This window comes from Mastacembelus armatus, chromosome 12 (genome assembly GCF_900324485.2).
Source record: "Mastacembelus armatus chromosome 12, fMasArm1.2, whole genome shotgun sequence".
Lineage (NCBI taxonomy): Eukaryota > Metazoa > Chordata > Actinopteri > Synbranchiformes > Mastacembelidae > Mastacembelus > Mastacembelus armatus.
In genome coordinates, this window is record NC_046644.1 from 7,295,838 (window position 1) to 7,440,016 (window position 144,179).

Consider the following 144,179-nt stretch of genomic DNA (forward strand, 5'->3'; position numbering starts at 1 on the left):
GTGCAAGTGGTATACAGATACTGTGCTGCAGAAAAAAAAAAAAACTGTAATAAAAGACTACTCCATTTAAAGTAAGAAAATGCCTAGTTAAGAAGTTTACTGAAGTAAAAGGAATGGATAATTAGCTGTAAAAATACTTATGGATAAGAAAGTGGTCATTTAAGGGCAATAGCAGACTGTGTAACAGTTTTGTGTTTGGCCCAGGTGGTCCTAAGTTTGGCCATTTTACCTGTCTGAGAGTTTACGCACACTCACACTAGGCCTGTTTGTGCAAAATGTAATAAAGAATTAAAAACTGTATTTCACCCTGAAGCATCGAGTACACAGGTAACCTGCACCTTTGCAAATAAGGCATGTCATAAATGAATCTGGATTTTACTTTAGAAAACAGATCTCACAAAAATAATCTATTATTTTTATATTTAAAAACTATATACACAGTATATGGATATAAGACCATATATATTTAAACCTGAAAGAAGGGCCAGTGCAGCTCAGTACCCCTGTGCAGATGCAATGCACATTAAAAATTCAGCTGCCTATTTCTTCTTTAAATACACCCAAGCGTTAAAAGTCTGTGGGAGGCAGCTCTTAATTAAGTACCATTGCATTTCCAATACGGGTTAGTGCGGAATATTAAGCAGAATTCTTTTCATGAGTTCTGGTTCAGTCGTTTCTCCTAATCTGTTTACACAGGAACAGTGAATCGGTCCCTGGACACTTCCAGCAATCCTTCCTCCTGTATGAGCGACTCAAACGTTTGTGTTTCTGTAACTGCCTCACCCTCACACACATAGAGTAGCTTTGTGTCTGTATGTTACTTGTAAGGACCCTTCATTTGTTGTAACATTTGGTTATGTTGAAGCATCTCCTGCCTTCTCACCTGACCACAAAAAAGTCTAACTCTTAACTCTAAAAACAACCTCAAAGATCGCCCCAGAATGTCATCATGCCCCGAAAAAATCTCCTCTCCGGAGGTTTGACACAACTGTCCTCACTAAGATAGAAGAGCGCACAGACGCAAACACACTGCAGATACTGTTTCATATCCAGGAAAAGACAACTAATGTATTCCCTATGATCTACACATGCATATGTTGCAATCATGAATACTTCATACTGAATAGTGATAACGTTTCTTTTTTTTTTAACACGACGTTATCTTTCTCAGTACAACAACGAGGCCGTTATAATTAATCGGATCGTTTGTAATTATTCATTTCTTTTTTTTTTTTTTTAATTGTGCCACCGTAACGTTTTAACTCACGATGCACCGTTGGACAAGCGCCTGGGTCGCGGTCTCACCAGAAGAGGGCATTCCGATTCTGCCAGGCAAAGTTGCTCTGACATGCAGACGTGATTAACAACAGCCACATGCTGTATTTCAAACCGAGCAACAACAGGAACGAAGGGAACATTTGGACAAAACGGTGGATATTTGGATTTGTGACTATTCCGCGAGACGCGTCAGCGTTTGACAGAGACTTGTGGATAATCTACCGTCACTTTCCTCTGTGCGCCATGCGCCGATCAGACTGAGCATCCTGTAGAACTGAGTCGCCGGGGTTACTTGGGAGAGGAATCTAGGGCTGCTTGGCTCCTTTGGAAAATTACACCCTGTTTTTGCGTAATTCCAGCGCATTTGTGAAGTTTTGCGAGAGGAATTTCGCGGAATCTGTATTTGCGTTTGTAAGACTGAGATGAATTACTTGAATGTGGCTTTGTTGCTGTCTGCGCCTACTGCAGTACTCTTTTTAGCAGTAACTTGAAAAAAAAGAGAACGATTCTTCTGCTGCGAAGACATGGATAGGGAGTTCTGAAACCGGATTTTCTCCTTTAAATCTGGAGTTGGAAATAAATGACATTCACCTCGGTTACGTTGCACGGTTATAGATGCAGAAGTAAACCGGATAGCACATCCAGGTCCGGGAGAGTAAAGGGCAGGTGCGCTTTGGAGTCAGCGACTGCGCGGAGAGAAAGGGCTAGTGGATTAGGACGGTACCTGTCTGTGGAGAGCGCGTCATGCGGACTCGGATGTTTCGCACCAGAAGCCATTAAAACCTGTAGGCTGGAGCTGACAGATAAGCGGATATGGGTAAGTTCTTTTTATGTGACAATCTTTTTGATGGCGTGGGTTGTTGCAAAATGTACTCCAGTTATCTTCATTTCACGTAATACACCACAGAAAATTCCTGGACTCTTCCGAGCAAAATTTGGTCTGAATCAGATGTGTAGATGAAAATGATCGTCTTTTCAAACGCATTGCTGTAAAATCTAATGAGGGTTTTCGGTGTATTTTGTTTAAGTGGTTTGAGAAGCTTGAGGAATGTGCCTGAAACCTGTGCTGTAGTCTGTTAGTCGCAGAGCTGCAATGTATTTCTCCTCCATTTCCTGGCGGTATTATTAGACACTAAACATACTTATTTCATATTTTGACTCTAGACTTTGCGCTCTGATCCAGAAATCGCGAGCAAAGCAAATAAGCCTGTTTATCTAAGAGAGGACCATCCCTTTTTTTTCTTGAGTAGTTAGAGTGGCCGGATCAGTGACATGGATTGGAATACTAATCATGGTAAATGTTGGAAGCCAGTCAACTTTATAAAGCGCGGCCCTGCATAACCATTGATTATCCTTAATCTGTACGCACAATGCCTATTGTCCGGTTTCAGTCCAGTGCTAACGCCTCCTCAAAACTCTTGAGGGGTAGAAGGCAGCGGTCGTGCAGGTTTTGCTTAGCAGACTGTTTCTCATTTAATAAATTCTGCACCTGCTTTCAAGAGGAACTCTCCAATTTTGCATAGAACTGTGCGTCTATGTATCAGTGCTCTGCGTCTACGTAGGCTACGTATGTGTGTGTGTGTATTGTGAGTGCTCCTCTCCTCCAGTTACGAATGATCACATTTGATCACGTCCATGTGTTTTTCTCATCTTATTTTCAGTTCTCTATCATGAGACTTTATACCATTTGCCCCGTTTCCCTTACGCGTGCGCACAGTTACGCACTCATAACCCAACCCCCACCACCTTCTTGGCCTCTCTTTTACCCGGTCCCTCTCTTGATACGCAACTATTTGCCATTTTGTGTGAATTCTACCCCCAAAATAAAAGAAAATAACAAATCTATAATAACTTTTATGTTTCTCAGTGTCTGATAGTATTGTCCGTGGTAGCCTAATTTCCCCAGCCATTCCTAAGCAGTAAACAGATGGCCAAGTTCACTTGTGGTGCTGTGCCATTAATTGTAATGCCGCATGATATATCGACCCACAGTAGGTTACTGCAACACATCAATATAAGCTACAACAGCACACAAAAAACATACATTGCAGGCTGTAGGTGCTCAGACACAATGTATGTTTACTGCAAAGCAGCCATAGGCCTCTATGGTTAATCACAGCCAGTTTCTTAGAGATCTGCTCCAGGGATGTTTTAATGCATGAAAAATATTCTGCTTTGAAAAAATATGTTGTTTAACAGGTTTCCCAAAAAAAGTTCAGTGAACCTCTGAAAAGGGTCTGACAACACATGAAATCCAAAATGTATTGAATATTGAATGAATTATGTTAAAATGAACCCAGCACTGCTCCCCCTCAGGTAGGCAGGTGAAACCACTGTGTAACAGGATATGGTGGCAGGAGGGAATATAATTTAGTCTTATACTGTATGTTTGAGCCTTAAACTGTTGAGGAGTTGTCAGGTGTGGTCGATGTCTTAGCCTGGTCATCTTGTATAAAATTGGCTGTAAGGTTTTATAAAGTTTGTACTATTACGTGTTTTCATATTTTCATATTGTCGATATTAAGCAAAATGTGTAAATGTTTAACACTCTGTTAAAAAGTGCTATACTTTCTCAGTATCTGTTTATTCAGTTAATGTTAAGAGGTAACTGTTATCTGAGAATCCTGAGACTGGTTGTTAACAGTAGGCTAACTGTCCATTAGCACACTCAGTTAGGTCACTACCAGGTAGTCAAAGGTAAAACTGGAGCATTACCTGTCTCATATGAACTAATGTTAAAAGGTAAATAAATAAACAGTGGAAAGAAGCTCCAGGGTCCGGTTTATATTGTAAAACTGTGCACTCCGGCATATTTTGCTGTCAGCAGATAAAACTTTAGCTCCCATTCCTGGTGGCAGAAAAGTTAGTTGTGGCTGCTCTGAGACCAGAGGTTTCAGGCTTAGCACAGCACTCCTGAAATCTGCAGATATTTACAAAGGAGAGCCATGACTGGTTTTTCAGATTTGTGGGGTCATAATTTTGTTTGCCTGTGTGTGTTTGAACCTCAGATTTCTCAGAGAAGCAAACATACATCTGCCCCCTTCAGCAGAGGAACATGAAATCCCCTGCTTGCGATAAACTTAGCACCTGTACCAGTCGGTACACAGTGGAGGGGCAGATAATCTATTTATGCAGTAGTAAGAAAAATATTTTGTGGCGAGAGACCTTAACATTATCAAAGCATGTTGGGAAAAAAAAAAAACAAACTCTGCATGAGGTGATGATTGGAACTTACATGCAGCTGCACGTGTGTAAAAATACATTTGTGTCCAGGTGCACAAAGCAGAGCCCAAAATGGCAACTTTTGCCACGCATACAGCTTAGAACCTGCTGTTAGCAACGATTATATGATGATTGTATGGCACCATGGTCTCAGTTATCTACCAGTGTGGCTGACTGTGATGCTTTTCATTAACAGCATGCAGTACACTTATGTTTCATGGACCATATCATTAGAGATTTGCTTTTCAGAAGGACAACAATAGCAACAGTAAAAAGCCACCACTATTGATGCAGTTGCAGTGCTTAAATTTAGGCATCAAAATGACAAACACCTTGTCTGAATCTAAAACGTACAGGACCTGCTGGGACTACAGTACCTAACAGGAGGAGACCTAAAAGGTCAGGCAATAGCCCTTTGGAGGTCAAATCTAGATATTTGTAATTTACTTCTGCTTATTTGAAAATAAAAACATTAATCACTTGTGAAGCAGTTTGGATCCTGCATCCATTATCTACACTATGCCTTCTTATTGTGCTCAGGATTGCAGGTGCTGGATGCATTGAGCTACAAGCTAAGTAAACACTGAAAATGTGCACTGGCCGTAGTTCAATGTGACAAGTAAAAAGATTGATCACATGCAAAGCTTCAACAGAAAAAAAAAAAAATGTTATTGATGCCAGAGAGCAGTCTGCAATTTCCAAATTTTGGTTACACATTTATACTTGTATGGACTCTCACTGATATATATGCTCTGACTTAAAGACAATTCTAACCTTAACCATAAACCGGACAGCTCAACCAAAGCTGTTACATATAAAGTTATTTACATCAAACCTAAGTACTTCAAAGATTATTTTCATTATCTATATTTAACATAATAAACAAGAGGAGAGCTGTTTTTGTGTTGTGAGAGTTCATGTGCAGAGTTTGAGACTCCCAGAGACTTACTCCACATTGGTTATTCTCCATTACTCCACCTCCATGATACCAGTGCTGTCAGGAAAAAGACAAGACGCGAAAACGAAACAGTCAATATGATTATAGAGTGTGTGTTAGTGTGTGCACAGTATTCATGATCATATTCTTTGCAGAGCTTTTCTGTATTCTGCCTAATCAGTGATACAAATACAAGACAGGCACACCAGAACACAAGGTTTTCTGGTCACTGTTAAAATAAGTTTAACTTGGCAGGACTTGCTGTCATCTGAAAGATAATTGGGGACTAATAGGATGGCTTGAGCTGGTCTGGGGATGTCCTTCCCTATGTGTTAGGCTGCTGTCCAGCTTCTGCATGCAGTCAAGGCTGAGGCTGGTAAGAGTTTTGTCAATGACAAGCAGCAAATAGCAATGAGCCACTTGTGTGCACTCAAAGTGCACCAGTTAGCGAGTCCATTTGCCAAGTTATTAAGCTACATTTGGTTTTATTTTAGGTCAGCAGTAAAGTGCACTTACTCTCTCTATGTGTTAGGGTTGAGAGGCAGAAATAGCTATCTTCTCATGCTGAGGACAGCAGGGCTGTCTGCTACATAACTAAGCATTACATGCACGCCTTTAGACAAACTTTAGCTTCGACTCATTCTTCCATTTTAGCTTTAGACGTAGTAATGAAAAATGAGGTGCAACGATCTATATGTTATCGTAACAAATAATTGAAAAGAGCAAGAAAAATGTACAACCCGAAAAGCCGTACCTGAAAGCAAGAAACCACGGAAGAAAGACAGCTGGGGAGTGAAACTGGAAATCAACCCAGGAAGTGCAAGGGCAGAGATGATGGTTTTGACTACATGGACTTCAAGGACTTTTCAGTAGGATAGAGAACGCAACATGGCCATTGCTTATATAAGTATGTAACGTGCACATTGCTTTTTTATAGTAGATACCACGGATGAAGTAGAGGTACATTAGGTAGGAGGTAACAGAGGCCTGAGATCCATGAGCACTCATTAAACCACATACAGTGTCAGTAAGGGGAGAGAGGTGTCTTGTGAGGCTGGCTCACTCTGAAAGAGATGGTGGAGACATGTAATAAAGCAAGCCTATTATGCACATAAAAACTAAAAGCAACAGGGGTAGTTTCTACATGTTCGTGAGATGTGAGTCAAACATTTAATAACCCACACATCCAGTATAGTCTATTTTAAATGTACATGGGACATTACACTCTGGCATATGTACTGTGCGTTATGTGTATGGCATATTCTATATGAGCATTGTTCAGCTGTCTCTATGTGTTTTTTTTTTTTTTTTTTTTTTTTTGTGAGCCTAAGGTACAAGACTTTTTGGTTAAAAGTTATATTCAGAAATCCGAGAGAAAGAAATTGGCTGCACCCAGAAATACTCCATGTGATCAGTGATCACCATCTTTCTCTCTGAAATGCTTTTATGAAAGTATCACAATTGTGCTATCCAGGATGAAGAAACATGATTGATGTATCTGCTCATATAATCAATAGCAAGCGAAAATGATGTGTACAGTTCCATGCTTCCCTCCATCTGTAAGATTCCTGTGAAAACAAACAGTAAGTGTGTGCTTCTCTCCATCATGCTGTTAGACATACACACACACATACAATACCCATATGGGATCAGCAGATGCTTGGCAAGGAGTGAAATGGCTATGTTAGATAGCATATGTTCTATGATGCCTCTCAGGCACTCTATGGCAGGGAGTTATTTCTGACAAATCCTGCAAATATTACAAAAAAAACACCAGAAAATTGAAATCATGCTTATTGCTCCAAGTATCTACTAAAGTGTGCTGGTTCTGTGTTGTTTCAAGTTCATCATCAGCATAACACGTCTGCATAAACTAAAACGCATTCATATTAATGAAATTGGTGAAGATGGTGCCTGCCAACACAAGATATATTGTAAGTTAATTAAAGTATGGAGTACTTCTGCACTGACATGTTATCCTTGTATCAACGTGGTAGTAAAAAAAAACTCCATACCTGATGATATTCTTCTGGGAAACACACATAACTAGTGAATGCCCCCATACCACCTCCTCAAGGGAAAATCAATGTGTCTTAATGACAGATCATTAGTGGCTCTGTAAAGGGGAACGGTTTTAATGGAAACAACTCTGTCTCACCTCTGAACAAGGGATGATATTAGGAAGCTATTGGTGACTTTTATTCACTTTTAATATCGTACTTGAAACATAGCCTCTATCCCCCCAAAAAATCAAGAAATTTACATAATTCATCCAAGACTTAGAGATGTTATTGTTCTGTAGCAGAACGATTGCTGTAATTGCTGTAATAGGGTTTATAGTGACTTTTTTTTTTAACCTGCGAAAGCAGAAGCGATGATTCATGCTGAACATACACTGTTGTGGTTTGGTTAAACATGAACTGGCTGGTGTCTAAATTTGAAACGCCTCCCTGATTGTATACACAACCATCAGCTCTTGAATGTTAATTTGCTATGTACAGGCCAGCTTTCATGACTTATTTGCTATTGCTGTTGGCGTGTCTATGGATTACGGATGACTAAATACGAAAACAGATAAAGATATGATTGAGTAAATTGCAAGTTGCTTTGATTCAACATTGATTGTCAGTGTGTATTCACTGCCAACATTTGGCACAAATGACCTCAACCCAAAGACTGAAGACTATGTTGTTTGGGATAATGTGTCCACACAATGTAAACTTGGTTTTACATCTGCTTATAAAATGTTGTGTGATTTTACTACTTAAAGAGCAAATGCTTTGATCATTAGTTGATTAAAGTAAGAGATATTAATTCATTTTTAACAAAGCCTAGTTATGTATTACTTTAAATGTAATTGATAAAAACCTAGGAACAATTCTAAAATTGGAAAGCTGATGAAAGACACTCAGAGTAGAGGTGAGTGTGAAATAATTTCCCAAATAGCAGCAATTAGATCATGTTGAGCCACAAATCATGAGCTTAATTTTCAAGTCATCCAGCCATCCCTGTTGACTATCCACTACATATGTGATCATAAGACTTTTTGGAAATTAAGTAGCAGAATTAATGATAATGAAATATACTTTGCCTAAAATACATCACGTTCCTTTACATTTGTGAAGCACTTGTGAATATAAGTCTAGAACTCTTACAATAATAAGCAAAGCAAATACTTGACTACTGAAATAACAGGTGGCTCTGACATCTTTCTGAAATCTTTCTTTTCTTGACCTGATGTTATGTTGTTTTGCTGACTTTACTTTTAAAAGAATTTTTATGGTTTTTCCAAAAAGGTTAGAGTTAGGTTAGCAAAGGCCACAATATATATATATATACCTTTTGCCCCAGTGTAGTTACTTGATAATAAAAAGAAAACCATTAAAATGCAGTGCACATATTTGAGTCTTACCTCAGGAAACCTCTACTGAAGTTTAAGTAATGCTGCCAAGAATGTTGTGCCTTATCTTTTCTTGGGCAATAAGTCAGGTCTAAATGTGTATGAATATTTTATTGTAAAAAAGCGGGCTCATAAGTTGATGGTATGTATTTGACCGACAGGAAGAATAAGCCAATCATTAGAAAGCATGCATTTGTTTATGAAGGGAACAGTTTGTTATAAATTAGGGGATTTGGAGTTTGTAAACTCATGGGCTTAACATTTTCCTCCTTTCTCATTTTTATCTTCCACACCCTATAGGCTCTGCTCTGCGGCGTCGCTGGCTAGTGGTCCAACTCCTAATGCAGGTGTGGCTGGCAGCAAATCCATCTTTGAGTGAGCGCCCATGCCCCAAAAGCTGCCGTTGTGATGGAAAAATAGTCTATTGTGAATCAAGCGCCTTTCGCGATGTCCCCAAGAACCTCTCGGGAGGCTGTGAAGGCCTGTCCTTACGGTACAACAGCCTTGCAAGTCTTCGTGCAGGCCAGTTTGTAGGCCTCAACCACCTCATCTGGCTCTACCTGGACCACAATTACATTGCATCTGTGGATGGAATGGCTTTCCAGGGAGTGCGAAGGCTCAAAGAACTGATTCTGAGCTCCAACAAGATCACATCGCTTCACAATACCACATTCCACCCTGTACCTAATTTGCGTAATCTTGATCTCTCGTACAACAAACTCCAAGCCTTGCAGCCCGGTCAATTCCAGGGACTACGGAAGCTTCTCAGCCTGCACATACGCTCAAACTCTCTAAAAATCATCCCAGTCCGCCTGTTCCAGGATTGCAGAAACCTTGAATTTTTGGATCTGGGTTACAACCGTCTGCGCAGTATCACTCGGAATGCATTTTCAGGCCTGGTCAAGCTTACTGAGCTGCATCTGGAGCATAACCAGTTCTCAAAGATAAATTTCTCTCACTTTCCACGCCTCTACAATCTGCGGGCACTTTACTTGCAGTGGAATCGCATTCGCTCAATGAGCCAAGGCTTGACCTGGACATGGTCTTCAGTCCAGAAACTGGATTTGTCTGGAAATGATTTGATGGAAGTAGATCCTGTAGTTTACCAATGCCTACCCAACCTGCAGACACTCAACCTGGACTCCAACAAGCTGACCAATGTCTCCCAGGAAGTGGTTGATGCCTGGATCTCTTTGACTTCAATTAGCTTAGCTGGAAATGTTTGGGACTGTGGCCCTGCCATTTGTCCTCTGGTGGCCTGGCTGAGAAACTTCAGAGGGGCAAAGGAGACCACCATGATCTGTGCCTCCCCCAAGAAAGCCCAGGGTGAAAAAGTGATGGATGCTGTTGAAGCTTTTGGTGTTTGCCAGTCAAACCCAGTGACAGTGCTCACTGAGAGTCATCCTCCAACCCCATCCAGTGTGCCTGTGCAGACTGAGCATCGTCCAGCCATTCTGGCTTCCCCTACTGGTTCTGGAAAGAGAGGAGAGGGATCTGTTAGAGGCCCCACATCATCAGCTGGTACCCCACCTGTGGCACTTCCACCAGAACAAGACTTGGAGCCTGTTTCCTTCCATAAAATTGTTGCTGGAAGCGTTGCCCTTTTTCTGTCTGTTGCAATGATCCTGTTAGTAATCTACGTGTCTTGGAAGCGCTATCCTAGCAGCGTCAAGCAGCTGCAGGAGCATTCGGCAGCAGCCCGCAAACGCCGCAAGAAAGCTAGAGAGACGGAGCGCACCCTGAGCTCTCCACTACAGGAGTACTATGTGGACTACAAGCCCACCAATTCTGAGGCCATGGATGTGCTTGTGAATGGGACCGGACCATGCACCTATACCATCTCAGGCTCTCGAGAATGCGAGGTATGACCCACACCACCGCCACTCCTCCTAAACAAAACTCTGTCCACAGCGAAGCAACCAGAGGTAATTATTTACACTGCTTTGATAGATGATAAATCTGCCACTTGATTACTTAGCGTAGCACGGCAGGTTAGGTAAATATTGTGTATCCATGGATTATTATTGGACAAAAGCAGGGATAGTTTTTTGGGGTCCCTTTGTGTATAACAAGATTTCTCTTATTTTCAGATGGGTGTATATTTGGTTAACCTCTGCTGAGATGCAAATGTTTATTTTGCCACAGAATTGTACAGGCATACAGATAAATGAGACAGATTACATTCCTGTTCTGCATAATCTAGAGCTTAACATATACTGTTTGTGAAAAGACAGTTGTGCTTGTTTAGGTTCTTGTTTGATTTTTTTCTGCATTCATATTACAGGCTTTATGGTTTGCGTGTTTACCCTTCTGCTATTCAGTTTATGAGCAGTATTATGTGAGAATATCTGAATGGTGGAAATAATTGCTTCTGGACACTGCATGTGAATGCTAATAGATACTTAACAGAGATACCTCTGAGCTGATGATTTTAACACTTTGTTTGAAATAGCTATGACTCAAGATAGTTGTTTAAAAAATACTTAAAACTCATAGTCCCCCATCAGCTCTTCTTTTCTAATTTTCCTTCCTTCCTTTGCACATTGGCTTGTTGAAGTTTCTTACTTGTTTCCTTACTGGCTGAAATGATTAGTTGCACATAAGCTCAAATACTGGCCAACAACACTATAACTCACACTGGGATATAAAAAAAACATATACGTAGACAGAAAGAAGTCCCGAAAGGATTGGGCATCCTTTGAAATGTTTTGTACTCAGCCAAGTGAATTTCTTCAAAACAGTATTTACAGACTACACCAGTTGGGAATACCATTTTTCTCTTTTTGCTTTCAGTTCATATCCTTTTGTGTACCTGACGTACTGTACCATTCTTAAACCTTTTATTTTACTGCAGAGTTTCCTCACATTTTTCAAAATACATGAAAGCTAATCTTTGATGAATGTCTATACAAATATATATTTCTTTTCACAGATTAAACTGACTAATTTGGAACAGTGGGATGAGGATGAACAGGTAGCTTTCCATAGGAAACTGTAACCCTACAGGCATAAGACATATTTTGGTTAATCTCTCTATAATTTCCCATTACCAACCCAGTGTGGCTATATTTCCATTGCACAAATTTGTCGTAGATCCTCTTTGGAGGAATGACGATAAATGCAGAGGTGTAAACACTGAGGAGGAGGAGGAGGGCATGATCCTTCATGTTCTTTTTCATTTCTGTTACTGACCACCTGGCTTTCCTAGAGGCAGGTCACCTGGTAATATGAAATGCATGCTGTGTTTCAAATTTTTAGTAGCTATATTTCAGTATTTACACTACCAAATAACCTTGCATTTAAATGATGTGGTTTTCAAATTGACAATTGATTTTGCTGTATAGTTTCAACCAAACATGCCATGTTGTCCTCTGGCCAGTTTATAATCAAGCAATAACAATATTACCTCGTCCTATAATTTAAATGATTAGCTAGTTAATTTGCAGAGTACACAGCAAGAGACAGCTGCCCAAAAGAATTATATTAGTATGGAAATATTATAATTATAGTGGACTACCAGATTGGTTGGTAAAGTCTATGACTAGATTCATTTCATATATAAAGACAAGCTTTTTTATTAGTCAGTCTTTATTAGTTTAATAAACAGTGTATATATAGTAAACAAATTAATAGCTTTTATATATATAGACCAAAATTACAAAGTTGTCTCAGGAGACAATGAATTGACATTTTAAATAAGTACTATGAGTTATTACCGAATTAAGTCATCAGTAAAATATTATCAGGCAAACAATGGAAGACTTTTTCACTGAGGATCAGCAGGAATTAACAGCACTTGGGAGGAGGAGATACTGTCACATTAGGTGAAAAAAAAAAAACATTACATTACATCACACTATTTGGAATAAAATGACTTAATGTCATTCTCTGCACTCATTTTCAGGACTGATGGCCAGTGCCATTTGCATTGGAGTATTGTCAGACTAATATTGCATGGTCTAGGGAGCCCATATACAGTAGGTCATTATAAGTTAAGCTGTAATAGATCCTACTCCATCTTTACTTAAAGGACCACACACAATCCATCAGTGTAAGCCCAAAGCAACCCTGCTGTTTACCACTGAAATCATTGCATCTATCATGGGCTTTTTATCTTGACTTGATTGAACTTGCCAAATTAACTATGCTTTTATCTTGTGAGTCAAATAAATCAGGAATTAACCTGTACTAACAGACGAAAGGGCCATATTATCATTACACAACCAACTGAGTGTAACAACTTGTTATGTATGAATACATTGTTGATGAATAAAACCTGGGATAAAGCAATTAGATTTTGTAGGTTCATGTCAGTAGGTTCACCATTTCTGATGTCTGAGTGGATGTGGTGCAACTACCTTATATATAGATGATGTAAATCAGGCATAAGAGTGAAATGTGTTCTGCGACTATCGCTAAACATGAACATAGGTACTCAAGCCATCATTTATACAAAATAACTAAATGTGTTACCGCATAGGGTCTTTTACAGTTCGGTTCTACAGTGTTGTTAGTGTGGCTGAAGTTATTTGTCATCCAGTAAAAATTCGTATGCAGAGAAGACAAGGACACATATGAGAAGTACAATAGCAATATAGGCTCCTTGTATTCCTGTGTGCCTTGTGGTTAGTGCCCATTGGCTCACTTCATTTCTTTTTTTCTTTTTTTTTTATTTAAGTCTTACTCCATCCCTCCCTCCCTGGCTTTCTGCTAATTAACTCAGTACATCTGCAGGGGATTGTTACTGTCAACAGTATTCAATTTTGCCTTTAGGTTTTTTTTAGTAGAATTTGTAAAGCTATAGCCATATTATGAGATGTACTGAATGAAGACAATATGAAAGCATGGGTAAACATATGTAGGAAAAATAAGTGAGGCCAAGAAATCTGCTAACAGTCGTGTTACCGCTAGCTCCTTTTTATTTAAAATCCCTGTACTCTCCTCCATTTTGTTTCTTGAGATATCCTTGAAAATGCATTCCCTACAGCCTTATCTGTCCCTCTGTCTCATCTTAAAACATTGTACTGGAGAGACAGGAACTATCAGTCAGCAGTCCACAAAGTCCTGAGTTCATCTTAAAATGGGCTCCGATCTTGTTTCTACATTTTGTTGCTGTCACGTAGACATAAATCACTCTGCAGAACGCAGCAACACCTGCTGCACTCTCCCTACCTCACAGCCTCGGTGCCTCTCCTCAGGCTCGAGGCCTTAGCGGCTCACTCTGTTCATCTCTCCCGAGTGGGGAATTGCTTATTCCTCCTGTGTCACTCTGACTGTTTCTTTCATTTGGATTCCATGCCATCACTATAACTCATCCTGGACCTCTTCACATGATTGTCCTTTATCAGCCCTCAAGTCCACTTGACATGAACATGACGTTGGCAACCTTTTTAGTGAATTGCCTGAAGATGGTGCAGTTTTCATTTTCCGACATCCCTTCAGCATTCCCACAGAGAAGATTATTTCATCATTTTTTAGCTTCCTTTGATATTTGCCTTTATTCCTGATGTGGGCAGTGGACCTGACTCTGTGGCACTTATGGCCTCTGACACATTCATGTATCAGAACATAATTTTAAATTCCTTTTATGTCATTCCCCCCCCCTAACTCATCTTGAAACCTGGCTACACGTCATGGTAAGATTTGTGATTTCGTCCCCAGGCCCCCCCTTCTTTCCTGTCATCTCCTTTCACTTTTTACAGTTTCCATGTTTTTAGCAACCCTGTCATCATCTTTTGACCTCTTCCACTTCACATTCTGATCTCCTCATTTGTTGTATCCTGACCCTTGGCAGCCTGAAACCAAGTGAACCAAGCAGACATCACACCTTGTAGCTGACACAAAGTGATTCACATCTTCTTCTTTGATAAATATTTTGATAAGACACCAGGTAGCACTGCTGAAAATCTGTTACTATCTCATCTCATAGGTTATATCTATTATTCCTTATTGTTGTGGTTATTGCTGCTGACCTTTATCAAACTACAGTCACCTGCCTTGTATAATGCAACACTGCTTATGCCTGGAGTTTGAATGCATTGATGTTGTTCTTAATTTTAAGAAACCTGGACAATCATGTAATGCCTAAAATTAAACTATTATACTGAATATAATAGGCCTTTACACACCAGAGGCAAATTTCCTGAGCAATTATTTTGCATGTCAATAACATTTTTCGAACCAATAACTTGCCAGTAGAACATTTCACACCAACGGTAGAACGCATCGTTCCTGGTCTGTAAAGATCTTAAGTCTTACAGTGGAGTATATTGAGGTTACTGTCACTATAGTAACGGTCCCATTAGTACACAGACTAAATTACTCTTATTTCTACACCGGTCTGCTGGATTTAATAAAGTAAATCATCATTTCTTTGCATCTTTCTTTCTTTGCTTTTTCTCTTTGCAATGCTTGGTGACCTGTCGCATGGCATTTACTTAAATTCACTTTTAAAGGAGCTATCTGTTCCAGGTTATCACATGTAAGGATGTGATGCTTCTCTGCATTTTACATTAATGTAAATTGTACATTCTTTTCTTAGAAACTTAAGGTATTGCCTTAGACACTTTTTAAACATTTACTGTATAAATAATTAACCTGATTAATCCAATATCAAAATAATGGTGAGCTGCAGACTTAATTATCTGCATTGGATGTTTGACCTTGCTTCTTTTATTTATAATACTATCTATCTTGCCTACTTTACTCATCCTGATGACACTTTACTCTAGCTTTACTTCATGTCCTGGTACTTAGAAATTAACTCCTTGTGCATGAAAGTAGCGGGTGACTAAAACTACATATTTAACAGGAAGATTGTCCTCATGGTTTAAGAAAACTGCATTACATTTGTGGTAGAATTACGGCTAAGGTTTTCAACTTCACATGTTTTGTATAACCATATGACCAACCAACCTCCTCCTGAAGCCCTTTGCATCCGTATAATGTCACGTTATTTTTTTGTCTGTTCTACATTGTGAGTACAGGAAAGATATAACACATGTAATTTCAAGCAGTTGAATAAAGAAAGAGTTTTTTTTTTATTGTGACAGCCTCAAAATGGGGTATTATTATCTGAATGCATATCAGCTTGGGGAATTTACATTTACAGTGTAAAAGTCAATTTCAGAATTAAATATTGTTTTGTCCCTGAGCAATTGTGGCCTGTTTACGTCTGCAGTTCTGCAACTTTGCCATACAGTTATTGTTTGTGAAAGAGTTTTATTGGATTTGTTTTGTTACTTTATTACTGGCCTGGGTATTGAGATTTGATACTTTTGTGTCACTCAAGCCCACTGTATAAAACTTTAAGGAAGTATGCACATTTTGTGTGATTGTAAGATTAAAAGGCAAATATTACTTATTTATTTTGTGTTGTTGAATAGTAATAGCTAGTTCTCAAGGTATAAGACAGTTTTCCTCTATGCATGTCCCCTTCTCTACAGTCTAAGGTCATGGTGTCAGATTGATAATTGCTCAGGAAAAAAATCTACACAAATACTGGGAGGCCAGCCAAGGGCAAGTAAGCTATCTATAATTCAGTGGGGATGCCGAACTTCTCAATAGTAGTGTCTTTGCTTGACAACTAGCCATGTGGGAGACTTCAAACGTGCACTGCGCGTGAGAGAACATCTCTCTCATCTGCTAATCCTGTCTGTTTCACACTCTGGGTCCATGCCGCTGCTTTCTGCACCACCGTTTGATCCATGCCTAATGAGGGTGTTAGATCACCAATATAGCAATTACATTACCTGGAAAAAAGGCAAGACTCACTTCCTTTTCTCCCAGTTTTCACAATGCAACCCAAGTGCATCATTAACGCAAAGCCTCCTGATGCACTGCCTCGGTTATCTTTTCTTCTCTCTGGCGATATTCATCTTAAAATCATTTACAATTTGCATCGGATGTACTTGCTTTGTACCTCCTCGCTCTGAAACTATTATTATTTTCGCCCTACTGGTTTGTTAACTTTCAGAACCATTTTTCAAAGCTGAGCATCATTTGTTTAACAGAGGTCTCTTGTCTGTTTTACTTCTGTTCTTCTTCTTTGCTTCACTGCCTGCTGATACAAGTGCTGCTGCTCTCTGTAGCTTGTTCTATTCAGCCCCTTCCACTAACAGATGGATTGAAAAACTAGAATGACATATTGTAACTGCTTGTAACTGGACAAAGAAACAAAAACCCATTTTGTTTGGATTTAAGAAAAGAAGCCCAGGCTACTGATGCAGAACAAATGCTGAAAGGCTAATATGACATCAGAGTTGCAACTTGCTCGCCCAGAGTCATCAGTTCTCTGCTGTCTTTTTTGACACTGTATTTATTTACAATGGCAGCAATCGGAAATGTTCCCAAATTACTAAACTGGCATCTATCCTATTGCTACTTTAATTATGTATATAATATAAAACTCTTTGTCTTGGAGAGCAGTAATCAGACAGCAAAGGTCTTTGTTCTGTCAAATTCTGTTCTAATTTAGTCTTAAAACAAGTGAAACAGCCTGTCAGTGAGAGTTTTTTAGCCTTCTTCTATGCTCTTTTTTATAGTTGCTTGCTGTCTTATGTGTAATATTAAATGTGTTGTGTCATGTGGACTAAGAGAAAGGTTGGCAGACATTTGCATTGATGAAGCCCAGTGAAACAGTCATTTTTTCTTATTAACTATATGATCATTCTCCATAAGGTTGAACAGCCCACTATCACCTTGACCATTAGTCACAAAATTCAAGTCCTTGTAAATTAGTAAGTGCGAGGGAAGATGATGATGATGAGTCATTCATAGATCTGCAACTAAGTACACCACTAAGTACCTACAGCAGCACATCTGTTCAGGACGAAAGTGCTATAAAATGAAGTTTTTAATCACTTATTTTATCCTAGGAGCACTCAATGGTGAATGAAGTACTTCTGTTGAAGTTGTACAGACTTGTTCACTCTTACCAGAAAATGATGTGCTATTTAATGAATTGACATTGAGTCAAGTATAATTAGCCTGTCATCCTTGCATAAGCTCTTGTCAGATGAAACTATTTCAGCTTTCCAAAGTCAATTTTATATTTCTATTTAATAGGTTTCATGGGGCCTAGTGTCAAGAAACTTCCTTTGAATAAAAGACTTCTTCTTTCAAGGAACTAAACTCTCAATTCATTACTTCTAGGAGGACCTATCTGATTCTATAGCTTGTCCTAATTAACTAACTACTGTAATTAAGAGGAATACACTTTAAAAAGAGAGATGCCTTAGATGCCTTGTCTTTGCAGTTCTCTGTGGGTGGACAGAGAATTAAGAGTTAAAAAAAAAGCACAGATCGGGTTTTTTAAGACGATGCCTGTGGCTATTTGATCTAGTTTTTGATTCACGAAAGCACATGATCTGTCCACTGACATTTACTGTATGCCTCTAGTCATATTGATTTAATATCTATTAAGAAACTAGTGGGTATTTCACAAGTAAGAAGTAAATACTAATCTAATCATCCTGGGGCCATGTAGTGGTCTGGAACCCATAGCCTATGCTTCGTTGTACCTTTGGTACATGGTTTTACTTGACCACTTCTCCACACTGTGAGGGCATGAAGACACTGTGCTTGATTAACTGATCCTTAAATCTCCTTTTTTTCATTGACTTTAGTGTGACCATATACAGAAGGTCATGAACCTTTCATACTAGTTACTTTTTCAAAAAAAAAAAATATGTATCGACCATAGCAATAATAAAATGTAAAGCATCATTTGGCATCAAGGTTGCACTTTGCAGTCTGGTAGCGTTATATTTTACAAAACATGGTGATAGCATGTCTGTAGAATAATGATTTCTCATATATTATGTTAGTAAGGATGAGCTCAGTGGCTTAACTACAAATTAAGTCTTGTAGCTGATGAAGATGTCAATTTCTTGGGCAAGCTTTTAAAATAAACATCATTGTACTGAATGATTTAAATTTTCAATACATTATGTAATTGCATTACATCTAAACAAATTAGTCCTCCCCCACCTGAGCTGTGCTGAGGAGAGGCTTCTGGTTTTATTGGCCCTGACAATATTAAAGTGATCCTGTTCAACAGGTTCAACAGGGAGAAAAGATGGCACTCGATGGTTGAAGTGCAGTAAGACAGGTAGGCAAGTGAATCTGGCAGAGAGGCGCAATCAGTACGATGGAGTAGTCGACAGGCGGACAGGAGAAGCAGTTAGAAAGCCAGAGAAATCAGGCAGTCATCCAGGCTCGACAGCTAGATTGGCAGGCGTCCGTCCACAAAGACACACAAGCCTTTGTCCACAGACAGCTGTCCATTCTCTGATCGGTAGTGGCTCAAAGCTTTTTTGAAGTAAGATAATAAATCTAAGGCAAGGTCCAGCCGATTGGCATGTTTTCCTCAGTCACATCTCAACTGCTGTGCACCAAACATGGTTGGTGTGTGTGTATGTGTGTGTATCGGTTTTGATCGAAGTTGTTGGGTTAATAATGCAACCTGCATTGAAAAATTACTGCTGAAATGAAAACAAGAATAAAATTGCATTTACTGCTAGACTAACAGTTAGTCTGTATCAATAACAATGAAACTGCTTTGGCTGATATCCACTGCAGGGCCAAAATAAACACAATGTTCCTTTACAGTTACAAAGTGTGATGGTTGGTTTTCATTACTCAAAAGCCATGAATAACTAATTTGTACAAAGTTAGTTACTGCAGACAGCTGGATTGATTGTTTGTTTTTGTGTGTCAGCCCTGTATTTGACCAGTGACCTGTCCATGTTATACCGTGCCTCTCACCCACTGCTGGCTGGGACTGGGCATCTTAGAATCACCAATCAACCTGACATACATGTTTTTGGACTGGGAGGAAGAAAACCCAGAGTAAACCCACACAAGCACGGGGAGAACATGCAAACTCCACACAGAAAGGCCCCTGCTGGGTTTCAAACCACATTTCTAAGCCACCAAACCACATTTCTAAGCCACCATGCTGCTCCCCATGTTCATAACAATATTGAAAGTTACATTGGAAAAGTTTTGATTTATAAAAACAATCAAGTCAAAAACCTTTTTTAATCAATATATTTCTGCTACATGGTTCACATAGTGACAAATTGCAGTTACAGACTTCTTAGGGTTTGGACATTACTGTTGTGTTTTTTGCTTGTTGACCTTTAAGATCTGTGACAGTAACTTTTGGGTTAGATTTGTTTCATGTGTTTATTCCGATTTTGGAACAGTTTTCCCAGGCTTAAGAAATTTAAATTTACAAACTTGATTTAGCATATCTCAGTTTCAGATTCAATTCAAAGAAATCATATTTCATATAATGTAATTTAAATCAACGCACATGTTGCCCTACATGTAACATCAGTCCAAAAGGAATGATAACAGAGAAGCAAAAGCGCATCAGATGTCAAATTTCTGATGTTGCTGTGATGTGCTGCAAGTCTGTTATGTTGTATCTATAAAGAAATCACATGAAGGGCTATAGGTGAGTGAAATATATTGATGTTGAAAATCTAATGAAATTTCCAGAGCCTTTTAAGTTTGATCCTTGTGTAGGTATTGCATCCACTCATGCATGCATACAAAGTAACCTTCATCTCCCCAGCTAGGCTGTTCTCTGAGGTTAAATTCCATTGTGTCTCCTATTTCTTTTAAAGCCTTTTTCTCGGCTGTGTCAAGAACATTATTTTTAGGTAATCACCTGTCTCTGTCAACCTCCAGCAGCCCACTCTGTGGCCTCACTGCATCAGCCTGATGCAGGTTGTCTTCCACTGCAGGAAAATGTACACATCTCATGATTGATGACTTCTGTTCTCCCACAGCTTCAGTTTAGTGTTCCAACCTCAGATGTTCAAGCTGCATGAACATGATATAAACACAATAAGTCCTAACCTGGATCCACTTTTTCATGTACGGAGTCCCAACACAAACAGAACGACATCCCAGGACGTTTGTGAAACAAGAAAAAGTATTATTACTCTCATATGTGCTCAGGTAATAACTCTCCTGTGATGCAGCACACTGTATCTAACAAATGTAATATATTTGGAGGCCATCTTTCACAGTAAAATATAATGGTCTGTTTTATCGATTGGATTAGCAAGGTAATAAAAGCACTGTATTGACAAAACTGACAATGGTTATGTTGGGGATTGATTGTGACATGAAGCTAGTGAGGCTACTTACACACCAGGACCTCTCTCTGTATTCATCAGCTGTCTCTTGAAACGAGAAAAAGATCCCAGATAATAGTAATCATAAAGCAGCAAAATGAGGAATCCTGCAGCCTTGTGTTCGTTATAAATCATGACATATTTTACTTCATATATGTTAAAATCTGTAGACAAAATGATTTTATTTAAAATTTTATTTAAAAAATAAACTACTTGTAATGTTATAATTCTCTGTTGACTTTACTGACATAATTGCAAATTGTTGTCAAGCCTGATGGGGTGAGGACAAATGTAAAATGGAACTTTAAGCCCCAGTTGAGCCCCACATTCTATGCACTGCCTAGATTTACTGTTGCCTTTTAAAGAATAATTTTTCACTGTCTTTCAGCCTGTCCCTGTCTCAGTCAAACAAAGTCTGGCATGTGGTGTCAGGCTGCAGATTAGTACTGCCAGTTGGCTTGTTTACTCTATGAAGGATGACAGAGAGGGTCAAACCAGGCTTCTACCAGCTGGGGTTATAAACATTGTTAACAATTAGCCCAGGCTAAATGTCCACAGTGATATCATCCAACAATGCAGTAGTTAAATGTATATACACTGGGATAGGGCATCTGAGTTATAAAAGACATTTAAATGACTTCTATGTGTTAACACTCAAAAAACATTTGGTGTGTGAATTTCACATCAGATCATATATAACCGTTACAGTATATTTTGCACACATCCCTGAAACTAATTTACAATCTACTGGAATACTACTTGCCTTTGACTTACTGTGTGTCAGTTACTTTGTAGTACTTTGACGAACTTGAACTGACGCTGAGGACTAGACTCATTGTTGATGTTCAATTAAAAAAAAATACCCTGGGAAGTATTCACCACATGCATCTCCACCTGATATTATTTTAAATTAAATAGCTCTGGATTTTAGAGCATTGGATGGACATTTTGAGAATAATGAGAATATTAATAATAAGAATGAAATATAATGATTAGTTGCAGCCCTAATTGCACCAAGTTTCAGGTTTCCAGATTCAGTGTCTCTTTCATCCAGTGTAGATTCAAAAGGTGAAACAATCAAGAGACTGCCTTTTTCATCTGCATCGTGTCTGATATTTTATTCATTCATGTTACCTGATGTGCAGCCTTAGAGCTGTGATCTCCACCACAATTTTGCACCTGATTATAACCATTAACAAGCAGCCTGTCTGTGAATGGATGGGGTCACTACTCTCAGTATTAAAACATTCCCAAGAGAAGCAACCAAAGCGCGCGCACACACACACACACACACACACACACACACAGATATATATATGTTGCTTCTCTTTTAGATAGATAGAATAGACAGATAAAATTCCCTCCTCACCCCTCTACCAGAGGCCTGGGAGTTTGAGGGTTCTTCACAGTACCTTAGCTGTTCCTAGCACTGCGCTCTTCTGAACTGAGAGCTCTGATGTTCCTGGGATCTGTTGAAGCCACTCTCCCAGTTTGGGGGTCACAGACCATAGGGTGCTGACTACCACGGGGACCACTGTTGCCTTCACCTTCCACATTTTTTCTAGCTCTTCTTTCAGCCCTTGGTATTTCTCAAGCTTCTCAGGTTCCTTCTTTCTGATGTTGCTGTCACTTGGGATTGCTACATCTACCACTACGGCTTCCTTCTGTTGTTTGTCCACCACTACTATGGTTGTCGGTCTGTATCTGGAAGTCCCACATGATCTTAGCTCGGTCATTCTCCACCACCTTTGGAGGTGTGTCCCATTTTGACCTTGGGACCTCTAGCTCATACTTGGCACAGATGTTCCTGTACACTATGCCAGCCACTTGGTCATGGCGTTCCATGTATGTCCTGCCTGCTAGTATTTTACAACCTGCTGTTATGTGCTTATGTGGATTGGCTCAGGGGCATCTCAGGCAGGGTCCTGCCTGGTGTGGTAGACTGAACTCCTTCAGTTGTGACAGCCTTCCTCTCTTTGTTATCATCCAACCACACTGAGGACATTCTGATGTCATTGCTGTAGATCCTTATAGTGTGAATCAGTGAGTCAGTGTCTCACTTACTCCTGGCATACAGCTTGATGTCATCCATGTACAGGAGGTGGTTGATGGTTGGTATCCGTATCCACTATTAGTGATGACTTGGCTGTGGGTGTCCAGGCCTATGCCGAACAGCTGTGGGGACAGAGCATCTCCATGGTAGATGCTGCCCTTAATGGCGACTTGTGCAATGGGCTTGAGGTTGGCCACTAGGACTGTTTTCCACTGTCCCACTGAGTTCCTTATGAAGGTTCTTAGAGTCCTATTGATATTGTGGATCATGTTCATAGAGTCCTATTGATGTTGTGGATCATGTTCTTAGAGTCCTATTGATGTTGTATAGCTCCAGGCATTCCAGGATCCATGTGTGAGACACTGAGTCGTAGGCTTCCTTCCAGTCAATCCAGGCGGTGCACAGGTTGGTCTGTCTAGTCTTACATTCTCAAGGGACTGCTGTATCTACCAGTAGTTGATGTTTTGCTGCCCTGGTGTTCTTGTCCATTCATTTCTGGGCTCTGCTCATGTATTTAACCATGTGCTTACTCATCATAGCCCTAGCCCTATCACTAATAGTGCAGTTAGCTTCTTGTAGGTGTGGATAATGTCAGGCCCCAGTGCTGTCCAGTTCTTCATACTTGAGACCCTTTCTTGGATATCTGCTATTGTGATAGTTACAAGATCCTGTTGTTGTGGTCGGATTTTCCAGTATTGTTCAGTCTCCAATCTTGGTGGGTCTGCTTTAATGTTACTATCCTGCCACTGAGAGTACACTTTGGATGGTTTGGTGGAGAACACCCTGTTTATTCTCCTTGCTTCTATTTCTCTGGTGTACCTCTTCAGGCATATGGCCAGGGCTGTGAGTTGTTGCTTGGCAATCTCCAGGGCTTCAGGTATGGATAGCTTGTTCTACTTTTCACCCAACTCTTTCTTCATCCCACCTCTCTGTAGTTCTGATAGTTAGTTAACTTCTTTTTGTGTTGCCCTTATTTTCTCCTCCAACCTCCGCCTCCATGCAGCATACTGCTCATTAGTGGTGATGTTTATCTTGTGACCGAAGATCTCAAGGATCACTGTTGCTGTGGTGTATATCAGCCTGGTCTCAGTGATGGTCACAGTAGGGATTGTTCGTAATGCTGCATTCACATCTTCTAGTAGACTTTCAGAGGGTACTTCACTTAGTCTTGGTAACCAGCTGCAGAGGTTCCTGGTGTCCAGCTTATTCATGAACTTCAATCTCAGGTCGGTTGCTCTTGTGTTGAGCTCACAGGAGTTTGTTGTTATTGTGGCTTGGTACCCAATCTCATGATGACATTATTTCCCCCCTGACCTTGTGTCCTGGCTCCCTCTCGCCGTAGCATTTGTCTTGTATCTCTTCAATCTCTAGCCATTTGCGGATGTTGGAACATGAGGATGTTGGAACTGAGCTACTAGTTGTTTCACCACTAGTCTAGATGTTTCCATAGTTCCCACATCCTCTTCATATAACCCCTCTCCCTGGGGTTACTCATGTAGTAGCATTCCAATTCCAGTTCTCTATTCTCAGCCCTCGTAATAGTATATATATATATATATATATATGTGTGTGTGAGATATATATTCATGTTCATATTCATGGATATATCATATCACTCACACACACACATTAAAAAAAAAAAAAAAAAAAAAAATTCCCTTCTCACCCCTATGGGTGGTGTGTGTGTCTTCCTCAATCTCGGGTCCTCTACCAGAGGCCTGGGAGTTTGAGGGTTCTTCGCAGTATCTTAGCTGTTCCTAGCACTGCGCTCTTCTGGACTGGTCACAGCCCCGAGGGTGCCGATTACCACGGGGACCACTGTTGCCTTCACCTTCCACATCTTTTCTAGCTCTTCTTTAAGGCCTTGGTATTTCTCCAGCTTCTCATGTTCCTTCTTTCTGATGTTGCTGTCACTTGGGATCGCTACATCTACCACTACGGCTTTCTTCCGTTGTTTGTCCACCACTACTATGTCCAGTTTTTTTATTATTATATTATAGCTGTTATGTGCTGGATTGTCTCAGGGGCATCTTTGCACAGCCTGCACCTGGGGTCCTGCCTGGTGTGGTAGACCCCGGCCTCTATCGATCTTGTGCTCAGGGCCTGTTCTTGTGCCGCTACGATCAGTGCCTCTGTGCTGTCTTTCAGTCCAGCTTTTTCCAGCCACCGGTAGGACTTTTCGATATCAGCCACTTCTTGTATCTGTCGGTGGTACATGCCGTGCAGGGGTTTGTCCTGCCATGATGATTCTCGCTCTTCTTCCTCTGCATCGGGCTTCTGTTGCCTGAGATATTCACTGAGTATTCCATCGCTTGGGGCCATCTTCCTGATGTACTCATGGATCTTGGTCGTTTCATCTTGGATGGTGGCTCTGATGCTCACCAGTCCCCGGCCTCCTTCCTTCCTCTTAGCGTACAGTCTCAGGATGCTGGATTTGGGGTGAAGTCCTCCATGCATTGTGAAGAGCTTCCTTGTCTTGATATCAGTGGCTTCTATGTCCTCTTTTGGCCAGCTTATTATGCCAGCAGGGTATCTGATGACCGGCAGGGCGTAGGTGTTGATGGCTTGGACATTGTTCTTCCCATTTAGCTGACTTCTTAGGACTTGCCTTACTCTCTGTAGGTATTTGGCTGTGGCTGCTCTCCTTGCGGCTTCTTCTTGGTCCCCATTTGCCTGTGGGATTCCAAGGTACTTGTAGCTCCCCTCAACATCTGCTATGCTGACAACCTTCCCTCTCTTTGTTATCATTCGACCACACTTGTCCAGTCCGAATGACATTCCAATGTCGCTGCTGTATATCCTGGTGGTGTGGATCAGTGAGTCGATGTCTCGCTCAGTCCTGGCATACAGCTTGATGTCATCCATGTACAGGAGGTGGCTGATGGTTGCCCCATTTCGCAGTCGGTATCCGAAGCCAGTCTTAGCGATGATCTGGCTGAGGGGGTTCAGGCCTATGCAGAACAGCAGCGGGGACAGAGCATCTCCTTGGTAGATGCCGCACTTGATGGAGACTTGTGCTATTGGCTTGAGGTTGGCTACTAGGGTTGTTTTCCAAAGTCCCATGGAGTTCCTTATGAAGGTTTTTAGGGTCCTATTGATGTTGTACAGCTCCAGGCATTCCAGGATCCATGTGTGAGGCATTGAGTCGTAGGCTTTCTTGTAGTCAATCCAGGCGGTGCACAGGTTGGTCTGTCTGGTCCATCAGTCTCGAGCGACCGCTTTATCCACCAGTAGTTGGTGTTTTGCTCCCCTGGTGTCCTTACCCATTCCTTTCTGGGCCCCACTCATGTATTGGGCCATGTGCCTACTCATCTTAGCCGCTATGATGCCCGACAGGAGCTTCCATGTTGTGCAGAGGCAGGTTATCGGACGGTAGTTGGATGGGACTACTCCCTTTTGGGGGTCCTTCAGGATCAGGACTGCCCTGCCTTCAGTTAGCCAAACTCTGGGTGAGTCCCATCCATCAGCAGCTGGTTCATTTGAGCTGCCAGGCGCTCATGGAGGGCAGTTAGCTTCTTTAGCCAGTAGGTGTGGATCATGTCAGGCCCTGGTGCTGTCCAGTTCTTCATGTTGGAGACCCTTTCTCGGATATCTGCCGTTGCGATGGTTACTGGTTCCTGTTCAGGGAGGTTGCTGTGGTCTGCTCTCAGGTCAGCCAGCCACTGGGCATTGGTGTTATGTGATGCCTCTCTCTCCCATATGTTTTTCCAGTATTGTTCAGTCTCCAGCCTTGGTGGGTCTGCCCTCGTGTTACTGCCCTCCCACTGAGAGTACATCTTGGATGGTTCGGTGGAGAACATCCTGTTTATTCTCCGTGCTTCTATTTCTCTGGTGTACCTCTTCAGGCGTGTCACCAGGGCTGTGAGTCGTTGTTTGGCAGTCTCCAGGGCCTCAGGTATGGACAGCCTGCTGTATTTCTTACCCAACTTCATCCCCCTTCTCTGCAGTTCTGATAATTGGCTGACTTCTCTCCGTGTTGCCCTTATTTTTGCCTCTAACCTCCTTCTCCATGCAGGGCACTGCTCCTTGGTGGTGGAATGTATTTTGTGGCCAAGCATCTCAAGGATCACTGTTGCCGTGGTGTATATCAGCTTGTTGGTCTCGGTGATGGTCACAGTGGGGATTGTTCGTAATGCTGCATTCACATCTTCTAGTAGACTTTCAGAGAGTACTTCACTTAGTCTTGGTAACCGGCTGCGGAGGTTCCAGGTGTCCATCTTGCCTACGATCTTCACTCTCAGGTCAGCTGCTCTTGTGTTGAGCGTGTCGGGGCTTGTCATTGGGGCTTGATACCCAATCTCGGGTGGGGGTGGTGTTGTTTCCCCCCTGACCTGGCGTCCTGGCTCCCCCTTGCCGTAGCATTTGTGTTGTATTTCTTCAATCTCTAGTTGTGATAGCAGCTGCCGTTTGCGGATGTTGGAACACTGAGGTACTAGATGCTTTGGCCCTAGTGTGGATGGTGGGTTTCGGAGTTTCCATAGGTCCCACATCCTCTTCATATATATATATATATATATATATATATATATATGTTTTATTAACATTTGCCATATCTCTTTGAATCATTCCTCTAACTCCTCCTCTTCATCTAATGAACTGATCACTCAAGTGGCAAATGCATGTTTGATCTGACAATGCAGCTCCTCTCTTGTAACCAAGCCCTCACATGTCTACAGAAAAATTCAATTTTTTTTACCAACATGTTATTTACTCAGTATAGAACCATTAGTGAGGTAGCTGTATATTCCACCCACGATAATGAAATTCTGCATTCTCATATTTTTCTGCAGAGATGAACTGCTCTGAAATTAAACATTTAAGCAGCTTTTTTCCCCTCCACTCTTTTTAATCAAAGCAGGTGGATTTTCTTTGTCAATTTTCTCATAATAAGGGCCAGTGCAGGGTAGTAATCAACATCAGGCTAACCAGATCTGGGTTAACAAATTATGTTTTGGACCTCTGACCGCTGCAGCTGATGAAGGTAGAATAACCTGTACAGTACATGTGAGTGCCTGGGTAAGATTAAAGTGGTGGGTGGTTATCCATTCAACCATGAATTAAATTGTCTGCAAAAACAATACAAATACATAGAGATCAATGCAAGGAACCTTGGCAAACGCAGGAAAGGTAAAATAACACATACAAACAACCTGACATATCTCAAAATATCTCAGGAGCATTTTATGCTGTCACCTAAATTTAACAAGTCAGCTGTGCAGAAAGGTATGGTACAGAAAGGCCACAGAAAAGGAATGGAAAATTACAGGTTGAGCCAAAAGATAGGAGTAGACAAAAGGAGAGAGAGAATCAGGTAGGTGGTCTTGCAGTAATGTAGGATTTGAGGATGGGGAGAAATTGATAGTTGGAAGGGAGAGTGGGGAAAAGCACACACAGTCACTCTTTCAGCTTTCTCTGACCTGAGAGGCACAGTCTGTTTGATTTAGTGCCAATCAGAGTTTCTAATGTCTGTGCAGCACATCATAATTTATTAGGATTATCATAAACTTGTGCTGGGAGAAGAACCAGGGGCACTTGTGCGTACGTCTCAGAATGAATTACGTGCTGCAAGCTGCAGCGTCACTCAGGCTAGAACTGGCGACACCAGGTTTCTTCCACTTTGGTTTTCTCCAGCCTGTCCATGTGGCCTATCAGAGCAGGATCCACAATAAATATTCATCCAGCCAGAAAAGCTAAAGGCAGTTTTGAATTACTTACTGGATTGGATGGAGCATTGGTGTCATCAACAACATGGGTGGGAAGTTTTTAAGGAAGAATTAGCTTTGGACTTGAAAAAACCCAAATATTGAGGCAATTTATGTGTTATCTATCCAAAATATGTAAATATTATAATAAAAGAGAGGATAATAAATCAATAGAGAAATTCAGATATCTTAATGTACAGACCAGTTTGGAATTAGACCGTAATTTTATTTGTATGTCTTAATTTACACCTTTAAATGAATAGCATTATTACTTAGAAAGCAGATAATAATTAATTAATCTTTTTTTTTCAATTTGGAACCCATATCATGCTCAAATTAATTTCTGTGGGTCTAAGGAGCTAAGCTCCTTGCTCAATTTAAACACTGGGTAAAAGGGGCTCTTGTTACTGTCTTATCTGCTGAACCTTTTCACTCCATTTTGATCACACAGAAAAAGTAAAGAGCCATTGACAACGTTGCCTTGAATATGATGGTGAAGTTTTATTGTGTCTGCCCAAGACTAAGACCTCTTCACCTACCGTAGCCTCTTTCTCATGACAAACCACTGGTGAATTCATTAACTCAGGGCAATTAGTGAGACGAGAAACAAAGGTGATGATAAAACGTAAGAAGGATTTTTTCTTTTGTACTGCGTTAAGCTATGAAATAAATACCAAATAATTTGGAGTTTATCCCTGCACACGGCAAAAAACTGCAGATTTTTTTCCCTTGTAATTAACTGAAAAATAATCTCTTTCTGCTTGTTTGTAATCAAATATAAAGTGTTTGAATTCTTTTCCAAAGTCAAATTTAATTTTCTTTTATTTCTAGTGCAGTGATCTCCCTCAGTGTTATAAGATACACACATAGCCTAACTTCTTGAAAATCACTGAATTATTTAAATTATGGGGTTTATGTTAAAAACTGCAGTAGTACACTGTTTACAGGAATTACAAAATGGCATGAAAGGCAAATTTAGCAGTGTACTGTACAATCCGAGTACATACAGTAATTTTACAAAGTTCATGTCATGCAACTAGAAAATATTTCACCATTAATTAAATGTGGCTTACATGAAATTTCACTTAAGCACCCATGTAAAAAATGAATATATTGTTTCATACCTAAAATATACTTTTAGCATATCAACTGTGCTAAAGATCTTATAAGGTGTATTTGTGCTTGTGATGAAACATAGTAAAATTATATTTTTGGTAAGTCTCCAAAGTACAACATTAGTAAAAAAGTATGCACAAAAAAAGCATAGTCAAAGTAAATTTTAGCAAAGAATATTGAAATGGTACCATTACTTAATTAGTAATTTAGCATGTTTCTTAAAATTTCACTTTACTTTAAACATATTTATAAGTACATTTAGTTGTTTTCCAAAAGTATGTTAATGTTAGTTTTTTTTAGTTTAAATTGTGTAATTCTTTTCAAAATATAATAGTATGCCTACATTTAATTTTAGCTATGTTTCAGTATACTTATGTAAAGTACACAATATATGTGTTTCTGGGTATGCTAGCATATGACAGGTTTTCATTACTTCAAAATCCATAATTAATCTGCCTTGAAAATACCCATGTGAAGGAGAAATGTTAGTTTTATGTGACAAATTGGCAGACATGATAAAGAGTGGCAGTTTGAACCATCTTTCCCAAAACTGCACCACATGATATGACGTAGGCGGAAGGGGAAGTAGAACTTGGCTAATAGTGGTTATCGAGCGGTCACGTTTTACTATTAGTACTAGTAAGACTGTGTAGTTTTGAATGTAGCAAAACTACATGTAGGCTACTTTAGAAGTAACACAGTCGTGCCAGTTACTCTCCATTCCCCGAGTGAAATATATATATATATTTGTATATTTTCTAAAAGTATATTGAGTATAATTTTTAAAAGTTTCATGTCATTATTAAATGTTAAAATGAAACCACTTAAGTTGCACGTAGTACACTAAGCTGCACTATAAATCTGCTTTAGTACATTAAAAATATTTTTCACGTATTATTGGGTACTTTACAAGAAATTATGATCACTGGGCTTATTTTCAGATAAAATATCAAAAGACTTTTAAAAATATACTTTATGTACTTTATGTGTTGTATTTCACACATACTGAAAGTGAATTCAGAGATTATTTCAAGTACATTTACTTAGGCTCAAAGTGTATTAGTAATACACTGTAAGTTTAATGTCAATATATATACAAATATATATACATATATATAACAAGTATACATGAAATGTTTCAAGTATATTTTACCAGTAGTGTACTTTTTTGGTAAGCAAAAGTACCCAATAATACATGAAAATATGTTTTTAATGTACTAAAGCAGATTTATAGTGCGGCTATACTTCAGGTGTAGTAGAATTCTACATTTAAAAAGTATGGTCAATATACTTTTGGAAAATATACAAAAATATATATATATATTTTTCACTTGGGAAGCCAAGCACAATCTGTCCAAGGTGATGTCTGTACTTTTTAGGTGATTAATGTAATTTACTGAATTCAATGCATAACTTTAAACCCCATAATGGCCCACATTGTTAGTGAAAACACATTCCAATGAATGAGTAGAAAATCTGTGGAACAATAGAGGTGCTGGCTTTTGGGAGTTGGTCTGGGCCCTGCACTGGCATGTAGCTCAGTGGGAGTATGAGATGCAGGCAGACTGGAAGCCTAATTAATCCAGCCTTTCTTAATTAGTCTCTCTCCCGTCCATGGCACACTTGCCAATCTTCTAATGCTCCCTTTCTCCCCTCTGCTCTTCCTGTCTTACTCATATACTCTGACTTCTTTTCCACCATCCATATTTCTCCCTCTCTCTTCCTCACTTTCCCTCCTGCTTTGTCTGGTGTGCCATCTTTCCAGGCTTTACCGAATGGCGGCAATATGTTCTGAGGTGATAAACAAGCACAAGCTGCTGCAGAAGGGCAGCTTAGGAAAAGCTGTGGTTGCCTGTGCTGTTGCCTGTGTTGCCACTAGAGGACCAGACAAAAGCCCAGCTGTAGGCAGCAGAGATTGCCTGCACAACATTGTCTTTAGAAATACATGGTATGTCTTACAATGCAGGTGGTTGCTGTGGTGACTGAATGGCACAATGCCTCCAGTGTTGCACCTTCTGCCTGCTCATCACGACAGTAATCTGCAAAGGCTGGCACAGGAAATCACTGTATTCATCCGGTGGGATAACACGCCACTGCAGTAACTTAATGATGCTACGTCCAAACCACTCAATGTGTGTCCAGAATCATGAGACCATTATTCCACCAGTAGTCATGACAATTTAAAATGACTGCACTGTGAATACTGATCCAGCCTTACTGTTGACTTTCTCATGCACCATGCTGGCTTTATAATGAGCCACATGATTAACTCACCAGGGTTCGCTTGTCTATATGCTCCATTTCAAGTTTTTTTTTTTTTTTTTTCTTTAAGCAAAATTTATCCAATTTACTGAACTCAATGAACGCTAAGCTAATGTGCCTTAAACCATTTATTTGCAGTGGTATTTTAATTTTCCACATTATTAAAGCTGCAGTAATCAATAGGTTCTATATATGACTGTTAACATCAATGTTACAGCTCTGTGGGGCCTGTTTTTTATTATGGGTTTAATTCTACAAGAGTGTTACAACATTGTACACCACATGGAAACCAAACAGAGCTAAGAATACAGAAACATAACCTCTAGTTAATGTTGCTCTGTGTCTCCTAGATGTGTGCTTTGTCTTAATTAGTGACAAAATGTTAATAGTAAAATTTATTAATGAGCTTTATAGATGTTAGTAGGTTGATTTGGTTACCCTCAACAGAGCCAGGCTAGCTTTTCCCCACCTTAAGTCTTTCTGCTAAGCAAAGCTAATTGGCTGCTAGCAGCAGCTACAATTTTACTGTAGAGGCTTGAGAATGGTATCCATCTCTTCTAATTTCAGCAAGTAATTGACCTCATTTCCCAAATGTCAAACACTTCCTCTAAAACAGTGCACATTAAGACACTGCCCCTGGGTGAACACCTATCTAACAAAGCTTTTGTTGTACACATCATTGGAATAGATTATAAATAAAAGAAAAAGCTGAATTTCGAAATAAAGCTTATACGGCATATTACAAAATAGGTAATGAAGTAATGTTTGATGGAATTTAATAATGGGGGAACCGCAGTGTATTAGTGGTTAACACTAATGCCTCACAGCACGAAGGTTCCTGGTTTGAAACCCATCAGGGACCTTTCTGTGTGGAGTTTGCATGTTCTCCCTGTGCTTGTGTGGGTTTTCTCCAGGTACTCTGGTTTCCTCCCACAGTCCAAAAACATGTATGTCAGGTTGATTGGTGACTCTAAATTGCCCATAGGAGTGAGTGTGAGTGTGTGAGGTTGTATGTCTCTATGTGGCCCTGTGATGGACTGGGGACCTGTCCAGGGTGGACCCCTGCCTTTCACCCAAAGAGAGCTGGGATAGGCTCCAGCAGATCTCTGTGACCCTAAATAGCAATAAGCAGGTATAGATAATGGATGGATGAGCTTTAATAACCTAGTGCCCATGCATATAAAGAGCCAGTTCAACCCAGCCTTCAGCCCATCAGTTATGTAAAAAAACCTGATGAAAATATGATGGAATAGAAGGTGATAATTACAGAACTGCCTTACTGCCAGTGAACCATAATGTGATAAATATCTTAAGGGATAATTTTTCATCTTTTTCCTTTTTTGCCAGTAAAGATGGGCTATTTGTGTATCAAGGTCATCTTGCACCCTGCTGGATTTCCACAGAACACTTGCCAGTTTTTTTCCCCTCTTTCTCCATCTCTTTCATCATTGCCCTCTCGTTCTATTTTTTTTATTTTTCATTTCTGACCTTCTGACCTTATTTCCATGGGGGGGAGGAGTGGGGAGAACACAGTCAGAAATAGAGACCAGAAGAGGGTTGAGGTGAAGTTGTCTTTTACACTCCAAAAGCTAAAAATCCCTTTTCCTCCATGCTTCCCCTGTAATAATGCTGCAAATGTCAAACCTTAGTCGTGATTGCCTTCACCATATTAGATGAGCCTTGGTGGCATTTCACAGTGCACTTGGTTTCAGATGAGATAAAAATCCTCCAGGTTATTTCAGATGGCATGGTATTTCATTAGGTTTCAGGTACTTTGTGTATCTTATAGAATATCATACAGCTTGGCTCCAGAAGACCCGTGGATACAGTGATTCTTCTGAGAAAGGATGTGGATAAAACACAAGCCAGAGTTGTTAGCTTTCTGTGGTTTCTTTGTAACAGCTTGGTGAGTTTGTCTCTAACTCCTTACCCCTGCCTGTAATCCCAGGTTACTCCAGCGCTGTGTGGGTCTGAAATCTGAGAGCTTTCAAGGTTTTGCACTCTAACTGGCATATATAGTGACTCACCACTACACTGCAGTCTGCATACTTAACCATCACAGTCCCTAAGCACCAAGCATAAATCTGTTTACTCTGCTCCATTTTACTGTTTCTCTCTCCCACATTTCTTGTTTCTTTGAATCTTTGTGATTCACCAGCTTTGAATCTTCTCTTTGAGAATATCAGAATATTTTTTGGTGCAGGCAATTTTTTGGTCGTTCAGTGTGGCCCATTTCTTCAGTGTGGGTTTTTGGTTCTCTCCATCTTCATTTCTATAACTCCCTCTTTCTCAGGGCCTCCTCTGCATCATTTGCATGGCCTACTTTCAGTATAGTGTGTGGCTAATACCCACAAGTAGACAGTTGAGCTGTAAACACCTCCCTTGCATGACTGAAAGTGCTTTCCTTAATGATCTGATCAACTTAAGGTTTGATTTGTATAACGTAGGGCTGCAACAACTAATCAATAAAATCCACAAAAATCTAATACTAAAATAGTTGGAAAGAGTTAGGTCTAGTGATGTGCACATGGTGATACATCGAGCAGTTGCAGAAAATGGCAGAAGACTTTTGTTTTATGTGATGCCAATCCAAACTGACTCCAAGACACGTGCATGAGACCCATGTCAGCCTGTCGTTTTAACACACGCAGCACTCAGTGGGAGATTGTCCAAGTGAGACGTGTTCTCATGGGGGCAAAATCCATTTGATTTTAACGAGGGGCAGTGAGTGGCAAGTCTTTTGTTAGTGACAGGAAACACAGTGGACCTTTTACAAGGGAACTCCAAGGAAAAAGTCTGAGTAATGTCTGATCTTTGGACAATTGCATTCCTACATGCAGCTCACCACAATATTAACAAGGCATGTTGCTTCATTAGGGTTAATGTGCCACAAAACTTTGCTTTCAATGTGAAATTCTAGTAAACAAATGTTTTTGTTTTTTTTTTATAAGTTTTATGTGTAACAAACTCATTGTTTAGGGTTTATTGTCACAATAAAAATGTTGAAAACTAATTTCTTTATATTCTTTTACAAAAGTCCCATCCCATTGAGTGATTTATCAAAAACACAACTGAAATAAATCGATTATTAAAATAGTTGTTTGTTGCAGTCCTAGTGTAATGCCCAAGCAGTCACACTCTGCAGAGTCAAATGGATTCACTTCTTTTTATAAGTGGAGACACTTCACAGAATTATTATATCAACACTATAGCACTATAATATAATCTGCAGTCTATAATCACCATGCTCCTGACTCTAGTAGCTTGTGCTACTAATCTCAGTGCTTCACCTCTACACCTCAAAAATACATTGTCTTGCATGAATTTGTCTGACTTACTCTATTGGGGAATAATGAAAATCTACCTGTTATCAGGTTGAGCTAGTGAGTGAACCATGTACAAATGACTGACACATTATAAGATTTTTCTAAATACTCCACAGAGAGAGAGTGAAAAAAGCTTTAAGGCATCTGCTGCTAATTAAGCTTATTGATCCTATGGTTTTTCAGCAGAGCAGAGGACAGGGGAGCACATAATATTCTGAATTTGCTCATGTTCCTGAATGGCTCAGAACAGTCACTAACATAAAGTGTGGTGCTATTTATTTATTTTTTTTTTTTTACGAAGTTAGAATTCCTCAAAACATATTCAAAATATTTGGGTGTGAGATGATAGATCTGCTGATTTTTATTTTGGCTGATCAGAGTACTATTCTTTATATGATTGCAAAACCACTCTTTAAAATGTTCTCTACAGAATAGATCTATATGGAAGTGTCAAATGCATTTGCACTTCACAGCAAATTATCAGCGGCATTCACACATTTGCATGCGTTTCGTCTGTATTTTGGGGGGAAAGATCCCAGAAAGCTAATCTCCCGCTGCATTTGCAAGGCTTTCTGGGACACCAGAACCCCAGGAGGAAGCTGCATGTGCACTATAAACAACTTCCCGGAGTTTGTGTTGAGGTTTCTTTGAAAGAACAGGAGAGACATGGAGGCTTGTCTCCCTAAGATGGGAGCAGCAAATAAAAGATAGGAAATGGATGAGATAGAGAGTAGAGAGCAGGGTTCATATATAATGGGTGACTGGTAGAGAATGAGAATTGGCTGTTTTTCATTTCACCTGTCGTTGTAAAAGAAGTGCCTGTCACAATGAGGGCAGTGTCACCAGGACAGACGATGTTTCCATGACAACTAAGAATTTTTTTCCTCTTTCTCTGATTTGTGTTGATCTATTACACAGGATAAGGTTTTTAAGCAAGTATGTGCTACACCGCCACTGAATGTAAATGAGAGGAATGTTTGTTCTGGCCATGCTGTAAGAACAATGTATCTTCCTCCCTTTTCATTGCCCCTTTGCTCTGTTTTCTCTGTGTTGCTGTTTAGATTCTGCTCATGTGAAGCTGTGTCTTTCGGTCATCATTCTGCTTGTTCTGCATCAGACACTGGTGGTGCGAGTAAAATATAGTCTGTTGTATTGTGGCTAATATCTTACATCTGCGTCATCTCGGCTAAAGTCAAAACAACAAAGTTTGTCATTCTCACATTCTCAGACACTCAGGTTTTGCCAAGTGTGTTTTGGTATAGTAAAAGCTGGGAAAGGAGAGGAGCACTGGGAATTCTACTTTGTCCAACAGAAGAAAGAGTGCACAGGTTAAGATCCTAATGCTGTCTATAGAGATAACAGCAACTCACCGGGTGTTTCCTCCACTATCCACGAAATCTCCAGGATGAGATGTATCAGCAGTGTGATCCAGGATAAGACACTGCTGCATACTGACACAGAGCAGTGGTTTGGTTCATCTGAGTGACTTAATAAAGGTTGCAGAAAAAAGGGAACATCCTGAACATTTGATCACGGGTGTCATTAGAGTACACACACCTAGACACAGACACAAAATGATTTTTTACTTTTTATGCTATCTGGCCATGCAGGTAGTGTTGCTTTATTTGATCGTGTTTTGAGATATCTATCTCTGAGATTGATGCTGCCACCCAAATACAATGAGGATCGCTCAAATTCCTTTCTAAAGTGTAATTCTAATTCTTTAGTGCAAAGTAGTCTCAGTAGAAGCTACTAAGAGCAAAACCTATCTGCGAGTCAAGGCCCAACTCCAGGTAAGAGTGGTGGAGGTAAGAGAAAATGTCTGTCTTTGGTAATTTAAGTGAATCAACACTTAAGGTGGAGTCAGCATTGTTTGAGGCTTTTCTATTAGGAGGAAGCTCGAAGTGATAGCACTGATTCAGATAAGATCTGCCATAAAACACCATAGAGTGTTTTGTGGTTTGTATTGCTAAGGCATTGTTGGTTTTGTGCACAGTCACACCTGATGTACAAAGAGGAAAGGAGTTCTTGCAGAACAAGATGCCACTTTTCTATTGTCACACAGTTGGAAAATGATGAGGCCAATCTGTTCCATGTAGGGAGAGACAGCCCCCTGTAGGCTCACTGATTTTAAGGCAGTATGTTTACGTTAGATTCTACCATCTCTCATTTTAGGAGCTATAGGTGGGCTTTTTCTGGAGCACAGATCCTAACTCCCTGTTCCCTTCTGGCTTTGAGTCACTTCCCAAGGTACTGACAGACCTATAGTAGCATGCACTGCTTTTAAGATGTATTTACTTTGCATAGCCGTTACAATCGAGGTCCATTTCACCTTCATTGAAGCAAATTATTATGTGCTATACCAGTATATTGCATTTTGGTTTCAGAATAATTTGTTGGGTGTCACATATATATTTATTTTGTATAGAAAAATAACAAATCTAAATGTCATTGAGGCAATCAAATAATGGTGAATTTAATGGTATGAAACCAGTGACGAATGATGTCTCATAGTTGTATTTCCTCAGAGACACTGGAGATTGCAGTCAGAACAAATGGGAGTGTGAGGTTATGCACTTATATTCTACATACTGATTCCCATCTGAGCCACATATTAGTAATATTCTCTGATCCAAAATGTGAGCACAGAAATTCATTAACATTCATTAACTTTGTATCTCTTTATACTTCATCACCAAACAACAACATATGTATATCGATGATCTGGTTCACTTGTATATTACCCTCCAAAAGTTTGAATATGCCTTGAAGTTCTTAAGTTCTACAATGTAGTGTTGCGTTAATTCAAGGTTATTGCTATACAGTGTTATTTTGGAAGGCTAAAACATTCACCATAGCACAGCAAATGGACATGAAGTTCAATGTAAGAAGAGGCCAAAGACCTTGGACTGCTCAAAATGGTTTTGGCTTTCAATAGCTGTTTTAGCTCTTATAAACTCTTCAAACATTATATGAAAATAAGGAAGAAAAGACAATCAGTGATAGATTTGAAAGCTGAGCCTAATATATTCAGAACAGAAAAAATATCAGTAGGGGCAGTTCATAGAACACTCGCTTGTCAGGAATCAAAGCTCTAATGACTAATTGCTTTGTCTTACATATTAAGAAATATTTTAAATTCCAAATAGTATTTTTACAACAATAAACTTGAATGAAACCAAACCTTCATTGTAAAACCTATAGATTTTGAGGCGTATTCAAACGTTTGGAGGGTAGCGTACATACAGTTCTGTTCACATTCTTTATCTTGAAGGTTAGTACGGAAAGATGTGAGAAATGAACAGCTCAATTTACAGTTAGTGTATTAAGATCAGGCAACTGTCATGAGAAATGCATGAGCCCACTGAGCATGTCACCTCTCCTCTCCCTGTGCTCAGTCTTGAGCTGGACTGTCAGATTGAGGGGTCAGAGTTGAAACAAAACTCTTAATGACTCCCAGCAGAGACAAAATTAGGCTGTGGTCTCTCAGCTCAGCATGACGCAAATACACTGGAAGTGTGCATTGATTTTCCCATCATGTCAGAACTATTCATCAGTGCCAAATCTTTTCCCAGTCTTTCCCAATTAGCTTTCGGCCCGGGGAACACTGTCGATCCCCATCTGCCCATCTGCCTGTCAGTGGCTTCATTCCATTGAAGGAGAGAGATAGGGAAGTAAAAGTAAGGAAGGAAATCAGGGAGAGAGTAAGAAAGCAATGGATAATGCTGTGTTTGGCGGCTATGGGCGAGAACACTTGGCAGATATGCCCATTACCAAAGCCAGTAGCGGGGGGCGGAGGGGTTTGGAAGCGGAAGGACTCCCTGAGAGAGATACTGTTGTTTGGATGATAGAGTGAGGCACAATGCCCACTCACTCTCTCTGCAGCCATTTATCAATGAAAACACCGGACTTGTTCTCCATACAGCTTCTGCCAAGGAGAGATGCAGATTTCGCAGTTCTTTCTGGGTTTTATATGTCTCTGTTTCTGTCACTTTTAATATCTCCCTTTGGGGCGGAGCTATCGCTGTGCTGCCCTGAAGGATAGGAAATCTGGTCCAGATAATGGCCTGTCTAAGAGGACTCCCCCAAAAGGCCTTGATGCTTGAAGCTGGTAGAGCCAGATGGACATTCTGTATGAATGCTGCCTCATCATTTCTCCTTTTTTGCTCCTCCCCCTAAAGAGAAGATGGTTCCCCTCTGAACTGAAATGAGTGACAGAACATATCCTCACAGTCAGAATGTATGCAGTGTCTGTCTGCATCTTCAGCTGCCAAAAATTGGCCACATGCCACAATTGTCAATTTAGGAGGCGGAATGAGAAATCTCTGCAGAGTAAATGAGATAAAAAAAAATAGTCAGGTCTGTCAAATTTAATTTGACATCCAGTTTTCTCCTTGTGGGGTCTTCTGCCTTACCCACCTCCACAGCTGAAAAGTGTGTAATTGTATTTGTATGGAATAGCTGTTTTTTTCTATTGGCCATGAGTGGTTTCATCCTTTGGAATTGGCTCCTCACTCATGATGAGGCTTTGTCCACGCACATATCAATAAGAGTCCATGCTGTTGTGGCAGCTTTGTTGCCCTTACTCCCTTCACTCATTGGTATTCCTCTTCCGCCTTTGTCCTGATGGGTGGTGTAATTACTGAGGCCACAGGGAGGCGGCTGGATTTTATAGTTTGTGGAAAGCCTGCTGGGAGCTGCCCGCTAGTGGGGAAGAAGAGAAACACATGCCACCCTTACATAACCTCATCAACCAGCACACAACAACCAGTAACACCCAAACTTTGATGGAAAGAAATGCATGTACACGCACTGATGTTGAGACATGATTGGACACTATCATCCATTTACACAACACATAGTGAAAAACTCTCATATAAATGCATGCTCACACAGCAGGGCAAGTAGTCAGACATTGTGGAAATGCAGCTGTCCACCCCTGCACACATACAGATAAAGTCGCCATTGGCCAGAGCTGCAAGCCGATAAATTTCCCCCCACATCCCTTTATGGGTTGTGTTTTTTATTTTGCTGCTGGGGGTTTATCTGGGGGCAGCAGTAGCTGAATCCACATATCCTGGACCTGGCACAGGGGGGACTTTGCCTGCAGTGCATTAGTTCTCACATGAGGAATGAGTTTTTTGATGAAACGGCTCACCATTCCCAGGCCTGATGGAACACCACTATGGGTTTACCCACAGTGATCTAATCCACAGCTGGGGCCAGAGACCGGCTGATATACTAGTGAGAGGGCAGAGAGACATAGAGAGATTGAAGGAGCTGAATAGAAGAGATGCGGAGTAAGAGCGGGGGATTGAACCAGAATGAAAAGGATATACTCTGTGAGGAGAAACAGCGTGAGAGGATCCTCCATTAGAGAGTCCATATTTGGCATGTGTATGTGTGTGTGCATGTGTGCGTGTGTGTGTGTGTGTGTATCTCACCCATCTTGCTGGCAGATAAACAACGCCTTGCATGACTGCAGGCGTACTGGTGGGTCAGTATGGTGTGTTTGAGAGGGTAGAATGACTGAATAAACATCCATAACAACAGCCACAGTAAGCAACAGTAACAAGCAGTGGTGGCGGTAGTGTTGTAGAGAAACCCACAGTGGTGGCCCTGGAGGAGCAGAGGCTGCAATCAGAAGCGTGGGTATGACTCATTGGTGGCCTGTAATGACCACAGATGGCCATTAGCGAGGTGTGAGGCGAACAGCGTAGGCCCCGGGCCCCTGGCGCCACAGAGGTTTACACTGGTTGGTTATGACAGGCTCAGACTTGATGTGCGTCTAACGAGCCCCCTGGTAAATTGTGCTTGCGTACTGAGCATCTTCCCTCTTCACCTGCCAGTGAAAATTCAAGCAACATGGTCGCTGCTGGGGATTCTACATCACAGGAATCATTTACTAATCTGAAACGTTTAGATGACGTTTTAAAACTGATCCCCTGGCTTTCACATTGAGTTTGTCGCTGTATTTTTGCTTCTCAATGAACATTTTGGGGTTAGACTGGGATAAGAGGTGTAAGTCATATATATTTTTTATTTGAGAAGTGACAAATAGAAAATTGGCATATTGAATTCACTTTTCTAAAATTGTATTTGAAAAATTGAAGTATTTTCTGTTTTTTGAGCTGTTTGCATGCCATGATCTTTACTATGTAAGTTTCACATAGGTAGTAGCTGATCTTTCCTAAACAACTGTAAAACTGTACCAATTTCTTAAAATATCCAGTCAACAGAAAGGCTTAGAAATGCTGAACAGCTTTTATTGTGAAAGTACCACAATGAACTTTCATAAATGGTGAATAGTATAAAAACTCAAGAATAATATGGCTTTTTAAATTAATGCCAGCTTATGCGTGGGAATATACACGGTGCAGTTTTGGAAACTACTGGAACCACAAGATTCAATGACCCTTCATCTAAAGTCTCCTTATCCATTGTGATTATTATCATATCCCTTATTCTTATCTGTCATTCCCACCTACCATCTGCCGTGTGTCACAGTGCCACTTAGCTAGCATTTAGTCTCAGTGGTTTTTATTCCCCAGCTAGATTCTGTGTACCTGTGCAGGAGGTGCTAAGCCCCTCTCCTGGGCAGTGGATGCTCACGTCTTGAGGCATTTTGGGGGAGCTTACTGCTCTCTCTGTTGTCCTCAGTTTGTCCCACGTCCCTCCTTTCGTCTCTTCTGCCTTTGGCTCCCATCTTTCTCTCCAAGCTGGTTTAGATTTCCTGCCACGTTCCGTTGTGGCTAAGCTGAACAAATCCTTGCATATTTTCCTGAAAACTGCCTGATGGAAGAGGGTTCGGGATGTTGGGTTTTATTTCTTTTGGAAAGAGTTGCTGAGGGAATTTTGCCATACTACTATGTTTTCTTTTATTTGCACACACTAACTTAAGGGCATTTTGTGTTTTCTATTGCACTTCCTCTAAGTATCTGTCTACCTGTTGTTTCCTACCACAGTGTCAACTGAAAATGACTGAAACTGTCTGGATCAGACGGAAGCGGAGTCTGCTACTGACACTTCATGTCATTTGACCCCAATGAGACCATAAGTCACATAAATTGGAATGCCACATAACAGTGTGAACAGCAGTCTGCCATATACAGGATGAAGCAATGTGTTTTTAATAGGGTACATTGTACCAAATCTGGACAGCCAGAAAGTGAAATGTTACAATAAGTACATCGACACAGCTGAGCCACACTCTGCTGTGTTCCTCATTTTCAGTATTGAAAAGTTTTACTGGCCTGGCCATTCCATGGCTTGGAGACACCTGTTCAAAATCTGCCATTGTGGTTTGACCTACCTTGATTTATATGATTTAATGACATACCCCCCCATATTGATGGATTGAGCAATTCCTTACCATATTTGACTTGAAAAGTCTAATCCAAGACTCTGCATTTAAGTATGAACATAGTGAATATCAAGTTCTCAGGTTTCTTAATTTTTCTACTATGGATGGGCATTTCAAGCCAAAATGCTATTCAGTATTCACTGGGAACTGTTAGCTGCATGACATTTTACTATTCAAATATTAACTCACACACTACACATTATTTATATCCATGTCTGAAATTTGAGAAACTTTCATCAACACACAATACAGTTCCATTTCTGGCAAAATGTAGGTGGCATACAGTGAGTAAATGGATAACAGCTTCACCTGGCCAGGAAACTATAGTATTTACTGTGTGTACTCTTGAACAAGTCACTTACTCAAGAGGTTTGTTCTTTTTAGAGCTCTTCAGTTACCAGAAATAAAAGCCAATGTTTAAACTGGGCAGCACTGAGGTTGAAAGGTTCAACAATGTACTTTATCACTGTAAAGCAATTCTGTTGTAAAAGAAAAACAATGTCCATTCATATTTATGTGATTAATTCCTGTTACCTTATGCCCACATGCAGTCATAGGCATAGTTAAAAGACAGTTTCATAACTTTTCCTGTTAGTGTCTAACATGACAAAATCTAGTTTGCACCTTGTGAAGGATCAAACAATTCTGCTGCATCCTTTTTCCTTAAGCTCAAACGATCTTCAAAGACTGCACTGCAAAGCAAGACTTGTAAAGCAGCTCTTCGCACTTTGAATTTTCCTATCCTTTCTTGTTGGTCAAAACATGAGTCTGATCTTTGAGAGGCTGCTGTAGGTTCCGGGCATCCTTTGTGATCCGTTACGGTGAAGCGAGTCAGTGAATGAGCAATTTTGCTTGACTCAGCATGTATCTGTCTCCAACTCCTCCGCTTAGAGGGAGCTGTACATCAGGCAGGGAGAAGCGCAGAAGTCTGTGGCAGGGCTGGAGAAAATGGATCACATAAAAACAACACAGGCTGACTGTAAATGAGCATGGGAGCAGACAGCAGGGAGAGGGGCGGGCACAGAATGGCGGCAGCTGGGTGAGGCAAGGAGCCAACAGGCCTCAGACCAGACACTCCAGTTCAACATCTCCAATCTTTCACACTGCTTTGAGCCACAGCAGGAGTATTATGGGGTTCTTTGTTATTATTATTATTATTATTTTTTTTTTACTCATTGAGTGTCTGTGACTGACAGCTATTTACATTGATTGACACTGAGGGAACTAGCAGCCTGCTGAGAGTGGGGGTGCCAGGCTAATTGACTGTCTTCCAACTGGTTGATGGCTGGCTTTGGGAGAAACAGCAGGCCCGCAGCCCACCACCATTTTTCTCTGCAGATAGCCTTGAAATGATGAATCCTTGTGGAATGTTTTGGCAGAGAAGCATGAACTTGGCTAGTTGATTCACACTTCAACTCTTCCATAAACATGAAGATGTGCATGTTGTTACTCGCTACCAATACCACCCTTGATATGGAGAGTTTTCTTTTCTGTTATAAATACTGTCTCCATGTTCGAAAGGCAAAAATTTGAAACTAGATATTGCTTAAAGGGGTCTACTAAATAAAGGATTTTGGTGGGTTGAATTATTGAACAAATAGAGATGTATACCTGCAGCGAAACAGCAGGGCCTGTTGGTCTTTTTGAACACAGGAGTAGAATCAGTCATGTATTAAATAATGTGTTCGAATTATTTATTGGATAATGCACACAGAATATATGCAAACACTGGAAGTCAAGCCAACACCCTTGGAGACGCCCGATAAGACAAAAACAACATGTAGTGCAAAGTCTGCTGTGATGCAGCACTTTTGTGCATGCCACATCAAATAAAAAAAAAAATAAAAAAACATGTCCTAGTGTCAGGGAGAAGAAAATGTGGCTTGCCACATATGATTCATTGCATGTGATATAATTTGGATCACAATTTTATCCACCAAGTATAAAATTTCACATTAGCATATAAACTCGAATGAAAGACGAAAGAAATATGAGAGCTTAATGAGATACAGTTGTTTTGTTTTAATGTTTTCTATTGCTGCGGTCCTCTCCACTAACTTCCAACTTACTGCAAGTCATTTGGGTTTTGTTCATTAAATAGAAGCTGAGTGGTGACAATATTAAAATTTCAAAAAGTAATTTACTTTCGGAGCATACTTCAGGATTATCTCAGCACTGTTCTTTATGCAAAAACCTAAAACAAACAAAAAATGATAATAGCAATGACAGTTTCACTACATTTTAAATACCCTCTTGAGCAATGCTGATAAACAATATCTGATTCAAAGCTAATATACATTTTAATTAGCAATAGATGCACAATGTCTGCATTGAGGTCATCTTATTGATTTAATGTAAGCTGTCTGAATGTGAAAAATGACATTCACTGAACCCATACTCAGTTATTTGCATTTGAAATAGATTTCTCAAGAAGAGACACTGATTGTAATATTTCTGTGCACTCTATCTGCAGTATCTAAGGTATCAAGACAAATTAATACATTAGGTTTAACTATGGCTGTAGAAGATTAATCGTTAAGGTGAAGGCTTGATGAACCATAAAAACGCCCTAGTCAACTCTTATGCAAGCCACTAATCTTTGTAACTACCTAGTTGAGAGGCAGGGGGACCTTTGCTAATGCACTGAACGCTTCTTTGCAAAAAGGGAAAGTGGCTGGCATGGAATTCGGATGGGCCATCCAATTTTCCGCTTCAGCAGAAAACGTCTGTGGATGCGTTAGCTTTATGTAAGGGTGACCATGCTTTGGTGGTAACACATGGAGGTTTCAGATTGGTGCAAAATAAAGAATTAAAGATGGATGGATGAAAAGATATATGGATAGCAGTGGCCTTATAAAACCATTGTTGTGTGCGTGGTGTTGCTCCACTGCTCGGGCTCAGGCCTCTGCATTGACAAGCTGTCCACATCTCACTGTAATTTAGTGACTTTACCCCAGAGAGAGCGGGTCTGAGTTATAACATTTCTCTGTACCCACCTTTCCCCTCCTCTTGCTCCATCCTCTTCCCTGTACCCATCTTCCACTGTCTCCATCTTTCTTTTTTCAATTCTATTTCGGTTACCCCCTTGTCATGCCACTTTGTTTATTACCGCATAGGTTCATAGTTACGGCCATCATTCCAACTGAATTTAGCATACCAGGCTGATGAAAAACATCCAACAGAGTAGTGGGATCATACATGGATACTGTCAGCTTTGCCTGATCTGCAGGTCAAACTCTGTACTTAATTGTGGGTATACAGTTGATGTTGGATTTTGGGTTCATTCACTTTCAGTCTTACCTCTAATGAAAAGGGTCATTGGAAAATCTGACAAATTTTCTTGTCTTATGTGAATGCAATTTTATAATTAGAAGAACAGATGGCAAAATGAGAAAAAGTACTGACTGACCAGAGCTGACCCCAATTTATTGAGCATTGTCTTTCCTTCAAATTCTGTCTTCCAGTATATTTGTTTCTTTTTGCAGCACCTTCTTACCCACACACACAAACACACACAACCCTTTTGTTAGATCCCCAAAATTAATTTTTTTTCAGATTTAATGAAGTTTTTATTACATTGAATTTTAGCTATTAATCTTATATTTGACAGATGGCACTTCATCTAATGTTGGCAAGTTGATTAAAATGAAAAGTTTTGTGTTTATTCTGTTGCAAAGGCAACTGCAGAGGTTAGTATCTGTATAAGCCTTTAACAATTTCTTTACAAATAAATCTGTCCTTATTGGTTTGGTGCTTCTTTATAAAAGCATAGGTATCCAATCAGCCTAGAGTCCTGCATCAGGTGTCCCCAAAGACTGGCTACAAGTTGGCTTCTTTACACATGACTGAGAAACAATTACAGTAAATGAAAATTGGCATCCCTACGGACACTAAAAAAGCAGTTTATCAAAACTCCAATTTTCTACCACTAAATTACAATGTAATTTTGCCTGCTTACAAAAACAGATGTCTGTGATCAGCTTAACAAGAATGCAGACAAATGCTATAGTATTCAAGTAGGCAAATTAAGGAGTCAATTCCGGTGAGCCTCCATGTGCGTGATCAGTGTTGACTTTTCCGACTGACACCAAGAAATTAAGACTGGCCACTTTAGATGCTAATTTAACAGCTTAGCACATGATTTCGCTTTCTCAGTAAAGCTTTACTCCCATCATAAAGCTGTTCACATCCCGCTTCCTTACAAGATGAGGTACAGAGGTGCACAGCAGTCCTTTACCCCCACCGAGAGGAACAGCAACCTTTATTATGTTTAGTTTTAATCACTTAATCCGTGCTTTAATACAGAGGTAAACATATAAAAGCACATCTAAGTAAATGAACAGTTGGAGTCGTTCTGTAATAGCTCGTAAATCTTTCAGCGTTTGTAATGAGCTCCTTTCTCCTCTGGGCTCAGCAGCAAGAAATCAGCACTTCACACATGAGTGAGAGCAGTGTGCAAGCAGACTCCCACTCTAAAATGTGTACCACTGAGAGACTTGGTGGAAGATTGGATTGTTTGTTTGGGGAAGTAGCGTTAATCTGTATCAGCATCTTAGACTCTACTTTGATGAACATCATAAGAAGTACACAGATGTAGATGTGCATAGTGTACCTATTGCAATGTAATATATTTTATTTACTCAGCTGTCTCATATTTATGAGGAATGCTCAGCCTGAAACATGCGTTAAGATAATCTCATAACCAAAGTGCTATGCATGTTATGAACTCTTCATGTTCAATTTAAAGCAAGCATTAGATACTGAATAGTAAGATGAGATGACCACCCTTTTCCCTGTATCTAGGCAACAAGAAAACCACATAACATTTTACTTCCTCTCTTTCCATCTCTGTGTCTGACTGTTTTTCTCTTTCGCTCCAGGGAACAGTTGATCTTACTTTTAATGTTAAAGGCTGGCATAGAACATTTTTGTCTTTAAATTTGTACCGATACATTCCCTTCAAACGCATAACTACACTATGTGCTGCTGGGTTCCTGCTGCATCACTCACTGAACAGTGACTGTGTTTTATGGCTCTCCTTGACGAGTGATGAAATGTTTACCAGTGGGTGAGGAGCAAACAGGGCAGGGGAGGGGTGGTAGTGGTGAGGGGGTGATATGTGGGAAGGGCTGGATCACGCCCACCACAGGAGGGATGGGGAGGGAGGAGGAGGATGAAATATACTGTAGGTGGAGTTTGATGTCATCTAGGCACAACCCTGACTGAGATAAATCAGAAACGGGCGCAAAGTTAGTTAGAGCAACGTCTTTTTCTTTTATGTGTCGTGTATCACCGGTACGTGTCCTCTTGGATTCTGATCTGTGTTACTGGACTGTTTTGCTATTTCTCCTGCTTTAAACATTTCTGTTTTCTGCCCACCAGTCTTCAATTTGCAATAATTTCTGGGCATCAGAGTTACATAACCTTCATTTACCCAGTGATGGCTGACATTCAGCACTGATGCTTTGAAATCAAGTTGCCACAGAAACAGTGCTAGATTTTTAGTGCTTGAGAAAAAAATGACAGCTTTGGGAAATAGTTATTTTTGTAGGTACAAGTTGCCATTAATTGTTCTAAATATTGTTAATTTCTCAGTAGCCTATTATTAGTAGTTTTCAGTTATTTATAAAGAATTTCTTCAGTCAGACGTCAGATGCAACATTTTACACTTTAAATACTGTGATAAAATAGTTTCATGTGGTTCATGATCATCTGCTTTCAAATTAGAAATACAGACTTATAATTTACTGTTGATGATAGGGGGAGCTGCCTCTTAGTAATATATTTTTGTAATATTTTACAGTTATCCTTCCATTTTTAAAAATCCTCTACCAGTCTCTTCTTTTTCCATCTTAAACAAATTAGAAACAAACTGAGTTTAACAGAGAGTTCCTGGTCCATTATGCATTCTGACCTGTCATGTAAACTTCATTTACTCGCGACAGAAGCTTGCTAAGAGATTAAAGCATGCATTTTTCTTTCCTTGCCACTGCAGTCACCCGCCGTGCATAGCATAGGATCATGTATAGTATGTGTTACAATAAAATTACAGCATCAAGAAAATTCTAAAACAGCCCAAGTAGCTGGATGTAGTTTTCCTTTTCATACTCAGAAAAAGGACTAAGACAGCATGGGAACTTAGCCTCTTTTTTAAATGGAAAGAAGGTTAATAAGTCTATATATCATAGGCTATCGTAGTCTCCAAATTTACCTTACTCCTTTGGTAAAAGAACCTATTCAACTTTTAGATTATCCCAAATCCCATCATTTAGGCCAGGGTTGTGGCAGTATTGTGTCTTTCCTGTAAAATGTGGAGAAAACAGTGAGAGTTGCTGATTGGACAAAGCCGACCTTTCAAGCTTAACCCTCCTGTTATGTTTGTTTCTCAGGAACAGCAGTGACGGTCCATAAGTCTCAGAAACCTAAAAATCCCAATAAACATTGTTTATATCTCATTATTAACTCAATTTCTAACCATTCCACTCAATATTGAGTGCAATGGTCACAAATCATGACTCAATGAGGATAATTCACTAGTTTTCTTTTATAAAAAATGCATGTTAAAACTTTTTTTTAAATATACATTGGAAAGACCTACATATAAAATACAATAGTTTTACTTGGCACTGATTTTTTTTTTATTTTATTTGTCATTTTGCAAATTTTTCTTTTGATGGGGTGATGTTGATAAATTAACTAACAAACTTCTTCTGTTCACTTCAGTATGGTGGCTGAGTGGTTAGCACTGTTCCTTCACAGCAAGAAGATCATGGGTTCGCAACCCGACCTTTCTGTGTGGAGTTTGCATGTTCTCCCTGTGCTTGTGTGGGTTTTCTCCAGGTACTCTGGTTTCCTCCCACAGTCCAAAAACATGTATGTCAGGTTGATTGGTGACTCTAAATTGCCCATAGGAGTGAGTGTGAGTGTGTGAGGTTGTTTGTCTCTATGTGGCCCTGTGATGGACTGGGGACCTGTCCAGGGTGGGCCCCTGCCTTCCACCCAGAGAGAGCTGGGATAGGCTCCAGCAGGTCCCTGTGAACCTGGTTAAGGAATAAGTGGGTATAGATGATGGATGGATGGACTTCTTCTGTTCAGGGTCAAATTGTCCTGCTGACTTAAAATCAAGATAAATGAGTCATGAGGATTTGTACTGAAAGTAAACTTCATTTAATAGTTTTGTTAGCCCTGCACTAGATGAGTTTAAGTATGTGGAAGCTATATTTTAAAAGGGCATTTTAGGTTCTTAATTAGAGATTCCATTTCTTTATTTCTAACCTACCCATTCATTTGAATGTAATGTAATAGATTATAACTATACTATAATAATATAATCCTGCATTAGTTTTTTTGATCTATGAGGCTTCAACTCTAGCTTTATTTTGCTACCTTAGCTATATTTTGGTCTTCACCAACATCATATATAAAAGTTTAGCTCTTTGGCAGGTATTTAGCAGGTATAGATAATGGATGGATGGATGGATGGATGGATGGATGAATGAATAAAACTAATATATCTATGACAACATATCTAAGATTTCCCTCTGAAGGAAAATGTTCATTGTAATTGTAGTAAATTGTCCTTTTCATCCTTAGAAAAGCACTACGGCAGCAATTCGAAGGTTGCTACAGAAAGAGATGAAACACTGACTCCAGCTGATAGTTGCACATGATGGATATGTCTCACAGGTGACAATTCACGCTGGCACTCCCAATGACATAACCATGTTTTATAGCAGCCGACAGTCTACTACCTGCAGTCTGGCATCTTCAATGGATGAGGCTTATCCTCTGCAGTGTAAAAATCACTTGTGCCACATGCCAGTGATTCCATGCCATGATACTCTTGAGAAGTGCTACCATGTAGAGGTAAAGTAGGGTGGTTTCTAAAAATGTCTTATACCCAGGCAGGGCCAGCCTGTGGTTTGATTCCATCTCTGTTGGAGGAGTAGTATGCCCAGTGGGCAGAAGAGCAGGGAAGAATTACTAGGCCAGTTGTTAATTATAACTACGCTGACCTGCACAAGAACACTTTGGGGCACCTCTATGCTTGAAGGGTGTGTGTGTGTGTATGTGTAAAGACCAGGGTGGGTGTGTGTGTATGTGTTTGTGTATATATAGGCAAATGCTGTGCATGTTTGCCTCCTGCCTTTTTGTCTGAAAATCAACTTGGTTCACATAGAAAAAAAGACTTTTCACCAGGGTTTTTAGAAGTTGCATTAACACAAGTAGAATGTGAAATATTTCAAGGAGACAAGGAAAATAGATACAGAAAGAATCACAAAAATCAAAAGAGACAGAAAACTGAAAGCATCCTTTATACAGGAAATATAAAAAGTAGGCAAGCAGCTTCCTGTCAAATATTGCCTTTTGTAACTTTATTCCATTATCTTACTGAAAACATTCATCAAGAAGATAAACCTGCAGGGGAATAAAAACAAAACCTCAACACCTTGTTGTCTACTTTTCTCTTGTTTTACTCTTTTTTCCCAATTGTTTTGTGTGAACCAGACTCTGGCAAACTGAGATGTCTTTGAGGGCATGAGAATAACTGAGTAAGGAAGACAGGCTAACACTTCCCTTTAAGTACTCTCCATCCATTAAGATGTAGATTGTTGCTTCAAAGTAATTGTTTTATTTCTCCTTCTTTTTATTCTTTTCATGAAGAATGTGAAGGAAATCACAAGTGTGGCTCTTTCTTTTCAATTTCCCTCCTAATAAATTCTCCCGCTTTTATCCCTTGTCCTAATATAACGGCAAATTAAAATTCATTGAATTTCAACGTGTTCATTAGGCTCTGAAGGTGAGCTCTCTGTGAGAGGATGCAGTGCTTTAGAGGTACTTGTCTTCCTCCGTATAAGTGAATGACAAATAGAGATAGAGTGTCAGAGGTGATGCAGAAGAAATGTGAAAGAGCTGGTGGAGGCCTCCCATTTTCTGAAGGATTTTCACTTAATGTGCAGTCTACTGTACTAGTATTACTGTTATTATTATATGTATCTATAAATTCACTGCAGAAAATCAATAGATAGGTAATCTATGTCATACGGATGTATTTGTACTGTGATAGCCACATGCACAAACATATCATGAGCAGATATTTACTTATTTTAGACAACAACAGGCAGTTCAGTAGTAGGTTTGGCTGTGGACATGATGATAAAAAACTGGTTTTGGCAGCTGTTGAGGATTCATAGGCTGAACAAACAATGGGTCAATAACCCTGATTTCCTCACAAAACAGCCTACAAACAAATAGTCCAAAGGAAAAACTAAATAAACTAAAAAAAAAAAAAATGAAATCATAAAACAGTCAAATAGCAGTCCTTTCTAGTTTAATTCCTGTAGGTGTGTCCTCCATATCTGGTTACATAACACTCCTAATATTGCACTACTGATTGTTACTTTGCCCAACTTTAAAACACTAAAAGTCTAGTAAGTACTACACAATATATAAGTGTAGTACATTTAAGTGTATAGCTACAATACTATTTCTCATGTTGGCACTGATTACATTATACCCCCCTGATGTTAAGGATTTTCTGTGATGTCCTTTCAGATTTGCTTTTTAGCTTTCTACAAGCAGGAATGAAGGTGTACAAGACTAAGGTTGTGGGTCATTTTTAAACATAGTATTGAATTAGGTACATTACAAGTAATTACTTCTGTTTTGAAGTACAGTAGGCAATGCCATTTGTTTGATTCTGCCAACTAAATGCTGATCTGTGTATGAGATTTCTTACTCTCTCACTCTCTCTGATAAAATCTGTTTTGCAAAAAACTGTATTTATTACTATACTTTTTTTTATTTATTTAGGCCAGTTAATTTCTTTTTCATGGCCGCTGAAATGTGTTGTGGCTACTGTCTAACGTAATTAAAAGTGATTAATAGCTAAATTAAATTCTTATATCACATTTTTTAATGGATTTTGTTCCAGTAAAGATGTCATTGCTTCCAAGTACCAATACATATATGTAAATGTACTATCTGTTACTCAAAATACATTATTAATACATTTAATACAAGCAACAGTTGAAATAATTAAATATAGCACTGTAACAGTAAAATAAGTCACTCTTTTGACAGGTAACTAGTCCTTAGTACTCTCAGATAACACACTGATGGCTTCATATTAATTTTAATTCTTATGATATGAATGATGTATGTTAGAATCCCAATAGACTATCACATGCATATTGTGTCTAAGCAGGGCCATTAATTCCCTGCTCTTATTTTGTGCTGAAGGAGATCCAATGACAAAGAGAGCAAGTGTAAGATGGAGAAAGATGGATAGAGAAAATAAAAGAGTTCATCAGGTCTTGGCCCTACTGTGAAGTGAGCAGTGATGGAGGGGTGGGGGTATGGGGGGTTGCGGCGTATCTGTGTGGGAAGATTGGGTGCATGTGAATATGTGTGTGTGTGTTGAGGTTAGAGGATGATGAGAAAAATCAAGGACAGCCGCCTGTGCCTTCCCTAACTCTGTTAGGCCAGACTGGCATTTTAATAAGGGCTGGTGAATACCACTGCTTCATCCCCCCAGGGGAAGCCGAACACACACACACATTCACACGTCTTCAGCCTCATGCACACAAAGTATAGGGAGGGAGGTAGAGGCACAAATCATGCGTAGGTGTGTATCTACGCTAGTGTACACAGATTGAAGCTTGGTATATAAAACCTTCCATGTCTACATATTATAAAGATATAAAGGCATGCTGGTGAATGTATTCTAGATATTAAATAACTTCAAAAGTAAATCTATAAATGCTAAATTAAGTGTCTGGCAGAGAGCGCCACCAGGGAAACCCTTGCCCAATGCCATTACTGTCCATATAAGAGCAGCAAGGGTGGGCCGCATGAATACAAAGAGCTCTCGCATTCTCACATGTCAAGCACAGAGCCCACTGACAATGAGGAGTGGGAGGGAACAGTGAGATTGCAGTGACGGCGAAAACACCACACAGGGCTTATATTAGTGTTCCCTGCCTATCGGCCTCTGACTGTAGCAATGATGTGTCACATCCAGAGGTGGTACATCAGGCAAAGGGGGATTCATCTGCAGAGAGTAATGCAGATAGATGAATGCTGCCTCATATTGACCAGAGTAGATGAAAGCAGAGCCATACATAATGTTCACACATAAGGCGCCTGCTTCTGTTATCGATCTGAAGTGTGGAAGCGGTGGTGATGCGGGCTTGCTGTGATGTGCTCATTGGATTGCTGCTGTCACACTCTTTATTCTCAGCAGCAACCTCTGTCAGAATTTATGAAATGCATTTTTGTCTGGAATCCCAACCAGGTGTGGTACAATTCTCTCCTTGTTCCCTTTGAGACAGCTTTGATCAAAAACTGTATATATGTTAAATGCCATCTGCTACATATAGAAAATGCATATTCTAACATCATTTATATTTTTTTTTTAGGAAAAACGTGTGCTTAGTTTATGTGATGACTTGACTGGAGCAACTTTGAAATCCAGTTGGGACTAAACTAATATGTTGACCTTTTTAGCTGACAAGCGTGTAATGTGATTGCATGCATGCAGCTCTGTTTCTATTTTCTTTAGATCCCTTTTCACAAAGAGGGGAGAGCAGCTTGTGAGAGGGATCAGAGTGGTTGTGATACCACTCACCCTTTTAAGTAAGAAAGACATAAAAACAGAGCAACGTCCTGATTGAAGATGAACACACCCCGATTAGCTTTGCTGTGCTCCTTATGCTGTAGTTTCTCTTTCTTTTGTCATTCCATCTGGAAGTAAAGACTGATATGCTTGCACCACTGTTCACTTTAAACACACTCATTTTTAAACTAAAATTGATTTCTTGATGCATGTGATTGTTTGACACGAGGTAATAGCTCTGTTTTGGTGCGTGTGTGTGCGCTTCATGCATTTATCCAAGCAGGGGCACACATGAAGTGTTTTGATTTACCATGTGCATGACTTGAATTGAGTTATTGGTATTCCCTTAATTAGGAAAAAATATTATTGGATTTCCCATCTGCATCTTGATTTTCATTTCCCCACCAAGGGTCATGGAGGATAGCAGTTATTATTTTTTTGTTGTTGTTTTTTTTTAAATGCATGAAGTTGCATGTCCCTGCTTACACCTATGAATAATCACAGCATATATAGGCTCTGTCTTGTTCCTTTACATTACTGGAATTGCCCAATGGGCATCGACAGCAGGGATTTAATGAATTAAAGCAGACATAGCTGACTCAGTTCAATCGATAACTGGTCCCCTGTGGAGCCCTCTGCTCTGTGCAGCAGGAACAGCAGAAGGGGAGATGGAAAGGCAGCAATAGAGTGACAAAGAGAACAAGGCAGAAAAATGATGGAGAGCAAGCATAATGTACATGCAAAGGAGAAAAAAGGAAGGACTAAAGAGGGATGAGGTGAATGTGAGTTGAATACAAAAATGGATGGAGGCGATGAATAAGGTCTGGCTTTTGAAAAGGGTTAAGTGTTTTACAGTTCTTCACCCTGATGGCTCCTGAGGCTGCCCTTCAAGGGGCTACTTTTTGCTTTATTCCTTCACAATCCTGGGAGATGCACACTTTATTTTTTTTTTTATTTTTTTGTTTTATTTCATCCTAGCAGAGGTTTGTTTGTACTTTCCAGCACAAACAAACTGGTACTTTATAACGCATGTGGCCTCATTCAGTCCAGCGCTCAGAAGCAGCATTTGTCTTGCTCTTCATCCTGGTGTTGAAATCATAAATGTGGCCTTTTGAGCAGTAAACACTTTTCATTGGTGTGCTTTATTCCAACATGGAATCTGTCAGTAAGAAAAAATGAGTTTTGTTGTGCTTTCCGTTGCAATTATGTAAGATAAAATGCAAAGTATAACCATTTTACAAGACTGAATGAAATGCCTCTCTCTCGCTCTCCAAGGTCCACATCCGTTTGTGTCAGGGATTCCAAACACCCACCAGTAAATGGGATTTGGCTGTTTTTCACTGGTGTATATGAGAATAGATGCTACACACTATAACAACGGAGCAAAACAAACAACTGAAACTATGTTGAATACTAAATATGCTCCTATTCAAGAACTCAAGAATGCAAATCAAATTTTAAATGCAGCATAATTGCAAACAAAGTGACAACAAGATAAAAACACACAGCTCTGGGATATTGTTACCCTCTAAAAATGTTATGACTTAACGTGTTAGCAAACAGTTACCCACAAATCCAGCAGACATGGGGAGATATAAGCAGTCATTTAGGGTCCTGTTTCATGACTATAATGAAATCTGTACTCACTGTCCATTTAGCTCAGCTTTAGTCTCCAGCAGATCCTGGGGAAGACAGCTCTTTGTGGCTGCTGGTGGTTTGACTGTCTTCATCAGCTATTCAACTGCCCCTCCGCCTCTGCTCACTAGTCCAGGGCAGGGTGCATCCAGTGGATTTATCAGAGCAGTTTTGGCCAAAATAGCTGCTCAGTCTGATAGTCAGTGTGATGTAATCATTGCTAATCCTTTTTTATATAAAAAAGTGAAGAGATTCTCTTCTGTTTATTTTACAACGCTGACTAAACTTGTATTTTGTCATATAGGTAGGTATGAGAACTTGGGTATGGAATATCCAAGTTTAAAGACCGGATAGAAGTAGCATTTTTGGTTAGTGAAATTATCTTTAGTAAGTGTTCACTTTCTGAGTGAAGAATAAGGATTTCTTTCCAACCATGGCAATCTTACACAAGCACATTTCCAACCAGCCTGAAATGATTGCCCCTATCTTTCCTGTTCTGAGTGCCTAGACTCCTTTCAATCACAGTTTCTCTGTTCTCATATTCTATTATTTTAGTTTTTTGCTTACCTCTGCCCCGTTCTCTCTTTTTGTATTTTTCTGCCTTGACAGGGAACGGTTTCGCCTGTCATGTCACACTTGTGACTGACTGCGTGATGGATGGTATTCAGGTTAGAGCTCTGCTCTGTTTAAGGCACACAGCAGGGCAGAAGAGCCCCTCCACCTCCCACTCTACCTGTCATGCACCGCACCCTGCTCACGTCACCCTGTATTACCAGATTTTTTTCTTACAATGTCTCCTTTTCAAAGCAGCCTTTCTCTCAGCCTCCATCCTTTTCTTGACTTTTCACTCTTACCTGACACTATTTGTTTTCCTGCTGTGAATCTGACTGCTGCAGACAGTCCATCATTGTCTAATGCTTTGCTCTGTGAGTCTTTCCACATTTCCATGTTGCCAACATTTTCATATAAGGTAATATCCTATAATCACGCTCTTCCTGCAAAAGTGTCTGTTGTTTAGTCACAGGGATTTTACATTTCCCTCCTACAACTTCTCAGTATTTTAGCATTTTCCCTCCCTGCATTATTGTCTGTCAACAAAGACAACATAATCTAATGGCACCCGTTTTTTTTTCTGTTAGGCTCTCTGTTATGTCATATTTTTGCTCTTGATTGTTCACTTGCAGTAGTCAATCCTTCTAATCACAGAGTCCACAAATGGACAAAATGTTAAAATTTCATTACTCTCACAAGAAGCAGGGCAAACTGAGCCTTTTCAGGCACTGCTCTGGTAATGGGGCCTTCACTGATTGACAGGCCTATTCTCTGCTCTTCCTGAGTGACAAGTCTGCAGTCGCTGCAACGTAGGAAATGAGAGTGGAATTACAATACCAACCATGTCACCTCCTCAGGGGGACCAGAGAAAGGAAAACACAATCACATCTCCCCATCAAACACACACACACACACACACACACACACACACACACAGATGCACAACATTGCACTCTTCATTTAGCTTCACTCAGGTGAAGAAAAAACATGCACACACTCCAGCAGTGTTTATGTTATATGTGAGTCATCCAGGCTGTCTGGGCATGGCTGGAAACCTGCATGTATGTGGACCAATAAAAATGGTTCATGTTGGTTTTATTCTTACCTGCCATTAAACTCAGTTAAAATAAACCTTGCTTATTTCTCTTCTTGGTGACCTTTGGGACCTAATTTTAAAAGTTTTAAATGAGAGGAAGTGACAGTTTAAATAAAAGAGGAAGCAATTTTTCAGTTCATCCTCATGTTCCTGTTGGGATGTTTGAGAATGTAGTCAAGACGTGTAGTGTTGTTAGAAAGACCTGTAAGACCCCCTGATATTTTAGGGTGATTTGTCTAAAAAAGATGAATAAAAGACAGAAAGCCTTTTCTATCTCTGTGTGCATTGTGTTTACACCACACAAGAAAATGCTAAGTCAAATCCGCAGGTTTGTCTTTTGTCAATGGTGTTGGGTGGGTGATACGAGGTAATGATGACCGAGTGACTCCACAGGAGGAGCTTTGCACTTTAGTCCTGCCCATGCTGTGATTTCACCTTGTTCATTACTCCCTCTGAATCACTGCTGGATCTGGTTAATATGGAGGTTGGGTAGATTAAACTCTAAGTAGGGACATTTCCTATTAAAAGCTTTCTATTATGTCTGATTTTACATGGAGTCAGCCACCGGCCTGAAGTCTGTCTGTGCTGCATTTACTGTCGTTCCCCTGTCGCTCTGTCTTTACTGCCTGTGGTGTGACCGGGGGTGTTTATGAGTTTATAAAGGCTCATGACACATCATCATACTTTTATAAATTCAGAAAAGAAAACTCAGCCCACACAACCTTCCCTCGTGCACCCCGCCACCAACCTCTGTCTCCTTGTTTCCTAACCATCCCAGCACACTAATTTAACCTTGTTAAACCCTCTAAACTGGGCCACTCAAGGGCTGTTACATGCCACAGTAATCTCTAACAGGGGATTAATTTCTGTCACCGTTAAAGGGTAAAACAGTTCACATCAGCCTTATATAATTTACAGACACTAAGCTCAACATCTTCAGAGAAGGAGGAATCGTTGTGATGATACTTCGGGATATGGCCTTGGGCCCTAGAGACAAGAGGCAGGCCACTTAGTGCTTAGAAACAACACAGGGCCTTTGGTGGCGTGACAGGCCAACACAAGGTGAAGGGTTTAGAGCTGTAAGAGCACACCAGAGCCAGCGGTGAAGACAGAAAGACAGATGCAATTCTTTGGTGTTAAGCAGCAGCTGGACAGGTGCACTGCAGCCATAATGAACCCTACTAAAAGTGAGCAGGAGCCAGGTGGCCAGCCTTTCAGGGGTGGACAAAAGGCAATCAGGCCTGTGCCCCCTTTTGTTTGTGTGCGTGTATGTGATGCACACGCTCCTGTGTGAGTGAAAAGGGGATCAGTCAGAGAATGGAATTGTGTATGGCAGTGAGAATTGCTTTCAGGGGAGCTGGAGTGTGCTGCTTTAGATGGACTGGTATTATAGCCTCAGCAGATATCTATTGGAAAATCCCTTCAGAATTCGTTGTGGTTAGAATAAAGTCTTGGTGTCAAGCATAAGGCCGTTCAATATTTCTCCACTGTAAATTGATAGTTTTGAGTGTATTGCACCTCACTGTGTCATGGGCTTCTGAAATTGTTTTTTGTTGAGCTGTAGGTTTCCGAGCTTGCAGTTAATGACACTTGTATTTTATTCTTCCAACTGCAGCCATCTGTACTCTTGAGTTTCAAACGTGGCTCATGAGTGCACCTGTTTGAATGAATAATGGCCAGTGCAATATTGTGCTGTTAAGGAGCATCATGCGGGGAAAGAAATGATTGTTTACTTCCTGGAGATGTTCTCTGCAGACGCAGCATGGGGCCCAATCCATAGATAAACTACCAGATGTTTCAGCACCCTGCATTCGACTATGAATCTTCTTAACTGCAGCTCAACCCCCACGTGACAGAACGAGTATATGGTCAAATCACTGTTTGTGACAGCAACCCACAATTTATGCTTTCCTAACAACTGCCATTGATGGTTTTCTTTTTCTCATCCCCACCCCCTCAACTCCTTGGTGATTGCTCAAATTTTTTTTACAGGTCTTAGCTCCTGTGGCATGTTACTACATTTCAAACTGCACTGTTTGGTGGTGCTAATGCATTTAGTATCAATGGCTAATTAAAACTGCAAGATCGCTTTGCTAAAACATCTGTTCCACTCTTAATAAGCAGGGCTGTCTTGAAGCGATTGCGTTAAGTGTCATTAACTGCTGATCAAATGATGCTGCCCGGTCAATGGTGGTAAACGTTGCTGAATGCTGAGTTGTGCATGCCCTGAATTCAAATATACCTCATACTCAATAATCACAGTATATCTTCTTCCTCTCTTTTGGTATTTCTGTTGCTGTTACCAGATGTTGTATTATGTTTAGCCTTTTGCATGCTGTTTCTTGATATGCTCCTTTAAATTAGTTTAAATACAATATATATAACCTTGTAGGCCAACTGGCTTTAACTGCCTTTGATATTTCTCTGACAAATAAATAAACCATAAAAAAAAAAAATTGCTCTAGAATATTATTTCAAAACCCTGGTCAATCTGTAGTTGCCTTGGAAAATTCAAAGAAGAGTTCCGATAATTATTTTAAAAGCTGTTCCCATGAATACGTGAGTGTTGTTGGACCGGTTCTATGATTGGATTCAGGCTGAAACTATTTAAATTTGCACTGAACTGTTTTGACATCAAGAGTGGGGATTTTAGAACTGTTTACCAAATGAAACCTTAAAAATGAAGCTTCTTGCCTCCACTGTTTTGTGTTGACTTTCAGTAAATGGAACAAGAAATGCTGCCCTATCTGGAGCATTTCTTTCCATACAGACAAATAACAGAGCAGTAGAAAGAGAGATAGCATGTGTGAAAAGTGAGGAAGGAAGGACCTCAAAAGGGAAGAGAATTTTAAGTGTGGTGCAGGACACTTCAGAGAGACCGATAGCATCTCAAACAGAACCTGTGACATCTGCCTGCCTTTAATGATGATAATGATAATGTTGCTGATGGGCTGACTTCACAGACTGTACTCTGCATGTTCATTTAGTCTCCACTACCCAATCCTAACAAATGATCAGAATCAGACTTGTTCTTGTTCATAAATGGGGCAGTTTTTTTTTTTTTTCAACAATATGTATTTTTTCAGTAGGTGTGTTTTGTAGTATGAGAGTAATCTAAGGTGTACATATTTCACACACATCTTTATGTTTTACTAAAAGCTTGAGTCAGAAGATTATCTATAGGGTAGTTAAACATATTTTGCTGATTCATAAAAACTAAAACAACAAGAACAAGAAACAAAAAGCAAGCTATGTTAAAGTTTACAGACCTCTAGAAGTTTATTGCCCTTGCAGTGGTCTTATTATTAAAACTTAATGGATTTGGCTGGCTAGGACAAATCTCCCAGGCTTTTGTGCTTATAAAGACTCTCTCTCTTTTTTAACCCTCTGCTCTTTTCTCTCTTCTACCACCTCCCATGAATCACTCCACTTTGAATTACTGTATTTCTGTTTTATAGTCTGTTTTTTGTTCATCCACTATGCAAGTGGCCTGTCGTTTGTCCCCATATAAGGTCTAAAAGGCAGCATTCCAAGACCTATTGTGTAAAGCATTGGTGTGCATTGCTGAACTAATGGCTTTTAAGATGTCAAAGGGAAATGTAGCACACGAGGAAAGAAAAAAAACCTTGTCCTGTGTGGGTTTTGATCTAAAATTGGCTCCTGTGCACTCAGACGGCTGCCATCCATTCTGCAAGAGACCTTTCCCATCCCTCTCAAAGAATGGTTAACAGCATCACGCAGCAATGACAATTCAAGTGGATGCATATTAAATCTGTTAATGTTTACACTGCCTTGTGAAATTAAAAGCCTGGCGTGTAAAAGATGTTCCCACCTCTAGTTGACTTGTCTTTTTGCAGCATGCCTGCGTACCGTAACCTCTCAGGTGTGTGTGAATAGTAGGTTACTGACCAATAAATGGGGCACTGGGATGCATCCCATCCCATTATTTTCACCCTGGCTTGTAAAAACACTGTCCAGCCTGCTCTCAGGTGAGCACAGAAATCTCACATCTGCTACAGCTCTGGCAATATTTTAGCTTGCAAATAAAGGACTGTGAGTTTTATCAGCAGTGCAATGCTCCCTCTGTAGGCTTCCACTCAGGAAATAGAAGAGGAAGTGAGGGGTTGTGCACTGTCAGTTATCAGATATACAGTAGTTGCTCTGGGATATTACTCGCTGATAGATTCTGAATAAGACATCTGCCAAACTGCTGGAAGAGTGACTTCCTGCATAGGTGCTTTATGGGAGAGCAGGCACTATTTGATTCCAAGATTAGAAAAACTAGAAGTTGCAATTGTTCTGGTTCTTATCATTGCAACATAGTGAAATTGCACACAGCCATACTCATCCCTTCCTCATTTACCAAGCCATGTGGGTTAAGAGGATGTGTGACCAACAGAAGAGGACAAGTCTACTACATCTACAACACTTGCACTGACACATCTGACAGGTGCTAAAATCAGACATAAGGGCCTGAAAAACCCAGACAAGAAGAGCGAGAGAGCTGAGAAGCTGCAGATTCTTGAGTAAAAACACAGATGCTGCTGCTGTCTCAGGACATAGCCCTGACAGAATCACTCCATACCATTTATCTTCATGGACGTGACACTCCTTAATTATTTCCAGGGGAGGCTGAATGATTTGTATTTTAGTCGATGAGCTACAGGCCCTTTCTTCATCTAGTGTTAATGATTTAACTAAGTACCTCTCATGTGCTTTATCTGCATATGAATTCTGTTAACTGTATTTTTTAAGCCCAACCTATTCTCACTGATAGCACCAGTATACAATTCTCTGGCTTCTGTTTAATTATAATTTTCATTAGAGTATAAGGTAATTGTATTACTGTGGTTGCTATTGCTGTAATTGGCTTTATCATGTGTTCCAATGAATTTACTGTGGTGGTTTTTTTTCTGAAGAGATGTCCTTTAGTTGACAATATGCAAATAGATTTTTTTTTTTTTTTTTTTTTTTTTTACAAAAATCTACCTGCAGGCTTTGAAGGTCTTCTTTTCACTTCATTTGATGTTTTGTGTTTTGTTTGTTTGCCTTGTACATTGTTGAAATTGTTCCTGAAGCCCTTTTTTCCACTCTCTTCCCCTTATATTTCCCAAGACATCGTGGCTGTAAATAGCAATGTCCCCATAGCAAAGTCCTTTCTGCATATGTTTTCCTTTCCCGATCAAGCTTTTCAACTCCTATTAACTGACTCTTTCTTCTTAACTGGAGACTAAACTGAGGGGACAGATTGATTCAAGGTGTCATGTTTGTAACAGCACCTCTCTATCTCACTGTTGCTATTAAGTGTGGTTCCATTTATATTTATACACAAGTCTGCCATGGTTTCTATTTGTGCATTTCTCTCTATTTCATTCAAAAGTGCCATGAACAAACCAAAAATATGCTAAGATAACTAAAGTATATTCATCAAAATACAATGTTTGGAAATAGCCTTTTTAAAAATGTATTAGCACCCTATGCCATTATTAGTACCTCACTAAGCTGACACTGTTACCTTTCGATTCATACCATTTAAATCTTGCTGCCATATGACAGCAAACAATGTAGGAGTGGCTTCCAAAATCCCCAGTAATCCATCTTCTTAGTGATTACTGCAAGAACAGGCTTGTAACTGCTTGTGACAGCCGACATGAAACACAGAGACAGATGTCATAAGTTATTGTCGTTGGCAGTCAAGAGGCATTATGCAACTTTAATGATGGCTTTCATCAAGCTTTGCAAAGGCTTGTCGACTACATATGAGGATGCTGCGTCTCTTGCTGTGTAATGTCTCTTCAGCCCAAATGCATTCAAGACTGTGAGCTGCAACTAGAAGAGCGTCGCTCCTAAAGGACTTGCTGGAGCATGGCCTCAAGCCACCTTGAACGATACCACTGCTCCTCAAATAACTCAAATGGAGGTCATTTCGCAGAGTGACGTTACTGTAAGCACAATGGATGTACTCAGTCTGCAGCAATAGCTCGAGGAGTCAGATATTATGTTTCAATCTGTGCCCCTTCCTTCTCACTCTGTCATTTGCATACACGAGCACAACATCTCTCTCCATTTGTCTTTATTTCATCCAGGTTTGGTTCTTAGATTTCAGATAGTGGCAGAAGTCCACAGATTGTAACTCCTACTCGCATCCCTCAGCTCGTTAACGTTCACACAGCGGAGTTCCTGTGCCAGCTTCACTCTCCCACACCAACATGTCTCTGACTCTTGCTCAGCGCCTCTTCGTAACCCCATTTCCCACACCTAACTCCTTCTCCACAGGACTGGCATATCCCACTGTCTAACTCACATTACCCTTAGTTACCCCTGCCCCACTACATGCAGCACCATGACAACCCACTCATCTACAACTGTTTCCTTTTTTATGCATGGCTACCGGGGCAGCCATAGAGACATAATCCTTTGCCCAACTCATCAGGATGCTAATAATGGCAGCCACTCCTGCCAAGCCACCGAGAGAAAGGGGCGAAGACGAGGACGGTAAAAGGGCTGGGTTTCGGTAGGAGGAGGTGATAAAGGAGGAGAAAGCAAATTTTTTTTTAAAGGATCATCTGGTTTCTGAATTTAGCGAAAAAATATCATTTGCAAATGACTATCAAAGTGTAATGTGTCGCCTTAATGAATGGGAATAGTAAATGAGGGACTGGACTATACAAACACAGGCTGTCTGAATAATTCCATTAGAATAGAGTCAATGTTCATTTGGTCCGTAATTAGGGCCCCTCTCCCAGAGACATGCTGGTCTGATTGATAGTCAAATTGCAGGCGCTTGTGTTTACTTTTTCATCCTATGTTGTTAGGAATTCTTCCTACGCCTCATGTCTTGTATTCTCTCTTTCAGCCCTCCCACAGTCCACCATTCTTGTCATGAATAAAACAACAGAATGGCCGGAGGTTGATTCCTGGAAACAGGAAACACAATTATTGTAAACTCTAGGTACACCTCTCCAAAGGGAGGATGGTGGCAATAACAGATGCATTTCATCAGTATGGCTGTGTGCATGGATGTTAATTTATATGCGTATTTTTCAGCTGCCGTTATAAATGTCTCTTATCACTCCTTTCAAAACATTTAAATCTTCTAAAACCTTTTCCTGGTGTGAAGCGTTTTAAGCAAAATCCCCAAAGTATTTCAGATATCTGTCTCACTGCGTGAGTGAAAAATGTTAGCTTTTGCCATGTCTCTTAGTGTAATGTTTTATCTGCGAAACAAGTGTATGTATGGCATGATGGTGTCATCATTATTCTTGAAATCTTTAGCCTTAGGGCAGCACATGGTAGCTACTTGCTGTCTTAAGAGTGTTTTTGCAGAGGGTGTGCATGCCTTCCAGTGCAGAGTTTTGTGCGAGAAGCATTTTTTGTTTTTTCTGTTTTTGGCACTAAGTGGTTGGTATTAGGTTTACTGCTGTGGTGACATTTACTGTTCCCATAGCACACCAAATGATGATTCCACTCTTGTAAGTATACTTCGCACCAACCTAGCCTGATTGCATCCGGTTGTGAGTCATTCAGTTGATGTCAAGTGATTGTATTATGCAGCCCATTTTTTGAGTCATCGTTTAGGTGTATTTCAAAAATCTTTCTTCTGAACGGTCTTTCTTTTTGTGACCGTCCCATTTCGTTGATCCCTACTGTTTCTCTGTTCATTCAGGAAACAGATAAAACATATAAGTAATATAGGAATTTCAGTAGCTTGACCTGTGAGTTTCGTAAGCGTTCGCAATAGCATTTTTCTTTTCTTTATTGTTTGTTCGGGACGTTGGGCCAATGAAAAAAAAACATCCAGTGTGATCCAATGGCAGCACACTCACCCTGGCAGCCATGTGCGCATTCGCAGTGTGCTGGCAATGCCTGCGGTAATGACTTAATATCAGTCCTCCCACGGTGGAGCAGATGAGAGCACAGGTGTGCAGATTGTCCCCTGTCACATGGCACTGCAAGGCCCACACACGCCATTCTCCATTAATTAACCCACTATAAGGCCATTAATACATAAACTGACATTAACACACACACACCTATACACACACACACACACGCACACACACACATATATATATAGTTGTATAGTTATATATACACCATACCTATTTGTCATTTGTGGCTCGCTCGCTTTCACTTTCTCCCTGTCTCCTTCCTTCTGTCTCTGTTTCTCTCTCTCACACCTACGCTCTTACATGTGCCCACATAACCACATTGTCTTGCACAAACACAGTAGGAGAGAGAAGAGGGGAATGGTGATGACTTGTGATGGGTAAGTGCTTTGGCTTGGATCTGTAATCTGAATCTGCCCCAGCTGCCCCAAAACAAGGCAAACAGAACCAACTGCTCTCATGGCCACAATTGCACAGCTCTGTCAACGGGTCACGGTGCTTCACTGCCTACACTCTCTTCTTCTTTGTCACTAACTGTCGCAGTTTTTGTGCTTTAGGACCAAACTAAATTTAACCTCATCTCAGTTCTGCTTTGTCCTGATCTACTCAACCTGAAACATGCCTTTTTTTGGTTAGCTCCATACGAAACAAATGAATAGCTAAAAAAAAAAAAAAAAAGAAAGCTGTACATCAAAGCTTTAAAAAACTAAAAAAAAAAAAAAAAAAAAAGAAAAACTAATTTTATTTCATATGGACCGTAAAGGATGATTCCACTTTTTTTTAAAACTTGGATTTAATTGTATTACTTTTGGCCATTATTTCCTTCACACTTTGATAGACACTGTGCTTTCAAATCTCAGCAGTTACATCTGTGAGTACAGTGTTATCATAACTGATTAAACAGACAGCCAAATTAATCATAATAAGCCTTATGTTTTAATGAAAAAGAATTATCCTTTAACACACTTCATCTGACACAGCTGTGGCACACAGGTGTGAGATATGAATTTAAAGTGACACCTCACAGGCATACACTTCTTCTGTGCAGTTTTGAGAGTGTATTTTTGCATTGTAGAAAGTTCATAGTCTGTCATGCAAGTTAAACTAAAGCAACAAAACTTCAGCAAGATGATCTGACTAGCTGCCACTGGATATAAGCCAATTTCACCCTGTAGCATGGGACTAAAAAAATGACGCATGAACCAAAACAGTAATGCATCATAACGTGGATGTGCCATTTGGATAATTATACAGCAGAGATTATCATCCTTCTGGGAAATAACTGTATGGATATTATGCACATTCCTCTAATTGCACTGAACATCTTGGGTGAAGCTACAGCATATTGGTTTCAGCTAACATTTCGAAAAAACACATCAAGTCAGTTTGACTTGCTGCTTGACACAAAAACAAAAACAACAAAAAGAAATGTATTCTTACAATGTGCTTTTTTCTTCACAAGTGGACAGTATCATTCTATAAGCTACAGCTGTGGTAACGGGTTTTTCTGTTTTTTAAGACAGTATAATCCTTACTAGATTGTGAGTGAATTATTGCAATATTTTATCAGTAGAGATGTTTGGAGCGAAATGAAATGCTTTTATTTGAATCTTACAATAATGAATTAATGAATAAAAGCAATGCAATGCAGCACAGTAAGGTTGTGACATTTCAAATTTCTGCATGATACCAGAATAAAAGGTGCTGAAGGTCATTTTCCAGGAACATGAATACACTCTTTATGATTTGATTTAAAATCTTAGTTAAAGATTTATGCAGAACTATTGAAATTTTAGTGCATTTAAAGTGATTTTCCAAGTCAAGGTAATTTTCTAGCCAGTAAATCTAGCCCATCACAAGAAATGACTCAGCCAAGGAGATGAATATGTTTAAAGCTGTGGTTGTATAGTTCTGAGAAATATTTCTTTCAAGGTGATGAGTTTGTGTAAAGGTTCACCAGAAATAAGATTTGTCATTGGTACAGACTAAAATTACTTCCGGCAACTGCTGTGGATAGTGCCCAAGGTCGAACAAAATTTGCTAAAAATTGGACAGTTATCAGTTTTTATGATGTAGCTATTCAATCTATTTTCAGCAAAGATACACACATTCAGCTGCAGAGTAATGAACTAAAAAACCGTCACTTTTCCTAGAATTAATCTGTGAAATCGTTCTCGTAATCAGAAATACTGACCTCTCCGCATTGTGTCAGTGTTTTTTCCTCTCTTTCCAGAGAGTACAATATATACTGCAACAACCATTTACTTCATACAAGATTTTCTTCCAGAAAAAGCAGTAAAGGTCAACACAGTATTTTTCTGAAATGTAGAATTAAAGTCAAAAGACTGACACTTTGAGCTGGTTCAAACTTATTTGAGTGACCACTATAACCTGACTTACGTGTTGCTTCTTTTATAAAACAGTGTGTGTGTGTGTGTGTGTGAGTGCAGCTCAAGTGAGTATCACAGTGTTATTCAACTATTGCTTTAGTCGTTTATGTTTTTGTGTGCCTCTGTGTTTGAAATGAAATAAATTGTATTATTGTTGTATTAACAGTCCATCACAGGGCCACATAGAGACAAACAACCTCACACACTCACACTCACTCCTATGGGCAATTTAGAGTCACCAATCAACCTGACATACATGTTTTTGGACTGTGGGAGGAAACCAGAGTACCTGGAGAAAACCCACACGAGCACAGGGAGAACATGCAAACTCCACACAGAAAGGTCCCTGATGGGTTGCAAATCTGGGACCTTCTTGCTGTGAGGCAACAGTGCTAAGCAATGAGCCACCATGCTGCCCACACAGACAAACTATGTACCATAATTTGACATTGTCTTGTATTGATTATTTGATAAAGTTCCTCATCAGATGACCTCATGTATGCAGTTAAATTTTAATACATTACAATTTCCAGTCCTATGTGTATTGCTTCATGCTAAGTCGAGCATGAACAATTATTACAGTTTTATTCCTGCTTCACTAAAAACTGCATTCCAGTTGTATTGATTGTCTATATGAGGCAAAGGTAGAACAAGTTTTGAAGTGAAGAAACTCACTGAAACTCCTTGATAGCTTATAACTACATCTATGCAGGTAATAATATTCAAACATTACCGGTTAATTTGGCTAACCTTATGACATGCTTAAAACTCAACAGCATCACAAATGCATGAGTCATATAGTGCTTAGCAGAGCTGGGTGGATTGTGGGCGTAGAATTGTAGATAAACCCAGAATATAGTGCACGGAGTTCATTACTGGGCAAATTCACATTCAGAAATAGTACTAATGGATCAATAAAGCTGAGGTTTTAGTATGGTAAAGTATGATATATATACTGGATCTGCCTATATGTATTGTGTATTCACAATATGGGAAAAATATCAAAAGTGAACTGCCATTAAAAGAAAAGTTTACATTAACTACTATATGTTCACCTGGATAACCTAAAAATGCTAGACAATTCAGGTTGGATATCAAGCGAAGAGCAGTTATTATGGGGATACAGCGTGCTTATAATTCATAGAAATATATCATTCATTCAATTAGGACTTGATCAGCGCATGTAGAATAATAAAATATACACTGAATAAAATCTTATAGGCGTGACAGCACTGTCGTTTTTAAAGTAAAGAGAATAACATGTAGATATAGAAGTTAGATCCTTCGCTAATATTAGAACGTTAAACAAACAAGCTCGAGATCCAGGGCAGACTAATCACTGGAGATTGACACCTACTATAGATTTAGTTCATTTCTCTGGAATTGAGGTGCATTCATCACTGAATAGTTTATAGCATGTATGAATAAAACAACATAAAATAAAATGAAGCAATGATAAACATTATACAGCCTACAATCTTCAAAGTAATAAGGATCCTATTTCATCCAGTGCTAATTTTCTGTAGCTGCCTGGTATAAGTCATCTTTTCCACTGAGCATAGATAGTGGTTATCAAGAAGCCCATTATTGGAGGGGTTCTCTATAGACATTATTATTATCATTATTATTATTATTTCGCTTTTTATTTTTACCTTGCATCCATAAATATCTTTAAAGGATCCATTGTCATAACAAATACAGAAAAATTAAAATTAACCCAGGCCTAGATTTTACCCAGCCAAGTCCATCTTCTAGATTGTAGTTATATACAACTAAGCTACAACAGAAATGAAATGTATATTTTAATGGGAAAATAGTGTTAAAGAAAGTGTTAACAAGTTAGAAAAAGTCCTCAATTGTTCACTGACAACATATTTATTTCCTTTAACCTTTACTCCATAAAATGTTGTTATTGTTATGTTGAGGCACTTAGTGCTTGTCAAAGGTTGGGGAAAGATGACAATCTGGTTTAAAAAAGAAAAAAGACCACGATAACAGTGATGTTAACACTTGAAGCACAACACACTTATTACCATTTAACCAGAATTACAGTTCATCCCCATCACTAACCAATGTGCCTTTGTTACGCAAACCTCAAAAATACCCAGTTCAGGATAAGGATGTCATCCCTCTAATATCAAAGTCCTGGGTTTTGTCACCATCCAAATCATCAAAAATGATTGAAGTTAGCTATGTATACTATACCAGTATAGCAGATATTGACTCAATTCCATGATTACAGAAAAGACTCCTACGTTATCCTTCAGACTCTTAAGTTAACCTTCAGTTTCATTTCAAATGTTGCTCTTTCACAGTGAAATGGCTATGTAATACATTTTAAACTCTGTTTTGTATGAGATGGTGACTTTTATACAGTGTATGTCAAATCTGCCTTAAATCCCTTTTAAATTTTCTACTTGAACATAGTCGAGCATGTCCTGCTGCCAGCCGAGTCAGTATTCAGTTGAGTCCTAAACTTATTCATAGCCTAACACTAGTGGTGGAAGATCACAAAATACTGAGCCACTTCAGAAGGCACTGTCAACACTACTTAAACTACAAAATATTTAAACCCTTTTTTTTAGCTTTGATTTTTTGTTTCTCCTCACATCATGTGGAACACATTCCCCTGCTTTGAAGTAACACTGAAAGCTTTTTTTTATTTTTTTGAAGGAAAATGATTGAGACAGTCTGTTTTCTCAGGGTGTAATAAGATTGACTCAAATGACACACCCGCTTCATCAGACTAATTGCCCTATCTTGCAACTACGCCACAGAGGGATTTGTAAAAACCCACGGGACATCAAAGACAAGTATCGTCTGCTCATCCCTATATCCCCTGTCTCTTTAGCATCGCTTCTTATAAAAACACTGGTCTGGTTTAATTGACTTGGCCCCATCCAGTGTAGCTCTTCCATAACACTGAAACCTAAGCTGCTTGTGAGTGTCATGAGGCAAGCCAGCAAGGACTGGGGAGGAAATATTCTGCGACAGCTTCTCGCCTCTGAGCTCTTATTGTTCTCCCAACAGCACCATTGGCTGAGAATGGAACATTTGGATGATTAAAGGGATTTGGTGGTGTTCTGTGTCATGTTCCTGTAATCTCCCAGATGATGGATTAGGGGTCTGCCCTGTCATACTCCCCTAATCTGCATGCAGTCATGTCTGCGTGTGAGTCCCAGCTGCCTTAACACCCACAACGCCTTCCCAGAGGCCTCGGCTGCCCTGGAGGAGCAGCAGCCGCAATTTGACCCAGTCAGCTAGATTCCTGAACACAATAGCAACATATGAGCAGCTTACAGGCAGTGAATGCCTGGCTCTTATCTCTCTACATTCTTAAACTATACACATAGTAGAGCAATTGTTAAATATTCCCATTTTCTCTCTCATATTTCATCTCTATATCACTTTTCATAGAGATTGATTAATAAGGGTGGGTGTTGGGAGGTGATAGAGTGCAACAAGTACTATTCAGAATATTTTTAGACTAAATGGAGAGTCACACTTGCCACTTTATTCTTACCTGGCACCAATGATCTGGCTCAATTTTCTCATGGGATTTTTAATATGATATTTAAATTAATAAGGTAAAATAGACAGAGGTGAGCTTTGGCCTTTGCCTTCTAAGTGGCTGTCATCACATTTTGACAGGCTTCATGAGGCTAAAGAAAGAAAATGAGAGAGAGAGAGAGTGAAAGCAGCCAGGGGATGATGCAAGGGAATAGCTTTCCACCACTGCCGCCCCTAACAATAGCCCTGTCATCTCCCTCCAAAGAGCAGATGCCCAGGTTCCCGGTGGCATCTCCAGAGAGAATGTCAGGGGAGAAATAAATCTCCCAGCCAATTTATGTGAGGAAGGTGAACTTTCTACCAGCTTTCCATGGTAAAGGCAAGAAGGGAAAATCACTGACAGCTCTGAGTGTACATTTTCTTTCTTCTTTCCTAGTTGACATGGCATTTTTATTCCTTGGACCTCCAGAATGCACTCTTGTGCAACGTGGGGGTGAAAGAGAGTCAAAAACAGTCCATGTGAAACTCCCCCGACAGCAGAATGGTAAAAAGTGAGAAATGTTTCTTTTTGCAAGCAAACTTGAAGCTATGCCTATCAGTTGGTTCTTTTTTTCTTCTTCTTCTTCTTCTTCTTAGGTAAGATTGCTTTAGAAGCAAGGTGTAAAAACTCATGCACATTGCATTACCTATTTTCTGAACAAAACGTGACCCCACACTGCTTTTTGTTTTTCCATTACACGCATCTGCAGTACATGTAATGTGGCATTTACAGGGAGCAGAGTAACAAGAAAATCCAATGGCAAACTGCAGCACATAAAATTAGCTGTAATGGTCTATTTTTGTTGCTCCTTTTCTAGACTGTGGAGCCATGTTGCCCAACATGATGATGGAAAATATGAACACAATGCCAATTTGCTTCCAGGTGTAATATACATATTTGTTCTAGCTGCAGAACATGCTGTACCACACAGCAAAAAGTCCTTGGGATCCACTGCATGTGCAACATATTGACATACAGTATCGGTTGCCAGTCAGAGTAGTAATTTACCTTGAAGAGCAGTGAGGAGGAACCAGGAGTCCTGCATGTTATTTACAGGATGTAACATGAGACGTTAAAAGAGTGTTGTAAACACTACTAGTCAAATGTTTGGACACACTTTACCATTTAATTGAATGAGAAAGTGTCTCCAAACTTTTGACTGGTACTGTATATTTACATACCAGTGCCATGCAATACTATGCACTAGAGGATGCTATTACAAAGAAAAATACTTTTATAAATGTCAGCTCACAACGGCAGTGTTGATATGCAGATGTTTATTATATATAAACATATAAACATCTGCATGTTAGCACATACGTGTTAGCACATGCTAACATATAGTTGTTTGCATTTGCTAATTATCACTTAAGAGGGTAGAGATAAGAATGATGGAATTGTTATTACAATACCAATAATAGCATGACTATAAAACTGTTATAAACAGGATTTAGCACTTTTAAAAGTGATGTAACACTAACTGCTGGAAAAACAAAGATGTTGCAGATGCAGTGAGGGGGTGGTTTGATTTTAAACACAGATCGGAGCTCCTCCAAGTATATCAGTGCCAGTACTGCTGGTGTTTTGATTGTACCAAATGGTGATAATTAATTAAAAAATAGATGAAGACAGCACATCTTGTTTGGCTTGCCTCACTTCCTCAAGTATCTTTCATTCCAGATTTGGAACTTCACAGCATTTTTAAATAGTTTTTCCAACCACAGAAGGTCATTTAGACATTAAGTGTAATTAGCTGATGTAGGTTGCCTATTTTAACGCCAAGTACCATCAGATAAAGTGAAACCCAATGTAAAAGCTCACTATAGATGATCTGGAATTTTGTACAGAAGAAAGAGAGCTAGTGAAAGTTTAAGAAAGCCCAAACTTTTCACTAGCATCCTGTACACTTTTTTCAAGAATGGAACCTGTGTATACTCTGGTGTTGTAGTGTGTTTCTCTGTGTTTCCTGTGCTCTAAGCCAGGCTGACAGCCTTGTATTGTCCCAGAGGGATCCACACCACAGAGGTCAGTGACTACTTTTACTTGTTCGGTGATGACGAGATTTTGCACTTAAGTGCATACCTCTCAGGTCTCAACGGGACTTGCAGTGAAGATATTTTGACAAGTCACTACATGACTACATAGATGTAGCAAGAAATTTTAATGAGAAAAAATGCTTCCTCATCTCCCGCGGTGATGACTCAGTGGCAGACAACGCTACAGAGAGAATGCATTGAGGAAAAAAACTATTCTTTTTTTTTTTTTTTCCCTCGTGATTTCAATTAAAATGCTTTCTTAGCCTTATCACACAGAAGAAAAGTCAAGAATAATACAGAAAAATCATTAATCTTTGTGACACTTGCAGAGTTTGAGTGGAAAGCTGGCGCGGAGGAGGTCTTATTCGCATCCATCCTTTCTGTCCTGCTTGGTGGAGTCTCCCGGCCCCAAGGGGAGCCTGCCCACTAGCATGCCACACATTTGGTGCAGGGATCTGCAGTGCCGGCTGATTGCCGGGCAGAGTGCGAATCTATTTCTGTGTCAGTTGCAGCGCATATTGGGGTGGCTTCTCTTCAGCAGGATGTCAGCGTTACCTTTAAGAGTATACAGGAATGTTAACAGAAGCTGCCAAAGCACTACCAGAAAAGTTCATTCTCTTTCTATTTTAATGAGACCAGTCCATAAACAGACATATCACCTACACTATCTTGTCAAGGGGAAACTTATTAGTATGTGCATAAAACATTAGTTGGCAGTGAGATGTACAAATGGTATACTGCACCTCCATCTAAGGGGGTGATATTATGTGCATATCATTCCTTTCTTGACCAATATATTCAGTGTATACTATTCAAATGTATGTGAAGTTATCTATCACTTCCGTTTACCTTCTGAGGCTGCCCGTGTGAAAGTGACTTTTACTTCATCGGTTCATTGTGGCAGCATATTCACAGTGAGCCAGAGGTTGTTTGGATGCCCTAATATGGCTTACACTGCATACTAGGATGACAGGCTTATTCGCTCTTACTTTCTCTTTCATTTTTCCACAGTGCTGCAACAATGGAATTCACTGTCATTATTCTTTGAACTCTGAAGGAACATTATTGACCAGGAACATTAGACACACTGTGGCCAATTTGCTGCTTACCGCATGCCGGGTTCTGCTTTTTTCAAGCCATTGTACCTAAACAACAGAGGTTGTTTGTTGATGTCTTTAAAATGACCTACGTGTTTCCGTAACGAAACCTACTTCGTTAAGGAGGAAAATAGCTCGTGGCTGGGCTCAAAGAAAGCCAGTGTCGACTGCTTGTGGGGAAACAGACAGTATGGTCAAAGTCAGATGTGATATGTAGGCAATTATTGTTACAGTCTGTGCTATAGTCATTCCAAAAGCCGTTCAACTTCAATTCAATTAGAGCAAAAAGATCAGGCACAAGCCATGACAGCCTTCAAACACAACTATATAAGAATATGTAGACCAAATATATACTTTCATCTATAATTTTTGAACTAACCCTTTAATATGGGTCCTATGCCCAGGTTCATTCTCCCCCACATTTTTCTCTCCCGTGTTTGCACAATTCTTTAATCATGGGATTGAGTCACTATCCACTGAACACCGGAGAAGCATTATAGAATGAGCACATTAGATGTAACAAATTTGCTGTGTGCCGCATGTTCCTTTCTGCTGTTTTCAGCTTACTATTTTACTAAGTGTTGCACTCGACTCAAAGTCACATCCTGACTTACGGAACAATTTCTTCTCTTTCACCGTGTATTTATTGTTTGATGGTGACATGCAGACCGTGGTGGGACATTGTTATACTGTTGGAAAGCACTGAATGTGTGTGAGGTGCTCACCTGTGAATTCATTTGATTTTCCTTATTTTAGCCTCTGTTTATGTATATATCTATATTAGATATATCTATATATTTATATATATCTATATACTGTATGTGTGTGTGCAAATGTGTGTGTCCATTGTGGGAACTAGCTCTCCTGTGGACATGCTAGGGGACAGCTCGGGTGATAGGATACACTGCCTCTGTTGGCCATCCTTCTGAGATAATGTCATAATGGGGGGGACAGCTGGCAGCTTCGTTTCCTGTCGGCGCAAATTTTCTACTACATCAATAATGAGTGCCACAGCCCAGCCATGAGCGCTATGGCTCAGTAGCTGCATGACCGTATTCTCATGTGCCCTCTTGTTCTCTCTGTATCTCCACACTGTTTTTACCTTTCCTAATTTATCTTAATTTTCCTCTTCTACTCTTTCTTTCTTACATCTCCATTTTCATTTATATATTACTCTGCATATCACTCTCTTTTCCCCTAACACAAATCTGTTCGTGCTCATGTTTATTCATATTTCCAGATGGCTTTCATGGTAAATGAAGTGTAAAGCAAGTGAGGTTTACTGTCTGAAAACAGTGGAGGCTGTTGTCATATAAGAATGGGGTTTACACAACTCCTTGGATACATTTTTAGTAAATATTGTCATATTTCAGGGCATATAGAGTGAAGCTTCCACTAACCCATAGATGATTTGACCGATATTTACATGCAACTGGAAAGACTTTCGTTTGTCATAACTTAAGTGGTAAATAAGCTAAATGGAGAAAATGACTTGAAATACTTGAAAGCCATTAAGAAAATGAATTTAAAAGTTTGGTGCTTTTGGCATGCTTGTGTCATCTGCAATTTTCTTGGTTTGCTAGTATAACTTATCTTGATTTTCTTCGATCCTATAAAATATATGCTGAATAAAAATACACCAATAAAAACCCATGGCCTTTAAGGTGCTGTATAACCATAAGCTGGAGTTTACTGTTTTCACAGTGTTTGCATTGCATAGGCTAAATATAGGCCATGGAAATAACAGGGAAGTGAAATCTGGAGGGCGGGTGACTCCTGACATATTACAGTATCTGGGACCAAGGAATGGCATGGCAGCGTGACACTTAAATGCAGCTCAGAATTTCATTAAGCTCAGTGATATGTCACTGAGTAGGAACAAAATGCGGCAAAGCATTAGATGCAGTGGACACTGATGTTTTTTAAAGCAGGAAACTTAATGCATATGCACACCTATAGAGAGGCCATGTTGTTAAGTCTAATTTCACATGTATTCCAAATTAGCATAGAAGCCTGGTAAAGTAGCATCACACATGTAGTTATTTTTATTTTATTATGCCAGACAAGTAAAAAATAAAGGTGAACATCAACAGCATGTGACCACTGGTGTTACAGTTACATTTTTAGTTTCAGTTTTTTTCTCTGTATAACCTTTTGGCTTTAACCCTTTAGATTAAAAATTAATTTTGTCACAGAGACATGAACATGGTAACAGTCAGATCTTCCATTATGCACCAGTGAACAGCAGGAAGCCTCCCCCTCCTCAGACCTGAATGTTAATGCAGGGTTTTTGCATGGCTAGAACTTCAGCATTCACTTTCATTAGGAAGCCTTCAACATGATTTAGAAGCCAGTTGGTGTGGTCACTTTTAAGGCAACATCCAGGCAGTGCAAAATGAAGCTAATATTTATAGTGTAGTTTTCACAGCAGTGTACAGCACAAATAAACCACAGTCAGTAGGCCATTATAATATGTGTCATTATTATCAATAATTAGTTATGGCATGTATGCACACACTTTTTTCTTCTTCCTGAATGAATCATTATTGTCATTTTAACATTTTCTATAGACATTCATGATCCCCAGAGGATGAATCCGAACCTTTCCTATAGTGCTAACAGTGGGTTGCCATTGAGTGAAATGTCCTGAATGTTTGCTCCCATGTTAAGGTTTGTCAACTTTGTTTTAGTATTTTTTTGAAATACTTGGTTTATTTCTAAAAAGTAATGTGATTCTTTCCTATTTTATGAGTTATGGCTGGTTTGTATTTTCTTCTAGTCTTATTTGTCTCTCTAACACTTTGGCACATAATACTAGGAGTGGGTTAATAATTTGGCAAAATCAGGAATTTTGCAAAGAACGCCGATCTACAAAGTAACCATCCATCAATTCATACAGCTTTGTCCAATTCAGAGTCAAGAGGGGCTTCAGCCAATCCCAGCTGAGACTGGGTGACAGGTGGTACACCCTGGACAGATCACCAGTCTATCACAGGGCTGGCACAGAGACACAGACAAACAATTATACTCACATTCACACCTATGATCAATTTAGAGTCACCAATTAACTAACCCCAAAGTACAGGAGGAGGAAACCAGAGTACCCTGAGAAATCCCACACAGACACCTGGAGAACGTGCAGACTTCTCACACAAAGGCTCCAGGTTTGAACGGGATTCAATCCCAGAACCTTCTTACCATGAGGCGACAGTGGTTGCCCTGTACTGTACCTTTCTAGTGTAACTGAGCTAACGAGTGCCTGAACAGCATAGACCAACAGTGTTTAATAAACTATTACAGCTTTCCATCAAAAACCTGCTAGATTTCTGCTGCTAGCTTTGTTCTGGTTTGTAGAGACTGTTATTTTTCTTTGATTGAATATTAGATACAGTCATATTGTCCATTGCTGATATGACAGAAACGTTTACCTGACCACACATAGAATATCATGTAAAAACCAGAAGTAGCATTTGATACATTTATCTTATTTATCTTTTGTAAATGGTTTGATTGATAATTAGTTTTTCGGTTCCAGATTTATTATTTTTTTTCTATTATGATTTGGAGCAACCACAAACCAAAACACATCTTCGTACGTCTTAATGACAGCGACTACTTATGTTGGTGTGTTTACAATGGGTGATAGTTAACTCTGCCTTTCATATTCAGTAACAACATTGTCATTGTTCAGTGTTTGTTTTAAAAGCCTTTCATTTCACAGTTTACAGCTGAAAGTAGTGCTCACCTGCACTGCTTCTCTTAGCACAACATAGAGCCAAAGCGTTGCTTGTATAAAAATCTGATGTCTCATGAAATTCAGCAAATCCTATCCGGTAAAGCACGTCACGGAGAAATTTGAACATTTACACTACTTGCTATGCATAAATATTATAATAATGACAGATACTCCAGGGTGTGCCATATTGTGTGATTTCAAACAGCATTTCACAGCCACAAATGAGACAAATCATCACAGTAAGATGGCAGAAAAAAACCCTCTTTAACAATTTTGCATATTTTTTAAGACATGCACATATTGCTTTTGTCATTTATTTAGCAAAAACATGCTGTATATTCAGCGTTCAAAAGAAATGTGTGACACTGCTGTGATTTCTACAGGTTCAAAATTAAGCCATTCTTAAAGCCTTGGCATAAAAGTAAAACACACAGTATAAATTGAGTTGACTTCGCATCAGAATTATTTGATGTGTGTCTGGACAAATTGCCATGGAAACAGTCATCTTAATACCCAGGACATGACCACACAATCAGACCACTTAGCAAGCCAGTCAGAGGAAGGCGATTCTTGGCTCTCTCCCCCCCCTGAAATTCGGTTACCAGTAGGCTGTCATTTAGCTCAGGCAGACTGACAGAGCTTTAAAAGTAAGGAAGAAACAGAAATTACCCTGGGAGAAATGCAGTAAAAAAGGCAAGAGGTATCAGAGCACTTTCATGTGTAACAGAGAAAGTGAAAGAATGGTTCCATGTTACACACCAGTGAGGCTGGAGAAGGAGTCTTCAATCTTTTGTTTCCTTTTTTGTTGTCTGTATAGCACAGTATTTTGAGGCTTTTAGGAAATGATCTTCATCACTGGGCCGCACCTCAAATGCAACCAGTATCTGGAATTTGATAAGAAGTATCTACCAGTAGGCATAAATCTGACACATTCTGTCCAGTTGATAATGTTTTTGTAGTAGATTTGTCTTTGAGCCTTGACATTACAGGCCTAACCATTTTAATTTTTTAATTCCTTACTGTGTGTCTATGTTTCACTTCAGTTTTTATGTGCCCTGGATCAGTGTTTGATCCATGGCAGTAAGCTACCATGGCAGGATGCAGTGTGGTAACTCAACTCATAGCATGTAACTGACATATGTTGTGTCAAAAAAGATACACATTCTTCTCAGTACTCAGCTAAACTGGAAGATGCAAACATCCTGCAGGATCAGAAGAACTGAACTCTTTCCAGTTGTAGATGTCTTTGATGTCTGAGATCGCCCTTAAATCCACTTACCACTATACAAAGCTTTTTATATTTTTTATATTGCTTCGGATCTTGTCTCAAAACAGTCATTGTCAGAAGCAATCAGGTTTATTTTGTAGTCCGTACGTTCATGGTTACAGTACATACAGAAAGTGGTAGAGAGTAATGCACCCTGACTTCCAGTGGTGTTTGATGGGAACTGTAGTGCCAGAAACTCGAAATACATTAATCTCAAATGCAAATAAGAAAAAGAATGGAAGTGATAAAAATAATCCATAGAACACTTTGACACTTCCTGACAGAAATGGTCAGGAAGTGTCAAAATCAGGATTTATTCTGAAATATGGAACCAAAAAGTGTTGAATATTAAACAAAAAACAAGGCATTATAAAATAACTTGAAACATATATTTTAAGTAACCTATGTAGTAGAAAAAAGTAGATCTTTTTAGAGGAGGCAGTAAACAGAGTTGCTTATATATCATCCGATTTTGTCAATGTCATTTTGAGTAGCTGGGTATGACGTTTAGGGAGAAATTCTAGAAATAATGATTAAACCTAACAGTAATCAGCCAGACATCCCATACCCACAAAGACATATTCTGTTGTGTAATTAGCCAAACAAAGAGTTTTACTATTAACTTCTGCTAGAATGGAAACAACAAAAAAAGAAAAAAACAAGAACAGCATGAACTAAAGCCAAATCACTTTCAAATCCCCCCACACTGCAAAAGTGAAAAACACTGGAATAATGTTTGTTTTTTCATTGTGAGAGATAACGAACTGTTCTGAGAAGGACATCCAAATACACTACTTTAAAAGGCTGACAGGGTCTCAACAGGGTATAAAGCTCGGTATTAGTATGCTACTACAATATGATCATGAGAGATGGTTCTGGTAGTGTTAATGAATTTCTGTGTTTCTCTAATAGCTGTAGAAATAAGAATTTATCTTTGATGCCCCTACAGGACGATAAGTTACTCTACCAAGGACAAGAGGACTCCCTGAGGTCTTTATTACACAGTTACAAATTTCTGACACCTCTCATTGTCTGTTGTCCATTATGAGCACTGTTCTCACAAATATGAGCACAGCACACAAATGTGAGGGATGTCTGGTTTAGTAGTCAGGGCAGAGCAGGCCAGTTATTTTACATCTGCCAGCTTAAAATTGTTGTGAAGTACATGCTGGGATACAAATCACGCCTGAGTATTTATGCCTGGTTTGTCTGTGTGTTTAGTTGAGAGTTCTGCCAATCATTGAAATATAATTTTGAGTAAGGGAAAATGTTGAGTCTGGACTAGATGAGAAAATGTAAACCCAGAAAAGCAAAGCTACAGTGTACAACTGTCCAGTGTACTATATAGTATATGATTGTTTTTTTATGAATTGCAAAGATTTGGCTGAATGAACGATTGATTGTCATATTTGCAAAGACATCAAAAATCAGTTGTGCACTGGCAAGCTGACTTGACTGTTATCATCAGCCAAGATGGACTCTGGAGTGCTAGTTTGGGCTGACACTTGACTTGGCTGGAAACACTGTAGTAAAATGCCTACAAGCTGCAGCCCAAATAGGCATTGTCTGAAACACAAAAGATATTTTTAAAGACATGACATCCACTAAAGTGTGTTTTGCTTGAGTCACTGCTCTATCTGATGTTTCTTAACAACTTGTCTGTTGTGTCTGCACACTGCCAGCTCATTAGTCAGTTAGTCAGCTGGAGGACAGGCTTGTCAGTTTTGTCCCAACATTTTTTGAGCTGACAAAATGAAATCATGTCACCAGTGTACGTACATATCAACAATACTGTCATACTGAAATTATGTAACTTTAAAACGTGACAAAAGTATTTTTATTGCCGCTGAAACTTCTCAAATGAAATATACCATTCACAAGAAGTCACGGTGCATCTTTGAAAGGTCTGAACTGTAAAGCAGGTACAGGGACTTTGAACACTGCACAGGCTCCACAATTCTCAAAAAATGAATAAGAAAAAAGATGATAGATTAAGTGGAATATTAATCTGATTGCACAAATAAGTTAAGAATAAAGTTGCATTTCCATTTCTAACAAGCAATTGAAGCTTAGAGTAGACAGAGGGAGAGGTTTTGTCAAATACATACAAATATGGGTTGGTTTTAATAGGTTTTTCTTTGAATCAGATTAATGGAAGATGATGCATACACTGTTAGGTTCAAATGTATTGGGACAAAGATCAGCTTTTTTGCCCTTTGGCCTCTGTACACCACCACACTTGATTTGAAATGGAAACACTCATATATGAGCGCAGTGAACATTATAAGCTTTTAATTCAAGGTGGCTGACAAAAGTGTGGTATTGATCATTTATAGGCATTACACACATTTTTATGCCCCAATATCTGGTAGCTCATAAATGAATGGACAAATGGCTGATAAACAGATTCATGACCACGTATGCCCTGTTCCCTCATTAGTCCAGGACAAAGCAAGCAGATACAAGTTGTGGAGTTGGCTCTGAGTGTTACATTTGCATTTGGTAACTGTTCACTGAAACACTCAGCATGAGGTCCAAAGAGGTGTCTATGCAAATGAAAGAGGCCATCATTAAGCTGAAAAAAAAAAAAAAAAAAACAACAAACCCCAATCAGAAAGATAGCAACAAAATCATTGGGGCAGCCAAAGGAATTAAATGGCAACAACAAAAGGTCTGGAAGACCACAGAAAACAACTAAATTGGATGATGGGAGAATTCTGTAAACTATTTTACAACATCCAGCCAAGTCAGGAACACTCTTGAGTAGGTAGGGGTGCCATTGGTAATGTCTATAGTGAAGAATGTAAGTACAGGGGCTTCACAACAAGGAACGAACCATTTGTAAGAACAAAAAAAACAGGTTGGACTTCGCCAGAGAACACCTAAAAAAGCCTCTGCAGTTCTGGAATAAGATGATGAAACCAAGATCAATCTGCACCAGGATGATGGGAAGAGGTAAGTATGGGGAAACAAAGGAACATTTCAATGTCTGAAGCAGACCCAATTATCTGTCAGATATGGTGGAGGCAAGGTGATGGCATGGGCATGTATGGCTGCTAATGCAACCAGGGCACCAGTGTTTATTGATGACCTGACTGTGGATAAAAGTAGCAGGATGAATTCAGAAGTGTATAGGGCTGTACTCTCTGCTCAGATGAAGCCAAATCCTGCAAAACTGATAGGACACTGCTTCATGTTGCAGATGGATAATGAAGCAAAACATATTGAAAAAGCAACCCAAGAGTTTCTCAAGGCAAAGCAATGGGATATTCCTCACTAGCTAGGTCAGTCACTTGATCTCAACCCGATCGAGCATGTTTTCACTTACTGAGGACAACACTGAAGGCAGGAGGTCCATGGGTTACAGATTTTAGCCAGTCATTGACTGCAAAGGATTGTCATCCAAATATTAAAAGTAAGACTTATATTTGTAATTATGTTACCTGGTCTCATCATTTATAAGCCACTAAATATTGGGGTGGTTGCATAAAAATGGCTGTAATTCAGTTTTGTGAAATTAAATAACTTTGTCCCAATATACATAACCTAACTGTAATATTCAATGCTTTTAAAATGTCTTTGCACCATTTGTACACCTTTAACTGAGAAAGAACAAGATGACAGGTACAAGGTACACATGAGTGGAAAGAGTTAAATAATAACATGAGAACAACTCATAGGCACGGACGTGAGTCAAGACAGTGACAGGGAGCCTGACAGTACATGGGAGCATATCATTGTGGGCTTGGACACATTGCTGGTCAGAGTGCAGTGAACTGGGGTATTTTGCTGTTAAAAATTTTGTCAGGTTTGGACACCCCCCTCCAAAGCCCCCCAGTCCCTTTACTCTGGTTGTGTAACCTCATCTGTTAACAGAAGTGCACTGAAATCCTGCAGTGGCTGTGCCTAAAACTCCTCAGGTGGACCAGGAGTAATTTTATGGTTTGGAACTGAAATATTAAAAAGTGTTACAGGTCTAATGGAGCTATCACTCAGACTACTACTACTAATCTTGATAGTATATTTTAGAGGAGAATGAAGTTGTTTTTTATCATTGACAGTTGTTTTACATTCTACATAGCCTGTGTTTTTTAGTGTAGAAACATCAAATCAGTTTTACACAGTTGTTTTTGCTTGTGGTGGCATCTAATTAATAATTTTCTCAGATTGAAATATTTATGGAAAAGATGCTGAAAATAGAAAAGAAGTGTGATTGTTTGCTTATGGTAACTGGGATTGCGTATCTATATATGTGTTGTGTATGAGCTTTTACTCACCGTGTGCATGTGTCTGTACAGTACAGTTGTATTCATTGATAATGCCATCTTTATGGTGTGTAAGGGTGTGTGTGTGTGTGTGTGCGTGTGGGAGCACGAGTGGGTGGGTAGGTCGTGAGCAGGGAGTGGGTGCCGATAGGGGTGCTATAATTTCACTTAAGGCAATTTGAATATTGTTACTCCATTACAATAGCAATCACCAGGAGCCACCTGATGAAATATTTATCAGGGATTTAAGGAGGTTTTAATTACCATTTGCTAAACAGGCATCTCACAAGGCTTACTGTGGTGCCACTGGTCCTGTCATTCAGCGTTAACTTTTCTCTGCTTAGGGCGACATATTTTGCTCTGTTTTCAGTGTGCATTGTGAATAGAACAACACAGCAAACCAACAATGAAAACATATTGATTTTTGTGCTTGTTAAACCATCAGTCTGACTTTTTAGCCAATATTTGGGTTTTCTGAACTTACAGTACCCTGCAATGTGTCATACTGCAACATTCCTATACATAAGTCAATTAAACTCCACAAAAGAAACTTCAAGAATATCAGCACTGTACAGAGCGCTGGACAGATAGATATGCAGCAGGTCTTGTATGTACAGTGTGGTAGAAGAGCAGTAGCAGAATTGCAGTGTAGAGACACATAATAACATACAACCAACTTCAACGAGGAAAAATGCAACTAGAAATGTGTAGTGAAAATAACAACCGTACAATCACAATGTGACATCACTATAAAGTAAGATAACTTACTTAGGTCAAAGCTGAAACAGATGGCAAAGTGATTATGTAAAGTATGTTGGTAGAAATAATAAGTGAAATGAAGAAGAAGAAGAAGAAGAAGAGTACTTTATTAATCCCCAAGGGGAAATTCAATTGTTACAGCAGTTATTCTTTTTGTGTGTGTGTGTGTGTGTGTGTGTGTGTGTGTGCGTGAGTGTGTAAATGTGTGTGAGTAAATGAGTGTGTAAATGCGATAAAGACCACATGATTCTATACTATAACATTATTTTGGTGATCACAGAATGCAGTAGGTTGAATACCAGATGATAAACCCTGTAGATAAATAGATTGAAACATAGAATTCATAGTAGTAGCTTGGGGATTACAATTTTTATATCAAAGTAAACAAAGAAAGTTGAAGTTGAAAGTTCTTCTTAGTATTTTGTTCCATTTGCCGCACTTGTTATTGAAATTCAGAGTAGAGATGTTCTGGTCAAGGTTTCTCAGTGAAAAGATTCTCTCTTGAGGGATTTGCTGTGCTGCGAATGTATGCAAAACTGTCCCATCAGGGACTGGCTGTAACGACCTGGATTTTCCTGCGATTACTTAAGCTCTATGGCTAATTACCTTTTGAGATGAAAACATACGCCTCCTCATTAATTCAACACTCCACAATCTATCATAATTACTGCCAAATAAGTTGTTGTTATGGCTTTAATTTAAATTAGTGGCTCTGATTCTGCCTTGGAAAAAAAAAAAAGTAAACAAATTTATAATAAGAGCTCCAGCTCTAAAGATTTTATGGGCAGTGAAATTTTGTATATCAGATATATAAAATTGAAAAATCTATAAATATGTGCACAAAGTAGATTTTTTTTTCAGTATTTCATGGCATTACATGAACACACTCTAGCAGCCAGGACTTGAATTGCTTTTCTTTCTGTTGGTGTAGGAATATTATATTTTCTTATATTTTAGGTTTTCTTTTTCAGACATAAGCTCTGTCTATCAGGACCTCTAGCAGCCACTGCAGTATTCTTTTGCACTAAAGCAATCATTCAGGGACCAAGGACTGAGTAAGAAGAAGCATTTTGCCAAACAGTAATTAAAACAAGCTGTCGTTTCACACATTTCATTCAGAAACAGAATGTGTACTGTTGATTTGACGAACATTATTTTTAAAAGTTTGGTTCCTGACCTTGTTCCAACTTCTAAAACACTAAGACGAGGTTGAAAAAACTGATGAGCACCCAGAGAGACAGGGAGAAAATGATTAACTACAGAGGCCACATGCTGCATTGAGATGGTTTACATTGTTTGTGTGCATCAGTGACTATCCAATGAAAAGTAAAAGGCCATGTGTGTCAGAGTGTTGTTGATGCAGGATGGGAAGCAGATAGGGTGAATGTCTGCATATCAGTTCTGGCTGCTGCCCAGCGTCCTTTTATATGTCTTATTAGTCAAGTCTTTAAAACCCTCTGCCTGCCTTTCCAAGCACACTCCTCCCCAATACCCCTGATTAAAGAGCAGCCGACACTCCCAGTGTAAAGCCAAGCTGGCCGCTCAGCATTTATGTTGGGTCATGCTCATTACTCAGACACACCGGCAGTGCTGCCACAACGGGAAGCAGCACATAAGAGATTCAAGATCTTGGATTTCAATTTAAGACAGCAGAAATGAAACTACACAAACTACTGTCCTTTGACATAGCCTGCCATTCTAACTCCTTAATATGTGTTTTGCCACTCTGCAATGGCTGGAGGACATTCACTGTATAAGCAGAGCTGGAGGCAAATAGATTTGTTTGTTAAGCCACGGAATAACATGAGCGTGCCCTGCTTTGAGCATTTGCATATATATACAGTGGGTACGGAAAGTATTCAGACCCCTTTAAATTTTTCACTCTTTGTGTCATTGCAGCCATTTGCCAAAATCAAAAAAGTTCATTTTATTTCTCATTAATGTACACTCAGCACCCCATCTTGACAGAAAAAAACAGAAATGTAGAAATTTTTGCAAATTTATTAAAAAAGAAAAACTGAAATATCACATGGTCATAAGTATTCAGACCCTGTGCTCAGTATTGAGTAGAAGCACCCTTTTGAGCTAGTACAGCCATGAGTCTTCTTGGGAATGATGCAACAAGTTTTTCACACCTGGATTTGGGGATCCTCTGCCATTCTTCCTCGCAGATCCTCTCCAGTTCTGTCAGGTTGGATGGTGAACGTTGGTGGACAGCCATTTTCAGGTCTCTCCAGAGATGCTCAATTGGGTTTAGGTCAGGGCTCTGGCTGGGCCAGTCAAGAACGGTCACAGAGTTGTTCCGAAGCCACTCCTTTGTTATTTTAGCTGTGTGCTTAGGGTCATTGTCCTGTTGAAAGGTGAACCTTCGGCCCAGTCTGAGGTCCTGAGCACTCTGGAAGAGGTTTTCTTCCAGGATATCTCTGTACTTGGCCACATTCATCTTTCCTTCAATTGCAACCAGTCGTCCTGTCCCTGCAGCTGAAAAACACCCCCACAACATGATGCTCCCACCACCATGTTTCACTGTAGGGATTGTATTGGGCAGGTGATGAGCAGTGCCTGGTTTTCTCCACACATGCCGCTTAGAATTAACGCCAAAAAGTTCAATCTTGGTCTCATCAGACCAGAGAATCTTATTTCTCATAGTCTGGGAGTCCTTCATGTGTTTTTTGGCAAACTCTATGCGGGCTTTCATGTGTCTTGGACTGAGGAGAGGCTTCCGTCGGGCCCCTCTGCCATAAAGCCCCGACTGGTGGAGGGCTGCAGTGATAGTTGACTTTGTGGAACTTTCTCCCATCTCCCTACTGCATCTCTGGAGCTCAGCCACAGTGATCTTTGGGTTCTTCTTTACCTCTCTCACCAAGGCTCTTCTCCCACGATTGCTCAGTTTGGCTGGACGGCCAGGTCTAGGAAGAGTTCTGGTCGTCCCAAACTTTTTCCATTTGAGGATTATGGAGGCCACTGAGCTCTTAGGAACCTTGAGTGCTGCAGAAATTCTTTTGTAACCTTGGCCAGATCTGTGCCTTGCCACAATTCTGTCTCTGAGCTCCTTGGGCAGTTCCTTCGACCTCATGATTCTCATTTGCTCTGACATGCACTGTGAGCTGTAAGGTCTTATATAGACAGGTGCGTGCCTTTCCTAATCAAGTCCAATCAGTTTAATTAAACACAGCTGGACTCCAATGAAGGAGCAGAACCATCTCAAGGAGGATCAGAAGAAATGGACAGCATGTGAGTTAAATATGAGTGTCACTGCAAAGGGTCTGAATACTTATGACCATGTGATATTTCAGTTTTTCTTTTTTAATAAATTTGCAAAAATTTCCACATTTCTGTTTTTTTCTGTCAAGATGGGGTGCTGAGTGTACATTAATGAGAAATAAAATGAACTTTTTTGATTTTGGCAAATGGCTGCAATGACACAAAGAGTGAAAAATTTAAAGGGGTCTGAATACTTTCCGTACCCACTGTATATATATATATATATGATATAAAAATAAAAGGCCGTAGATGGTGTTGCTCCACAGTGAGAGTCCTATAGGATTAATAATGCACTGCCCAGATGTAATGTCTGTGTTGTATTCAGACTAAAGAGTAGTTAATGACAAGGTTAGACTTATGCCCTTAAGTAAAACATGCAGTGATTTAGTTGGCTAACAGCATATATATTACAATTATTAGCCATTTTTGCTCAAACAACAAAGAATTCAACAGAAAAAAACATTTTCTGATTTCACCTCCACAAATCGGGTACTGATGTTTTGCTGTTTCATCCTTTGATTTTTGACAATTTGTAGCAACATTGAGGACATACTGTACACTGCAAGTTTTCGGACTCATTTCCATTGTTCCACAGATTCTCAGCCCCCGCCTTCATTAGTTGCGGTAATTGCGTGTTGTGCTGGATATGTGTGTGGAAGCAAACTGGGCCGAGGAACGTGTTGAGCATTGGGTAACATTTCATGGCTCATTTGCTGTGGTCTGCAGACGCTCCTTTACTGTACGTACTGTAGAGTGGGAGGAGGCTGTGATGAGCCAATGGTGCACACTCATCTGTGCGTGAAGTGGGCGTCCATCCACCTCTTTCCTCTGTATTCCCCCAGTTTTTTCCCTCATTTTTCTATTTTTTTAAATTGGCTTTCTGAGTGGACTTGTGCATATATCTGCTAGTGTGTCTTTCTCTGTGTGTGTATGTGTTGTGTCAGAGAGCTGTAATCAAGAGTCACTGCACATAAAGGGACCTCCAGTCATTAAGGAATTAGTGGGAGGCTAACGGCTTGTTTAGAGAATCTATTAGTTTAAAATGTGGACATGTGGGCTCATTTTCACACACAGCTCTACAAGGCAATGTCAAGGTTGCACATGCTGCCTCAGAAGTTAACTGACCCTTTATGACTCTATGACTAGTATAGTCCTGTGAGGCCTCTTTAATGCCGGTCAACAGATGCAGGTCTTAAAGACACCGTGGAACAGCAGTTAGAGCACTTAAATCTTTCGTAATGTGGCATATTTCCAAATGAAGTAGAACATGAGGGCACAGTATAATTTCTGGAGAGATTTGATCAGATGAATTCAGGGATGAATTTGTTTAAATGAATCTAGATAAAAGGATCAATTTCAGCCACATCAATCACAACCATGTAAATGTAAATGCTTAATATTTTTGTCAGATTCTGTTACTTCTTAACAGACAACTCCATGTGCAAAATGAGTCTTTTCAAAAGGGTTTACAGGAAATATATATATATATATATATATATATATGTATATAATTTATATAGCAAAGGAAAGCGGAACAATAATTCACAAACAGAAAATATAAGATTGAAATGTATATGTCTTGCTCTGCCTTTTAAAGTTGATGTTACTGTGCAAAAATGCTGATATCACACCAGCATTCTTTTGTGCAGGTTTTGATCATGTTAATCACCACAGATGTTAGCACATAGACAGATGTGTGCTACTACACACACACATTAGTCTGTTACACTGATACACAAAAAAGACACACACACACACTCACACATGCAGCTGGAAAGGCTTCCTCTCGGGATGTGCTGTCTGAAAACAAACTGATGGTGTTTAGCTTCACACCCCCTCAGACACGTCCATGCACACTGCTCTGCTGAAAACCTGACTGGTGGGCTTCGTGTCATTGATGCCCACCTAGCAACATCTGTGCCGACTACCCCCGCATGCAAAAAGCAGCATACATTTGAAAGGCATTACTTGCCTACACAGAGGATGCACAATCCGGAAAACACACACACACTCTAACATTCAAAGGCATGGTCTTGCGCATACATACACACACAGTCACAGTTTGCAGAGGACTTGTTTTTCAAAACCACTGATGAGATATATTTACAGTGGGTACGGAAAGTATTCAGACCCCTTTAAATTTTTCACTCTTTGTGTCATTGCAGCCATTTGCCAAAATCAAAAAAGTTCATTTTATTTCTCATTAATGTACACTCAGCACCCCATCTTGACAGAAAAAAACAGAAATGTAGAAATTTTTGCAAATTTATTAAAAAAGAAAAACTGAAATATCACATGGTCATAAGTATTCAGACCCTTTGCAGTGACACTCATATTTAACTCACATGCTGTCCATTTCTTCTGATCCTCCTTGAGATGGTTCTGCTCCTTCATTGGAGTCCAGCTGTGTTTAATTAAACTGATTGGACTTGATTAGGAAAGGCACACACCTGTCTATAGAAGACCTTACAGCTCACAGTGCATGTCAGAGCAAATGAGAATCATGAGGTCGAAGGAACTGCCCAAGGAGCTCAGAGACAGAATTGTGGCAAGGCACAGATCTGGCCAAGGTTATAAAAGAATTTCTGCAGCACTCAAGGTTCCTAAGAGCACAGTGGCCTCCATAATCCTCAAATGGAAAAAGTTTGGGATGACCAGAACTCTTCCTAGACCTGGCCATCCAGCCAAACTGAGCAATCGTGGGAGAAGAGCCTTGGTGAGAGAGGTAAAGAAGAACCCAAAGATCACTGTGGCTGAGCTCCAGAGATGCAGTAGGGAGATGGGAGAAAGTTCCACAAAGTCAACTATCACTGCAGCCCTCCACCAGTCGGGGCTTTATGGCAGAGGGGCCTGACGGAAGCCTCTCCTCAGTGCAAGACACATGAAAGCCCACATAGAGTTTGCCAAAAAACACATGAAGGACTCCCAGACTATGAGAAATAAGATTCTCTGGTCTGATGAGACCAAGATTGAACTTTTTGGCGTTAATTCTAAGCGGTATGTGTGGAGAAAACCAGGCACTGCTCATCACCTGCCCAATACAATCCCTACAGTGAAACATGGTGGTGGGAGCATCATGTTGTGGGGGTGTTTTTCAGCTGCAGGGACAGGACGACTGGTTGCAATTGAAGGAAAGATGAAGAGATATCCTGGAAGAAAACCTCTTCCAGAGTGCTCAGGATCTCAGACTGGGCCGAAGGTTCACCTTTCAACAGGACAATGACCCTAAGCACACAGCTAAAATAACAAAGGAGTGGCTTCGGAACAACTCTGTGACCGTTCTTGACTGGCCCAGCCAGAGCCCTGACCTAAACCCAATTGAGCATCTCTGGAGAGACCTGAAAATGGCTGTCCACCAATGTTCACCATCCAACCTGACAGAACTGGAGAGGATCTGCGAGGAAGAATGGCAGAGGATCCCCAAATCCAGGTGTGAAAAACTTGTTGCATCATTCCCAAGAAGACTCATGGCTGTACTAGCTCAAAAGGGTGCTTCTACTCAATACTGAGCACAGGGTCTGAATACTTATGACCATGTGATATTTCAGTTTTTCTTTTTTAATAAATTTGCAAAAATTTCTACATTTCTGTTTTTTTCTGTCAAGATGGGGTGCTGAGTGTACATTAATGAGAAATAAAATGAACTTTTTTGATTTTGGTAAATGGCTGCAATGACACAAAGAGTGAAAAATTTAAAGGGGTCTGAATACTTTCCATACCCACTGTATATATATATATATATATATATATATAGATATAGATAGATAGATAGATAGATAGACATATGAAATAAAATTACAGACAATAACAAATATTAACAATGTGACACAAAATCAAAAAGCAAAGGTTAAATTTTCAGGAATACTCTGTGACATCCGTAAAGGGAGACTATATAGAATTTCCCAATTCGGCCCAATAACTAACAATTCCCAAAATAATAAATCTCAGCAGACATAGAAAAATAAACATTAATGAGAATATAAGAAAAGTAAAGCCTAAGCAACATTTTAGTGGGAGTCTGTTGCACCTCCTCTTCATTTTGTTACGCTTCTGTGTGCCACAATACGGTGACTTGAGAGGATCAAAGTGTTTGGCTTGGAAAGCTGCAGATTTTTGAACCGTAATGCTTCTAAAGCCCAGGGAGGCATTAGCATTGTCTGCCTGTGGCACTGTTACTGCCTCCTTAGCTGCTCATAAAAGCATGAATGCAAAAGGAAACACAACTTCTAAGGGGCACTGGTATACTGTAAAAAATGAATTTATGAGGTTTGGGGCTTTTTTTAGGAGTCACTGATGACTCCTCTAACAAATTAGAGCCGTTGTGAGGACGTAACGTTGAAACTAAGTATCCACAGGTGGAGGAAGAAAATGTTCTGCAATTCTCTGATCAAGTTTTTACAGTCTGTGGTTATCAGGCAGAGAGACTTTTGTGCACAATGGTGCTCACACAGAGGTGTCACTAAACAGAAAAAATATGCTAACAATAGATGCTGTATAATAACAGCTTGATTTAAACAGCACCAACATGCACACAGATGCAGAAAAAGTTCACACAAAGGCTAGTTTAAGATTTGAAAGATGACTCTGGTCTGGCTGGCTTATTCTCCCTGGCCAGGTTGTGCCAACACTCTGGGGCCTAAGGTCACTCTACAGAGTGTTCAGGCATACAGAGATAAAGATACGGGAGGAGGCAGGATGCCAGTCATTGTCAGTTGAAGCACATGCCGGTACTAGTGGCAGTGATCCAAAGAAGCAAATATCCATCCAGCGATGCAGCATGGGGAGTTGAAAGAGTTTTCTTTTTTTCTTTATGCAAATGGCTTCTGACAGGTAGGAGTCGCAGTACGCAGTATACAACGTAGGGTGCACACTCACACGAGACACATGAACAGCAGCTGAATTGGTTTGTGAGTGTTTTTCTTAGAGTTATGCCAGAACGTCAAGGTGGTGCTGCTTTGGGCAATGTGCCTTCCATTGTGGCCTTAATGTGGTGACAGCCATCCTGCACAAAACCTAAATGTTTCCAGTAATAGAAAAAAAAAAAAAAAAAGTTTCATTCATGTTTCATTCCTATGCCCTTCTTGATCGCCAGGTTCTTCTCAAAGGAAGGATAATTTCTGGTGCTGCCTTCTGTCTTAACCTGAAATACATCATTTTAACTGCCTTTCTATGATAGATCTACTTTTTTTTCTTTATAATGTCATTGGGCTACCATTCAGCTGGGTATGAAAATTATGTGCTTGGTGCTCAACAAGCCCCGAAAGCTACAGATTGAATGAATGAGACAACCTGCCTCTTTGTGTCCTTATGTCTGAATGGAGAGAGTGTCAGGCAGAACCTTGAAAGTGCCAGGAGGTTTGCACCTGAGATTTCAATTATAAGGGCTCATCAATACTTAAATAGAAGACATTGACAAAATAAATAAATAAGTAATAACCCCATCCAAGCTGAGGTACATACCTGTATGAATGGTAATAAATCTGTTCCAATGTGTACTTCTTTGGTGTAAAAATGCCGAAATGGGGATGATATGAATTCTAAGAGCTGAAGAGATGCTTTGCAGCTATGCATGACAACTATGACAACCACGTCTTGGTGTACCCATTTCAATCTTTAAACTTATGCAGAAGTCACCAGGTGCAAACAGTTTAAACTAAAGTTTACCTTTCAACAGCAGCCCCTGTGTTTTCCAGGTTATACCAAACAGTGGATGAGTAAATTGTTTCTGCAATTTCCTAAGAAAAAACCTTGTCGGTGCTAAAGTAACAGTCAGTGAATTTGTTGGTGGCTACAGCACCATAAGAAACTGGTTTAGTGTCTAAGTGATAATGACAAGAGAAATTTGCCCTGTGATGTTTTTGCTTTGTTAAAATGAATGAACCTCTCAACAGTTATTGCCTTGTTAGATATGCCCCCCAGCTTAACAGCCTTCATTTTCATCCAAACCATGTATTTTTTATAACATTTGGAAAGTAAATGAAGTGTCTAGTTTTTACTTTTTGTTGGTCTGACTAGATGCTATGACTATTCTGTATGAGGATTTAATAATTCCCTAATGCTGAGAGCCTGGTAGCATTCCTCATTAGCTAGCTGTACATGGATAATACATGGAAGGCTGGTAAATATAAACAACGGCTTTTGTTCACAGAAACTGATATTTGGAGGTTTTGGGTAACTTTGTTCTGCAAGTCAGGCCGACATTGATCACAAAATGTGTGATCTTTCAACACTGTATTCTTTTTACTGCTGCACCGAGTATAAAAAATACAGGCAGTGTTAAAATGCATCTCGTCACATAAGAGTTGTTCTCTTTTTTCTGTCCACATTCACAGACAAACCTCCATGCACAAATCCATGCGCGCGCGTGCACACACACGCACACGCACACACACACTAGGCCAGATTTCCTCAATTTGATAGAATCCACTGAAACGGTTAGGAGTTAATATCAGATAATTAATTCATTGGACCTAAGCAGGGAGCAGTGAGCAGAGCTGAGGTGGACAGGGATGTGTAATGGGGGATAAGGTGGAGGTGGTGGTGCTGGTATGGCGGTTGCAGAAGCAGCAGGGTTGGTGAAGAGTTTAAAGTGAAAGGGGAATGAGGGGAGTAATCCACTGAGTGCCTATAATGTAATGAGTCAGTCTCACTTAATGGAGTCCATTTGAGGAGGAAGGAGATACAGAAAGAAGGAAGGTGGTGCTTCTGGAGGTGCGTAGGCGTTGTTGAAAGGGAGGCTGGTTTGGAAGATTAAAGGTGATTTTCTGAGAAGACAAGTCCTGCTACCTTCCTTATCACCATACAATACCAACACGCTCTCACCAGCTGTTTTATATGAATACATGGCTACAACTTTGTGCAACTGCTGCACTGTATAATTGAAGCATGTTACAGTAGAGCTCGAGGCTAAAACACTATTTTTTTTATCTAAAACAGAATTGGTGTTAATGCTTTCAGAGTGGCTTTATCTTAGCTGTGTGTTTCAGGGTAATTTCTGAACTGCATAGCTGCGTTAGGGCAGACTATTTCCATTTGACTTTCAAATCTGTGCACACACACACACACACACACAAGCTCCGAAAAACACACTATTCTCCCTTCTCAGCCAGCATATATCTGCATTTCATTGACATAGTCGGCCTTTTTTTTTCTAAATACTGTCCTAAATACTTTTATGGTCTTTCAAGTATGAGTTCTTATATCCGATTTACTTTATCTGATAACTTTAATAAATGCTCTAACATTGCTTGTACCAGTGACTCTTGTATTTTTAAATCCATTCTGTTCAGTTCATTTAGACTTTATTAGAGATCACGTCTCACATTATTATTAATTTCCTATTTGGAAAATACATTTTTATACCTGTGGTGCTGTAGCCAGTTCTGCTTTTACGTGTTAGGTTTCTGCGGTTTCTGCATCCACCACCACCCACTTACTTAAGGACTGTTTCAGTGAAAACTGCTCAATATCTGTCTATTGTCCAAGGTAACAGAAACATTGTTTCTAGCAGGACATGCTGCTGAGCTTTTCAGATGTCTTTTTTAGTGCTTTGGCAAAGCCCAAATTAAATCCTATTCACCTTCACAGCATAAGTGTGACAACACTAACATTAAAGATAATTATATCAGAATCTTGGCACTTAAATACAAAACATTTTGCTAACCAACAGGGGGAAGTAGAAAACCATGTCTGAAAACTTATGAAATGATAACATCAGATTTTTTTTGAAGAAGTGGAACATTTTTGTTAAGCATTTGTTGAGATTTTTACACTCCAGATCAATTTATTATCAGTGGTTAAGGTTAAAAATAAAATATCAACAATGTGCCTAAAAGATGGTGCAGTTGTGACACTTGCTCTGCTTCCAACGCCTCCTGAAGAGTCAGGGTTTGCATTATTCATGCGTTTCGTGTTGGTGTCATATCTGTATCTCCTGCTGTTGTTGTGTGTTTCTTGTCGCCTGTGCGTACAGATCAGATGCTCTGTCGCTCTGCCAGGCTGCGGTGTTTAATCCAGGTCAGCTGCCATCTTACCCTGCTGTTTTCACGGCCTGTTGAAAAAGTCTCCTAATTGGCCCATTTTTTCTAAGGCGAATAAGTGTGTGATTTAAAGTTAGCGAGATGGAGTGTCTCATCTGTTTGTTTGGCGTTGTGGTAAAGTTTGGGGAGGGAGCACAAGACCAGACACATAGCCAGATGTGACAAGTGCTCCTGGCTGTGACACAAGTGGCACCGGAGAGAGAGCGCAGTCCTATTTGCTCCAGCTCTTAGTACCGTAAATTGAGGACAAAGGCATCTATGATTTTGTTATTTGCAGTGTGCTTTATGTGTCATTCATATGCACACGTCTGTCCGCTCATGCAAATGCGTGTCTTCTTATTCTCCTGACAGTCACAGCGAGCATGATAGTACAAGTCATGGGCAGGAAGCATACTTCCTACGTACTACTCTTCTACATGAGATGCCTCTCACGTCTGTAAAAAGCAGTTGCCACAGAAACTTTGCTGACACTTTGGAAGGTCTGTGCAGCAAATGAGTTTTGGATAGCTGGAGGCTCAGGTGGTCACCATGTGAGGATGCTTACACAGGTGCCAGCATTGAGCTGCCAAACTAACTATCATGTAGGCTCAGGGTCACACAGGCACAATGAAATGTTGCGTAACAAATTAACTGCACTGCAAAAATCAAACATATTTTCAAAGTATGTATTATTTATTTGAAATTAATTGCTAAGGCTTGTTAGTCTTGGTTTAGACAATACCCGGTGTTTAATCATGATCAGGTTACCAAGATTATAAAGAAATAAGCAACAGCAACAACATTCCGGTGCAGAAACAATCCCAGTAAAACCTCTTCATAAATTTTATTGTGACTGGTGCGTATGTAATAATCAGTACAGTGTTTCTGGGAAAAAATGTGCTGTATTTAAGCTGTTCCAGTGTAACTTCTTAAAGCTTCTCTCACCCCTATTCATTTGGAGTGAAAGGCAGAAAAGCTTAGCAATGGATATTGTAAAAGATTGGCCCATAAAACCAAGATCATTTGCATGGCCAGATAAAACAAGGCACTAGTGGGAAAATGGCTTCTATCATATTTTGTCAGTTTGGGAAACCATGCAAAAATTTTAGTAGAAATCACTTTTAAAAATTGTCCATCACAACACAAGCATTTAGCAGTCTGTAGTTTTACTATGAACGCTGTTTTTTTAGGCTTTCCTCAGTGTAAGAGGACCTTTATTAAATGTTACTGAAGCATCCTTTTGCAAAATAAAAACTGCAACTTTTTGGTTATGTGGCGAGACACAAATCCTTTTTACACAAACTGTCAATCTGAAGGACACAATTTCCTTTAAAACTGCAAGGCTAATGTTTTTCTTTTCTCTGTCTCCTTTTGTTCCCTCTCTTCTTTCAACTTCCCTATCTTTCCATTCACTCTTGTTCAACCCTGCCCCTCTCCTCCCGATCACACCCCCTTCCTGCCTTTTCCTCTATGCTTTCTGTACGCCTAAACAGGTTCCTCACCAGATGGGTGCGCTGACCTTCTACCGCTATGAACAACCTATTGTAGATTACTGCCAGGCCCATCAACCCCTGAGGCTCAACATGGGCTATGAGGGACCCCCACAGGGCCTGGAGGGCCTGGAGGACCTGGGGCCATGTGATAGGGGCACTATACAGACAGTGGCGCTGTCTGCCGTTCCCACTGCTGCCAGCATAGGTGCCCCTGTGCCAGGGCCTCGCTCACCTCCACCACCCCTCAGACCACCAACCGAAGGTCCCAGCAGTGGCCCTTTTCCTCCCGGCGAGCGCACAGGCACGCTCAAATTTGGACGCTAGCAAGTTGAGCCGGCTGTTAGGTGTGGGGCAAGGGCCTCTGATTCACCATCTGATTGAAATGAAGGGGCAGGCGAGCTGGTTATTCAGTGGGGCCTTCTTTTCAGAACGTGAGTAAGAGAACTAGTGGACAAAATTTTTCAAATTCTGCCTGGAGGGATTTGTCAACTGAAACACACAGTCTCACCGGTATATAATAGAGGTTGAGACGTCCTTACTGGTCATTTTGATTTCTTTTTCCAAAGCACTTGATCTCACTACTGACTCATAAAAGATAATCCTGAATATCACAAAATGTTTTAGCTTCCAGATTTTCAGAATCTGGTCTTTTACATATCCCATGTCAACATCATGTGGCATCTGCTCATAGCAGAAATAGCCATCCACTTGCAGCGAGTCAGTGCTGAAAGGGAAAGTGCAATAAATTCAAGTTCTCAATCACACAAAGTGAGAGTAGTAATGAGATGGAGTTTGGCATCATGTAAGGAGCAGAAGGCTTCTTACTGTGATTATTATTAAAATTTCTAGTGCATAATTCTTATCCCAGGCAAATCCATGTCATTATTTCATAAAGATGAGTCATTTTCTCATGACAAATAATGGCAGAGTTTCCCTTTCTATTGTTTACTTTCTTTTGTTTCTTTGGCAGTAGAACTTCCCATTAATGTGCATGTCAAACCAAAGAGTTTACTTACGTGTTTCCTTTAATGCACATAAGCTATTTTGAGCTGAGAGCATTCTTAAAAGGCCAGGTGGTCCACTGAACTCGCCTCTGCCAACTCACATTCACAATTACAACCGACTGATAGTCTCAGATGGACTGAGCATGTCTTTGCAGATTAAGTAATCAAACATTACATACAAGTGAAGTAGTTAAACTGAATTTTTTAACAGGTATTTATCATAATGATGTATCCTACAGTACCTGCTCCTCCCAACAACAGTTAAATTGGTATCCACAAGCTCAGAGATTCTATGATTAACAACAACCACAGAAACACTTGACAGAAGATTTTATGGCATAGTCCATAAATTCCTTAAACATACAGTACACATCAGAATGGCAGGTCTTTGTATGTGATCGTACCCCCACTATGCTTTAAAGGGGTAACATTGGGGAAAATATGTGGTAAAATAAGTACATTTGATTGCAAAGTATTGTACATATTCTTAAAAAGGTCCACATTACTGAAGGTTAAAACCACTCTCACTGCCTCAAAACAGTCATTTGTTGAGTCAATGGTTGACTTTCATCTCACTGGACAGTTTGGAGAGCACCATCTTGCTGGGCTGGGAAAGCTCCAGCCGTGTGCTCAAGTCTCCCCTCCACAACAGAGACCGACAGTGCCTAGTGGAGGTACGTTGAACCAGCACACTGACTTCTCTTTGACCTGTGTATGAACCCATGGACTGTACTGGGAATATTGCCTGACATCTCTTTTTCTTCAAGAAGGCGTGCCTGGAGTGCTGGACTTATTGCATTAGCTAACTCTTTGACCACCATGTCAAGAACTACTCTTTATTGACTGATGGTGCTGATGAAGACTTCAGATATGGCCATGGTGGCCTGTGAAGCATCATCTCCAGCTTAATCCAAGTGGTGCACTGGGGTTGTTTTCTACATTGTCAGCGGTCATACTCCTAGGAGTTGTGGAAACTGTGCTTGGTCCTCCCACAGTGCAACTGATTGATCTGCAGATGAAACTTTGGAGGGGCCAGAATTCGCCACAAAAGTGAGTGTATCCTCAAGAGAAAAAAAATAAAATAGGGAATTTTATTGATTTGTTTTATTTTGTCTTTTTGGCCTGGATCAAAAGAGACGAGAAGAGTTTTTAAGGTATTCAAAGATGTTCAAAGATGATGTCAAGAAATTCTATGAGACTAAGGACAAAATCAAATAGAACTTATTTATCGTGTAAATAGTGAATCTTAAAGATGAAAAAGTATGAACTTCATTTCTTCTGAGACACAAACTGCTTGTGAACAGAAGAGGAGCCTTATTGACTTTCCAGGGGAATCTGTTACCAAGCTGAAGAGGTTCCTCCTGCAACGCTCATGTTGATTCAATGATAAATATTTTTCTATCTGCTCCCGTCACTATTCTACCATTGTACCATTCAAAAAAAAAAATTATGTTAGAGATTATTTCTCAAATCTAATCATTTTACTGACTCATATAAAGAAAGGAAAATTTTAAGCCCTGTTATTGTTATTGTGTCAAACCACCTATAGAGATTCATATTTTCTGTTCTGAAATGTCTGAGAGCCCATCATGCAAGAGGGGGCCATATGATGTGTTGTTAGTTATATCCGTCAACTCCTCTTGTTTAAGAATTTCAACAGTATTTGCCATTTTAAGGTGTACTCCGGGGGAAATGTGCTATTCATTATATGAAGAGTTAAACCAGTTAGGGATGTTCTTTTTGATGTGCCATTATTTTGTTCAGTGTTTTACCAAAAACCAGCCCCAAAACAACAAGTGACCCAAAAGTCTTCATGGTTCCATGACAAAGAAGGGTTCAGTCCCCTTCGTGTACAGGACATTACATAAAAAGCAGTTGATTCGCTCAGTACGGTTGCTTAATAGTGCTGGTGGAGTTTACTTTGTAATAGCAGCTGTGCCAATGTCTTTATAATGGGAGCTCTCTCAATTCTATTCATGTATTGTCTTGCCTTGCTCTATATCACCCCTGCTAACTCCTTGGCCTGAATTTCATGTCTGCCTCTTGGTAACTCGGGTGAACCTGTTTAATAATGTTCTATTTCTGTCCGCATGTTGATATTTTGGGAAACTATGCCCATTGAGGGAGGAGCACTGAACCAGAGACAAACAGTACAGGGAGATACTTCCTGTCTGGAGTGCCCTAGAACCAGAAGCGCGTGTCATGAACGACTTCAGTGATTTTATAAGAACTTGTTTGCCTACCCACTCCTGCCCCTTATTTTGCCTAAAGAAGAATTTCCTGGCATTACATAGGCTGTTGAGCTGGGAAAGAGGCTTGTATTGGGCACTCACTCCAGGGACAGACTCTCCCTTTAATAGTCTCCCACTAAAGTCCAGTACCCCATATGTAGTAATTACTTCCATTCTCAGAACAGTGGTTATGGTTCAATTCAGTCTAAACACAGTGATCAAAGCTATTTTTCCCTTCATGCGTAATTAGAAAATGCTAATAAAATCTTTGTATGTTCCAAATTAAATGAGCCACTAATAAGCGATTGATTAATCATGACTACCTCCCTGATAAAATCAGATATGTCTAGCCGTATGTTCAAATCCTCCTGCCAGTAATTATTTAGACTTTTGTCCGTTTCCTTTGCCATCAGAGAGCTGGAAGCACAGGCGCTGCATGCTAATGATGCATGTTTGAGCTGAACTCCAGGACCGTCTGCGCTAGCCCCGCAACGCCAACAGGCTTTATTTTCTCTTCTGCTTTGTTTGTTTATGGTTTTGTACACCCCGAGCTCCCCGCTCCCCTTCACTCTTTGAGTTTGGGCTCAAGTCCCCATTGGGAGCATTTTTTTTCCTATTTTTGCTTCGGGTGGGTTGAAAAAAGGTCTGAAGAATCGCAGTGAAAACTTTCATATTTTAGTGTTTATGCTCAGAGGAAAAGCTACATGCAAATCTCATAGGAGAGATAGAAAGCAGAGGAGACGAGTGGGGGTCTAGAGTTACTGTACAATAGGCAGGATATGGATGGACAAGTGTGCAAGTGTAAGGACATTTTATTCTGTTTCAGTGAAGGTTTTGTGAAACTCTCAGGCAGCTTTTATTTCCACTTTAAGAAATGACTCAAACAGCTTCAGGCAAGCTTAAACACACACTAATCACACACATAAGTATTCTGTAGAGTCACATATAGCACACAAACTACAATCAAAAGGCATATTTGCATCTTCTAAACTGTATGTATTATGCATGCTCACAAACAAAGATACACAGAGAGTCATATGGTTTAAACACCTTATTTGAATTGAAATCCTATATATTACCAAGCATCCACTTTACTCAGACAGTCAAGAACTGCAGAAACAATCAAACACCACCAAAACATAAACTTCATACACAGGCAACCCACATGCCTTGATAAATGATAATAAAGTACTGCAGGTTCTAATGCTCCCATCTATTCCGGTTCACCCAAGGCCATCCGCAACGGTTCAGTAGGTTCCAATCCATTACCTGATAAGTAGATTTGAAGAATTAATTCTAAGCCAGACGTGAATTTGCATCCTTTTTTCCTCTGTGTCTCACCAACTGTTAGCGCTGGGGCAGAGCCATACAGCACGCACTCCAGATTTAGTACATAAAGTATACCCATGACTTCCCAATTTGAGTTACCGATTCCCAGTTTGGGTTATTATTTTTCTGCAAACTGAAAAGAATAAATAACTTTGTCATGCTAAAAGGCAGAGACAGTGACTGGAAGCATGGCTGTCCTGCATGTACCAAGAAGGCCTGTGTGTGTGTTTGTATCTATAGCAGCACCTACTCCTCTACCTCCTCTGAACCAACATCACCATTAATGATGTTCAGGCCAGCCCGGTCCCCATTGATTGTTATTGTTCCATGCTGTTCCACATTAGCAGGAAGTCTTTAACCTCTGACTCGCATTGTCCTGACTCTGTTTTTCTGCCATTGCTCATGTCAGAGGGGACACAGAAAAGGAAGGCATGATCATTAACCTCTGTCAGGGAAACACACTTTTTCGTTTGTCTGACAAAGCCAGTTTATGCCCCTAATTGGATTTAATGTAAGCACCGAAGGAAGGAAGGAATTTTTTTTTTTTTTTTTTTTTTCAAATGGGCTGCATTTTACTCCTGCAGTTGGCTCGAGAGTGCAGTGAGAGCGAAATCAGTGAGAAACTGACAGAAAGCAATATCTGAATTATGGTAGTCTTTGTTTCCTTGCAGGCTTAAAGAACTTTCCCTTTTTTTCTGCCTCTCAAATGCTTTCCACATAAACCATAAGATCCCCGCTGTTCCTTCTCATCCATTTCCTGCAGAGAGCATTGATTTCTGTAGGGTGTAAATACGCGCTGCGTTGTTTTCTTTAGTAGGTTTGTTGTTAATTTTTTTTTTCTTATTTGGATTTTTGTTCTTTTTATTGTATTCAGACCTAAAGCATTTTTGTGGAGACCTGGTCCAAGCGCAAAATATGGCTCTTCTTTGAGTATATTATTGTCAGAAAATGTTTTGTAAAAATTTTGATGATGATATCAGAAATAAACATCTAAAGATGGGAGTTATGTTTTGTTTGCCTGAATATCCTGAAGTTGCATTAAAGAGGAATTTTGCCATTTTTACACAAAAAAAATTAGTTAGTTATGAGTGGAAGAGACGTTTTCTGATATAAGAAAATAAATGCATGATGTTGGGTGTTATGCATCTTTTGATACTGTCTCAGGAGGTCTTTGATCAAAATTTTAAAAAATGCAAACCACAGGAGAATTCCTGAACTTTTATTGTGTTAAAGCCAAACTTATGGAGATATAATGTAAAAAAAAAGTTAAGTCAGCACAATTCTGTTTACATTTACCTTGAAAAATTTCTTAGCTTTTCTAGTGTACTCCAGACTAAAATTTGTATATATCTGCTACCACTAAACAATTTTGACCATTCTTTTTGATTTAATGAAAGAGCAACACTATAGCCCTTAGTGCTCTCTAAGCAATATTTATGATAACATCATTCACTCAAATCAATCTCTGTATATAATGTGAAAGGTTGAAATAATCCAGTGAGCACTTTCACAGCACATGTAGTACTGGTACTGTAAAATATCTGTTGTCAGGTCAAGAGGATTCGGTCACCAGAAAGCCTGTACAAGGCAGTACAAGAGTGGATCTACAGGAGACCGTGTGGATAATGTTTAGTAATATAATGTAAGAATAAATATATTGTAAAAATATATTTGTGAATCTTTTACTCCATTTACTTATGAAAGTAGAAATGTATGTTTACTGTGTATAAGGACTCACATATATATATGCCACCCTACCAAACTTTTTCCCACCTTTGCCCCCTCATGCAAAAATTTCTAGATCCACCACTGTGGCTGTACTAGCTACTAAAGAATGCAGGCCTGAACCAGAACTGTGTGGCAAACTTAAAACTAGGCCTGAGGAGATGGACCCCGGCCTGACATCCTGTTCTGGGCTGATGTTTGGTTCAGTTCACTGAGCGAAACAAATAGGGTCAGAAACGAAACCAACAAACTTCAGGGATGAGGGTTAATTCAGGGATGCTATCAGTAGCACACCACACTCAGGCATCAATTTCTGCTCTCTCCACTCTGGTGTGTGCTCGCTCAGACTGGCACATATAAGGTAAGATCACTTTTTGAAGCTTGGCAACCAGTCAGAAATGACAAATGACAATCTGTGACCGTGACAGTTCCAACACCTAAATGGAGCATGGGATTTTTAAGACTTCCATGCATCAAACAGAGCAATAAGAATCCCAGCAGTCCCACATTTTGCCTAGGACATTTGTATACTTACAGTGACTGATGCAACCATGCACAACTCTGCCATTTCTGTTGCCATTTGAAAATCAGTTTACCCTGCTGCACTTTATGGAATCATATTTATAAAAGTGGTGTATGGATTACATGGATGAGACAACCAAATACAAGCCGTCAAGCAACAATGATGAATGATTCAATAGCATTACATAAAGAACTTTTGATAATAAGTTGATAACATAATACACTGTTTGCCAGTGACAGTATATAGATATTCTTAAAGATACAGTATGTCAAGGGGCAGAGAACTGTGTGAAGAAAAGAGAAAAAGTCCAAATATATTTAAGCAAAACAGTAAACAAAACAATAAAGTGAATGACAGCTAATTAAACTTCTTACCCTTGGTCAGGGTCTTACAGAGCCTTATGGTACTAACTGTTGATGATTTACTGGGAAAACATTAATGGTAAAATTAACTTGTCTCATCAGTTCATTCTGCAGATGCTTCTGTGCCCTCTGTGGGATTTTACAAGCTTAGTGGTTTTTACTGAGAAGTCCAGCTCTGGTTATTTTGGATAAGGCTCAGTTTTGGCTGGAAGTTTACACAGTAACTGACAAGTTCAAGACTTTTAAACACGCATCTACACATCTCAACAAATTCACAATAATGAGTGTAATCTGGACCTTTAACCACCTGCAAGACTGCAATCACAGGGTCAAGCGAGAGGGAACAAAATCACATTGACAGCCTGTGGTTAGCCAGACTGTGCTGTCCTCAAAATAGAAACACAATCCACAAGGAACACTATAAGAAGAAGATGCAAGATGCATCGTGATCTGTGATCACACTGTGACAATCTCCTCACGATGTGTGATTGTCAGTCCCTGTAGCTCGAGCTTCTGTGGAGTCCAAGACAACATGGTGTTTTTCAAACCTGTCATGATGATGAGACAGTGCTTCAGGCTCATCAGTGGTTTACCAAAGCATCATACTGAGCTGTAGTGTTTATGTTGTTACCAAGAAGCTTTTTTAGTTAAAAGTGCAAATTTGTTTTACACATCATGTTAAAGTGGCCTATATGTAAGAATGGATCGGGGGTTTATTCCAAGCCTTGGCTGAATTTAGTTGAACAAAATATGTGTCATAAGCTCAACAACAATGCCATAAGTGGTCTGGATTTTGTTATATATTTTTAAAAAAGAAACCAACAGTGTTCACAGGGAAGATGCGTGTTAATTGTCAATTTAGCTGGATCCACAACAGAGAAAATAAACCACAATCAAGTGTACAGTGAGGTACTATGATACTTATGTTTTTTTTTCTTTTTGTACACATCTCACCTGGGTCACACCTAGAGATCAGTTTGACATGGCTGTTAATTCTACAGTGCTGAGCCTGTTGAGGCCGTGCCATAGACATTGAGGCAGACACAAATCATAGCTGTGATGAATTCAGATCAATTTATTGCTGCGATGATAAACAAACACTGCACCATATTCGCACCATATGGATGTTGTTACAGCTGCAGTAAACTTCTAATCATGTCCATTCATCAGGTGTGGAGAGAAAAACACAACGTATGTGATACTTTCCACCAAAGAGGACAATGGAGCAGCACTTTACTCCTGGTGTATTATTTTTGAGGTGTTACTGAGGTGTTTAAGAAAGTTTTAAACTTTGGCCTGATCAAGAAAGAAATCTGCTTGATCAAACAAAATAGACTTAATACTGACATATAAACTCACAGTGCAATGACATTAACGCACTATGTCTGTTCTCCAACTGATGCACACGGCTCGTTGCCAAAATAACACACACAAGTGAGGAGAAAAACCTTTGGAAAAATGCAAAAACCAGCAGCCAGATAACCTACATTTCAGAGTTAGTGTTTATTTTACAAACTTTTGCGAGACAGCGCTGGCATACAAACACTCAGGAAGTAAACTTGACAAATGCAGCAGAGTTGTTCAGAGTGAACCAAATACCCTCAGCGAAGGAGTACCGTCAGTGTCACAGAGATGGGAGATCTGTTTGTTTCAGCTTGCTGTCACTTCAGATGCACACATCATGCCATCACTGCCTTGGAGGAACATGACAGGCCCGCTCACAGTCCAGCTCACAGCGGTTTTCAGGACATGAGGTCTTGCTATCTTTTATTTTTCTCCTCCAGTGATCATACACCCTGTGGAGTAACGTCAACAAAAATGTCAAGAAATTATCTTACTTTTTTCAACAGATGTTTCAACCTGTCCCCGAGTAACTATTAGTAACAGTAGGTAATATATTCGACATGGCTCTTTAAGCTCCAGCTAAACCAATAATAGAACATACAACATACAGTAACTGGTAAAGTGATGCTGAGGAATATAGATGTTTCATTACCAAAATTTGTCCATGTGTACATCACAAAGGTGTGATTATATAGTGTATATATTTCCTATAGGTATTATAAAATCCTGTGAAGACACTGAAATGTTGAGGGGTATTTGTGATTTTTAGTTCAAAATTGATATTTGAATCTATATGTTGTCATTGGTGTGTAATCACCAAAAAATACCAAGCATTGCATTTTCTTAATCTTAGAGTCAACCTTTTAAATCAACATAGGGAGTGGGTCTCCTTTCTTGGATGCAGCCATCTTGCACCAGAAGGGACAAACCAAACACTGACTCTAGTCAGGGAATCATGTTTTTTTCTTAAAGGCCATAGTAACTTCCCTCAGGCCTGGATAAGAGTTGAGTATGAGGGGAGCTCAGAAGGTTGCAGTCTGCAATCTCACTACCAGATGCAACTAAATCTTTCACATTTTAGACAATGTACCTGTCAAACATGTTTCCTTGCTCCTCTTTCCTTGCATCTTATGTGGGCAGGACTCAGGTGCAAGAAGAAGATGCAAGTAAGGCAAACAAGTGGTGGATGCAAGCTGTGGATTTGGAATTCACCAAATGTCTTGTAGCTTCTCTCAAGACGGCTAAGCTATTTTCTATTAAAAGAGAAGTGTGGATTATTTGGGACATAAAATACATATAGGTTCTAGCGTAAAATCAGAGAAGGTAATGTGTAATTGTTGTATTTAACAGATGGTTGAATGTTCGAATCTTTCACAATTTTCAAATTGAATTGAGTAATAGCTGTCAGTTTCAACCCCCAGTACCAGCTTTACTCTGAAAAGGCACACCTTAGCTGAAAGGTTAAGAAAAGAGATCTGGCATAGCTCAGGGGTCAGCCTCTTTCAGCTGATTGCACACAACTGAGTGTGTGTGAAAAAGCCCATTGCTGGTGGTTGATTGTTCAGGTCATGTGGCTTGGTAAGTATGCAGTGTCTGATTCTCAGTGACCTTTAAAACAGTGTGATGGTGCTGTAAGGCTCAAAACTGTCTAGTTGAAAGGAGTGGAAAATTCATAGCTTAAAGACACTCTGAAGTTATTTCTCAATGATTTGCAACTGCAACTCTCTCCTCACTCTCTTTTTTAAGATTTCTATGGCACTGTTAGTCTTATGTTCACTGCGAGTAATGGAGCTCCTGAGGGGGATGCAAAATGTCTTGTCCTCATTCAACCTACACCAGCTTTCAACCGTACCCTACCACTGGCTGGATCCAGTCTAAGTAAATTTCATCCGCAATTGTTACCATCTATGGACGGCCAAAGACAGCCCTTTCCCTTTGGCAATTTCCTTTTACACACTGTACTGCACCTACCCCTTGCCCTGAAATGAGCAGTCAACATTTAAAAATAGAGGTTACATTTTGCTGGTCTTGTGTTTTCATGTGCTCTTTCGTTCAGTATTTTCCAATGGAAATGTGTTTTCTTTTAGTGTTTTGTAGTGTTTAATTTTGTTCACAATAGACTGGCTGGGGAAATATCAGTAGCACCTAAAAAAGTAAACATAAAAACATTTTTTGATTCCATACTTGTAACTATACATTTTCTTTATAGAGAAACACACAGAGAACAGGGCATCAGCTGACTGTTAGATGGCAGCAGGGAAGCTTTAAGCAGGGGGGAGGGGGTTTCTGCCAGAACAACACACTGATAAGGGATTCAGTCAAGGTAGAGTCCATGCCCCAGATGACGCAGCAAGGCAAAGCCTGGCGCTGGGCTCCAGACTCAGGCAGATTCGCAGATACATTGTCAAGGTCACTAAGGTTTACCAGAAAAAGTCTTAAAGCTATAATCAGGCAGATGTTTATTAGAACCAGAAAGCTGCAGCAACAAAGTGTAACAGAGAGAAAGCTGAGATGCCAACAGTCCCCTGAAGGGAGGACAATGATCTTAAGCTTGGTAGCAGCCTTCCCCATATACCACAGTGTCACTTAATGACAAGGAAGTTGTACATTCAAAAACTCAAAGATAGTGTTGGTATTGCACGCAGTTTGCACATGAATGAAGAAAACAGAAGCCCAGAAGATGTGCAGGCTTCAGGATCTCTAGGCCAGTATTGAGCTTGATGGCTTATCTTCAAGATATACCAGTTAGTATGTTTCACAATAATATTAGCTTAAAAACCTACTTTTGTCATTATATGGTTTTAATACAAAGTTGTATTTCCTGTGTTTGCAAGGTAGTTGCAAAGCACAACCATTTTATTACAAGTAGAACATTTTGCCTGAGGTTTCAGTATCTCTCATGGGATTTCAATCTCTCTTGCTTTTTTTTTTTTTTTTGTTAAGACATTTGTAACTCTCTTGTGTGGAGGTTTTACTGTCTCTCGTGGGGCACAATCACTCTACAGAAGTGGACCTCTTTTTTCTGATTTAAAACCCTTTTTTGTCTAAATTGATGCTTCTTGCTGGTGCAGTGCCTCCCAGGGCAAAAAAAAAAGAGAAAAAAAGCATGCACACAAAAACTTTTACATTATTTACTGAACGAGGGTTGCAACGAAACCCTCCAGTGGGTAGGCCCTTTTACGTTACAAGGGAGGAAAGGACTTCATTACAGCATAAAGGAGCAAAGCGGAGCAGAGCAGAGAATAGCTAGGTTTCTGGATGGGAGATGAATAGCTAGAATAAAATCATGGTGCTAAGTGATTTTTCTGATGTAAAACAGCAGGGAGTTTTGAATTTGTAATGGAAAGACTAATCTTCAGTACATCTTTCAAATGGAAACAGATATATCATTTGATTGAATACTTTTTGTCTGCTCAGCCATATTGGAGATTGGGATGATGGATGGATAACTGGCTTTAACTGTGGATGATGTGCTGTTTGAAACCCATTTTCTAGATCCTTGCAGAAACATAACCTTATTAGTTAGTTTAAGTTAGTTCAAACAAACCGAGCAGCTGCTTGCACAAGGTCATTTTACATCTCCTGTCACAATCCCAATCATGGTCCTATCGCCGCTGTTTTCCCCATGATGTTTCTTTTGGTTGTTTCTACAGGCTGTCAGTCCTCATCCAGTCTCCAATTTTCCCAGATTTTCCCTCCAGCTCTGCCCTGCCTTTTTTCCTCATTGTCTAGCCCTGACTACCACACCCACCACACTTCTGTTTCTACTTACCTGATTGCCACCCCTGGCATATATGCTGGTCTGTTCTTTTGTTTCATTGCTGTAGTGTTTGTTTGTTGTGTTACATTATTGCAAAGGTTTATTTCTTCATTTGTCTAGAACATGCTGATATACTTATTAATCCATCTAACTATCATTATATCAACTTTTAGCAATACATTTTCAACCTGCCTAGACTTAACCACACAAAAGTCTAATTGGAAATGCTGTATCCAGTTGAACTTGGAGAAATACTGTAAAATATCTCACTGTATCTACATCACATATCTGTGTAATTTTTTTGGAGCTCAGTGGGTTCAGACAGACTGTGCTAGCTATAGGTCAAGGAAGAGGACAGGCAACATAGCTGAGAAAAAGAAGAAATAAATGAGAGTAGAAATGGCAAGAGGGATTTTAATTGGTTGAGTGCCCAGAACAGGAGCATACTGGCTGCGTGTGTATTGTTTTTCACCTGTCTACTACAAAGCACTTTAAAATTAATGTATTTGTTAAAACCTGTCTTTAGGGTACTTGAGTTCCAGTTCAGATACTATAATACAGCAATAAAAGCACTGCAGAAGAGGGTTGAGGAAAGTAGAGGGGCAGGTATAACCCTGACTTGATAGACTCAGCTGTATCTTTTTGATCAGTGTATAGCCTTGGCATCAAACTGAATTCTCTGAATCTCCAAGAGAGGTCTGAATATTTTAAAACTACAATTCAGAGTTCAGTTGGGTCCTCACAGTGGGAATTTAATGAGAGGTTTGCCTAATATTTGTATTCAGATTTGAGCTTTATCCATGGCTTTTCTTGTCCCTAGTCATCAGCATGTCTGGGTTGGCTGAACTCCACTGGCCGGGCAAACTGTACTTGAATCAGCCCTGCTTATTGCTTTTTGATCAGCAAACTCCACAATCTGCCCCCAAATCACATATATTTATGTTCAACAACTGAAGTAATTATGATAGGAAGAAAGGAGAGATGATGAGTGAGTCAGTAAAACCGTAAAACTGACTGCTGTTTGTTTCCTGTTACCAAAGTACAGGTCACCTTTTTAATGCAAATTTTAAATTTCACTCATAAAAAAAAAAAAAAAACGTAGTGGAAAATCCAGGGATAAAACCTCCAGCCATGCAGTTAGCCAGACAATGTGCCCTACCTCCTGAACCAGCCATCCACTTTTAGGAGGACAGTCTCATTTTGCTTCCATTAAGATGATCCATTACCCTTAACCAGAGGACAGTGTCAACCTAACCTGTTTTAGTATTTTGGGTTTCATGTGGTTTTATGCCACCGTGTGCACCAAACCTCCACTGATCTGCAAAAACACAACAAGAGTCATTCCATACACTGTCAGGTTCATTAGCAGTTACAAATATGCACAAGCCCATAATAATGGTGTAGCAAAAATGCCATTCTGCATGTATTTTTGTCTGGAGCACAGCATGTTTATTTGTTGACACTTTTCTCATTCCTGAAGGAATAATATCTGTTGGAATACTATCCACTGTAGCCCTATGTGAGCAATTCAGAAGCATAATGTGATAAATACTGAATATTGAATTGCAGCAAAACACCCCACTAAAAAGAGGAAATCCTTATTTATGCTCTATTTACTGTATGTTTCATTTGTATCACAGACACTATTACACAATCGTATTTTTCTCAAAGGGGCAATAAAGACAGACGTGTTGGGTAAAAGCCAAATATGAAAATGAATGAATGAATCTCACAAACAGCACAGCAGTCTTGAATAGTAATCAAGCTGAAACACTAAACTCCAACACTGTCAACTGGTCGGATAATGAACACATTCAATGCACAAATCTTTTCACACTCATATTCTTTTATACAACTAGTCAAATCCAAAGTCTTGTACTTCTGCATGCAATTCAGTGGGACAATCTAATTTACTTGGAGCTTTTTCATTTTCGTCGACACTTGCTTTTTTTCTGTGGTAAGAGAAGATAGGCTTATAAAATGACATTTAGGCAGGGCAGTGACAGAAATCTTGCTCTCAGCCACCAGGCAAATAGTGCTGCGCAGAGCTGTAACAGGCCACTAATTTATCTGCATAATAGGCAAAATTTATCAAGGCACATTGGTGTCTGTGAGGCAAAGACTGTGTTGGCAGGGCTCTAATGGCCAGATTGGAGGAGAAAAGGGAGGAAGCTGCCTAGCTCCCTAACCTCTTGGCTTTTGCAGAGCTCAGAATCAGTTGTCATATTTACTGATATTGTAGAAAGTGCCTTAAGAAACAGCTTGAAACAGAAATTAGATTTAGCATAGCTCTAGAAAGGAAGGAAGAGAAGAATTAAGATGTGCCCTAATATATGATCAGGTATTTAGGCTTTAACAGCAGATGAATTAGATCAGATTTTATAGATCTACGAATTCTTCATACTGTGGAAAAATGTTTTGATCGACATGTGGTTGAAAATTAAATGTAAAAAGTCAAAGCTATGGAGTGGATCGGATCAGGCCCCAGACAGCAGTTTCTCACTCATTTGTGGTCATCTTCATGGGGGAAAAGAATTCAAATCCCCTATCGTCCTAAATCTGTCTACGTCAACAAAGCTCCAGAGTACTCTCCTCTCTTCTTTCTACTCATCAAGAAAAACTCATATGAGCTCAATGCAGGAAATAGATCTTAGCTTCAATAGAAAAACAAACTTTGTCTTTGAAACTTTTGTGGCATGTTATTTTTGGTAAAGCTCTTGTTTGCATCAAGGCTGCTAACTTCTAAAGAACTGAATCATGCCTCCAGAGAGTAACAAGTAGAATTCAGCTCTCATCACTTCAGCATTTAAGCAGTTGCAAAGCTCAGACTGAACACCATTATCAGAGAAAGGCTCTTTTTGGACAGCCTGACTTGTAAAGAGCTCTGGATCTGTGATGTATTCAAAAATGTATGTATAAATTTTGCACAGACGTTTTCAGAAGTCAAGGCAGACTCCCCAGAGAAACTAAACTGATTAATAAGCTTTTGTTGTTGTTTTGAACTGCACTGATTGCAAATATATTAAATTCTCTAATTATTGTAGCTGAACAGTGAACAGAGCAAAAGCAGACACTGCACCTACTTTGCTGAGTTTCCGAACCATTTGTGAAGCAATAATGCTGCTCTTTGAGCAACACTTGAACCCAGCTGCACAATAGATCCAGATCCACAATAACTCCTCCTGGATGCCACAGCTGCAATTTAAAAAGACCTCTGTATTGAGTACTGTGATGGTGGCATAATCCACTGCTCTGTAAATCTCTCTTGGCGTTATCCACTCATTAATACAACAGTGTTATTACTTCAGCATATTGGCAACAAGCTTTTACTTCCATCAAATGAACAGAATGAGCTTACAATAATAACACAAGCAGTTTGACAGTGAGTTATTGATTTCAAAGGATTTTATCAGGTCAATTTATACCTAAGTTAAACTTTAAAGGGTTATTTCAATGATTTTACACGTCAAGTTCGATTTACTTGTCTCTTGCCACTTAATGTTATGCTTGTGAAAAAAGCCTATAATGCCTTTGGAGGCAGCTTTTCAAAGTTGGAAAAAATAACCCGGATGGTGTCATCAGGCTTAGGCATAGGAGCCTGGGTTAATCTTGCGATTTTTCAAGTCTATATTAAACTATATTAATTATGTTCGTTAGACTAGAAATGCAACCATACCCCGAGCTCCCCACCCCTGCCTTGAACTTTCATACTCAGAACCCAATTACGCCTCTCAGTGTTAAAATGCACTCCAAAGTTTGGCTGAGGATTTAAAGCTTCATATCTTGCAATAGAATAAACTTGAGTTACTATCTTTTTAAGATATTTAAGACAATTTCCCCTCTCTTTGTTTCCCCAGGTTCCCTTCCAAACTGTATCAGAGGAATACCTTCTAGTAGTTTAATTCAGTGTGAATCAGAATGTTTAGCAAAGAATACATGCAGAGGGGCTCTTTATTTGATTATAAATTTATACATATCTTCAGACAGATTTGTTTCTACAAAGCTAAGGCAAATGTCACTGTTATACTGTAGGTGACCTGCTTAGTGTAATGTCATATTGCAGTCTTTTTAGAAAAAAATGTCTTACATCTTTCAAGTTAATAAATAACAACATACAGTATGCTACGTGTTTATTTGCACTGACCTCCTTATCAGCTCTTGTTAGCTCAGCTGATGATGGCACATCCTTGCTTTTTAGTCATTTTCTCACAGCACTTCTCCGACAGTGGTAATGGTCCTCAGAAATGTGCTTCACATATTGTACATGTAACTCTCTCAGCCTTCCAGTCTGTGTATCTTATATCCATTTTGGCTGCTATTAGCCTTCCAGGATGTCTGCATTACTGTTGTCAGTCAGTATTTTTTTTTAAATTCCAGACCTATAATATCCTTCTATCCAGATTTGATACACACCCATACAATATGATATTGTTTTGGGTTAGTATGCGTAATTAAGTATGGGTGTGTCCCACAACTCGACATGGTTTACTGCACCAGTCAGTCCAGCTGATGCTAGAAATGCATTTAAGTCTGTTTTATAATTCATTTTTGCATCCAAACAATCTTGTTCTCATTCTAAAATATCATCATACAGAAATAATTCAAAACAATCAATAACATAATTAATATTAACATTGTCTTAGAGTAGACCTAATAAACTGTTTCTTCAGCACTAGATGACTTGATTTATTAATCGCATTAGCCAAATCTGCTGAACTCCTGAATGTGTCATGTAACATTTGATTGTACATGTGTGGTGAATCTTTATTTGTTCATTAAATGGAAATTAAATAAAATCAGCAATGCATCTGAGTTTAACTCTGCATAAAAATGTCTATTAAGGCAAACACTTAATGAACACAATTAGAAAAATAATCATATTATGAACTGTTATGCACAATAAACATAATGTCAACAACAAGAGAGGGGGAATTATATGATTAGCTGTCATTTCAACTAAAGCTCTGAAAATCCATCAATTATGCATAAAAGTTGTGGGGTTTTTTGGTAATCTTTCTAGAACTCAGATAGCTACTGTCACACATGCGTATGAAAGACATTTTGTCTAACCACATTATATTATATGCTCCAACTACGCCGCGACACGAAGAATGAAATTTTGGCCCTGCAGTGGTGGCAGGGAAAATGATTTGAGAAATCTGACAGGGTGAAAATTATCTCTGCACTAAAATACAGAGCTGCACTTAAAGAAGAGCCTCTGCAAGTAGCCCCTGAAGCCAGGCCATGGTTTTCTCAAACACAGCCTGAGAAGGGAAAAAGAGAGGAGGAAGAATAGCCAGACGGAGGAAGAGGATTAGTGAGAGAATGAGGCTGACAAAGCTGAGACAGACAAACAAACAGCTCAACAGATTGACCAGGGATGGAGGGACAGATGAAAGCTGCTGACTGAAAGAATGAGTCAGGCTAAAATTCATAATCTTGCCACAACACAGGGAAAAAAGAGTAAGCTGATAACCTGTGGTAAATGCCTCATTCCAGTATTAGTATAAGCATCTCCCTAATGAGAAATTTAAGAAAAAAGGGGGAAAACCGACTGCTGGGAAGAAAAAGATGATGAATTCCGAGCACAAGATACCTGCCACTGCTTAATTACAGGATCAGTGTCTTAATTACTGTCTGTAATCAGCCAACAGAATGACTGCTCTTTCGCTCATTACCTGAAGTATCAGAAGTGATAGACTTTTCATAGTGTATCCCTCTATAGGCACACCAAATGAACACTAAGTCAATTTCAACATCAGCTCTAACTTTTCACAGCACTTGTGAGGAAAAGGGGAATGGTGAGTGGAACTGGTTGGCAACAGCACAAGTTAAGGCTGACAAAATGAATTTGCCGGTGTTGGCTTTAATATGTTTTTGTTGTAGGGTGGTATCTGTTTCTGCTTCAGAAGAAACCACTGAAAGCCTGATGGGATATCATGGGTTTGATTTTTATTTCTTACCTGGGTTTAGATAAAGTGTCACTCATTACAGGAGATGCAGTCTTTTTCAATGAAATTTCCTTCTCTATGTATTGAATAAATGGCTTAGTTGTGTATTTGAGCACTTAGGGGGAGAATAATCATCTCTAAGAGGTGATCAACCTTAAAATTTATCAGCGCCAGCAGAGAGCACCCTGCTAGGATATAAAATATCATCTAATATAATTACTGTTTTCTTATTGCCAAGGCAGTCAAACCAAGATGCATTTCTATTGCAGTTTTTTTTGCAAATGCAAACTCAGTAGCAAGTAAATTCCTTTGGAGCACAATCTGTTAGTGAAAACTTTCAGGTTTCATTTATTAAAATTAACAAAACTGCAAACCATTTGTCAAGGATTAATAATTTTTTATGTGGCCTAAAACTTCAGACAATTGTCAAGGCTGCAGATGGAAAATGTAAACATGTTTTGAAGAAGTTATTGTTCAAGTGAGGAGAGACTGGAGCAATTATTTTTGACTACAGCTGTCATACATATCATGCTGTTTAAAACACCAGTGGGACCACTTAACAGCCAGTAATATCAATACAAAACACTTGGCTAAAAACAAGAACACCTAACTTTGTTCTGTGTGGAACACCTGTTCCTACACTTGCTTCTGCAAGACAGGTAGGGGCTCTGGGGACTTAGCTGTGGTCCAGCTCCAGGTTGTAAATCTTATACATCATCCCCACCCCATCTACCGTTGTTTCTGGAATGCCGGTGGATTTAGCTAATTAGTAGGAGCCAGGTGTTAATTAGCCAAGGCGAGAGGGGATCAGCTTGGTTCTGATCCATACTGCTGTGTCTCATGGAGCAGCGAGTCTTTGATCTATCCTGCAGGGCTGAATGCACAACTGTGCTTGTCATTTCCAATTAGGATGTTAAACAGGTATTCCAAAGATATCCCCCTTGTTACCCTTTTCCTTCCTCAACCCAGTCGCATGAGCAGAACAAGAAAGATGACAAAGCGGTGCAGTGAATATTTTCTTTCTGTCAAGTGTGCTCCTTTCAACTGCCTGACAGGAAGCTGTGGCTCCAAATGCAGAGCAACACGTGCTGAAATGGTCTTGGAGATAATTTGAACATCGCAACAGTTTTCTGTTGGTTTGGATAAAACCAAACAAAATCATTTCTTTTCATCACAATTCATAAGAGAGGTAGCAAGTCAGAAGTAACTGTTGTTCATTGGTTTTTAAACTGGCAGCATTTGGGTTCAATGTTCTACTTAGACAATAAATAAACGAGTTGTTGAGGGTCATTAAATGCATCATCAAATCTAAATGTGTCACCAGTAAAACTGAGAGGTAATTCGGGCCAATCAATCACCATATTATACTAATTAGGAGTGTAATTTTTGGCACAGGGCTCAGAGGCTTACATATGTGCACCAATTTTCACCAGCGATGAAATACAGAATGTACAGCCAACTACATGTGGGACTTGCAGTGCAAATAACACAGTACCTCAGATTCTAGCATAAATTGAAAATTAAATACAGAAATCATTTTGTCAATGAATGTGTACTGTTTGAACTTTTGTACTGTCGTCTCTTTGATCAGAAAAGAAAGCAATCAAAATCATTTTAGAGATACCACAATTACCTAAACATTTTTTCACAAAGTGTAAAAACTAAAGTTTTCCTGTAGTCGTATACAATTATTTTCATATTCCTGGTGCAAGTAGAACAAAAGACACAAACAAAACAGGAACCATGGCTCCATAGTTCCAGCTGAGTTAAAAACTCAGCAGGATACCTTTAAAACGCAGAAAGATTTCAGATGTTTGAAAGAATGTAAACAGATGTGAAATATAGCTATTATTCCAAGATTGCAACTCCCAGCAGACATGTAACTGTGCTGATGAGTGCAAGCAAACATAAGTTACATATCATGTGATGTCCTATCATTAATGTTGTACCCGCTAACTGAATGGCTTGATTATTTTTTTTATGGACATTTGTCCTTCTCAAGGCAATCATATGAGTGTTCCAAGGCCTTACAATGTCTTGACATTTTATTCTCATTTATGAAAGAGAAGACACAGTGAATATGCATAGAAAATTGATTAGTGGCTACAGAATTTTACTGCTGTGTAATTTGCATCTCTGCAGTGCCTCAAATATCTTGCAGCAGTTGCTGCAAGATATTTTGTGTAAACACCTTTGTTTTTGTATGATGAAACGCAGGTCGGGGGGTTGAGGCATTTTCAGAACAGCAGGCAAATACAGAATAATGGAGGATTAGAAGAAGCACATTTGCATATGAACACACTGTTCACTTATGGGGAATGCTTGATGCCTACAGTCTATGGATGAACACTCAGATGAGTAATGTGTCTTGAGGACAAGCACGTGCAGAAATATCTCATGGGTTTTTCTCCTCACCAGGATCCAATTGACAGGTTTACATAGAATTAGCCTGGCTTAGGAACTATAGGATTTGGCTGTACAGGCACAAATGACAGGTCATTTAACATGCTGCTGTAATGTTGTGGCATAATGTGGGAATTGTTTGCCTGTGCAAATATGAACCTTTCTGTTCCCATTTTGAACTGCAAATCTCTGTGAACAAACCGCACAGGAAATGGACGATTAATAAGATGGGTGGCACACGAATCCTGTGTTTGCACAGTGAATGGGATGGATGGGTAAGAGGGTTGCTGGCTACAGTGAGATGTACAATTGCAGCTTTTAGGGCACAAAATCTGTGTGTGTGGGAGGAGGGAGAAAGTGACAAAAAAGGACAGGAGGTAAAGAAAGTCCATCAGAGATTGAAAAGAATGTCAGTCACCAGAGAAAGTCGGGCAAGTTTATACACAGAGGGAGAGGAGAATAAAGGGAGAGAGAAGGTGTGCAGGACCAAATAAGTGAGACTGAGAATAAGGCTAGAGGGGAGATAAAAAAAAAAAAAAAAAAAAAAAACTCCACTGAGTGATACTTGTCTCAACTACATTTTGGAGTAAGGGAGCTTCAAGAGTTAGAAAAAAGGGAGACTCATTTTAAAGGAAAATGTTGGGGAGGGGGTTACAGAGACTCAGAGTTTGCTGCCAGAACTACAACACAGCATCTCAACAGCAGAAAAAAGGAATAATACAATAATCATACTTTATTACCGCACCATTTTCTACCTAATAACAGATTTAGTCTCTTTTAGACTTGTTTTACGCTCATAGCCAAATACCTGATGTTATTTCTTTCTAGTTAATTTAAAGTAAACACAAAGCATGAAAAATATATAAAGTGGCACGTTTAAGATTTGTGCCAGGATGAGGAATAAAGCTTCTGTAGAATGCCATGAGCTTCACTGCCACAGAGTAAAGACCCTGTAGAGGTTACTTAAGCATAAGAAAAAATACCCCATCCTTGTAGAATAGGGACGTATTACATTAAACTGAAACATCCCTATAGTTTCTCAGAACACTATCTTAGATAATAAATCATGACAGTAAATGATGTATCTACTTTGATCTCAGTAAGAAACCGTTACATAATGCATTCAAAAAAAAAACCCACACAATTTTGCATGCTTGTTTGACTGATAAAAGATGAATCTTTATCTTCCACATTTTTCAATTTAATCTTTAGGTTGTAATGTGGGAACGATGTAAGAAAACAGCAGAGTATAAAATCTTAGTGGTGTTATGTGGCCTGTGTATGTATAACAAAAGACTGGATGACAGTAGCTGGCTACAAAAGCATCAGATGAAGCCATACTGTATATAGTATAATGAATGGTCAGCAAGGTAGCAGGCACAATATGGCAGTGCAGTAAAAAGGCTCATTGTGAAAGCCAGCAAAATATATAATGTAATGCAATAAGCCCAGGCATTTTCCAATGGCCACAGTGTCCGTGTTTTTGGAGAGCCTGTCATTCAATCTGGCCTGAAGACCCTGAAGGCTTTTATCAATCCATGTCTGTGCAGAAGCAATTATAATGAGAAGCACTTTTGCCGTAAGCCCAAATCATCTTCATGCATTGCCTCCCAGTAAATGTTAGTTGGCACAGTGGCAATAGGTGGAAATTGAAAAGCACTACACAGTTATGCTTCAAGGACCGGAAAAGAGTTGTTTCATTCAATCAGACAAAAACACCCAGATGCTAATTGAGACAGCATGAATCACAGCACTCATGCTCACAGAAATGTGTGAGCCCATACGCTAAATCCTCTGCAAAATTCTCACAGGAAGTTGCTATAAACACAGACATTTTCTATATTCCAAGACTGTATCCAAGTCTAACCATCTTTCTTTCTCTCTTGCTCTCTCGCTCTGAGTCAGTCGTGTGATAGACTGACCCAGGGATATAAATGACATGAATTCCTATCTATCATTCCTCCTCCATTCCCTCTCCCCTTCTTCCTCCCTTGTGCTGTGGAAATCAAAGACTGCTGAGGCAAGGGGAAAAAAGATTCCATCAATCTTCGCTTGTCCCTAACAGTCACGTTTACCTGACAAAGTTGCACAGCACTCTGTGAAATGCGGTTCCTTCCTGCCAAAGCCTTGGCTTATGCCCCTGAATTACTGTTTCCTTCTTTATATTAAATTCTATTTAATGGGTTGCCTTGGTGTCTCGGTAAGCGTAGGTGCATAATGTGAACTTGCAAGATCATGGAATCCGTCTCATGACCTTCATCACATGTCTTCCTCTCTCTATTTTAGGCTTTATTTATTCAGGGAATGTTTGCTGAGGCTGCATGCTCACTTTCAATAACGCCTTGCTTAACATTCATACAGTTACCTTTACTAAGAGGTGCCCTGCACTGACACAGTCTTTACTGTTAGTTACTGGTGCCTCTGGGGTTTTACCTCAAGGTCTCTCAGTGGTAGTTGCTGAGTTTCAGTGTCCACACTATATGCATACCTCAAATCAAATGGAATAGCAGGGATTTATTTCAGTGATTTTACAATTAATCTAGTCACATTGGAAATGGGTTTTTCATTTATGTGGTACAGTTTAGGATAGAGATCAGAATCAGAAACATGTTTATTGCCAAGTAGGTTTTCACATACAAGAAATTAGTCACTGGGGAAGTAATTTGTTATGATGCTTAGGGCAAATATATTAGACTACAAAGAAGTCATGTGTCTATGCCAGCTACTAATGGGCCAAAACATAAATTGGATGTCCTGGTTGCCAATGGAGCAAGACAAGCTACAGATACGCCTGAAACCCACTGAGCTTCACTCCTTCCCAGTTTCACTTACCTCTCACAGTCTTGTCTCGCTGCATGGTTTGGCTAGGATAGGGTGTCCTCTGGTCCTCTGGTCTGCTGCCGAACTATGCACTGAGCCTCCCACTTAACTGTTACCACCCCATTAAAGACTGTTGTCAGTTGTCATCGCTTCCATAGTGACAAATTGCACCTAAGAATAGACACAAAGGTACATATAATCAACACTGCCAAAGCGAGGTGTTTTATGCTCCAATTGACAAAATGATAACAGTGATTTAATGAGGTGATAACATTTAAAGCAAGTGACTGAGCTTGACATTGCTTGCAGTTCATTAGCGTGAAAACCCAGACAAACCCTAAATCAAAGTACTTTAGGTATAAGGGCCATCATTCATTGCACATTGCATTCAACGTTCATGCAGCACAGCAAATTTTCTACACCTTACTCCCCCGACCCCCCTCTCTTTCTTTCCAATGACTGTCTTGTATTACTTAAGAGCTGCCATCTTGGTGTTCGGAAACCAATCAGCAGGGAAATGACAGCATTTCACTCAGATGCTTGCCAGTGCTATGGATGTGTCTGCCTTCGTGTTCTAATTTTAATAATTTGTCAGCAGTCATCAATAAACTGTTTGACATGCAGCTGCTGCTTAACAATAACATCTAGGTTAAACACCACATATGGTAAGGTAAACACTTAACTCAGACTAACTCCTGGCTTTTCAGAGAGGGCTAAGATTGATCACAAGGTACTGCAAAATTATTATGGTATAGCCCTGATACTGAGCACACTGAAAAAAATCAGTTTTTAAGAAAGAAAAATAATGGTATGTGTAATTTAAAATTTAGTGTGATTCGTTCACAGTGTAGGTTGGAATATCTAGTGGTCACTTTGCAAGGTGGTCTGTCTTAATGCAAGTATATGTCACTTGCCTTGTCACAATTTTTGACTTATAGGACAAGTTTAGTTAGGAATACACTGTAGTTTCAAGATTAAACAAGCAATGAGTTCCTGACTTTCTGTCTTTCTTTGAGAAATCATTTGAAAACCAAATTACTTACTGTACTGGGTCGAGCTTCAATCTAAAATTTGAGCAGCCAGTTTTTACAGTATAATAGCATCAGACACCTATAATGATGTACTCCAGAAGTGGCTTTATGTCTTGTCATGTTAACCACACAATAAATGGGATGCTAAGAGGCTGGTATCCTCTCAGATGAACCATGTATCCTCAGGAATGCTGCCTTAGCTCTGAAGTCATCTTATGTTTAAGTCACCCTAACCACAGCTATGGGGCTAATGTGTTGGATAAACGATGATGCCTGCTGGTGGTGAGGCAGAGCAAGGTTGTGACATTGTCTAGAGAGGCCCCATGGCCATGTCAACACATTCACTGGAGGCATTTCTTCTATAGTCTGAGAACAGCAGGCTTTCAGGTGCTTCAGGTCCTGTCTGCTTCTCTCATTAAGCAACCTCTCGGGACAAGCTTCTGGGCAGCTCTTCTCTGTCCCACAATGATAATGTTGATCCTCTAGGCTTTGAGCCAAACCCAGAGAACTTTCTATACTTAGAAAGACCATCATAAGCATATCTGCAATAACATTATCAATGCAGCAATGAAAAATACGGCTGAGCAAAGATCTTAGGGGTTATTCAAGCTTAGTGGACTAGTTAGCATCTGATGTCTGATCTGTCTCGGGGCAATATCATATCAGAATAATGAGGGCAGATATACTCCAGCTTTAGATACTCTTTGAATATCTTTGCCTTAACATATAATTCATTCAGTGGCAAGCTGAGGACAATTCATATCTTATATACATAGTAATTCAGAGTTATTCATGTAGAGTGAGTATACAGGCCTGTTGTATAAAGACCAGCTACTTAAAATAAATTTTTAAGAACTGCGACTGAATGTCTTACATTAAGTTTTTACAGATTAGTTTCAAACCTTGGCATTTTGTGGAAAGCAACATCAATGGCTGACAGAACAGATAAGCTGCACTTGGAAAAAAACTAAATATACATACATCAGCTCCCACGTTAAAACCACTGGCCTGTGAAGAGAATAATGTAGATTATGTTGTTACAATGGCACCTGTCAAGGGGTGGGATATGTAAGGAATCAAGTGATCAGTCAGTTCTTGAAGTTGATGTGTTGGAGGCAGGAAGAGTTGGCAGGTGTAAGGATCTAAGTGACTTTAAACTGTGTTGGCTAGGCAACAGCGAGTCAGAGCATCTCTAAAATGGCAGGTCATGTGGGATGTTTCCAGTATGCAGTACCTACAAAAGTGGTACAATGAACTGTACAGTGAACTGACAAGAAGGTCATGGGAGCCCAGGGCTCATTGATGTGTATGTGGGATGAAGGCTTACCCAACTCGTCCCATCCCACGGAAGAGATACTGTAGCAAAAATTCCTGAATACCCTAATGCTGCTGTGATAGGTGTAGAAACAGTGCATCAGACTTTTCTGTGTATGAATTAATGTAACCACAGACTGATCAGAGTGCTCATGAAGTGCCTTCTGTCAGCATGTGAGCATCAGAATTAGACTTTGGGGCAAAGGAAGAAGCTGGCCTGATCTGATGAATCATGTGATCTTTATACATTACGTGGTGTGTATGCATCATTTACCTGGGGAAGAGATGGGTTGTACTGCAAAAAACTAGGCCGAACCTTGGAGGCCCCACCTCATAACTCACAGGATTTAAAGGATATGAGATCGGAACGTCTTGGTGTCAGATACCAGAGGACATTTGTCCTGTGTGAGGGCCGTCAGCCTGATGGCTCTGACAGAAGCATTAAGAAGGTTTTGCTCATTGCAGAGCAGCTAAATAGACAAAACAGATATGTAGTATAAATTCAACAAAATGACTTACAAAACATGCACTCACCCAAACATTATTCTAGGATTACTCTAATTTATTTTGCCTTTGATGTTGAAAATAAAAAAAGTGCGTAACATAAACAGGATGATGTGCATTGCATTTATTTTTGTCTCCTCTGAGGTTGCAATTTTGTTAGGATATTTCTTCCAAAATAGTTGTAAAAATACTTCTAACCACCAAAATGGATTGGGATGAGTCTATTTATGTATGCTGGTATGTCAAAGAACTATTTTAATTTGACTCTTTCTGACTGCCTTAGTCTTTGAGTTCTAAAAGAGCTAAGACTCGAGACAGCTGGTGTTCAGAGAAGCTATGCTTTTTTGTCGAACTATGTGAAAATCTGAGCAGCAGTCTCCACGTGGAACATCAGTCTCATACTCATTGTCAGCCTCTGTGGCAAGGCTTTTTGTGGTGTTGACATTACAGAGCAATGAAAAGAAGAAATGTGAGGAGTGCTCAGAGGGAGCAGCTTCACACTGTGTGGGGGACTTTTAGCCAGAGTCATGTGAGCATTTTGCATTATACTATGAAGAAGAAGCTTGCAGTGCAGGGTCTGAGGATGTTGGGAGGGCAAAACTAAACTTGGCTCTAGCCTTGTGTAACCTCTGCCAGAAATTATAATGCAATAATGGAAGGACCCTCCTTTGCTAAATGAGAATATAAACAAATGATGGATAGCAATAATCTGAGCAGTCAGCAGAGCGCTTCAAAAGCCCCAACGCCCACAAGACTATGCTGAAACACTGAGAGGGAGAAAATAAATGGGGAGAGGACTGAAATGAACAAGAAAAATTGTATCTTTTCCCAAAATAACTAGAATTTGAGAGAGAGGTTAGATTTGTGAACCAGCAATAAAGAGTCAAAAGTCAAAAAAAAAACAAAAAACACTGCAGCAACCCACAGAAAGTCTGCATCATGTTTGCTGCTACTGCACATTTACTCTATAGCTCTGTGTGTGGGTCTGCATGCTGGTTTGTGTGTGTGTGTGTGTGTGTGTGTGGCTGTGTTTTTCTGTGCTCCCTCCCTCTCAGATGCCCATCCAATGTAATGTTTGTACCTGGCAGTAGATGCAGGTGCAGTGTTGGCCTGAAAGTCCCATCACAATGCTGCATCATGTTTATTTTTATTTTTATTTTGTGTCTCATCTGTTTTCTTATCTCACCATCATTGGCCAGGCTAATGTGCCTTTTGCTGTTTCAACCACAGCACAGCACATTAAACCTGACCTCCTGAGAAATTTAGTATTTGCAGAGAAATAAATTCAGTTTGTCTAGGCAATGTGTACACTATTTGACTGTACTGTACTAGTTTGTACGCAACTGTATTTTTTATTATATAAAATTATATCTGTCAGGTAGTTTTGAGTTGTTTTTTTTTTTTTGCACCTACTGGTAAAAAGCTCAGTTCAGCTTTAAACATAACAATTCTAACCAAATGTAACCTTGACCTAAGAAGGTGAAACCAGCTGAAGTAGATACCCATAGTAGCAATGGCCTTATATCACAAAAATCACAATTAGTCCTTATAACCAGGATAATGCTCAGCAACCCTATGAGTTCTTCCAATGAATTTTCCACTTTTACAGTAAGTATCTTACTGGTGCAAGTATAAGGTTGATCTGTCTCTCCAGTAGATGTCTTGCTTGGGTCAATAATATTATGTGTACAGGCTTTCGTTTGACCTAGGCAGCATGCATTGTCAGTGAGGGCATCCTTAATGAAGCTCCTCATGAATAAATGACTTGACTTAAACAGAAACAAGAGCTGCAGCTTTATAGCAAGCGCTGACAGCATGGAACCATAGATGTCAGTGTTATGCTGCCCTCCAAGCCCTTTCATGCAACCTACAACCATGCTGCTCACCTTGGAATGACCTGGTTATTATGTACTATTTGGAAGCAGATTGTTTAAGCCAAGTCAGCTGGCCTAAATAATGCCATCACCTGAACAAGCAGGACTCCGCAGAGAGAGGGAGGGATTAGCCAGAGTGTTGGCTGCTTGCTGTCTCGCCTGCTGAAGGGCAGATGGAAATTACTTGGAAAAACAATCGTTTTATCACCAGAGTCAATATTAATATTAGTAACACAGGGAGCAATGTGCTCTGTGAGCAAAACTTAGAAAAATAAAAAACAAACAAAAAAGTGCTACACATACATTCATCAGAGGAAACACAGAAAGCTATACACAGAGACTTGTGCTTCAGCCAAATAACACATTGGGCTAACCTGCAAAGGCTGTAAGCAAACTTACCCCTGATATAATAGGCAGTATAATCTTTTTTCATTTTTTTTAAAACCTGGCTCTGATAGGTCCTTAAAAACATTAACTTCGGTCATGCCGAGTCAGGAGTTTTTGCAACCTTAAAACTGTGGTCAAAGGGAAGTAGAAACAAGAGCTAATACTGGTGATTGCTCACTTGTATCATTTTGGGCTGATAATATCACAAATCCAAACCTGTTTTGAAATGTAACATCAATATACTGTATATCAGTGCTTGCGTCAGATAAACAACATAGCTTTTAAAAATCATCATTCAAAAATTATTTATTTAAATTGCTATTTAAATGCTTAGCTGAAGGCGTAAGGAGGTAGTGAAGGTCATTTATGGTCTATGATAACAGTTTAGAGCAAATAGGAAATTGTGCTGTTGAAAGTAGCTTAAAATAACAACAGTGCCTACAGGTACCTATTGTTTGAGGTGATTAGGCCTTTTCAATGTGAACGAGTGGAAATATAATTTGGAATACTAAAGTCTTAACATTGAGAATGGCAGCACTGCATGGATTATTTACATATTTGTGTGGTGAGTAGAGCTTTATAATTTAGATACAAAAGACACAAAAGATATGAATGAAATTCAAAAGGTGGTTATACATCCACAGGCCGGCATATTCAATCCTGTACAGTATAACTGTGTCTTTTGTCTAATGAGGGAGAACATTCAAGAAACACTGGTGCCTTTCTTTGGGTCTGTTTAATCGCTTCTGTGCATCTGATGTGTGCTACCCAACCTGCAGATATCTAAATAGCAGAAAGTGAGTGATATGTGATAACTTAGCCGCAGAAGCTTAGTGAGCTGGTTCTCACCTGAGTATTTTTGTTTAGGATTTTTTGTTTTTAATCAGGCCAAAAAAATCCACAAGATGATTTGAAACAAAATAATAATCATTATGATCCAGTCACACCTCACCAAGCATGTGATGGGTGGTTTTCAAATGCAAACAGCGGGGGGCTACACAAAGGACTTTAATCTATTATAACTTTTATATTCAATTAATTATATCTGTAGTGATAATGCAATATAGACTCAATCAGAATTGTAATTGTGTTGGATATGTTTTAATTCTGAAAACAACCTCTTTTTTTTATTTTAGTCTATTTTTTGTTAGTCATCACATTGATCTACTGTAGCATGGAGTACTTTGTCTAATAATTAATATGTGCTTAAGGTAATGGTCAAAAGAGCCATACTTGACTGTGGGATGGTAGTGGGAAATCAACAGCAGATTATTTCAGGGCTTCATCACCTAAACATTAACATGTGGTTTTGGTTCACGACTGTCTCACATTCACCAGATGTCACTTAATATTAAAAAAAGAATGGACCTACAGGGTTGTTTGTTATGGGAGGACAGTCTTGAGTGTCTAGATAATATAAGTTGAGAGTACAATATAAAACTACTTAAATGTGCTTTAGATTTAATTGGTTTTAAATTCACAATTTCTGCGAAGGTTTGGAGAGTTAAACTTTGATTTAAACTTATACATAATATTTCTTGGGGCCACCAAGCTTGCATTTTACAGCCAATTTAATTTAACAAAACCATGGAAGGGAGGGATGGCTCAATGTTTTCCATCTCAGGTGTAACTGCTTGGGATGATTGAATCAGATTCAGACAAACAGAGTCAGCTGAATCAGTTTTGTAGTGATTAAACTCCTGTGCCAGGTATACTCATCAGCTCAGTTCTCAGTCCTTGGAATGAGGCATGAGAGCATGAAGTGAGAAAACAAAGATGCTGCACAAACATTCTTTTGGCATGTTACACTGTCCCTCCAAGAGCTGAGAAAGGAGAAGTGGGATGTGGAGTAGAACTACTGGGAAATATCTCTTGGATATCTGGCAGTGGGGAAATAAATGTAATCCCTCCTTGCTATTATCTTTGTCTGGGCTCACACGCACTTGAGATAACATCAGCTGAGAGGGGTAGAGTAAATGCATACATTTTCAAAATAATGCATGCATCTCAGTGGCCTCTGGTTGTTAGTAGTGGACAGGGAATTGGCATTATCTCTAACTTCTGTGGCAGATGGCAAAAACACAAAGTAGGGAAATGAGAGGAGAAGAGACATGAGGGTGGAAGTGGAAAAGAAGGATGCATAATCATGTTTGGCTCTTCTTCTTCATGCTGTTTTAAAAGGTTCTACTCCTGCATGCATTTGCCTTCCACAAGTTAAAATCAATTCAGCTGTCTGAAGCAGATTACAATGCCATTGTCCAAATCTATCAGTTCATCTGACGACCACAGGGGCTTTTGATGTCGAGACGGGGTCAGCCCATATCCTGACTCAGCTTAGAGAATAGGGGCTTTCCATTTTAATGTGCATGCTGAAGAGAACATGGACACAAATTGCAATCTGTTTTGCTGTCCTTCCTATGCACACACAGTCCCAGAAGTACCACAAATGTCATGTGTCTTAATGTACACACATAAATTACTGAATCATAAAAAGGAGGTGATACATGTTGTGCATGTGTCTGCGTGTGTATTTGAAGTTGGTATTGTCTTGTTAAATGCAGCCACTCAGGTGTTAATGCCCAGTAGCCCAAATGCAGCTGGGTGATTTTTGTCCCTTCACTTATTCCTTTTAGATTCCATATCAAAGTGCATACTGTGCCTGTGATTCTCTTTTCTGGTTCATTGTGCCAAATAGATCAGCCTGAGATCCATGCCTAATTCTATTAGTTATTCCAGCTCTATATGGGCGAATTGGTATAATTAAAATAAACAGAGAAGAAGTATTGGAATCCTTCTCTTTGTGTGTAGTTACTGGCACTAACTCTAAACTCACCAATCCTTTCCTTCCTTTCTCTCTTTATTTTGGATGGTTTCCCTCTGTCTCCTTTTCTTTATGATGTAGATAAAAACACACAACCCCCTTCCTTAACATTGTTAAACTAAGTGATGGAGTGATTCCGATGGGCTAGCGTGGTCCCCACTTCAGAAATTTGTTGCCACTGTGGTTGTTAAGTTCGATGTCTTCCTCTGTCCACTCACTTTGGCATCTGTCGGCTGCCGCTGTGCCTGCAGGACACCAGAGGAGACGACTGGCATCCTCAATGAGGAGGGAAGCCGTGCTCGCCTTCACGCTCCAGCTCCTCCTCGCCTGAGGAGATGACGGGGAGCGGGAAAGGTGTAGGCTGACAAGCCAAAACAGCTTTTGCATTCATGCAAACACATGGACACTTTTTCACAAATACATATGCACGTTGCACATTTGGTCACACAAACAGGGGCTGGACATAACAACAGCAACATCTGTACTGTTTAATGCAGTCTAATTTCTTTTCCTCACATACGGTAGAACTGGCATATTTTCAAACAGTCTCAACAAAAATGAGCAACTAGCAACCCATGTTTTCTTCTGTAAATATTAATGTGTAGCCCACAATCACCAAAATTATATTTATTTGCAACAATTTACAATTCTTGATTATCAGGCAAAATCTAAAGTTAAGGATATTTATCCCCAAGTTCTCATGATTCCAATAGTGTGTTTGTTTTAGTGTGTTGTGTGTTCAGATTTTACTGATACAAATATGACAGTGGGTTCTCTTCAAGTTACCCCTCCTATAGGTGTGAATGTGTGTGTGAATGTTTGTGTGTCTCTATGTGTCAGTCCTGTAATAGACTGGTGATCTGTCAAAGTCCTGTGCTTCGAAAGCACACCAAACCGACTGTTACTTCTATGCCATCAGGGTGTTTGATCAAATTTTACCATTGAACCATGGACAAATTATAAGACAATGGGACCCTGGACACCTCTACATAACAGCAATGTTGAAAGATTCTGTTATGGTTGTTTGTCTTTTTGTGGACATTTTGTGTCTCTTTGTGGACATTTTGTGTCTCTTTGTGGACATTTTGTGTCTCTTTGTGGTCATTTTGTGTCTCTTTGTGGACATTTTGTGTCTCTTTGTGGACATTTTGTGTCCCTTTGTGGTCATTTTGAGTCTCTTTGTGGACATTTTGTGTCTCTTTGTGGACATTTTGTGTCCCTTTGTGGTCATTTTGAGTCTCTTTGTGGACATTTTGTGTCTCTTTGTGGACATTTTGTGTCCCTTTGTGGACATTTTGTGTCTCTTTGTGGACATTTTGTGTCTCTTTGTGGACATTTTGTGTCTCTTTGTGGTCATTTTGTGTCTCTTTGTGGACATTTTGTGTCTCTTTGTGGACATTTTGTGTCCCTTTGTGGTCATTTTGAGTCTCTTTGTGGACATTTTGTGTCTCTTTGTGGACATTTTGTGTCTCTTTGTGGACATTTTGTGTCTCTTTTTGGTCATTTTGTGTCTCTGTGGTCATTTTGTGTCTCTGTGGTTGTTTCATGTGATTGACTTTCCAATAAGAAATGTTAACAGTCCATTCATACAGAGGCTCTTGTCCAGGGCTCATGCCCAGTAGGCCCATTTAATAATCTATCCATCCATGGAAGATAGTTCAAAACAAACTTGGACCACAGAAACACAATTTCGAGAAAACAGGGTTTACCAGTTTATCCTAAGATATGCAATATCAGAGCATCCTTGAATACACAGTAAGGAAGATTTGCAAACAGTCCAAGTCTTTGACAAATAAAATGAAATAATGGTGAACAAAATGTTCACAGTGATGAAATCCCATTGCAAGCAGATTTCAGTGCTCTGAAATTGATTTTTATATATTGCAAAATAAATACACTGATAACTGCCTCAAATATGGGAAATACCAGTGTAAATATTTGCTGTTCAGGACTCATTGACCTCAGTGGGTTGGAACATTACTGAATGGGTTCAATAAAGTGGTGAAAATAAATACTTTTATTATATGGGTGCCTATTTAGTGTTTCTATTTATTTTTTTATGTGGGTTGCGCCTTGAGTCACTCCTGTGTCATCAGTCTGTACAACCCGTTCCATTGACATTTAACTCAGTCACCCTGTGTTTCTTATGGGAAATAACCTCTTCATGTAACTTAATTTAAAAGCTTTTGATGTTGAACCCATAATTTTTGCTGTGAGCACTAGGTCTGTTTTTGAGTTTTGTTTTCCCATGCTGAACAAAAGGAGGCAATATTTTCTGAACTACGGCCTGAAATGTTCTAAATCTAAAGTCATTTGAGAGAGAACATCTGAGCTGTCTTTAAAAGGCCTTTTACACCCTTGTATAACCATGAACAAAATGCTAGATTTCACAGATTCCAAGGCAATGCAACTGTGAGGACAAGCATTTTGTCAGTCAGTGAACAGATTGCTTCTGCCTCATCCAGCATGTGGACTGCCTGCGCTTGTGGGTGAATCTGGCTCTGTAATGTGGACAACATGACAAATTGTCTCAGCAAAAGGTTGTATGGCAAGTGAAAAAAAATGTAATTAGATGCAATTAATTAACCTCCTCCTGCCCACTACCACACATGCACAAGTACACACACACACACACACACAATTAATACTGCATGTACAATCAGTACAACATCAAAGTAATTTTTAAAATGTTAAAAAGAGACTCATGAACTAAACATGAAGGAATATTGTAGAAAGCATGGAGCGATTAATTACGAGCCTGAAAACTTTTGCTTTGGTCAGTGTTATTACTGACTAACATACACTCTCTGGCACATAACAATTTCAACCCCGAGCCAAATGTAATTTAAATGTAGTGTGGCGTGACAATTTTAATGAAATGTTCCTTGCTTTTAGCCACACAACACTTGAAAACAAGTTTTCAAAACAATCTCAAATAATAGACTGCAAGCTTGTATGTCACATTGTGTTTTTCCCCAGTTTTTAACAATGCCACCATTGTGGCTCTAGGGAGGGCAATGTCGTACACTCCCATTATCACAAATAATGTACATAATACAATGAGTCTCGCTGACGACTCACTGGCAGTTTACTTTTTCTTAGCATGGCATCTGTTGGATTTGCATATATATGTGCAATACATAGCCCATTATACAGTATCTCTAGAAGCCATTATTCTTCTTACTCATCGCTGAATAAATTAGTTTCTACATTTATTTCATATCTGCTGTACAAACAGTGCAGTTGTAATAATACAAATGACAAATTTACATGGGAGTCTTTTTTAAAGTAAGCATATAAACTGAATTATAAACAGTATAAACAGATAAAACATTCAACTAAATTATAACAAACATCACAGCTTATTTATAAAAAGGAATTTCAGCAAGATTTAAACAAGATAAAGAAGTTGCTGTCCTGATTTCCTCAGGCTGCATTTTTAAAGTTAAGTATCCTACACTGCAAAGGCTCTATAACCTTTGTGTCCCAGAATGACAGGTGGAATATCTGAGAAATATTTCAGGGAACAAGAGAGAACATAAGGTAATAAAAGGTCAGATATGCATATCCTGACACAAGGCGAATATATGCTTGGACAATAATGTGTAAAAATTTCTGTAATCACTTTTAAAGTCTAGAGTTAGCCAGTGCAGGGCTGCCAGGATTGGACCGCTATGAACTTGTTTCTTCGTTGGCAGACATTTTTTTGAAAGAGCTGTGGAAAAATTGAGATTTTTCTTCACTAATGCCAGCATGGGGAGTTACAGTAGTCCCATTGGGAAATAATGAAGGAGTGACTAAAAGTCTTGAGTTCTTTGCTAGAGAGAAAAGGTCTTATCTTTGACATGTTGCAGAACACGACTGAAATATTGTTATCTAAGCTTCAATTGCTCTTACATGTCTTTGTTCTTTAAAACTGCACATTATGTCCTCAGTGCTGTCACCCAACTCTTACATATTAGCTGTAGTATGCAGATCCAGAACTTCACACAACGTGATTGCTGAACATGAAATCCCAAAATAACAAGAAGTAATAGGCAGCTATAACAAAACGACTCTACTTGGAAGCTTTTTCACAAGATTTTGAAGGTCGTCTTCACCCACTGATGCATAAGGCACTGATGATGAGAGATAAAGCTTTTCTCACACTCAGTTGAGGTCAGGGCTTTGCATAAACCAAACTGGGACCACCATGACCTCATTTTGTGTAGAAGGGGGTTAAAATATCACTACATGCTCAAAGAGTTTCTTTGAGCTGAACTTGACCAAACACTGAAAAACAACCCCATGCAAAACATGTCCAAAAGTGTGTGGACACCTCTACAGCCAAGAGTTCTGCATGGGCCTAAAATTGTAACTCCAAACTGTATATTTCCAGAGTCCTGCTGTCTGATCCTGCTGAATTAGAGTCAAATGCAACCCGCAGCCCAAATAGAGTATCAAAAGCAGAACTTTTCACCAGCACAGTAATGATGCTCTTTAGGGAGTAGGAGGTGGAAGAAGAGAAGTCCATCTACCTTAGATGGCTTTAGCACCATCCATTCCTGGTCAACTGCACTGGCTTTGGATTACCGCTCTTACTATTTCTCAGTTAAGTCCTGCATATGTATGGTTAATATGGATATGCACCGCTGACTGGAAAAGTCAGAAACAAACATTTTCTTATTAAGTTTAAACCACAAAACAACCCAAACAGGTCAGGTTGATGAACTCTAATTTGGATATTTGGGATCTGATTAATCAAATGCCATATCAGGACTTAAAATGGTCTTTCAGTGCCTATTGAAGTATGAAATGGATACACTCTAACAGACAATGTTAAAGAAGATACCTGAGTTTTATTCAGCTAGTTGGGAAAGTAAAAAAGAGGGGGTGACCTTTCTGTGAGAAGAGGAGGAGCAGGAAAGGGGACAGTATTTCCTCCGCTTCAGTGACTTCCTCTCTCCTGTACAAGAAGGCTGTCAGCCATCTTCCAAGAGGACTTTCTTTTACTCTTTCATTCAATCTCCCTCTACCTTTCTGCCTATCCGCCACCTCTCTGCCCTGTCGCTCTTTTTGTATGCAGTGTCCCCCAACTCCCTATTTCCAGCCCTCCGCCCCACTCTGTCAGCCCCTGTTAAATCAGATAAACTACAGATGTTTCCACTGTGAGGGAGGAAACACACAGTTTGCCTGCAACCTCTCAGCATGACACATCACCTCTCCCAATTTACTGTGCCACAATTTATCCATGGACCCTATACATACTTAAACCGCATTTATGCATGCAGGCCTTATGGTTATGCTATTTATCATAAACCCCTACCCCTGCATTAATTCTGTGGCATGATTAACTACAAATGCTGCCGTCGGTGAGCATATAAAGTCTAGCAATAAACTGCCCAACTCCATCCACTGCCCATACAGTGATGGAGATATTACTCAGGCGGCCAATCTGTGATTATTCTGCATTCATTTACCCCAGGCATTTTAGCATGAGACTAGACGTATCCATGCTGAATATGATTTTCTATCTCACCCGCTGTGTTTTTAGACATATTTTCTTCCCTGTATCCTCAAACTGGCAACTGCTATCAGTAAATGGCACCAACCTTTCTCGGCAGGATGAAAATGACTGCCTCGTAAGCTTTGCACAGGCCTCAGCCCTCTCCCAAGATGGTAGTTAAAAAACGATGTTGACCTATGCGTGGCCTCAGGACTGTATATCTCAGCCAGAACAGCACGCAGGAAATAATCCCCACAGTTTTGAATTATTATGTGTCCCAAGGTCCCTAAATGGATTTTCTTAGGAGCAATGCAAGCCCGTAGAAACTGGTCATCAGACTCTTTTGCTTTGTTGGTGTTTTTCCCCCCTTTTTTATTGATTTTAATATTACCTAGACTTCTATAATCCCACTTATACAATTAGATTTATCTTCACTCTTCCAGTGGTGCAGAACAGCACTGATTAATTGAGTCTCTAATGACAGAACTCAATTAATTGTACAAAAGCACTGAATTCGAAATGTACAAAAATTCATTAATAGCCTACTCTATATCAAGGATATTACACTGATGGATGACTAAGGTCTCTTAAGTTCAGAACCGTAAACAGTCTGGTTGAGACTATCATGACATTTCCAAAGCAAGGCTTTTTTTTCATTTCCAGAGTGTCTGTCTGTGGGTGCAGAGTTCTATATAAAATAATCACTGTTCTGGCTTTGTCCTCACAAGCTCTCAAAGGTCAGCCTGGACAACACCAAGTGCTCTAATTATATTTTGCTGGAAAAATTGTCTAGGGAGCACAGGTCTAGCCACATTGTAGCTGCTGCACAATAAAGGTGTTTGTCTGCATTAGGGCTAAGGTTCAATCTAAAATTGCTTCAGTTTCATGGGGATCTTGGGGTTTTGACCCTCCCAAGACAGGTGCTGTTTAAGACTGGCTGATAGCTCTGTGCTTTTTTGTCTTTTTCACATGCTTGTACTTTGATACTTAAGCTTCTAAAAAATAGAAAGCAACAGAAAGTTTTTATATAAAAACTATCGCGCATCCTCTACCCTTGATGTCTTCTTGTGTTCATGTTAGAATCTATTACGGTGTGTTTTCTTTTCCCTCTGGGGAATTTTGCAAAATCATGCCTAAAACAAGGGAAAGAGAAAAGAGAGGCACAAATAAGCAAAAGCGGAAAAAAAAAGAAATCAATAAAAAATGTTTCAAAGATGGCACATTAGGGGGAGAAAAAGGGAAAAACTTGAAGACGAGTCAAAAAGTCAGTTGCTTCAATTTTTCGAGACTGTGTGGCAGAAGTTTGGCAGCAGCTCTCTGTTCGATGATGCTTCTGTTCCTAAAACCTGTTTGATATGCTGAAACAAAGGAGTTGCAGTTGCACATTTTATTTTTTGGAAGTCAAAACACCGGTGCTCACCAGTTTGTCCTTTTCACAATGTGAAATTATTATGCAGAAACTGTAACTGTAACTAAACTGTGTGAGACCCCTGCTGTCTACTGTATTTTTGCATTAATAATTGAAGATCTACCCAGTTGTTCATAGTGGTAGGACACTGTATTAAAAGTAGACCTTCAGTAATTGCTACAGCTGTGATAATATTAATAAAGTACACACAGGAAGTACATTTTGTTAGGATTTACTTCAAATAATTTTTTTTTCTTTTTTAGCAACATTTTTTCTTTTCAATGAAGTGGAGGCGAAGGTGACCCCTGGAGAGCAAGTATCTCAGTCTGAACCACTTTCCCTGTAGCTTTTTCCTGCCACATGGGCCATCAGAAAGCCAAGCTCAATCCACTTTTCTAAATTGCTACCATTTAATGGAACACCTTGACCTGACTTCCCTCCCTGCCAAAAATAAATAAAGAAGTTGTTGGTAAAAAAGAAGGCTTCCAACTTAGGTGACGCCTGTGGAAAATTGAAGAATCAAACACTGCTTTTATTGAATTGCTTGACAGATACTTTTCTCCAAGCAATCTTCAGTGGGCTAAATTCAGGAGAAGTGTTTTCTGTCTCTTCCTGTAGTGACAGAAAACACTTGGAGAGATTTAGAGCTCACGGGTTATTATGCACAGACACGGTAGTGCCCTAATTTTTCCGTAATGATATATTTGTCTCGGATAAAAAACAAAAATCAGAATTTATGTGGTGAATCACAGCCACAGAAAAAAACCTGATCCCTTACGTGCACTTCGTAGAAAGGTGGACCGAGGAGTATCTTGTTGCATGATCTGCAAGGAAGAGTGGAGGTGTATGAAGTTCAAACAAGTTTTTTAAAATTCACTCCCAGTTTCCATAGCAATTATCATGCTTATCTTTTGGCCAGTAATTCCTGCAACATTCAGAGCCTGATTTTTATCATTCTGCACTATTGAAAACCTCAACATACATATACAGTTTCTCAGTATGACTCCTTTGAGGGAGTTAAATAAAAACAGCTTTTGTAACCCTGGCTCGTTTTACTCTAGTTGACTGTCATCCACCAAGTGTACAGTAATCCCCCTCAGATTCACAATCTCACTAAAAAGTGCAGTCTTCTTTAAACATGAACAGTTTGAAATGTGTTTCTCTCTGGGTTTAACACCTCTGAGGGTGCTGATGAGAATTTAAACATAACTGGCCATAAAACATCCCAGTCATTAAATTAAGCCACTGAGAATCTAATTAGCAATGACTGCTGACTTGAGTGACAACTTGTTTATGCAATGCATCAATAAGAGGATGGTGTTTGCCAAAACCAAAGGGATAAAAAAGAATCTCCATTTGTAAGCCAGTGGCTTAGCAGTTAAAGCAAACTTGCTTATGAAATTGTCCAAATAAAGGAGTTGCCAGAGTAGACCTCCATCAATTTTTAAATCAAAAAACAGAGAGCCTGAAGAATTTCCAGAAGGAAACATGGACCCATCAAAGGTTAACCTGACCAGAGTCTTAGTAAAGGAAGCTGTTAAGGAAGCCAGAAGTACAAAGCTATAAATATAAGTTGTACTGACTCCTGGCTCAGAAAAAAAAAAAAAAAAAAACTATTTCGCTCCAGTGTCAAGAGTCTGTGTCCTGGACAGTGATACTGGTAGCGATGAACCACAGTTGTGTTTGTTCAGTCTTTCACCGGCATCAACTCCACATGTTGTAATGGATGGAAAGCAAAAGAAGCAAGATTACACTTTCACTGGCAACCAGGGTGGTCCTTTTATCTCAGCTGGAATCCTGCTCCCCTGCTGGGTGGACTAAGAGCCCAACGCAAGTAACATGGTGAACCTCAGCTGGAAGCCAGCTGCTATAAGTGGAGCCACACAATATTTGAACTTTACTTTTGAAGAATATACCCATGTACCAACTTGTACGTAAAACATTTTACTGTATGTCATGGCATAAGCAGAACTCTAAAGTAACCTATACATAATTAAAGAACTTGATTCAAAATGTGAAATATTGCACCAACAGGCAGTAGAAGTTGTGTGACTTGTGTAACTAAAGTATAGTAGCATGTCTTCTGTGGCTCTACATGAATGATTCTGGTAAGCTCCAAAGCTCCCAAGTGGTCTGTTTGGTATTCTGTACGGGCTGCAGCTCGGCACGTATCCGCGGTATCAAGGGCAGTGAGTATGTACGAGAGCCGGTAGCAGCAGCCAAGTCGAGTTGCATATAGTGGTGTGTCGTACTGAAGGGTCTCAGCAGCAAGCACATGCAGCTACAGTAAACCCTGAGGGGAACACTTGTCGGTCAGTCACTGCACTGCTTAAAGCAAGCTACAATTTGTCACACAGTAATCAAGTGACTTAATAACACAATTCACAGATGTCATGCTTTCATTAATATGGCTGACAATTAGTGTGGTAACATAAATGTTAAGTAAGTTGACATTCATATCGAAAATCCCAAGTATAAAATAGGTTGTTTTTTTTTTATTTTGTGGAAACAATAATACTCAAAATAAAATATGTTTAGGATAAACATAAAAAAAAAATATATGAATCCTGTTTTAATTGCCAGGAATAGTTATTGCATGGAGAACAAGGAACATACATAGTGAACAGTCACATTCAATGTCAACAATAAAGCCACCTATGGTTGTAGATGTATGTAGCGACTACTGGAATACAATTATTTTACACTGTACTACATTTGAAATAAGTAATACTTTATGGTATGGTGTTCCATATGGTGAATTGCAGTTTGGTACAGTACATGATGGCATATTCAACACTTGCTGATATCAGTTATGAATCAGTATCAGTTGTCTGTACACATTTTTGACTATATAATACAGAAATCTAGTAACCTTGGTTTTAGTAATAAAGCAGTTTTTTTTCCCATAGGTTATAGCAACTAATCCTGAAGAGTCACTGCTTTATATGAAATGTTTAATACTGTTATGAATACCTTTTTATCACCTTTAGGTTGAAGTAAAAGAAAATGTTGAGAAGTTTGGTTTAACCCAATTTGCTGCTTTAAAAGAAACTGCACAAAAACATATCTCATGTTGCCCTTATATAAATGCCTGACTAACAAGCACTGAAGACGTTCAATGGATAACACAGCCAGTCTAAAAGGAGCACAATCAATAGCCAACCCCTTTCCCTTATTATTTTCCTCTCTTGTCTCATCCACCTATACCGATCCTGTTAGCACCATATAATCTGTCTCAGGATGGCACCATTCCTAGATGCACCCTACCAGGCTTATAGATTACCACTTTTTATTGGAGAGAACAACAGAACAAGGACAGGCTTAACTCACCATTATAAAACTATGAGCATGGCTTGACGCCTGGTTAAACCCAGCACACAGAAGTTATGCATCTCATGTTAAGTAAGCTCGTGCTCTGTAGCTGCTTGAGTAGAAACAGAAAGAGGGGGATGGGTCAGTGAATATGTGGAGGCCTCCAAGGGTCAATTCATCCATTGTATAAAGGACAAGGCGGATGCTTTATTTGAGGGGTTTTGAACTATCAGTAACACCTTACTGTAGTCCAACTTGTGAGTGGTTTCCAAGAGAGATGTATGGAAGGAACTGATTTGTTCTTGCTTCATTTCTTAGTAACTACTCAAATTTTGTGTGCCATAGTGTCAATGTGATATTTACGTCTGTCATTCTAGCACCAGAGGATTGTGATGCTCTCATCACTGAAAAATGACATTTGGGATGACAGATGAGAAGAATTTGGCTTTCCAAGTAACATTGTCACTATGGATTGTAAAGATAAGAGTATGAATATTTTGTAACAGTTCTCATTAATTCTAAAATTAATTTCCACCATAAAAATGCTCTGATACACCAAAGACCTTTCCAAGCTTTAAAGTTATAATATGTAAAATGTGAAAAATTCAGTAGTGAGGTTGCAGACTGCAGTCTTCTGAGCACCCCTTTAATCTACCTTTTTCCAGGCATGAGGGAGGCTATGGTGGCTGTCAGTGTTTGGTTTGTCCATTCAAGGCTACTGTGAAGACCCACTCCCAGCTCTCTTTGGGTGAAAGGCAGGGGTCCACCCTGGACAGGTCCCCAGTCCATCACAGGGCCACATAGAGACAAACAACCTCACACACTCACACTCACTCCTATGGGTAATTTAGAGTCACCAATCAACCTGACATACATGTTTTTGGACTGTGGGAGGAAACCAGAGTACCTGGAGAAAACCCACACAAGCACAGGGAGAACATGCAAACTCCACACAGAACCACAGAAAGGTCAGGGTTGCGAACCTGGGACCTTCTTGCTGTGAAGCAATGGTGCTAACCACTCAGCGACGGTGCTGCCCCACAATTAGAAAATCTCAAAGCTTTTTCCTGTTTAAATGTTACACATTGATATAAAACTTAAATTGCACCTGTGTGTCCTGTGCTCTTTTTGTGTATGGTTTATTTTCTCAAAAGGCTTTACATTATTTCTTGGCACAAAGTAAAACGTAATTCAACATATCAGACAAATATACTGAGCACAGCTCCTTCTGAGGTCATACCAAGCACCAAATAACATTTTAAGCATATTTTGTGAAATGTGCTTGTTTCACTTATTGATTTTAATTTTGTTAATTTACTTTTAAGAGGGTCATTTTACACTGCAGTGATCATGGGGTAAAATTGCTTTGTCATTTTTACTGACTCATTCGTAGTAAAGAAAAAAAGTTTTCAGTCCAACTAATGACAGCCAAACTTTACCAGCTGGTCTGAATTGTAAACCATAAACATTGTCCTCAGTAGCTTGTTTTCAATTCCTCTTTGAACGCCTGCTTTACTTCTTTTCATCATCACATTTACCATTTCTTGGCATGTTTTGGGGAGGAATTGATGAAGCATGATTTGCTGGAGTGTCAGATGGATGGTGCAGGAAATGGATCACTTGCTTTGATTAAAGCGCCCCGCTTGGCTGGCTTTGCACATCATAATCTAAGAATGGATTGCACTGCAGTAATATGGGTCACAATATTTAGCAACAGTAAAAGCAAAGCCACTGCAGTGCATGTGAACCAACGCTCACGGAGAAGATTACAATGAGATGTACACTACACTAATTGATTAAAATGTGGACAGTATACAGAAAGCCACTGCATTCCATTAAAAAGCGGTTTTCCCACCGTAAACATACAGATCGAACCCTCACTAGTGCCTCTGAATGCAAAGGTGAGTGTGAGGATGCCTGTGTGGAGTGGTGTATGTGTGTGTATGTATGTGCTTGCGTGCAAGTACATGTGTCCGTGCATGTGATTGAGTGTGCCAAGTTATTGACCTCTAGCGAGGGAGGAGCATTAATGTCCAGTGTGCCGTGAAACTGGCCTACGCTCCATGTCCAAGGTGACTGGCACTGCCCTGTCCCATGGCACACTTCCGTCTCTGATGGATTGACTGGGCTTTGGAGAAGGACCTTTTGCAGTATACTGTGTCTTTGTGTCTGTAGACATGAACTGTATGTGAGCACAAAAAAAAAAACTCTAACTTTTAATTTGTCTCACAGAATACAAGTTTTGTTTTGGCTATCTTCCTCCATCACTTGTAAAGCCGTTGTTCTCTCAGTACCTCCTCAGGAACATTTATCAAGCCTGTGAGTCTCCCTGCATGCCTCATGCTAATGATTCCCTATACACTTTCTTCTCTCTAATGATCCTCAGGAAATGCTCCCCTCTTGTCTCCCTCTTATCACTATCTTCCATGCTTCTTTCATTTATCTAATGCACTCTTTCATTTAAGTAGCATATCAATGAAATATGTCTGCAAAAAAAATTTCCCACCATGTTCTCTTTATCTCTTCCCCTGTTTTTTTTTTTTTTCTCTGTGCACTTCCTCTGCTTGTGCTACTTGTGATTGAGTGGATGAACTGAACACCCGGAGGATGGTGCTAAACGCCTACACAAGACTGTATTGTAGATGCCAGTTCCATTTACAAAATGAGTTATAGATGTCCTCTCACTGCATGCAGAGGCACAGAAGTCAGAAAACTGAGAACAACATACCTAAATTGGAGATTTGATTATAAGCTGCCACTTGCAGCTTTGCCAGGCAATACTTAATGAAAGGTTTGGTTGTCAGGTATGTCACATTGGTAGCAGGTGAATTCTAGCACAGACTAATTGTGGACAGAAGAGTCGGGTTGTGTTAGTTTAATGTTATGCAGCTGATATACCTTCAAGTTTTAGATTTTGTTATGCTCATAATCAGTGCTTATATGAGCTAATCAACCTGCTGAAGGGCAAAACACCAATTTGTAATTAAAAGGTTTGAATATTGAGTCAGCTTACTGCTAGTGTGATTTGCCTGTGCAAATGAAACATTTACTTTCTGTATTCTCCTAAAAGACTTTCTGAATATTAAGTGCAAAGTTGGATGATGTACAACAAACTATAAAATAAAATAGTGACAGTATATACATATAGCACATTTCTATGTTAAAGTATGAAGGAAATACAGAAATATTTGTGGGTATTTAGATTTTCAGTAAAGCCCTTACTGCAATAAGCATAGTTACATTAGTCACAACTAGGACTACATGTGTCAGATTAGGAAAATGTTTGCAGTCTTTTAGGATATGTTTAGGATACTTGATGAAAAGATCTGCATAGACCTTATGCATACATACATATAGTAAGTCATTTGTCACTTATACTTGTCACTGTCCATTATTTATATATTGCTGAAAATATATTTTTTAGATGACTTATACTGAAAATGCATCCACATTTCGCTTGGGTCTAATTTAAAACACGGGACTTGTAAATGTATCGACTGATTCATCATCAGTGGCATGACTATCTTTAAATGAATAAAACCCCTCATGTGGCTCACATGCGGCTATTCATGTGCATGGTTCATGCACTGAGTATGTGTGCACATTTTTCATGGGTTTATGCAGACCTCTCATCTTCTTGATCTATTCCTCTCTGTATAGTTTCCCATCAGCACTGACTGATAAGCTGCTTTGACCCTGTGTGTCTACATGTCCCTGCATGTCTCCTTCGATGGAGATGATGATCGATGTTTCAAGCGACATTTCTCAGCTAATAACCTCTTATCCTATTGATTCCCTGCCCAGATACCCTGTTCTGCTCTCTTTCAACAAATGGATTTTCTCCCAATGCCCTTCTTTCCACCCATCTTCTTTTCTCATGTTTTTTTATTATATAGAATATCACATATGGACATTTGGGACCTCCTTTTTTTATTTCTGTACTCCATATAGCTCAGCCCCAAGGCTAAACTCCACTACAAATTAAAACCAAATAATACCATTTCTAGAGAGTGTCCCACTTCAAAAGTCACCCAGTATTTTGCCTACAGGAGTGACTGTCACTGCAGTAATAGTACATCTGAAAGGGCAGAAAAGGGAAGGAATTGAAAAAGAGCCCTGCCAAAAACCAAGTAATAAATTACCAGAGTCTTTGAGGAGCTTCTGAAAGGAAATGATGTTTCTGCACGCCCATATCACAAAGACAATCAGAGCACACTCACTCACATCTTAATTAAAAACTGTGGGCATACAGTGACGGCTGGTTATGCTGGCACCTCTCACATTCTTGCTGAAAAACTTCACTGATGCTTCACTGTATGACTTTTATTCTGAGTATTTTTTTTTTCCTCTTTTGTGTTGTGTATTCATATATTCACACAAAACTCAAAAGAAAAAAACCTAAAAGTTTAGGGAAGGATGAAGGTGAAAATGGTTCAAGAATTGGTGGAGAGACTTTTAGCTGTGTGCTCATAAAAAAACACTTAACAGTGACTGAGAGGAATTTATGAGCTAGATAATTACATAATGTTGCAGTCACACTAAGTTCATTAGATGCAACTCAATATGCTTTCACCCCTGAAGCAGATCCTACCCTAAAAGAGATGTAGTGTGAAACATTTAATTTGGTGAATGCCCAAATGTTGACACTGATGCAACAAAACACTCAAAAAGGATCCTTTCGTACCACAGTTCTTGGTCATCTCTAAGGTTTCATGGCAGTTGTTTGCATTTTATATACACTGAAATTAGTATTCTGATTATAATTTAATATTCACTTTGATTATACACCCATTCAGGATGCAGATGAAAGAAATCTGTCTAGAGAATGGTTTGATTTTCTGTCCACATGTCCACAAATGTTGATTACAGCTGTCCAGACGAAACAAGCCTGAAGCCAGACAGACCATCATTTAGTCATTCCAGTTATTTTCATGATTAATTACCCTGCACTCAGTGTTATGCTGAGTAGACATATCTATAACCCACCAATCCAAATGGCTATTGCACACACTTGCATTTAACTTGACAGTCCATAAATGGCCATAAAGTATAAAAACATTAAAACTCACTATATAGTTTAGACTTTATGTTCCTGCTTTATTTTTCCAAAATTGTG

At 39.6% G+C, this 144,179-nt stretch overlaps 1 protein-coding gene across 1 annotated transcript; it reads left to right on the top strand.

Annotated features, from left to right (window-relative positions):
* The first annotated feature begins 2,091 nt into the window (after nt 1–2,091).
* On the top strand, nt 2,092–98,073 carry LOC113124716 (leucine-rich repeat transmembrane neuronal protein 4). Its single transcript, XM_026297783.1, has 3 exons — nt 2,092–2,095; nt 9,138–10,699; nt 97,476–98,073. The coding sequence occupies exons 1-3, from the start codon at nt 2,092–2,094 to the stop codon at nt 97,797–97,799; spliced, it is 1,890 nt and encodes a 629-aa protein (XP_026153568.1). The 3' UTR covers nt 97,800–98,073.
* Nucleotides 98,074–144,179: the final 46,106 nt, after the last annotated feature.

What these genes read in the sequence shown, in the direction of transcription:
- LOC113124716 (XM_026297783.1), top strand. An exon ending in CAGGCTCTCGAGAATGCGAG is followed by an intron (nt 10,700 to 97,475) that starts GTATGACCCACA and finishes ACGCCTAAACAG; the next exon opens with GTTCCTCACCAGATGGGTGC.